Source organism: Mixophyes fleayi, chromosome 6 (genome assembly GCF_038048845.1).
Source record: "Mixophyes fleayi isolate aMixFle1 chromosome 6, aMixFle1.hap1, whole genome shotgun sequence".
NCBI classification, from domain to species: domain Eukaryota; kingdom Metazoa; phylum Chordata; class Amphibia; order Anura; family Limnodynastidae; genus Mixophyes; species Mixophyes fleayi.
Genome location: NC_134407.1, coordinates 26,154,276 through 26,298,454, shown reverse-complemented (window position 1 = coordinate 26,298,454; position 144,179 = coordinate 26,154,276). Strand labels below are relative to the sequence as shown.

Sequence of the window (144,179 nt, the reverse complement as noted above, 5' to 3'; positions counted from 1 at the left end):
GGACATTTTGCCATAGTGAATGTACAGTAAGGGCGTGCCGTATCTCTTGCTCCAGCTACAGGACTAGTCTACGTCCTGATCACTAGTGATGACAGTATCGTATGAATGCTATAACATGTGCTTGGAACCAGTAGCAGCCATAAAAATGTATTTTATGTTCATTAGACTTTAAGAACATCCTAATAAATGTATTTCATGGGGTGGAAATTATCAAAAAAACACATTTTTTTTCTTTTACTGTTTCATCACTAATGTCTATATTATATGTGACATTCATTTCATTTTTATTTTTTCCCTGTGAGTTCTTTTGCAAATTTATAATCCACATAGGTAATGGACATATCCTGCAGCGCCTTTTGTAGTAAGGCACAGCAGACCTACACCCAAATTCATCAGCACATGTATTTTCACATCCGTTCCTTGTTGAATTCAGGAGTACGCAGAGGTAAAAAATTTTCTTTTGACCAAAAAATCTCGCTCTCAGAATGCGTGCGTGTCATTTTTGCTCACACCTCATGCTTGCAAAAATGAGCGATGATTACTGTACTGTAATTGCAGTATTGTTCAGCAGGAATACATCGCACAAGGATTCTACGAGTGGTGGCTAGTTGGAACTGTCCCTTTGTGTTGGATCTTAGCCAACTACGTCTTGTCCAATCAGCACAAACCTGGCAGTGTCAGTTTGTATCAAGCCACTGTCAGATGAGATCAATCACGCAGGTCTATCACTTTAAGCTTTTTTCAGGTTTGGTGGACCCCAGTCCCCAGGGCAGACCGACCAGAGAGGTCACAAACAAACTGCTGGTTTACTTGGACAGATTCTACGGTGAAATAAGTTGTGGGGAGGTTTGGATAAAACATTCTTACAGACTAGAACTCCATGAACATTGTTCAAATCTGAACCTGCTCCCTATACCTGTCATCAGAATGCCGACTTTCTACTGCTTAATATGCAAGTGTCCTTCCAAGTCACAGCTTTCAAAAATGCTAAATCAATAATCAATCAAAAAGGCGACACATCAGCAGAACGTTAGATCCCTTGGCAATGTTTTTAATGACCGTTGCTGTCTTTATTTTATTTTGTTCTAAATATATTCTAGATGAAATACTGTACCCCCTACTGTAGGCTACATGCCGGTTGCTTTTATACAGGTCTTAGAAATGTCTTTTATTTTATAGTTTTTTCCTTTCATTTTACAGTAAACAGGGTTACATTATCATAAGAAGTGATCTTTATATCCAGATGTCTTCTAGCTTCACTGACAGTTCTACATTCCATCACAGAACGCTTTCACAATGAGTCATATGACACATGGAACATCACTGCTCTAGAAATATAAGCGATTACATCATCACTCAGCAAATGCAAGGATATATTTTACAGCAAGGTTGTCCAACCTGCGGCCCGCACTTACCTTGCGGTCACGTCAGCTGGCGCTCCGGCTCCCTCCCTGGTCTCCTCCTCCGTGCGGTGCTCGCAGTGAATGTCGGGGGTAACGTCATCACACCCGACATCCATTGCATAGCGCAGCACAGAGGAGTCACCCACTGTTACCCTCATCGGAGGCTGCTCCATGAGCAATTTTTCCTGCCACCCTATCTTTAAATCTCTGTAAATTTCTATTAGTCCTCCTGATGCTACCTATATCGGTGACCATTTCAAACTGGTCTATGGCAGATGCAGGTAAGTTAAATTGCAGCTGGTAATGGGACTACTGCTTTAATCATGATTCTGCAACAGGTTTCCTAACTCTTACTAACTTCATTTCCAAGTAAGTTTAATATGTTAACTATGTTTTCTATGTTTTTTTGGATGATCAGCTATCGTTAGTGTATTTTATGTGCGGCCCAAACCAATTCGTCGTCTTCCAATGTGGCCCAGGGAAGCTAAAAGGTTGGACACCCCTGTTTTACAGTATATGTGACACATATATTCTTGTCACTTGTGTAGTATATATTTATAAGGTGGGTTTTTCTTTGCAATGGGTGCATTGCTAAAGGAAGAAAATAACTGATGCAATAGCCTTACATAACATGAGTAATGTGTTTGCTGTCATTGACTTGGCTGAACATCTGAGTGAAGTGTGAAATTGCTAATGATGGGTTAACAGCCTTGCACTGGAGGAAAGAGTCACACTTGTGATTGACTTTTCACTACAGGAGCTATACAGACAGCTTCATCTTATCTTACATTCCTCCTCCTCTGAGACCTGCTGCTGCTGTTATCGCTGATTTGATGAGCTCTGTTTGTACATGACTGAGACTTGCCCAGACCCTGCAGCCCTGAAATTCCTCCTGTTAAAAAACATCACTAATTTCCATGTAGCCACTGTGAACCGGGGGGGTCAGAGAGAAGACACAGCCATCCTTGTATCTCTGAGCAAACACTGAAAGCAGCAATACAAGGAGAAACTCCCAACTATTTAAATGCCCAAAAAGTGGCAAATGGTTTGGTATAAAATGCTGAATTTTATCAATGGTCACAAAAGTCACTTACACTCACCCTAGGAAGGTTCTGCATACAAGTTATCATAGCGCACAGCTGGCTATATCCAGGTATAAAAGTCACTAAAAGCCAAACGTGTCATTATTTACGGAGTGGACATGGATGCAGTTTTGATCCCGACAGTCATCATCATCATCATTTATTTATATAGCGCCAACATATTCCGTAGTGTTTTACAATCTGCTTATGTGAGATCAAGAGAAGTCTGGCCTATTGCATATTTATTATTTGGAAACCAGAACAAATTAGACAACATCCCTATTCTTCCAAAGACACACATTTTTTTGCAGGTTATATCCCCTTCTGGGGGTCTTTAGAAGTCAGGGCCATTGGAAGGTGTTTTATTGGAATGTAGGTATAGATGTAATGTGGTTTCAGCAGATCAGTGATAGAGCTAATTTTGTCCTTTATTTTGTTCAATTTGAATCATACTTGTCAACTCTCCCGAAATATCAAGGAGCTTCCCGAATTTTGGGTAGTAGTCTCACTGTCAAAGTCGAATAATTGGACGAAGTCGTTTTAAATTAATAAATATTGAATGTAATTGCTTTCCATGCGATTAGTACGCTACTTCATACCAGAGTTAATTATGCAATCGCACAGGTAAACAAATACCCTTACATTCACACCTCGATTTGTAAATAGTTCACTTTTAATAAAGTTCCAACTCACATTCTTTTATTATTAAGACTTAGAGATTATTTATACAAAGATAAATGTTACATTAAAGATATTTATGGTTCAGATCCTAAGAAATATATGGTGTTTGGTCTCATATTAATCCACATTTCACCAGCAAGAATACGGTATCATCAAAGAAGCGATCGCACATAGTGGTCGCTAGTTATGATTAGTATAAGATTAATTATCATTAATTATCATAGATACTCTGTTAATGGGTTAGTTTACACCAGATTTCCAGTGGTTCGCTGAGGCAAGACCGCTGTTGGAGTGAGTTGCCCCCACCTTTGAAGAGGCATCATTTGAACTGACCTATGTCCTGCATTCTACTGGACCATCATAAAACCTAAACCAATGCAGAACTATCTTAGTGTTATCTTTGTGTACATTAACAACTTAAACTGCATAAAAAGCCAATGGAAAGTATCACTCACTCTCTTTTTGACCATAGACTTCAGGATTGAATGACTGTTACTGAATCCAGTGTGCAAGTGTAAAGTATCTGTTATACTATCTTGGTGTTTGTTATACTTTGATATATTTCGCTATTAAGTGTCTTTGTGTGTTGGAACCACATTAATCGCATTGGACAATCTTTATTGGTGACGATAGAAATGGACATTACATCACGGTCTCTCAGGAAGGCTGGCCTTTCTCATGGATATGACACACTTCCTACTGAAGTGAGCAGGATGTTTCATTTTGGCCCTGCAGCACAATGAAAAGGATACAATCTGCTGAGGGGAAACTTTTAAAGTTGGGGATAGAAGAGTGACTTGATGTATGGCCAGTACTATTCAGGAGTTGGCAATGAGTCACAGTATTTCTATACAGCTGTACAAAAGCAGGCTCATACTTGTATGAAAAGACATACTGCAGCAACTGGGGACATTATGGTGCACAGGTAACTGTATAAAAGGCTTTTTCTAAACCATAGCCATTCATATTATATTGTTCTATTACAGTTTGGAGAGCAAACCTCTGATTGGTTGCATGGTTTATAGCGCCTATTTTGCACATTTGTGTGGACTGGATTATTATATATAATTCCATTTTTTAGTCTTAAAATACTTTTTGTATAATATGCACAGTAGTAAATCATTAGGATTTTAATTTTTAGATGTAATTAGAAAATAAATCTACTTTCATTGTTGGTTCCCTAGAGAACTGATCCTGACTAAGATAGGAACTGAGCAGACTGCCCTCAACGGGTCTTAGAACTCCTATCAGTCTGCTCAGTAAGCTAATAGTAGAAGACTTCAGTGTGGGACAGTAAACTGATCACTATCAGCCCATTCCATTATTGGCTGATGTCAAGGACGTAACAATAGCCATAGCAGCCCATGCAACTGCACAAGGTCCGTGTCCTAAAATAAAAATGTGCCTTAAAGAACAAAGTCAATATGGCTTCATTTACATGTGTCCAGGCAGTTATATGATTTGAAAAATAATGAGGATTATATGACTGTATATAACATTCCGACTACCAGTTTGCAATTAGTAGTCTGTCTTGTTATATAGTTGCATGGAACATACGTTGTATTATACAGAGTTTCCGCTGCACAGCAATATGAATGCCCTACATGTATGCAAAACAAAAAGACAGCTGTTATCAGTACTTGTCTTTATCGCTAGATTTCTGTGTATCTAGCAAAGTAAAAACATGAGGTATTGGTTCATAGTTTGATCAAAACATGTAAGCCTGCACCCCATCAATGGTACCTCATTGTATGCAGGTCCTACAATGACCTATATGCTTCAAACACCTTTACAATGCAGTTAAAATCAAATGCACTGACCTCCCAGGTATAGAGGCTTACATCTAACAATCACTGGCTTGTAAGCCACACCGAGTAAGTCTGTGATAGGCTGGGCGCATGGCGCTGCTCAGTGACCTCACACTCCCAACCTGACAGAGAGGAGCAGAAGCCGCTGCATCAAAAGCAGCCCTGACATCACCCTCCTCTACCTGCTATCTCACCCCCCCTAAAGGGCAAAATGACCTAGGGTGCCTAGTACCATTCCACCAGCCCTGGAAGTACCACTGTGTATATCATGTTAATGGTAATACTGGGCTATGGTAAATTTTGCTTGCAGGCTTGGGAAGGGGCACATTTTGCTAATTTCACCTCAGGTGCAACAACAACTTGGGCATCATGGTAATTTTATTCATGCCTGCTTTTAAGAAACCTTAGTAGTTATAACTGAAAATTTGCAGTCTGTAACACACAAAGTCTTCATGAATGTAAATTATGGTGCACATATTGCTGGCCAGTAGAACAGTAAAATGATAAAGATAGATGCCGTCCCACTAAGCGCCCCTAAGTTTGTGGTCCAACTGAAGTCTTTTTGTTATAGGTATTATTTTCAAATGGATAATTTATTTTAAACACTTTCCTCCAAGGTCAGGTAACAAGTAAATGTTCCATATAGCCCTTTTGAAGAAGTAACCCGCGTTCATGAACACTTTCTCTGCTCCAGTGCTAGTTATCCAACAAATTTGAAGTATATAGAATATAAAGTATGATATTATTATTATTATTTTATTGTTCATTTTTATTTATAGGGCGCCAATAGGTGTCTGTAGCGCCGTACAGGGACAAACGAAATTACAATACGAGGTGAGACAGCACAGTACAGTAAACAATAAGCACAGTAACTCAGTGAGCTCAAAGCACAACTAGAGAGGGCGGGGAGGGGAAGGTCCGCCAAAGACGGAGTGCAAGAGGGAAGGCACAGATGACAGGGAGACCCCCAAGGGGAGAGGAGGGACGGGGGGAAGAGGGTACTCAAGGAGGAGGGCTAAGTAGCTGGAGAGCAGAGTTAACAGTGGTGAAGACAGGAGGAGAGAATACCCTGCTCAAAGGAGCGTACAATCTAAGGAGATATGAAAAGCTGCTGCAGATATTCTTCTATGCGATCACTTGCACAAACTGGAACGGAAATGGGTTTCCTACCTATGGAGGCAAATGTCTGTAGAACCCAACGCGTTTCGTCCATCGATGCGCACTTTAAGGGAAATGTGATGCCGGTTGGGGACATGCACTCATTATTATGGTGTAAATAGGTGAAATATAGTATAATACTATATATAGTGTATATACTTTAGAAAAAATATTAAAGAATCACTGGCATATTTTTTGCTAAAGGATGAGACCCTTAAACGCGTACTTCCTCCTAAACCTAAGACTATTTATAAGGAAGCATAAAACCTTCACAATAGACTCTCAAAAAAGCTACATACCATGCAGGAAAACACATGGTTAAGACAAAGCTCCTGGATTACATTACTGTATGAATTGCATGGGCGGCAACTTAAAGAAATATTCAAATACTTTTAAATCAGTCAAGGACATTAATTCTCATGAAAATAAGAAAACTTATTTTTTTCTATGAATACCTAATATTTAACTTTAAAGTTACGTTTAAGATTATTTTAAGGTATTTTAAACTGATTAATTTTGGTTCAATTCTAAAGTTTTTTCTTCTTGAATTAGGTGTGTATACAGTTTATTTATCTTAACTTAGTATATAATCTGATTTTTGTCTAGAATAAGCTTTGGTATGTATGGTGTATTAATTATCCCTTTTTATCCCCTGTTTTTTTTATCATATTCTTTTTATCATGAATAAGTATTGCACTTTCACAAAAATACCCGTGGAGAACTCCAATCTACCTACAAAAAGCAACAAAATCACGCAAATGTCCCGTTTATTTTTCAACACAAAGTGACACGTCATTGAGACAGAAGAAAATATCTACAGCGTGAACAGCTACAGCTCTAGTATATATGTATATAAGTATTTGTATCACTAAATTTTTATAGCGTCTCAAAGCAAGGTGGTTTGTCTCTTGTTCTACCCATTAAACTGGTCACCTCAACTTGGATACCACACATTCAACCTGTTGAGGGATGAGGATCCATAGCCGAGGAACAAATGGGGATTCTGCAGCTTGACTCATGCTTACAGAAGATGAGAAAACTTTTGATGAGTAGACAGTGATTTTGTTGATAAGTTGCATTGTCATGAATATTGGTTCAGGATCAGCCCCAAAAAATATTGAGTTTTAGGTGGTGGCATATGGTGAGAATAGGTGTGAATGATTGATTAGTTTAATTTAGGCTATTAACATGTACAGTGACCAGGATCTTCTCTGTGCAAAAAGTTGAAGAACATTGTCTATAACTTTATCAAAATCTGGCTTCTATTAATAACACCGAGGAGAACATTGACGGAGATCACTAAGGCACTACAAGACGTGCAGGTCCTATATCCCTGGGGATTTTCTTATGTTTAATACAGCTTTACGACAGTGAAACACCATATCTCGACCAGCAGGAGGTTGGGTCTACTCCACGTGCTAGGGTTCCTAGATGGTGGAATCTGCAATTCCAGAACGCAGCTACATCCCAACTTCTGTGATAACGGTGGGGTGGCCTGCCCTCCCTCCTAAATTCTGTGACAATAAGATCAGAGACCACGCAGCTCCGCTGTGTGACAACAACTCAAAATATCAATAGCTTAGAAAGTTGTATTAAATACATCCTCTTCATTCTATGGTTATCAAACATGGCCGGTGAGATTTCTTATTACCGAATCACACTGGGAGTCACGGCCTGTTGGTTCTGGGCGTGGAGTCCGCATATCTGCCGCCCTTTCTACTGTTAAGCACCTACCTTATATATGGATACATTTCTATGTTACTCAACCAGATTAGAGCAATGGCTCCAGTCGGAGATTCATACTGGTCTTGACCTCTGCCACTCTCTTGGTCAGTCTCTGGTCTGACCATTCCAGCTCCCCCACCTCCCCCCACATACACACTTCTTCTGATCTCTCCTAGGCTCCCCATCCCACTGCCATACCAGAATATGGTATTTGTATGGTAATTTAATACTGAAACTAATTTCCTATTATACAGGGCTGCTTATTGCTATTAACCTGTAGGTTGATCGCCAAACCCTCCTTCAGTTGACACTCCTTGAGAACTTTTTTAAGCCTCACAATTCCTTTCATTTTTGTAATTGCTCTTAAATTAATTTCATATAGGGCTTGATTCAATAAGGAAGTGCATGTAATTCATCTTTGAACGCGAAGGACACTTCTGACAGCCTATGATTCAAGGGCAGATGGGGAATGGAAGGGGCGTATGCATGTAATCAGTAAGAGCGTGCCAAGGGTGAGCGCACGCATAGCCATCTGATTCAAGCTATTGGCATCTCTAAGGTACGTGATTTTTAATTGTTTAACTCGCACCAGCTACAGGGCCGGATATAAGTGGCGATTGATGTGTTGCTGGTCACATATGCTGCTGGGACATTCTTTTGCAATTAAGAGCAACTGTAAAAATGCATTTTATATACAGTAGGCATTAATAGCATCCTGATATATGTATTTCATGTTTAAATAAAATAAATTATTTTTCAATGTATTTTTCTGAATGATTATATTATTAACAGGTGTTAATGTAATTAATATATATATTTTTTTTAATCTGTGAATTCTGACAGGACTTTTTATTGCATGTGTGTTGTGTGTGCCTGCATAGGGCAAGTGCCGTATTGGCAGAGTGTACTTATACCCGTGTTCAACTAGAAACATTTATTGAGATCCGCTTGAATACAGGCGTACTTGTGCGCAATTTCTGTCCACTTTAAAAAGACAGAACGCAAATTGTGTTCACTCTGCGTTCCTTAATGGATCAGTCCTATAATGTTTAGGGGCTCATTTCTCCTACTGAGAGTTATTGGATTTACTGCAGACTTTATAGCACATCACTGCCTCCCTAGGGACTAGATGGAGATTCCTTAATCTGCTAAAACGAGGCTATACCTATTATTCCTCTGTTCATACACCGATCAGCCACAATATTAAATGCAAGTGAATAACATTATCTTGTTATAATGGTACCTGTCAAGGGGGGGGGGATATATTAAACAACAAGTGAAAACAACAAGTGAACAGTCAGTTCTTGACATTTGAAGTGAGAGCCCTTAGTTTATTCTGGAAACAAATGTGTACAACATATCTGGCCTGATTCATTAAGGAAAGTAAAGCAAAAAAAAAAAAAAGTGTAACTTTGCACCTAGGCAAAACCATGTTGCATAGGAGGGGCAGGTAAATTTAAAATGTGGGGACAGATTTATAGCTGGGAAAGACCATGTACTAGATCAACTTTAAATTTCAGTGTAAAAATAAAGCTATCAAGCATTTGTGTGCTAGATGAAAAAAACAGCCATTATTTAACTTGTGTGCAAAATAATAAATTAATTTGCACCCCTTGCATTGTAGCATGGTTTTGTCCAGGAGAAAACTGAGATCACTTTTTTGCCTGACTCTCCTTAATGAATCAGACCCATCATTTTTAGTAATTAAAGTAACAATATAGGGCCTGATTCATTGAGGAAAGTAAAGCAAAAAAAAAAATAGTAAATTTGCTCCTTGGCAAAACCATGTTTCATTGGAAGGGGAGCTTAATTATAATATGGGGACAGATTTATAGTTGGGGTAGGGCATGTCCTAGATCAACTTTAAATTGCAGTGTAAAAAATAAAGCTATCAAGTATTTGTGTGCTACATGAATAAACAGGGAGAATTTATCTTATGTGCAAAATAATAAACTAATTTGCACCCCTTGTATTGTAACATGTTTTTTTCCAGGAAACTTTTTTGCGTTACTTTACTTAATGAATCAGGCCAATAATGTTTATTTATAGTGACAGAAGCCTGGTCCACATAAGAAAGTAATACACTGGTGATATTTAAAACTCTTTCTTTCAATCTGAACTAAAATTTCTCCGGAGGAAACAAAAGAATTTCTGCAAGCAGCTAAATATAGCAATATTTTATAAGCTGCCAATGCTAACATCTTTAGCTTCAAAGGCACCTGCTTTTATGTGGAAGCAGAAATCTCATTCAATTGAAAAATGTATTTTAATTATATATTGCTGCTCATCAGAGCAGTGAGGCCAGTTAAGGAATAGAACAAGTCTGCATGATTATGATTGTTCACCATATTCCTGTTTGATTCTAAAATATAACAGTAGCACAAACTATTGTCTACTCTTCTGCTAGTTGCAGCCGATATGCAAATCTTTATATCTGTAAAAGAATTGGGCCCTATTCAAAAACACGGATAGGTTGAAATGCTGAATAATAACCTGCACTGACTATTTTGGATGATACTTCTTATATTAACAGTGGTATTAGCGGTTGTCAGGTGTGTGCACCTGTTCCTTTATGGCAATGCCATTAGCTGCCTAGTGCAAGCTTGGTCAGGTGTTGTGAAACTACAAGTCCCAGCATGCCCTGCCAACTATCGACTGGCAAAGCGTGCTGGGGCTTGTAGTTTCACCACACCGGGAGAGCCACGTTGGGCAGACCTGACCTAGAGAGCATGGCTTACTAAATGTGACTAATGGTTCTGCTGGTAAGAACAACATATACTTAGATGAGACCAGATATACATTACAGCCCAGTGGTGGAAGTGGGGCTGTATACGGTGGTATGCCATACCACCACTTCTACTACTGCCATACTTGGCTACTTTTAGGCACTGAAGTCCATGAGATCCCGGGCAGGGGGCATGACTAGAGGGCGGGAGGGGCGGGGCATTATCAATTTCATCATGTTGCCCCCCCCCAGCGTCGGTAATGATGTTTTGATGCGGGGGCGGGGCCAAAATGACACAACCGTGAAGCGTATTATTTTGGGCAGGTATTTGCCAGATGCAGGAGACTTGCCTGCTCTCCCGGGAGTCTGGGAGACCACGTCGGATTTCAGGAGTCTCCCGGCAAGTATCACTACTGCTATGATTGTAAAACTATCAAATTCCATTCACTTATATTTCCCATACCGCCACTGTACAGTTACAGCCTATAGACGCATATTATTCAGGCCCTCAGCCCCTCCCCATCCACACCTTTTTTTTTACGCATAAGAACATGTGGCTTCACTAATCCTCTCACAGGAGACTTTAGTGGAACCACTTTGTACAAATCATCCCAACCTCAATGAACTCGTTTTCCTAGTTGAATGTTTAACAAGCCCAGTTATACCCACGTCCGATTCACATTCACTCAGTTAATCTTTTTTTTCTTCCATCAGCACAAATGATTACATGCATTGTACAGGGAAAGAGACGCTATTTAGTATGTCTTGTCCTTAGGTACAGGCTAACTATGAGCGCTATTTTTGAAAATTAAGCTTTAGAAATCACTTTATTCTTTAATGGAACATTTTAATACAACATTTTCACTAGTGTTTACTGAGGTGCAGGGGCGCAAGCAGGGGGGGTTTCTGATTCTCCAGAAACCCCTCCTCTCCGCGAAGAACGGGGGCTAAACAGTGCCCCTACATAGCGGCACTTTACTGTACAGCAGCCGCGGCGCTGTCAAAGAAGCGTCTGCTGCGGTGCTGTATTGTACAATACAGCACAGCCGCGAACGCTCTATATTTTTTTTCGCGCGCCCCTGAGGTGGGTGTCATGCTGCCCCCACCATGTTCATGAATTGCCTGCTGTCTCAGTCCCTAATTCAGGAGACGGCCAGACGTTTGTATGTAACTATGTTAGCAGGTAGCTTAAGAGCTGAGTTTCTGTTACATGAGCACTGATGAGGTTTGTAATAGAGTTTGCAGACTATTTATAGTTGAGTCCCCTAGGCTGCCATCAGTCTAAGGATTTAACAAAGGAAAAGTGGAGGTGTTGCCCATAGCAACAAATCAGATTCTAGCTATCATTTCGCTAGTACATTCTAGAAAATAACTAGAATCTGATTGTTTGCTATGGGGAAAATCTCCAATTTCCCTCTTAGAGGTTTTAGTATATCTACCCCTTTGTGCATGCATGGTAGACAGAGAAAGGTCGAAAATAGTGTTTAACAATTACCTATATAAAGACAATATTTTCTAAAGTATTGTACAATATGGAAACACACCAAACATACACTGATAATAATTAAGGATTATACATAGAGACACAAGGTGATAGCTAGATCTTACAATCTAAAAATAAAGGTGACAGCCTTGGACATGAATTTGTAATATAGATCCAGGAGTCCTTTTGAAAGTCTTGGGAGTATATTTACTAAACTGTGGGTTTGAAAAAGTCCAGATGTTGCCTATAGCAACCAATCAGATTCTAGCTGTCGTTTTGTAGAATGTGCTAAATAAATGATAACTAGAATCTGATTGGTTGCTATAGGCAACAACTCCACTTTTTCAAACCTGCAGTTTAGTAAATATACCCCTTGGACTACGTTGTTGTTGGCCTTTGTTCTCTATAGCGAGACAGAACTACAGGCGTCACTGGCAGAGAACATATAATATCATCTAATAGTTCATCTACTCTTCTCACTAGCAGTAATACAGGTGTAGGCAGATGAAATGGCCTCATTCTGCTTTACAGAACCATTCATGAGCTTTTCCCTATCAGGGACCATCAAAATGGAATGATTTAGTGCTAACTAGACAAACATAAAGACAAATATATCCAAATACAAATGAGGGCTTTTCAGCCTTTCATCCTTCACTTGCTATCAGTACATGCGTCACGCCATGTGTTGGCGGTGCCAGTCTTGGGCAATGTCACAGCTGTTCAGTTTCTGCACAGACCACATACTCACAATGTTGCTCAGTTATTCTCCCTGAGCTCCTTTGGGTTTAGAGGCTTGTGCTGGCACTATTGTACATGGGTACATGTTATCGGGCACAAGCTTCGTGGATAGATCCTATAGTGGCAGAATTGTAGAGGTGGCAGAGTGCCCCTTGTTTATATTACCATCTTTATTTATTACATCTGCCTGAACATTTGTAAGTGCCGGGACTGCTCATAAGGGTAATTTTACATGACATTTCTCCCAGACGGGACCTGGTGAAGGATCGGTCATGGGGATCTGAGGCAGTGGGTGGGTAGAATAACATAGTCTGTGAGTGGGGTAAGAAAAATGAAAACCTGGTCTCCAGGCTGATTGCTATATATACATCCATATGTTTCTGCAGCATGTTGGATTCATGACATATGTTTACTTTCTACATACAGTATGTTTATTTATAATGAGATATGTTAGTTGTCATGCCATATGGGAACCATATGGGATATGAATCTATTATCTGCGTGTGAGTATCTGTATATATTTGGGATAATACAATCCCAATAGTGTTGCTTTACCGCAAAGCTGCCGACTAATAAAAGATCTGAATCTGTCTGTGGGAAACCCCTATGTGCACCTAAACACACAGCACTAGCCAAACGGCTGCCATCTTGTCTGGTTCCCTGAGTTCCCCAGTCAATATAAATATAAGCATATATATATCTCTGTGTGTGTGTATATATATTGCCTTGTAAAGGCAAGTTTACAAGGCACCGCCGCTTTAAATTTTAGCTGTCATCTCGTCGAACTCCCTCGAGTTGAAGAAACCGGAGTATGATACATTTACCCCCAGGACTTCTAATTTCCCACCTCGACCACTGATACAGGATGGATTGTAAGTACAGCACTCATCCTGATTTATGTATTTACTGTAAAAAAATAAATACATTCTTTTAAAAAATATTTTTTTTTACAAATATTCTCATTAATGATATATTAAGAGTTGTTCATTCATTTATAAAATGTTTTTTGCACACGTTCTGATATCTCTTTATAGTGCACATATCATGTGTGTATCCTGCACTCTGTTCTGTCTGTCTGCGTATAAGTAAGGTTTAGCCGGAATGTAGTTACACCCAGATTCAAATGGAAATGTATCTTGAGATCCACTTGTATTTCAATATGGTCGGAAATACACTCAAGTTCCGTGCAGGTTAAATTCGAAGATGAATCAGGCCCTATAACATACTTGCCAACTTGCAAGTAGGCCTCCGGGAGATCCGGGGGGAGGTGGGCATGTGGGGAGCAGGGCTTGGTAAATTGCATCATTTGGCCGCACCCCATAAACTGTCATCACAATTTCTAGCCTAATACAGAAGGAGGTGGGACCACAATGACGCGTGAATCGCCTCCTAAGACCTTCCCCCACAACTTAACTAATGAAGTGGCCAGGAAGCGGGAGGTTGCTCCACTCTCCCAGGAGTCTCCCAGACATTCTGGTAGAGTAGGAACCTATGCCCTATATCTACATTGAACCTTCTACTTCTGATCTAGTGTATGGTAGCTCTTATCCTTATTTTGTATGCTGGATGTAATTCTCAGCACCTGTTCTTACTAACTTCAAGTGGTGTATTTAATTTACCGTAACATTGTGTTTTGATCTTGTCTCGTTCTTCTTGCAATTGCAAGAATCCCACCACTTGATTTACAATAAGTGGAGGTGTAATTGCCTTTCATGCATGTGGAAATAGTTATAGTTTACACATTTTCCATCCCTCCATGCCCCCTAACCCCATCTACAACATGCTGCACTGAATTAGTTATAGCAAGTAAATCCACTGCTTGAAATTAGTATATAGCAAAGGTTGTATGTTACTTACTTAGCTGAATTATATACATGAAATAAGTGAAAATGTCAGGCATGCTCTCCAGTAGCTTCTGTACAGCTGTTTGCCATGTCAGAAAGGTAATGCTTTTTTTTTCCCACTTAGCCATGGAGAGTTTGTGTGACAGTTTATAAATCTTCATTTGCAAAAATCCATAGCATGTGTTGGTTGATTCATACACAGGGGCAAGGATCGTGATATCACAGTAACTGAATTACTTGCAGGGTTTTTTGATCCCATCAGGGCATTGTCCTAAAGAGTATAATGTCCTTTTCTATCGTCATCAATAAAGATTGTCAGATGCAATTTAATGTGGTTCCAAAGCACAAGAGATTTAATAGCAAAATATAGCAAGATTACAAAATACAATACAGTATAAGAAAGTATAACCGATACATTACGTTTGCGACACTGAATTCAGTAACAGCCATTCAATCTTGAAGTCTGTGATCAAAGAGACTGTGGCTGCTTCAGTGTGTCACGAGCCGCGGCGGTACTCACAGCCGCCGCGGCTCGCTTCTCATGCGCCCCAGCGTCCCGGCCGTCACCTTGACGACCGGGACGTCATTTCCTCTTCCTGTCCGGCCGTTACCAGGGCAACGGCCAGACGCTAGTACACTAGCGCCGCGTCCCGGCGGTGCTGGTAGCCGGGCGCATGCGCATAGCAGGCAGCCTGTGGGCTGATTAGGCTTATTAACAGGCATTAGCCTGCAACTGTGTAGGTCAGGGGCAAGCCCTGATTGGCCCTGCTGGATACTAGTAAATTAGCCTGCAGGAGTGTGTTCAACTGCTGATTGGTCTGTGTCTGTACTTAAGGCAATGAGGTCTGCTGCCTCATTGCCGGTTATAGCTTCTGTGCTCCAGTCTGCTGACCTGCTTGTTCCAGTCCCTGTATCCTGTATCTACGTTTGACTTCCCGTGTATGACCCTTGGCTTCGTATTGGACTTCGCTTGTGTTTCCTGTGACCCTGATCCTTGGCTTGTTTACCCGTTCTGCTACTTTGCCTGTGACCTCTGACCTCAGCTTGTTCATCATTACTGTTACCTGCTGCCGGCCTTTGACCTCTGCGTGGACCTGACTCTTCTTGCCTGGGTTCTCCCCAGCCGGTACACACTTCACGACCCTCTGTCAGTCTGCGGCCCAGTCTGTCCCCACCATCAGGGGCTCCAGTGAACACCTGACTGGCAGAGTAGACTCCGGGTTGTGTTGTGCCGGCTGGAGGGGTTCCTAACATTATAACCGGCCCACTCACGGAGACAAGATTAGGATGGATGCAAGTGGATCCACACCGTCTCCGGCACAAACCCTAGCAGGCCATGTTAAGTCTTTGTATCAGATGATGCAGGGATTGGCTGAGCGTATGTCTGTTCAAGAAGAAGCCACAAAAGCTTCACAATCTCCTCCAGTTCCCATCTGTGAGCCCAAAATGAATTTACCGGATCGGTTCTCCGGAAATAGAACCTTGTTTCGGAACTTCAGGGAGAGCTGCAAGCTCTATTTTCGGATGAGACCCCGCTCCTCCGGTTCAGAGCAGCAACGAGTTGGGATTATTATTTCCCTTCTACAGGGTGACCCCCAGTCCTGGGCGTTTTCTTTGCCACAGACCAGTCCGGCCATGCAGTCCGTAGACTCCTTCTTTGAGGCATTGGGTTTACTGTATGATGACCCGGATCGAGTGGCCTCCGCGGAAGCTCACCTACGGTCCTTGAAACAAGGCAGACGGTCGGCAGAAGAATACTGCGCGGAATTCCGTAGATGGTCACCTGACAGTGGATGGAACGACCCTGCCTTACGTAGTCAGTTCCGTGTCGGCCTATCTGAACAGATTAAAGATTCGCTGGTGCAATACCCGTCTCCTAGCTCTCTGGAGGATCTGATGCACCTCTCCATTAAAATTGACAGGAGATATAAAGAGCGGAAAACTGAAAAGGAAACGTCATCACCTCCATCCGCCTTCGTTCCTATCTCCCAGGATGGTGAGGAACCAATGCAATTGGGAGCATACCGTCTTTCCTCTGAGGAGAGAGACAGGAGACGGTCACAAGGCTTATGTTTATATTGTGGCGCAAGAGGCCACTTCTCCCGTTCTTGCCCAAACAAGTCGGGAAACGAGCATGCCTAAGGAACGAGGGGAGAGTTCACTTAGGTCTACAAATTGTCTCCCAGAAAAATGCACTATTGGTCCCTGCACAGCTCACGTTCAGTGCTCGTTCTACGAAACTATCAGCCTTCATTGACAGTGGGGCTGCTGGCAACTTCCTTGACATCGAGTTTGCCCGCTCTGCTGGTATTCCGCGGATTAAACTCCAATCTGCCATTACGGTATGTGGCTTAGATGGTAGTCCGTTGCCAGGCGGCAAGATTACTTGGGAGACCCCACCATTACAGTTGAACATTGGCGCTCTCCATTCGGAATCCATAGTCTTACGTCTTATCGAATGTCCTTCGGTTCCTTTAATTCTGGGCCACCCTTGGCTATTCTGCCATAACCCCGTCATGGATTGGGCAAAAGGAGAAATTGTCCAGTGGAGCCCCCATTGTACACAGTCTTGCTTGACACTACCTCTACGTATTATTCAGTCTATTCCGGAGCAGCTCCCTTCTCAGTATCATGACTATTGGGATGTTTTCTCCAAAAAGGCTGCTGACACACTACCACCGCACCGCAATTTCGACTGTGCCATTGAGCTCATTCCGGGCTCTAAATTACCCAAGGGACGCTTGTATCCTCTCTCTGGTCCAGAGACCAAATCCATGCAGGAGTATATTGACGAAAACTTGGAGAAGGGCTTCATCAGGCCATCCAAGTCCCCAGTAGGAGCGGGGTGTTTCTTTGTACCCAAGAAGGACGGTGGACTCAGACCCTGTATCGATTATCGAGGGCTGAACCTTATTACGGTTAAGAACACCTACCCCCTTCCCCTCATCTCCGTTCTTTTTGATCAATTAAGAGGAGCCACTATCTTCACAAAAATTGATCTTCGTGGGGCCTATAATCTCATACGTATTAGAGCAGGTGATGAGTGGAAGACGGCTTTCAACACGCTCTCGGGCCATTACGAATACCTGGTCATGCCGTTTGGCCTTAGTAATGCTCCTGCCGTATTTCAGGACTTGATTAATGAGGTGTTACGTGAGTTCCTGGGACACTTTGTTGTTGTTTACTTAGATGACATCCTCATATATTCAAAATCGTTGTCTGTGCACCAGGGTCATGTCAGACAAATCCTACAGAAATTACGGGAACATCACCTCTACGCTAAACTCGAGAAATGCGAGTTTGAGGTCCAGAAGGTATCCTTCCTCGGTTATCTAATCTCCTCAGAAGGTTTCTCCATGGACCCAACCAAGGTCCAAGCAATTCTGGATTGGATACAACCGAATAACCTCAAGGCGGTCCAGAGATTCCTGGGATTCGCCAATTACTACAGGAGGTTTATTGGCGGCTTTGCTGATATCGTGGCTCCTATCGTCACCTTGACCTGCAAAGGAGGTGATCCAACTGTTTGGTCACAACAGGCAATAAATGCATTCAAAACCCTGAAGAAAGCTTTTGTGTCTGCTCAGGTTCTCAGACATCCGGATCCTAGGGTACCGTTTGTTCTTGAGGTAGATGCGTCTGACGTCGGTGCTGGGGCCGTCTTGTCACAAAAAGACCCCCAGACCCACCGCTTACATCCATGTGCCTTTTTTTCCCGTCAGTTCTCATCAGCGGAAACCAACTATGACGTGGGAAACCGAGAATTGCTGGCAATTAAATGGGCCTTTGAGGAATGGCGGCACTGGTTGGAAGGCGCTGCACACCAGATCTCCGTTATAACGGATCATAAAAACTTACAGTATATACAGTCAGCCAAACGTCTGAACCCCCGACAGGCTCTGTGGTCGCTGTTCTTCACTCGGTTCAACTTTATTATCACCTATCGTCCTGGTTCCAAAAATATTCAAGCAGACGCCCTGTCTAGAAGTTTCCTGGCACATCATGCTCCGGTCACCTGCCCAGAGCCTATTGTTCCTGTGTCTATGATTCATGCCGGATTAACTCAAGATTTGAGCTGTACCTTACAAAGGTTCCAGAGGTTGGCTCCTGATAACACTCCGGCAGGATGTTTGTTTGTCCCAGTTCATCTAAGGAAGACAGTCCTTGCTGAGGCACACAACAGTCGGACTGCTGGGCATCCTGGAGTCTACAAAACACTGGAAATCCTTTCCCGTACTGTATGGTGGCCGTCTCTGTCTGCTGACGTCAAGAGTCACGTCCGGTCCTGTGAAGTTTGTGCCAGGAACAAAGTTCCCAGGACTCGCCCGGTAGGTCAGTTAGTTCCGTTGGCCGCCCCTGGTAAACCTTGGACACATCTGTCCATGGACTTTATAGTCGATCTGCCACCCTCTGCGGGACACAATACCATTTGGGTCGTGGTAGACCGGTTCAGCAAGATGGCGCATTTCATTCCACTCACTAGGCTTCCTACTGCTCGAGATTTGGCAATCTTGTTCATTCAACACATTTTCCGCCTCCATGGACTCCCTACAGACATCGTCTCCGATCGGGGTTCCCAGTTCATAGCGCAGTTCTGGAGATCATTCTGTACCCTCCTGGGAATCAAGGTCAGTTTATCATCTGCATACCACCCTCAGTCAAATGGGCAGACTGAAAGGGTTAACCAGTCCTTGGAGAAGTTCTTGCGATGCTACATATCGGAGTTCCATGACAACTGGTCCTCCTTGTTGCCCTGGGCAGAATTTGCCTGTAACAACTCCTGTCACTCATCCACGAAAACCTCTCCGTTCTTTTGCAATTATGGTTTCCACCCCAGATCTAACTCTTTGTATTCACTCCAGTCCGTTGGTATTCAGGAGATCCGTTCCACTGCCAGGGATCTCAGAGTTGTCTGGAAGAAAGTACATTCATCTTTAAAACAAGCCTCACTTGTTGCAAAAAAAATTTCGGACCGACACCGTACTCCCTGCTCTCTTAAGGTTGGCCAGAAAGTCTGGCTGTCTGCAAAAAATATCAGGCTGAAGCAACCTTGCAAGAAGTTGGGCCCTAAATTCATCGGGCCGTTTCCCATCATCAAGCAGGTGAACTCTGTTGCATTTAGGTTAAAAATTCCGGGCTCGTTAAGAATTCCAAACACATTTCATTGTTCTCTGTTAAAACCAGTTCTTTATCCAGCTCAAGCCCAGTCTTCAGGCAAGCCACAGAGGTACAGTGTTCAGAAAATCTTGGATTCCAAAAAAGTGCAAGGACAGGTGCACTTTTTGGTACAGTGGAGGAACCGCGGGTTAGAAGAACGCTCTTGGGTTCCGCGGAGACAACTCCATGCTCCCAAACAATTGAAGGAATTCTTCAGGAAATTTCCAAGAAAACCTGGGTGTCGGGGTCCCTTGACCCCTCCTCAAGGGGGGGGTACTGTCACGAGCCGCGGCGGTACTCACAGCCGCCGCGGCTCGCTTCTCATGCGCCCCAGCGTCCCGGCCGTCACCTTGACGGCCAGACGCTAGTACACTAGCGCCGCGTCCCGGCGGTGCTGGTAGCCGGGCGCATGCGCACAGCAGGCAGCCTGTGGGCTGATTAGGCTTATTAACAGGCATTAGCCTGCAACTGTGTAGGTCAGGGGCAAGCCCTGATTGGCCCTGCTGGATACTAGTAAATTAGCCTGCAGGAGTGTGTTCAACTGCTGATTGGTCTGTGTCTGTACTTAAGGCAATGAGGTCTGCTGCCTCATTGCCGGTTATAGCTTCTGTGCTCCAGTCTGCTGACCTGCTTGTTCCAGTCCCTGTATCCTGTATCTACGTTTGACTTCCCGTGTATGACCCTTGGCTTCGTATTGGACTTCGCTTGTGTTTCCTGTGACCCTGATCCTTGGCTTGTTTACCCGTTCTGCTACTTTGCCTGTGACCTCTGACCTCAGCTTGTTCATCATTACTGTTACCTGCTGCCGGCCTTTGACCTCTGCGTGGACCTGACTCTTCTTGCCTGGGTTCTCCCCAGCCGGTACACACTTCACGACCCTCTGTCAGTCTGCGGCCCAGTCTGTCCCCACCATCAGGGGCTCCAGTGAACACCTGACTGGCAGAGTAGACTCCGGGTTGTGTTGTGCCGGCTGGAGGGGTTCCTAACACAGTGGCCTTGTTTTATACGGTTTAGATTAGGAAAAAACAGTGATAATGTCACAACGTACACAAGATAACACTAAGATCTGTCTTCATTGGTACAGGGGTCAAGTCAGACCTGTACAAAGAAGATCATAGGTCAGTTCAAAGGATTCCTCTCCAAAGGTGGGGGCAAGTGATTCCAATAGTTGTGTCTTGCCTGAGTGAACCGACTAAAACTTGATTGAACTAACCCTTTTTACAAAGTATTTTTGAGTATGAATCTTATACTAATCATAACTAGCGATCGCTATGTGCAATCGGTTCTTCCATAGTACCGGATTCCTGCTGGTAAAATGTGGATTAATATAAGACCAACCAGCATTCATTTCTTAGGACTTGAACCATAAATACTTTTAATGTAAATTTATCTTTGTATAAATAACCTTTAAGTCTTACTAATAAAGTGATGTGAGTTGGAACTTTATTAAAAGTGAACTATTTACAAAGGTGCGTCTGAATGTAAGTTTATTTGCTGTGTTTTCCTATGTGATTGCGTATTTAACATTCGTATGCCGAGGGGCGTGCAAATCGCAGTCAAACAGGATTCTATAATAACTGATATTTATTCATTTAAAATGACTTCATCCAATCGACTTCGACAAGGTGTTGGAGGAGCTACAATCCAGGGGAGGGGGGGATCATGTGGCAACTGCATGAGGGAAGCGTGGTAATGCCATTGCGTCCCCTGCTATGAAATGCTGAACTCATGGCATTGCGTAGCGGGGGCAGGGCTTGATGATGTGAATTACTGTCATTAAGCCCCGCCTCCACCACATTCCAGGAGGATGCCCACTTTTCTGATAGTCTGGAAAGACTCCCCCAAATTTGGAAACCTTGCGGACATTTCTGGAGAGTAGGCAAAAAAGACTCAATAGTGTATTTTACCTTCATGGTCCATATCTGAACATTATATGCAGCACGGTGACTTAGTGGGTAGCACTCCTGCCTCAAGGCACTCGGGTTATGAGTTTGATTCCTGACCATGGCCTTATCTGTGTGGAGTTTGTGTGGGTTTCCTCCGGGTGCTCCGGTTTCCTCCCACAGTCCAAATACATACTAGTAGGTTATTTGGCTGCTATCAAATTGACCATAGTTTTTCTACCTCTCTCGATCTGTGTGTATGTGTATGTTAGGGAATTTAGACTGTAAGCTCCAATGGGGCAGGGACTGATGTGAATAAGTTCTCTGTACAGCGCTGCAGAATTAGTGGCGCTATATAAATAGATGATGATGATTTCACTTGTGGCATTTAGTTGTTCTTTACACTGACAGTCCTGTTGCTTCCAAGTATTACACCACCCATGATAGAAAACATAGAATACTTACTCAGTCTATGTGCCAGAAATAACCTATTTTGATATACACATATTCTAAGAAGAACAAATGTGTCACATGGAGGAGTTTATGACATTACACTGGTGAATTTAAGAAAAAAACTCCAGTCATGTGTTAAATGCATGCATGTCTTTACATTACAGAACCATTTAATCAGTGAACTACAGGCCAAAGAATACGTCGGATAATTGGGCCACTGGGAAAAGATGATAGCATTCTGGTAGGGCCACATGGAGGAAATGATTGGTTTCCCCATTAGTGTGTATGATGTGTAGGATGTCCTCACCTCCTGGAGAGAGCGGGGGGGCCCTGGCACGGTTTCTGACGAGAGAGCTCTGCTTCTGTTCTCTCCCTGAGCGGATTCTGGTTGGTTTCAGCTCTGCTCTGAGCGATCATTATTCTCTCTTCACTGGGTAATTGGGAGATTTCAGGAACTTGGAAACAGCATAGTTCTGACAGGTCTGTGGAAGGCACAGACAGTGCAGAAACTGCTGTAATTAGCAATTGTGCACCCCAACCCCTCCCACTACGAATCCTTCAGGATACACGGCGGCACAGCCGGAGTGACACCCCCCCCTCCCCCAGCAGTCACTTAGAATCCCTTCCTATAATTCATGACCGCAGGCTTCACTTTATAAGTGATGTTAATGGAACATTAGACAAACTGATCAGCCGTCATGGAACTACAGATGTTATTTAACAACTACATAAATATACCTGAGGGGCAGACGGATACCTGAACACCTTCTCCCCAAGTAACACATGAGGGGCTTTTATACGTTGTAATATTTATATAGGGATAAGAAACATTTACAACACAGAGGTTCCAGGGAAGTCCAGTACTATAGAAATACATTTATACTGGATAGTCTATAAAAATAATCTACCTTTCCTTTTACCTGTGACTATGTGAAACTGACTTACACTGTTGTCCCTGGATAGAAATTGTCAGGACGTGGGGATGACAACTGGTGAAGCACAGATTGTCCCCCTCTGATATAAATAAGTTATGAGGCTAGATTTACTAAGCTGTGGGTTTGAAAAAGTGGGGATGTTGCCAATAGCAACCAATAAGATTCTAGCTTTCATTTATTTAGTACTTTCTACAAAATGACAGCTAGAATCTGATTGGTCAGCTTAGTAAATCTAGCCCATGGTGTTTGTAGTCTGACCACAGAACTCTGAGTTGACTTTAAATATCCCAATATTTACAGCAGTGACTTAATTAATGCTCACTGTATATAATTATTTATATTCATACTGACCATGATGACTAATCATTGATTATATGTGGGAATACTATAAACCTTCACTTAGGAGTTCCTCCACCAAGTACAAAGCTACAGGTCAAATGCGTTTATAAAAGGAACCTTGACATGACCACTAATATCCTTCTAATTCAGTAAATTGTGTTGTTGTGTTATAGATATGGATGTCTAAGGAATAATAATGGTGACCTATTCATACAGATATTATTTGAATGAGTTTATACATGATTTAATGTCACTTGTGCATTATAAGGCGAGAATTTATAGATATGGAGCAAGCTTATTAGTCGCAGGGCTAGTAGCGCAGCGTGCCAAGTGCACTTTGTAAGCGAGCGGGCAGAGCCATTGCGGCACAACACATTTTCTGCCATCATGCCCCATGTCACACCTTGCTTCAATTTAATATCATGATAGTGCAACTTTAGAAAGTTACCTAAAAATGAATTGTCTAGTTCTCCCAAGTATAAGCGTGTAAATATGTACACTTTATGTAAGGCTGTCACAGCTATAAAGGGGGGAATTTTTTTCCCCTTTATAGTTTTTAATTATTTATTTAGTGTTATTGTCATAAACCAGAAACACTGTCTCAGGTCGCCTCTGTTTCCAGCATGGGTAAATTCAGTCTAGCCTGGATCATCATCATTTAATTACATAGCGTCACTGATTCCCTAACACACACACAGACAGACTAGGGTCAATTTTGATAGCAGCCAATTAACCTACCAGTATGTTTTTGGAATGTGGGAGAAAACTGGAGCACCCGGAGGAAACCCACGCAAGCCTGGGGAGAACCATGGTTGGGAATTGAACTCATGACTCCAGTGCTGTGAGGCAGAAGTTCTAACCACTGAGCCACCGTGCTGCCACCAGATCTAACAGCGTTTTCCACAATCAGCAGTACACGGAGCTCACTTTGAAAGCTGTACATAATGATCGAATACAGGAACCGTAGGCGAAAATCCAGATAGGCCATTCTACCACTGTTGTATTTATGGAACAACATGTACTAATACATTTCTTTTTTTTTTAGATGAAAATATACCATATTGTGAAGTAGTGTTTGTAAAATCCATTAGATGATCAGAAACACCTCCAGAAGTAGACTGATGTTCGTAGAGCACAACAATTATATGTATTTACAGCTACCACAGTATGTTTACACTACAGAGTTTGGCTGTTTGGGCTAAGTGTACCTGTACTGGCTGTTTAGTATTCATACCTGTTATCCAGCCGCACACGGATGTTTGTGTATTACACCCATCTTTACCTGGTCTGTGTTTATTCTGCATTACATTGATTGACTTCCAGCTGCAATAAAATTGTTTTATGCTTTCATCATACTCTTGGCTCCATAACTGTCATTAGAAGGATCTAGTTATTGGGACAGAATTGGAACAGCCATGGGTACAGGGCCTGATCAACCACTAGGCTGACCAGGCTGCAGCCTGGGGCGCTGGGTCCCGGGGGGGGCGCTGCCCTGTGGGTATTTAAAAAAAAAAAAAAATTAATTTTTTTTTTCTTCATTCATTTTTTTTTTCGGGGTGGGGGAGGGGGGGGGTCGCCGCGGGGGGGGGGGGGGGTGGAGGGCTCGACAATCAAAAGCAATGGTGGTCAGTGGTTAGCAACACACAGCCAATCGCCAGGCTGCCTGTTGCTGTGCAGCAGACAGGAAGCAGGACGTCTTCACTTCCTATCTGCTGATCTGAGGAGAGGAGCGACGCTGGCACAACTACAGGTAATTGAAGGGGGGAACTGCCCTGCATATCTATAGGGAGGGGGGGAACTGCCCTGCATATCTATAGGGAGGGGGGGGAACTGCCCTGCATATCTATAGGGAGGGGGCGGGGAACTGCCCTGCATATCTATAGGGAGGGGGGGGGACTGCCCTGCATATCTATAGGGGGGGGGGAACTGCCCTGCATATCTATAGGGAGGGGGGGAACTGCCCTGCATATCTATAGGGAGGGGGGGAACTGCCCTGCATATCTATAGGGAGGGGGGGAACTGCCCTGCATATCTATAGGGAGGGGGGGGAACTGCCCTGCATATCAATAGGGAGGGGGGGGGAACTGCCCTGCATATCTATAGGGAGGGGGGGGAACTGCCTTGCATATCTATAGGGAGGGGGGGGAACTGCCCTGCATATCTATAGGGAGGGGGGGGACTGCCCTGCATATCTATAGGGAGGGGGGGGAACTGCCCTGCATATCTATAGGGAGGGGGGGGGAACTGCCCTGCATATCTATAGGGAGGGGGGGGAACTGCCCTGCATATCTATAAGGAGGGGGGGAACTGCCCTGCATATCTATAGGGAGGGGGGGAACTGCCCTGCATATCTATAAGGAGGGGGGGAACTGCCCTGCATATCTATAGGGAGGGGGGGAACTGCCCTGCATATCTATAGGGAGGGGGGGGAACTACACTGCATATCTATAGGGAGGGGGGGAACTGCCCTGCATATCTATAAGGAGGGGGGGAACTGCCCTGCATATCTATAGGGAGGGGGGGAACTGCCCTGCATATCTATAAGGAGGGGGGGAACTGCCCTGCATATCTATAAGGAGGGGGGGAACTACACTGCATATCTATAGAGAGGGGGGGGGGGAACTACCCTGCATATCTATAGAGAGGGGGGGACTGCCCTGCATATCTATAGGGAGGGAGAGGGGGGACTGTCATGCATATGTATAGGGAGGGAGAGGGGGACTGTCATACAAATCTATAGGGTGGGAGGGGGGGGGCTGCCATGAAAATCTATAGGGAGGGAGAGAGGTTGATATGTATGAAGGAGGGCAGAGGAGGGGGGCTGATATATGTGACTGGGGGAGTTTTGATGTGACGGGGGGGATAGCTAGCTAGCAGAGTGGAGGTAAGGAAAATAGCTGCAAGGGAGATGGATGCAGGATGGGAGGTAAAGTAAATGGCTGCAGCAGGGGTTAAGGAAAATGGCTGTGGGGGGGGGGGTTGTGGTTAAGGAAAGTGCTGCAGGGGATATTTAAAAAATACAGCAGCTTTGGGGGCAGAATCTCATGATTGTGTGGTGGTCACATGGGTGGTCTCAGCAATCACTAGAATACTAAATATTAGTGAGATGGGGCTGGTAGAGGTTTGTATTTGATTGACAACAAATATTCAGATATTGCTTATATATGCCTGTCCAATGGGGTACTTTTAGCTGGCCATAATGGAGTGTTTTGTTTTAACTAAAGGGCCTAATCATTCAGGGTTTGCATTATAATACATTTTTGCATTTTCAAAACAGGACGCCAACTTTCCAGAAGCCAGCGAGAGGATAACAAAGTTGCAAGAGAGAAGAGCAAGAACAGGTAAGAGACAATGGCACAATCTGTCTAAATTTGAATGCTGGAGAATACACCTGAACATTCATATTCAGGAGTGTTCCTATACACCTATATATTCGGAGGAGGGGGGCACTGCGGCCGTATTAGCCTAGGGTGGCCAGAAACCTTAATCAGGCCCTGCATGGGTAGTTTTATATTTGTGAATGTTATAAAATGTCTTTTCCATACCTGAAACCTGACCGTCGTCACAATGTAATATCAATCCTTTTCTGCTTTTCCCAGTTATTTTCCAAACCCAGCTACAGGGTGCATCTGGATAAACCTCGGTGCAATATGAGGGTGCAAATGCAAATTCATTTTTTTTTGCATGCAGGGACAAATACTGCCTACTTCTGCTTGTAACACACAGGAACTGGCCAGCTTTTTAGAGTTGAGCTAGGAGGCGTCCCCTCTCCCAACTCTAAATCTATCAGCGCATTTTAAATTTACCCAAACTGTAGAACAACATGGTTTTGCCAATGTTCAAAATAGCAGATTCCTGCTAGATTTGCTCCCAAATCTAATGAGACCCTTTGTTTTGGTTTCATGATTGAGTTTGGGATTGTTCAGTAAAAGGAGAACAGACCAGCGCTCAGAAAGAGATGGGAGGACTGCTACCTGCAATACTTATTGGGTCTCCAGCTGTCCTCTAAATGCAGAAAATAAATATCTGGCGTATAGCTATACATAAAGTGAACTACTGGGGATGCAGGGGGTGCGGCCGCTACCACAGGGCCCGGAGGTGAGGAGTGCCTCCCCTCTGAGGCTCTTGCACCCCTGGGGCCCCTATATCACCCCCCAGTACTACCACTTTGCTCTGAAAAGAGTGGAACAGAGACCACAGAAAAAGCTCCTTTACTATGGGGTCAATAAATGTCTAGTTGCGCCTCCGAGCGAGAGTGAATCACTTCTATCATGGCTGGTGTTTAGCCAACGTGTGTTTACAGGGTCACAAAGGGAAGTCTCTCCCCCCCCACCCCTGTGGTTTCCTGCAGTCCTACTCCCAAGTAGTGGTGTTTTCTTGGAAGGGATAAATATGAGACCTAGGGCTAGATTTACTAAGCTGCTGGTTTAAAAAATTGGGGATGTTGCCTATAGCAACCAATCAGATTCTAGCTTTCATTTATTTGGTACATTCTACAAAATGACAGCTAGAATCTGATTGGTTGCTATAGGCAACATCCCCACTTTTTCAAACCAGCCGCTTAGTAAATCTAACCCCTAATGTGGACCTAAAAGGTCTATTTTCCAAGCACTAACTGCGTGTTTTGCCGGGTAAACTGACTCATCTGAAATGAATGAATGTTACGTGTTAAGAGAGAGGAAGGAGACTGTAAACAGCTGTACCAGGTTATGGTAACAAAATCAGATTTATTGGCTGTCCTAATATATTCTATCCGTGTACAGTGTGTATTTATTACATGAAAAGAGAGTAATGAACGATATGCGTCCTTTTCCTACAACTCATATAGAAAATGACAGTGATAAGTGACAAAAAATGTCATTCAGTTAAAAATGAAGAATAAACCTATAAATTGTGTGGGTGACATCCTAATGGTCATGCCTGGTGTGTTTGAGGGGAATTACCTTGACGGATCCTCGTTGTTGGTTTTAAGTTGACCTCTTAATAATCAAATGATGAGCTTTCTGTTAGTTTGCACATACTATATTCACTCACCAACCATCACATTTATCAGTGGACTTTACACCCTAAACATAACTATATGATACTATTCAATGAGGAGTCCTATTTCCTTCTTAGAAGGTAGTTGTGTAATGCTAGTAACATATGTGCCTATATAGTTGGCCATCTTGTTTTTCTTGTGCCGAAAAAGGCCCGACAATACCAACCTTCCCTTGTCATCGCATTAGCAAAGCGTTGAATGTAACATATATTGGTGTCCTACTGCGTGGTCTACTACAGTAAAGAGTAGGGTGACTTGGATGGGACAGGAGAAGGGCAGGGGCAGGTGACGGGGCAGGAGGACAGATGAGAACCTGGTCACTGCCAGCCCTAGGATGATACCGCCTGAAATGGCATCCTTGCCTCTCCTCATGGAAGGAACACGCCAGGGTCCAACTGATGAACAACCGGATATGCGTGGTTGTGGAGATGTGTCCTCAAATCGGCCATTGGGGTGTTTTTTTTTCACTGAAAAAGAAATACACAAGAGATTAATTAAAAACTAAAACAATTCTTGACAAATATAATCTTTAGCATGAAAACATTGCATACAAAACGCCAGCAAAGTGCTCCATGTCCTGTGCTTGCTGTCTCGCTAATTTATGGCATTGATAAACCAACTATACACAAGGCCAACCCTGCTGCCCTGGTTAAATGATAAATGGACATGATTAGGGTCCAATTTAGCTACACACATAAGGGACAATCACTAAACACACACAGGCCCATATGGGCCATCTCTGGTCATCTTTCACCTGCATTTATCAGCATGCCCGATAATGATTCTGTCAATGTCAGTGGGATCTTTATTGGACATCACAGTGTTTTTTGGGTTGTACATACTGTGATACTCACGTAATTGGCTAAGCATTAGTTATACCTGTAAAATGACTGCTTCCATGGTGTGTAAGGGACAGGTGCACTTTGTACAGAACTTACATGCAGAGTCAAACCTTGTATTTATCATGGGCATGTGCACATTCATAGATGTAACTAGATAGGCATGTGCACATACATAGATGTAACTAGATAGATGTGTGCACATACATAGATGTAACTAGATAGATGTGTGCACATACATAGATGTAACTAGATAGACGTGTGCACATACATAGATGTAACTAGATAGACATGCGCACATACATAGATGTAACTAGATAGACGTGCGCACATACATAGATGTAACTAGATAGACGTGCGCACATACATAGATGTAACTAGATAGACATGCGCACATACATAGATGTAACTAGATAGGCATGCGCACATACATAGATGTAACTAGATAGGCGTGCGCACATACATAGATGTAACTAGATAGACGTGCGCACATACATAGATGTAACTAGATAGACGTGCGCACATACATAGATGTAACTAGATAGGCGTGCGCACATACAGAGATGTAACTAGATAGGCGTGCGCACATACATAGATGTAACTAGATAGACGTGCGCACATACATAGATGTAACTAGATAGGCGTGCGCACATACATAGATGTAACTAGATAGGCGTGCGCACATACATAGATGTAACTAGATAGACGTGTGCACATACACAGATGTAACTAGATAGACGTGTGCACATACACAGATGTAACTAGATAGACGTGTGCACATACATAGATGTAACTAGATAGACGTGCGCACATACATAGATGTAACTAGATAGACGTGCGCACATACATAGATGTAACTAGATAGACGTGCGCACATACATAGATGTAACTAGATAGGCGTGCGCACATACATAGATGTAACTAGATAGACGTGTGCACATACATAGATGTAACTAGATAGACATGTGCACATACATAGATGTAACTAGATAGACATGCATAAAGATTGCCTCTGCCCTCCTGCCATGTAACTCTGTACACATGATGTAAGAACATGTGACGTCTGCTGTATAAATAACCGCCTATTGAATACTCCTACACCATCTCTGACCCGTGTTACAGTACAATCACTGGTTAGCTTGTTCTACCCAGTCCCCATATAGATATAGGGCCTCATGTAGAGTTGATGGGATTTTCATCTAAAACACAGGTGTAAATTGCATCCGGAATAAAGTCCACATTCTACATAGTATGCTGAGCTGGATGCATGTTGGCACAGGCTAAATAGTATGCTGAGCTGGACGCATCTTGGCACACTCTACATAGTATGCTGAGCTGGATGTGTCTTAGCGCATTCTATGTAGGATGCTGAACTGGATGCATCTTGGCACACTCTACATAGTATGCTGAGCTGGATGTATCTTAGCGCATTCTATGTAGGATGCTGAGCTGCATGCATCTTGGCACACTCTACAGAGTATGCTGAGCTGGATGTATCTTAGCGCATTCTATGTAGGATGCTGAACTGGATGCATCTTGGCACAGTCTAAATAGTATGCCAAGTTGGACGCATCTTAGTGCATTCTATATAGTATGCTGAGCTGGATGCATCTTAGAGCACTCTACGTAGTATACAGAGTTGGACACATCTTAGCACACTCTACGTAGCATACTGAGTTGGACGCATCTTAGCGCACTCTACATAGCATACTGAGCTGGATGCATCTTAGAGCACTCTACGTAGTATACAGAGTTGGACACATCTTAGCACACTCTACGTAGCATACTGAGTTGGACGCATCTTAGCGCACTCTGCGTAGTATGCTGAGCCAGACGCATCTTAGCACACTCTGCGTAGTATGCAGAGTTGGACACATCTTAGCCCACTCTACGTAGCATACTGAGTTGGACGCATCTTAGCACACTCTGCATAGCATACTGAGCTGGATGCATCTTAGAGCACTCTACGTAGTATGCAGAGTTGGACACATCTTAGCGCACTCTGCATAGTATGCTGAGCCGGACGCATCTTTGCACACTCTGCGTAGTATGCAGAGTTGGACATGTCTTAGCGCACTCTATGTAGCATACTGAGTTGGACGCATCTTAGCGCACTCTGCGTAGTATGCAGAGTTGGACACATCTTAGCGCACTCTACGTAGTATGCAGAGTTGGACACATCTTAGCGCACTCTACGTAGCATACTGAACTGGAGGCATATCAGCTGATCGTCATCATTATCAGTTCGTATCCTACACCAGGGGTAGAGCACACCCAAAACATATGTTTCCTGACTGCGCATCTGTGTCTACATTGGTCGCATTAACATGAACACGCCCTCCTTGTACTTTGACTGCACTTGCACACCCCTTGCCTCCCCCAATCTGCACCTTTATTTACAAGGAGCCATATACACGAGATGCCACTGACTCTACATACAGACACTAACGTCTTTTTTTGTGCATAGGAAATAGTGAAATTCGCATTTTACGCTACGCAAATCTATATGAGGTTCTCAGTCACCTGCTTCAGGAAGTAATACCGTTTTCACCGGCTAATCATTGATATTGACTCCTTTATCCCAATGTATAAACTACTTCGGAAATGTCCTATTTCCCAATGTCAGTGCATGTTGTTTGATTTCTCTGCGCTGTCATCAGTTTCAAATATTTTATATTTCCAGCCAGCAATTTTCAAACAAAAAGAGAAAACGAGAAGCTTTCATCTGAGTCTCATAATGACGTGTTGTCAGCCCCGTTTGCTGGGATAGGTTTGTGAACTCTGCTGTCAGGTGTCGCTTCACGATCTCTGTTGAGAAAAACAAACATGAGTGGGTGGCAGTGCCTGTGTGCATTGCCTACGGGTTCCTGGAGCTATTCTGGTTCCACGAAACACAATAAATATATTGTCTTCTCCTGCAGAACCTTCGGGGCTCAGACTATGCGAATACAAACATTATATATGTTAAAGATTTGTTATGCTTCATTCCTTTATACAATTATTGGTATACAGGCATGAGGATTAAATATGTACCATTAATTTATAGAACATGATACATTTTTTCCCCCGCTAAGTGACATTTAAAGTATATTGTTTAAAACAAAAAGCTCATTAACAGATTATTATAGTGAGAGTGGAAACCAGACTCACTATAGAAATTATATAAAGAGCCATAAAGAATATTGTGCAGAATAAAATAATAGCTTCACGTTTCCTTGTCTATTGGTGAAAAAAATCCTGGACATTCACTCCAATCCACAATTCAAATAATCTACACTAGTAATTGACCAGTAAGTCGATCCTCAGTATAGCAGCCATAAACTGCAGCAATCCTCATCAGTGGAACAGCTGCAGCAATCCTCATCCGTGGAACAGCTGCAGCAATCCTCATCACAGTGATGAGGATTGCTGCAGCTGTTTGATTGATTCAAGCCAGGGTGCCAACTGTGGATACATTGGTCAGACTAAATTGGCCATGGTAGGTAAATTAGATTATTAGTCCCCATGGGACTAATAAGGGCTGTTGTGCCTGAATAAAATATTTTGATTGTACACCACTGGGGAATATGTTGTTGCTATATACATAAAGCTATATAACCTATAGCTTATTCCAAAATTGAATAGAAACATTATAAAGGCCTTTAAGAATGTTGTGACCAGAAAACTTCAGTCGAAGGACATAATATGTGACTACAGCCAGTCATGTATACTTCACCCTGTGGAATCAGCCATGTAAAATTTATTTCCTGCCTTACACCATTTGCATCGCACAATTGGCACCATATTTAATAGAATAGCATGAAATTGCATCTACATGTAGTGAGATATTAGCTGTATCCACATATAGCAGTGTTCAATGGTCCTCATACTGTCATCTCGTGTGATAAGGGAGCAGAACATTGCATTGGCAGTTTTAGATGTTGTCATTAGAAATCTTCTGTGTTGAAAGGACTCGTTTTCCAGAATTCAGACTGACTGGGTCTAGTAAATTAGACACATTTATTAAAAAAAATGTTATCACAACTGTATTTGTCATAAGGATCTATTAAACTCTGCATTGTGAAATAACAAGCTATGTGCGCCTTGTGGAGAATTGCAGAGGAAGGCTACACACCAGTGAGCACCGGCCTTAGGACTGACATTTCCAGACAAGTATAACACCTGACACGTTCAGCTTCTGTAGTAAAGATGGTGCAATGTGAAGTTGTTACTTATATTTCATGTATTATAGAAATGCAATCCTTTGCAAAGTGTGCTTGGTTATTGGTTTTGCTTATTGTATTTGGATAAAGAGTCTTTGCATGAATAACAAAACAAAATCTTATTTAGCTACCTTTTTATCACCACCATTCATTTATATAGCGCCACCGATTCCACAGCGCTGTACAGAGAACTCACATGAATCCCTGCCCCATTGGAGCTTACAGTCTAAACTCCCTAACATACACACACACACACACACACACATAGACCTTTTTTGTCCATATTTGGTACAAATAGCCTTTTTTGATGGCAGGTTTGTATTGCAAATGGAAAATATGGGTTTTCTTTATGAGTAACTGTTTCTAGATGGTATTACTGCATAGAGACAAGCAAGCCTAGTGGTGCTTAGATTGGTTATAAAGTAAGACTTTATAAGAATGTTCTGATCAGATGTGATGTCTCTGTTATATCACTTCTGTTAGTAAACAGATTGGGGAGAAGACAAATTCAATTAAATTATTATATAACATACTATAATCATCAGGAAGTAAGCGGTGAAAATTAATGGAGTTCTAAGGCTATCCTTGTTTTTTTCTAGGGTTCAAATTTTTTATCTGTCGAGTAGTTGGATCAGTAGTCTGTGAGTTATTAGTTCAAAGAAGAAAAGGGATATTTTGCAAAACAAGACCATGAGGGTATGGATCCAGCAGTTTGTGACTCTCAGGTGTTTGGAGAACTACAAGTTCCAACATACACAGAATTCTACAAGACACGTAGTAATGTAACAGCTGCAAATTTGTTTCCCAGCACCTGGAGAGCAACAGATTGTCTTCTTACAGGGCATGCTGTCACTTGTAGTGTATACAGCGCCAGGCTGCCTACCTGTGGTGTAGATGATACAAATGTAAAGGCTATTTAATTAAGAATACTTGTACGTGCACCGCTAGATAAGACATTGTAGTAATTGTAAACTAGCTGAATCTTTATTATTCTCGGTATGTTTGGAGATCATGCAGTCTCTCAGTGTGAAGTGACACTAATCTTGGCCCTGGTAAATCTATGAGCGGTAAAGCAAGGATCCGGGGTAGGTGGTCTTGTGTGGTCCATGCACAGTCAGGTGGGCATCTCTTTCTTTTATGTAGGATTGTTGCTCAGAAGAAGAAGCCTATTGCTTTACTTGTCTTTTAAACCCTCCCCTACCAATACCAGCACCGCAAAGCTCTTTTTTTTCACAGTAGGCTTCATGTCTAATGCTGGGAGGGAGTCCGTGGAAATGAATAGTACCTAAATCAGCTCAGCTGCTCTGGTTCTGCTGGACACGCGAGTTTTCTGCGCCCCCACTGATGTATTAATCACAAGAACAACTTGGGATCGCTGCAATAGAGGAAAGACAACAGCCCAGTTCCCCAGGGCAGGAGCTCTTGTGCTGTGGGCCAGGATGTTATCAGGATTTGGTTCCAAGTATGTCTGATGTGGGTGGGCTCCAGCAATGGAGCTGTGGGGAATCTTTGGCTGCTCCCTGATGGTTGTGCTGATTCTCGCTGCGTTGCTGTCCAACGGGATGGTGCTGATCTGCTTCCTGAGCTGCTCCGATATCCGCAGGCAGGTGCCTGGCTTATTCACCCTCAACCTCACCCTCTGCAACTTGCTGCTCACCGTCCTCAACATGCCACTAACCCTAGTGGGGGTCATGCGTGGACACCACCCTGGGGGCGAGGGGCTGTGCAGGGCCGTGGGGTTCTTAGAAACTTTCTTGACCAGCAACTCTATGCTCAGTATGGCAGCCTTAAGCATTGACCGCTGGGTGGCTGTAGTTTACCCACTGAGCTATCACTCTAAAATGAGGTATCAAGATGCTGCCGTGATTCTCCTTTACTCTTGGATCCACTCCCTCTCCTTCCCCATTGTGGCCCTTTGTCTGTCCTGGGTGGGCTTCCACAAGACATATGGTTCCTGCACCCTCTATAACAGGAGCCCCGAGGAGGGAGCTTCCTTCCTGGCTTTCATTATCCTTTTCCACCTGCTCACCTACCTTCTGTCTCTTCTGGTGCTATGTGTCACTTACCTGCAGGTGCTGAAGGTAGCTCGTTCCCACTGCAGGCGGATTGATGTCATCACAATGCAAACTCTAGTATTACTGGTTGACCTACACCCCAGGTATTATCTGCTGGTCGTACAATTATATACCACTTCGTTTATTTCTATACTAGTTATATTGCGATGTTTGCAACTATGGATTACAATTGGTAACAGTGGCATGTGGGTGTCTGTGGTCACTGATTGTGTCACACTACATTATTCACATTGTAGTTTGTCTTATGTGCTTCACCATTCATCCTAGTGAGCAAAACATTTGGTTTCTGACTCTATGGGATCTGTATTGAAGATTTACAATAATAATACATCAGATACAATGAGATCTGTGATAGATTGTTGTCTATTATATCAGCTCAAGTGAGATGCAGAATAGATCAATGCTGCCTGAATAAAATAACATGAAGCACAGATGTGTGGATACTCTGGATTATGTAAGTAGGTAGGATGGTTTTTTTAAATGGCATAATTGATCAACACAGTGGACACATTACTTGAGATATATATATATATATATATATATATATATATATATATACATTCCCCATTTGTCTATACACTGTAAAGCCTGCGGTACGTTTACTGTATTATTACTGAAATAGATATCACAATATTAGTAGTTAGGACTATTTTCATCCTTTTCCCTGAATGAGTTACTAAGTAAGTGGAATTGAGAAGTGATTTGAAACCGGTCCTCTGGACCAAGTAACAGTGAAGCTTAAGAGAAACAATCATAAAATATAAAAACATAATACATTGATCGCAGCCAAATAATGCATTTGCAATTTAGTGAAAATTTCATAACACACTGATGGAATAAATATATAAACCAGACTGCTATAAATTCCTATAGTCAGCAAACAGAGCTGAGCTGATTTTAGAATGATAACTAGGTGGTTGCTGGTGCCTGATTGTATAAAATCAGAAACCAGCAACTGACTAATTACAGGTTTACAGGCAGGTGTGTGTGTGTGTGTGTGTGTGTGTGTGTGTGTGTGTGTGTGTGTAAGAGTTTATTGCAGTGTCCTATGTTTTATATATGTATATATTTATTTACATGCACCCCTTGTGGCTTTAATTATTGGACCAGTGGATGCTGCTTTTTATCATTGTAATTAAATATGCCTTATATTAATAAGTAAATGTGCTCAAAACACAATCGTCACACTTTCTTCAGCACTTATTCCTATATTATTTTTACTGGGAAAATAAGGCAGTTCATGAAGGCCAAGTTGATTTATTTGTGCCCCCCTCAAAAGTGATCTGATCTATGGCAAGACCATGATGTAGGGGGCAGGGATTGCAGATGGAAAAAGTATTGTGGAATGGTAGTTACCATAGAGGCCAACACAAGATCTTCATGATCTTTATACATTCATGGCTTATATATAATACACTCACAGAATGATCTACATCTGGAACAATAAATATCCAGGTGGAATGAAATGACTTTCCAATACACCTGGTGATAAATGGTACTGTATATATATTTTGTTTTGTTTTGGGAGTTGAAGGTAACCGCAATTCCCCCTACACACATCAGCAGAGAGAATTTGATGAATTATAAGTGATTTTTCAATCATTATGTTCAGACATTGATCAGCTAAGCATAGGCAGACTGAGGGGGGGGTTCCTAATGTTTGGAAACCCCCCTCCAAGTCTGGGGCACTGTATAATTGAGGTGGCTGGACCCTGACCCCGCTTCACACGGCTCTGCTTGAAAAGGGAGAGCTGCGTGCACCTAAGAGTTGTGCATGCAGCATTCCCATGTATATTATAGGAATAGGAAGAGTTGGAGAGCAGCCAAGCACTGTCTAGTATTTTAGCCATGCCCCCATACACGGTGTGGAAACCTCCCTCTACAAATCCTGCATTTGGCCCTGCTAAGATATGAAAGTTAGCTTAGCACAAGTTCATTAGTAGACCTTCTGTCAGACTTGTGTATCTCTCTGGTGAAAGCTATATTTCCATAAGGTATGCGTTCCTTTGTATATTGCAAATATCATTCTCCTGCTAGTCCTCTCATTGTGCTGAGGTTTTTCTCTTCATTTCCTTAGTGTGAGACAGAAATGTTTGGAAGAACAGAAGAGGAGGAGACAACGAGCAACCAAAAAAATCATCACATTCATTGGGACCTTTCTGCTTTGTTTCACTCCATATGTAATCACCAGGTACGTGTCAGACCGGACCAGCTTGTCCATCTTACCTGGTCGTCTGTCAGACCGGACCAGCTTGTCCATCTTACCTGGTCTGCAAGCAGCTCCATTTTATTGGTCATGTTTGTAATATGAATTGCAATGTTGAACAGAAGAAAGTGATTATATTGTTTGAATGTTAAAAAATAAGTGTGTTATACAATCAAACCATTAGTAAAAAAAAAATTAAAAAAAGTTTATATAACTTATAAACAATTTACACTTTAAAAAACTAGAACTTGAGAGCAAAACATAACATTCAGTTTTACCCAGATTTATCACTGCAACTTTGTTAAAAAGGAAAATGTGATGTGAGATGGACACATCACACAGCTCTCAGACAGAGGAGTGAATGTAAGACAAAAAGCTCAAATTGCTAAGCTAGCATGTCGGTTATTTATTTTTATTTTTTTAGTGTCCATACCCATGTGGGTGTTTGAATTCATCAACCTGTATAGAGGAAGAAACATAACTAGGAGACTGCATGCATGTCAATCAGCTTCATTTCATGAAAATGAAGTCTAACGATCCACAAGAAATCGGTGGTCTCACAGACGTACATAAAAAATAGTGAAATTATAAGATGGATTGCCAAATCTCTCCTTCTACTTTTGTGTAGACGACAGATGTACTTTAATAGCCAAAAGGAATCTTTGTGCCTCATGTCTCAGTAATATCTCTGGTTCCTAGCCAATTGATAGGTTCCATTGTCATGAATATTATTACAGTACAAAATATGGCAACTTCCTCTGTGTGTAGTTGATGGGTACACCCTAATGCTTGGAAACCAGTGATAATGTCCAGTAAGGTGTAATATGCCACTGACAAATCCCAGTGTTATGCCAATGACATTAAACAGATTATGGAAGTGATTTCCACAGTGAGGGATAGCACAGGCTGTGAGTGGACCCAATGTCTGCTGGCAGTCGGCATTGGCTCACCTGATACATGGGTAATAAATACTCAATCTTCACTAGGATGTGATGGTCTTTGTGCTGGGGCCCCCACAGGTTAAGGCCCCCACGTTCACCCCGCTAGGCAGCATCTGGCACGATAATACCAGAAGTCAAGGATTTGTTTAGTAAAATTATAGCCCCCACCCCAATTGGAATCACACTCCTATGTCTCTAAGTGTAGGAGATTTTCGAGAGGAAGAACCGCAATCTGATCCCTTTTAAACCTAGACTTGTTCAATAAAATTCTCTACAATCCCCAAAGAAAAATATATTTTGTTAATTGGGCAGCAGTTAGTGTTAGAATGGCCCTCGGTAGCACAGTATGTACAGAAGCCAAAACCTAATTTGCAGAAGCGTTCCTCTAAGGATAGATTAGCATTATCCACCTGCATGAGTTCAACTCTGGAGAAGAAAGTAGAAGTTTCTTTCATTTTGGTGCCACATGAGGAGGCTGCAATTTTGTGCTCTTTCTTGAGAATGATTTCTAAAGGGGACATCCGTTTTATTACAAATAGTACTGAGGTTGCTGAGAGATGTTCAAGCATCACAACCTGCCAAATCCTCCTTGATTTTTGGCAGAAAGTCCCTATGGTGACTAGAGCTTCACTATTACACCTGAAGTCAAGGTGTGCAGTCAGATAGGGTATGACCTATAGGGCAATGTGACACAGGTCTAGCAGGATTGCAGAACAGACCTGTTTGGGCTTACTGGAAATGTTCTAAACTGGTGAGAAGAAGGCAGAATATGTATAAAAATAGATTTAGTACTTGAATCTCCGATGCTAGTAGCAATAGATACCTGAAGCGAATCGGCCAGACAGATCTTTAAGAAACTGTATAAAGTGCTTCTCTAACTTGTAAAGGTCCTAAATAGCGTAAAGAGGAAGTAAAATGTCAGTGGGATGCATGGGCTGAGCAAATGATCAAAGACTGTGGGTGAACTCACCACTCTGATGGTAGCAGTTGACATTGGCCCAAGGCATGGATTCCATGGCCCAAGTGTCTAGTACCACCAAAGCCCATCACAAGGAGGTAACGGACTTCTCAGCGTGGCATCTACATGTTGCAGACGAGGTCACTAGGCAGCAGCTGACTAAAAGGGGCCAGACCCCCTCCTAGTCTGCGAAGGTGGCTCCCAAGAGCAGAGAATAGCCGTGCATTGTAATGTGTTCCCGGAGGACCACCCAAGTGCACTAATGCAAAACCTAAAACTGTATAGATATTGTCTGACCGTCCCCATCTGATTGATACCAACAAAGTGACATAAGCAGAATGTCTGCAATAATTCTATAGATGTATAAATGAAATTTGAGCTTTCTGTCCCATTTCAGTAGTCGTTTAGTCATTCTGTGGATACAGTTGTTGTTGTTGGGATTCACGGGAAAAACACATCACAAATTTGTACAATTGAAAAAACCTTATGGTATAATGGCATAAATATATAATACAATCATCTTTATGGGGCTACAGGCTTCAGCTTGTGCAACACCAAGGTGGTACAACTGCTCATGTGAACCCCTGTAGATTTACTAGTTGGAGGGAATTCATTGGCAAAATAAACACTGTAACTAGAGTTCTTTTTAAAATCTATATGACCTTAATGTAGATTGGGGTTATTTTCAGTTACTTGTCTATAAATTTGTCCATAGATTTGTAGCCCCATCTCTTGGGTGGTGTAGGTGTACACTCAGACACTGACCTCTGGAGATCTTTGTACTCACCTATCAGGTCTAGCTCAATCCCATTATTCCAGGAGATGGTAGGTAGTTAACAGGACAAGTGCAGGTTTGGTGGTAAATTAAAGTTGAGCGTGGAGTTGACTTATGCATGGTAACACAGTATTACAGTTACAGTTAACAACATGAGTGGGATGAAATAATGGGGTGAAATGAAGGATAACTATTATTACATCTTGTCCACCTGCACAGTGCTTGATTGTATTGTCACATTGGCTCATTCTCTCTCCACAACTTTCTCTGATCCTACTATACTGCAGGGTAACTCTTCCTCTTTCACCTCTCTGCACCGCACTCAGTGCTCGCAGGTCTAACGATGCTTAGAACATCCAATCACCTGCCCTCTGGGCTTACTGACAGGCCAGGCTGACTACACCTGACTTGGTTGGGCCTTTGGTCTCCCACTGCTGCTCTCAGTAATTTCACCAGCGTCTTTCTCTCTAGAATTTGCCAGATTCTGGAGCCTTCCTCTTAGAACTCTGGTGCTCTCTCTTTCTCTCTGCTACACTGGTAAATCGCCTGACATAGCTAGGTGCTGAAGTCTCCATCTCAAAATATCTACTATCTCATGTAACCAGCTATCTCCACATGGATGTCCCAATGCTACCTAAAGCTCAACATGTCCAAAACAGAGCTTATGATCTTCCCTCCTGCCAAAGTTACCACCTGCCCTCAAATCTCCCTCACTGTCAATAACACCACTATTTCCTCAGTCTCACAAGCCCTCTGCCTTGGTGTCACACTTGACTCCTCCCTTTGCTTTTTTCTTCACATCCAGACTCTCTACCAGTCCTGTTGACTCCACCTTAAAACATTGCCAGAATATGCCTTTTTCTTACTTAACATTCTACCAAAACTCTTATCCATTCTCTCATCATCTCCCGTCTTGACTATTGCAACCTCCTGCTGTCTGGAATTCCCAACACCCGAATATCCACACTTCAATCCATCCTAAATGCTGCTGCAATACTGATCTTCCTCTCTCACCGCTCTACATCTGCTGCACCACTTTGCAAATCCCTACACTGGCTCCCTGTGTCCTCCAGAATCAAATTCAAATTACTCAACCTTACCTACAAAGCCCTCAACAACAACACTACCCCCGCATACATCTCAGATCACATATCAAAATACTCTCCCTCCCGCCCTCTTAAATCTACCTCTGACCTGCGCCTTGTCTCATCTCTGGTATCCACCTCTCACTCCCGCCTACAAGACTTCTCCCGTGCTGCTCCCCACTTATGGAATTACCTACCACGCTCAATCAGACATTCCCACATGCTCTTTGAAATCCCATCTCTTTTTTTAGAGGCGACCTTATCCTCGATAACACTATTCACACTAATGCATCCTCACAACTATCCCAATCTCCACTCTGAGCCACTCCTCGTTTCAGCTGTGTCCTCCTCCACTTAGAATGTAAGCTCTCTGATGAGCAGGGTTCTTTATACCCTTCGTTTTTATATCTGCATTTATTTTGTCTACCTTGTATTTCCCTATTTTATGCATGTAGTGTTTTCCCTACTGTACAGCGCTGCGGAGCACTGTGGCGCCTTAAAAATCTATGATAATAATCTGCTGGCTCACACATGTCATTCTGCAACTGTCACCATCTCTGGCTGTTTTATGAGGGAGCTCTAATAATGAAACAAGCGATAAGCCAGAAGTTGAGGAGTTTGACCTGAAAGTGAGGTAGAAGGTACACTGAGATATTACAACTGAGACCTAGCTTCAGAGAAGGAACAAATCCCTTCTCAAGCACCAAAAGGTTAAATGCCCCTGACCCTCCCCTACTACACACTAGCCCTCTCCAGAGATTTTACCATCTATACCAGTGGTTCCCAAACTTTTGCAGTTCGCGGCACCCTTAGAGTCTCCATAATTTTTTCAAGGCCCCCCTCCAAAATAATTACCGAGCAGTTCCGTTTTATAAGTAGTCAAAAAGACGTAATAAGTATTTAGGTCAGAACAGAAATACTTATTTAGTTGTATACAAAAATAATACACATAAATCCAAGAGAAAATAATTTATTTATGTATATTTTTTTCAATTATAGTTCTGTCAAAGAATAATTTACAGCTAACACACTCTGTAACCCCTGCATCCACACACTCTGTGCCCCCTGCATCCACACACGCTGTGCCCCCTGCATCCACACACTCTGTGCCCCCTGCATCCACACACTCTGTGCCCCCTGCATCCACACACGCTGTGCCCCCTGCATCCACACACTCTGTGCCCCCTGCATCCACACACTCTGTGCCCCCTGCATCCACACACGCTGTGCCCCCTGCATCCACACACTCTGTGCCCCCTGCATCCACACACTCTGTGCCCCCTTCATCCACACACTCTGTGCCCCCTGCATCCACACACTCTGTGCCCCCTGCATCCACACACGCTGTGCCCCCTGCATCCACACACTCTGTGCCCCCTGCATCCACACACGCTGTGCCCCCTGCATCCACACACTCTGTGCCCCCTGCATCCACACACTCTGTGCCCCCTTCATCCACACACTCTGTGCCCCCTGCATCCACACACTCTGTGCCCCCTGCATCCACACACGCTGTGCCCCCTGCATCCACACACTCTGTGCCCCCTGCATCCACACACTCTGTGCCCCCTGCATCCACACACTCATCCACACACTCAGTGCCCCCTGCATCCACACACACTGTGCCCCCACGCTCTGCCCCCTCAGCCTCCGCGCTCTGCCCCCTCAGCCTCTGTCCCCTCAGCCTCTGCCCGCTCTGTCCCCTCAGCCTCTGCCCGCTCTGTCCCCTCAGCCTCTGCCCGCTCTGCCCCTGCCCGCTCTGCCCCCTCAGCCGCACCCCTGGGAGCCGCGGCGCACAGTTTGGGAACCTAGGATCTATACCATTCAGGAATACGTCTCAAGAACATCCATCCAAAAGGGGTGATACAGGTTCTTCTGTATAGAGGTAGCTTCCGTTGTAATTATGCATACGAGTGGCAGCTGCTTGTACAGTTCCTGGGACAGAATTAAAAAAAATCAAATTATTTATTTTTCAATGTAATGTTTCCTAATGAAGGGCCAGTGCCTAATCTTAGTTATTATTTAATGAGTTCCTGTAAAATATTTAATCATTTAAATAGGTATCTCCCATTAAAAGCTGCAGTCTTTTCCTCATATGGTCTTTTTATATTATTATATTATAAACTGTGCCCTCACCCCTACCTACCTACCCTGTTCAGTGCTGGGCGGGACGTGAAATGCAGAGGGGAGCACCTCTTCCTAACAGCATGATGGACCTATACACTCTCCTCTCCGAAATGCTGCCTGGCTATCCCTGCCCCAGTATTATGTGTTATATGTCACAGTACGCTATAATACTGTACTATATAATCAATGTTATAATAATACTATAAAGACAATGGTGGTGGTAGAAAATGAGTTTTTAATAGGAGCTATCCTTTAAATGTCCTTTGCAAAGAACAATTGTATTGATCCCAAAAAATAAATCTACCCACCTAACCCCATGTAACTGTCTCTAGGCCCCACCGGATAATCACTACTTTGTACATTAGCAAATTCAGGAATAGGGCAACTTAAGTGAGTCAAGTTATTATATTAATTTTTTACTTGGATATCCTTGAGTGTGTGGTCATGATTGCTGGAAATGAATTATCTCGTATTATTATTATTATTATTATTATTATTATTATTACTGTTACTACTATTTTATCTTTGAAATGGTTATAACATAGTCATTTAGTGCACAATAGCATTAGAACATATTAATTGCTAGTTACTTATAATTAAATATATATAATATAATATATTTCTAAATATATTATATATGTTAATATAATTATAAATAATTACTTTAATAAGATCATCACCTTGAGACAGTCATTTTATAAACCAAACCAATATTCATGAGAATGTAGCCTTCAGTTTGCTAGCTCATTGCTAGGACAGTTGTTTGTCAGCTCAACCAATATTGACGTAGGAATTAATAACATTATTGAGACATAAGGCACAACATTTCTGTCTCCATGTGTATGTAGGCAGCAGGTAAAACTTATACACATTTTGTTTTTTTGTGTTTTGTAATTAAAGTATAATGGGAAGAAGTACGGATACAATAAATGTTGATGGAGCATATTACTTTAATATGAATGTGACGAGGGCCCTGCGCCTCTAACCCTTCAGCGGTTTTATAGGGCAAGTAGGAGGTTGACGGGCTTCGCATGGAATGATTTGGTGTTCCTACTCTGTTCAAGAGGTGCTAGATTGTGGCATGTGTCAAAAAAGAAATATGACCCCTCTCTAAGTTGGACAGTGTTCTTGGTCTTAATAACCTGCAGTATGTACTTTATTTTTCCCTTCAGGCTGGTCGAGATATCCTCTTCCATCCCTATCAGTTCTCAGTGGGGCACCATCAGCCGATGTTTGACCTACAGCAAAGCCTTGTCGGATCCATTCGTGTATTGCCTGACACGGAACCAGTATAAGAGTTGCTGCCGAGATATAGTCAACAGACTCCTCAAACGCAGTTCTGGAAATGCCTCTGCCCAAAGAGTCAATTCTTATGTTGGAAACTTGGTGCCAACCACTTCTAATTAAAGAACTGCAAAAATCCAAAACCACTAAACAGGGACTGGCATCCACGTGTCTGTGAACATGATATCTGTTCTGAAAGAAAAAACCTCCAACGTTCCTCTTGCTGTAATGTATTGCCTTAACTTATTATGAGGATCTTGTTAAAGCCTCAAGACCGGTCATCATGATACTGGAGCGTTGTCCGAATCGGTACTGTTCAATTCCAGCAAAGAATTATTTCCCACAATGTGAAGATAAACCAGGATATACAGATCACAAAGTCGGTAACCTAAAACTATTCCCACGAGGAACGAACCGTGTATAATACCAGGCAGTGGGGATTTATCTTTGAAGTTGTCGCCTCTCACCAAACCAAGAAGAGAATTGTGATAAAATTCGAGATATGATTCAGTAGATGATAAAGATGATGATACCTGTTGACGACAATCATGTGTAAATAGAAGTCGCCATATACTCAAAACACGATTCTTGTGGAACTTATTATTTAGCACCAAGTTATGATGTTCACTTTTTGGAAAGGATATAGGGTAGATTTTTCAAACCTTCTAAAAGGACAAGTGGAGGTGTTGCACATAGCAACCAATCAGATTCTGGCTGTCATTTTTTAGAATGCACTGGATAGATGATAACTAGAATCTGATTGGTCGCTATGGACAACATCTCCACTTTTTCTTTTTAGAAAGTTTAAAAAATCTACCCTATAGAGGTTTTTTTTTATAAAAAAAAAAAAATAAAAAAAATATGCCTTGTCTTGATTTGGGCATAGAATGAGCAGAATGATAACACAGCATAGATCGGAATTTGTAAACTAAACCATTATTCATGAGAATGCAGCCTATCAGTTGGCTAGAAATGAGTGACATCACTGGAGTATTGAGAATGCAGCCTATTAATTTACTAGGAACTAGTGACATCACCGAGGCACTGAGAATGCAGCCTATTGATTCATTAGGAGTGAGTGACATCATTGAGGCACTGAGAATGCAGCCTATTGATTCAGTAGGAATGAGTAACATCACTGAGGTACTGAGTATGTAGCCTATTGATTCAGTAGGAATGAGTGACATCACCGAGGCACTGAGTATGTAGCCTATTGATTCACTAGGAATGAGTGACATCAACGAGGCACTGAGTATGTAGCCTATTGATTCACTAGGAATGAGTGACATCACCGAGGCACTGAGTATGTAGCCTATTGATTCACTAGGAATGAGTGACATCACCGAGGCACTGAGTATGTAGCCTATTGATTCACTAGGAATGAGTGACATCACCGAGGCACTGAGTATGTAGCCTATTGATTCACTAGGAATGAGTGACATCAACGAGGCACTGAGTATGTAGCCTATTGATTCACTAGGAATGAGTGACATCACCGAGGCACTGAGTATGTAGCCTATTGATTCACTAGGAATGAGTGACATCAACGAGGCACTGAGTATGTAGCCTATTGATTCACTAGGAATCAGTGACATCACCGAGGCACTGAGTATGTAGCCTATTGATTCACTAGGAATGAGTGACATCACCGAGGCACTGAGTATGTAGCCTATTGATTCACTAGGAATGAGTGACATCAACGAGGCACTGAGTATGTAGCCTATTGATTCACTAGGAATGAGTGACATCACCGAGGCACTGAGTATGTAGCCTATTGATTCACTAGGAATGAGTGACATCAACAAGGCACTGAGTATGTAGCCTATTGATTCATTAGGAGTGAGTGACATCACTGAGACACTGAGAGTGCAGTGTAACCATCATTTGTGCCTCAGTGATGTCTCTGATTTCTAATGAATAATAGGCTGAAAAACTGCTGAATATTAACACAGCTCATAAAATGACGGTCTGCACTTTGTAGGCAGGAGGTGTACATTAAATCTAAAATCTTCCAAACTGAACCATTATGGCCAATGTTCACAACTGCTAGCACAATGCCATTGCTAATCTGTACACAATCCAGATAAAATAGAGAATTAAAGCACAGCGGTCCAGAATGGTTGCCTAGATGACTCCTAAACTATTTCAGTCTACTTATTTTGGAGTGTAAAAAGCAGCACGTTGTCATAGGTAGCATGCTTGTTTTTGGAAGTGCTAGAGATCTCTTGGCAACGGAGGAAACACAAGTCCATCCAAAGACTGTACAAACCCACCTACAGCTTTCTACTAAATACAATGCTCTATCTGTCTGCCGTCCTTCTATTTTGCACCAAAGCCTTTTTTATCATCTAAACTGAGTTGTATATATCTGTTGTCAAGGGGTACAACACAAAACTGATCTGAGGCTACAATTGTATTAAATGCACATAGCAGAGCAGACTTGTAACCCACCCAAGGCTAACCAAAATAAACAACCCTTGGCGGCAAAAAATTCTTTGTGAAAAGCACAAAGAAGTCAATGTGAAAAGCCATGTATTTATTAAATATTGCAGGGCACGTAAAAACCAACAAATTAAATCTCTTTAATTATATGATTGACATTTTCAAAAAACAGCTACTTCTGAATGTCTCTTCCTTCTGGTCAGCTACGCCATAAGGATTGTATTTTATTGAATGTAGTGAATGAAGTCCCACCTGGTAACTATTAGAAAATTCTCAAACATCAAACTACTTCAAAACTAATGAATGAGGTTCGCAGCATTGACTGCTGGGAGGCAACAGGAAACACAATGCAATCCTTCTCTCTCTATAACCATTGCTCAGCTAGGGATGGTTTGATTAGCAATGCCTGTTAAAGCCAAGTGAAGTATTAAAGTCCCATATAAACCTTGTCCAAAAAATCCACATTTGACAAGAAAAAAATATATAATTGCAAAAGTGGATAATATTACAGATAAATCTGGGCTGTTTGAATATATTTGTTTTGCTGCTTAAAATCGTTACACTTTCCACTTTTGGGGGGTACGCATACCCTCCCTCTCCTGCTCCACACTAGTGCATTGTTGATGGTCTGTCTCTTGGGACACCCAGTGTTTGTACGATGTAATGTACAAATCAGAAGCTGTCTGTCATTTCTACCCATGTCTCTTGAGCTTGCACATTATTAGTGAAGCGTTCCACCAGAGGTCCCCAGGTATGGACCTTACCAGTGTACTAGAGTTATTGGGGAAGCAGGAATGTAGCTCATCCAATTCTGGAAACATCTTTGATTGGCTTCTGTTTATCAGTTAAGATATGGTGATCTAAGATGGAAACAGCAAAAGGTGTATGAGGGCCATAGGTTGTTGTGTTCCAGATTTCAATAAGAGCACTGACGCATTTCACGAACCTCTTTATAATTCTTGGAACTACAAATGATTCTAGCAGAATAGTCTGTCCTTCCAGCGTTTGTTGAGTTATGACACCCACAATACTCATCAGATCATGAGGATGTTTGATACAATAGTCCATATAGTGCTAATGGACTTTATAATGAAGACCCGTAGTTTTAAAGTACACATAGTGCAATTAAGTAAATCTGGCCATTTCAAACAGGTTGAAGTGGTATGGCTGCTTGAATGGCCCAGCAATGAGTATTCTAACTGAAAAGAATCATTCCGTGGTGACATCAGGTGACCAGAAGGTATGCTTGTTTTCAGAATGAAGATTGTTACCAACCAGTAACTGTGCACATGAGTCACTATCAGTGTAAGGTCTCACAGTGCAGGCAATAGACTCTGAAATATGATCTTCTATGAGAGCTTCACATGTTTTTTATGTCCAATGTTTATATGTACATTTATTTGAACACAAGGTACTTACCCCAGAATGTAATATAAAATATCCAGTAACACATTCACAGCTATACAGTATATGCAACTGTATGTGCAAATGTTTTGGGAGAACGAAATATATTTGCGATACGGTTCTATCATGGCGCAGGCGTTGATTTGTATGTACAAGAGAGTTTCCTTCATTCCCTGAACACAATTACAACCAGATATGGAGACAATTATGAATATATTAGAATGTCACTACATGCCTTTTTATATTGGTTCAATTTATTTTTTATTACTGTAGTGCAAAAAGCCAGTTCTGGGGGCTTGGGACTTTGGATCAGTCCCTAAAATGAAAGGGCCGAATTCCTCAATTAAGGTTCCTTAGGGGTTAAGAGTTCTTTAGGCCCTCCTTCTGCAAAATTAGTGGGGATCCTTGACATCCCAGACCCCTGGTGTCATACAGCCCTTTAGTGAGATAACGGTCTTCAACCTTTGGTCAGCTAGGTGGGACCCTTGACATCCCCGACCCCCGGCGTCATACAGCCCTTTAGGGGGATAACAGTCTTCAATCCTTAGGTCAGCTAGTTATAACCCTTGACATCCCCGATCTCCAGAGTCAGACAGGGGGGTAACGGTCTTCAATCCCTAGGTCAACTAGGTGGGACCCATGACATCCTTGACCCCCGGCGTCATACAGCCCTTTAGGGGGATAACGGTCTTCAATCCCTAGGTCAGCTAGGTGGGACCCTTGACATCCTCGACCCCTAGAGTCTTATGGCCTCTTAGGGTGCAAGGGTTTTCAGGCCTACCTCTGCCACAAGGTTCAGCTGGGCCCCTATCTCCCTGAGGATGGACGAACTTCCCTCATGAAACTGGTTCTTCAGTTTCCCCCGGAATGAGGGAGCTTTCGATGACTTTGGGAGAGGGTCATTCATAAGAATCTATACCCAAACCCCTTCAATAAAAACAAAACATGACACACAAAACAAAGACAACGTAGAGAGTGTAGTGTATGTGTTCAATAACTAAACACATAGTAGTAAACAAGACTCCTGCCTCTTGGCACCTGAACTTAGCCAGAAGGCAGAGAAGCAATATTATGAATCAATTTATATATCAGATTTAGTGGGTCTTTAATTAGTGGGTCATAACAGGGCCATAAGTAGAACTTTGTAGGCCCCATAGCACGAAGGTAGCCTCAGTATGAGGTATGAAGTTGTCTTTCTCCCCTCTGCTGCTACTTGGGACCTGTCATGGAACAGATGCTATGCATACCAGCTGCTCCATTCTCCCGATTTCAACAGGACAGTCCCAAATCACTGACCCCTAAATGGGTGGAGGTTCATCCAAGGAAGACTTTGGGGGGATTGGGGCCATGGTTAAGGTGGATCAGCATGGGGCTTATTTTGTCCTGACTTGGCATCTATAAATGTAGGGATGTATGTTCAACAGGGACTTGCTGTACTTTTGGCTAATGTACAATGTACAACTCATCAGATTAATTTTAATGTGATGCCTACTTCAACTTATATATCAACCTGTGGTCACCTCCTCCCAATCAGTAGACTATTTTCACGTACACTGCTGATCTTTCGTGGCACTTTATATATAAAAGTTAATCATAATAATTTTTTGTTCTACCTTCAATACCTGGAAAAGGTACATGCATGTTCTATATTGTTACCACATCACATCATGTATAGCAGTGTGCTCTCCTGTATGTGTGGTAAGCATACTTTTATACTACAGCGCAAATTTTGTAGCATAGATTTGGTACTCCACTATTATATATACATATATATCATAAATTAGACTTAATTATATAAAAAAAAAGAGTGGTCTCTCCTCCAGCCTGTGCTGTTAATGTGCACTGCCAGGTTCTTATTATTTATTAGATAAGTAAGTTGCAGAAACGGGTGTTTTATATAGCCTTCCATTGCCTTGACCTCAGTACAGTGGATATATGGTTAACGTTGGTGTTTGATACAAGCAAATTTAGTCATCTGTATCAATTATTTATCCGCATAAAGCACACTTTGTTGGCTGCGGTTCCAGCGATTTTACAGATGTATAAGATTATAACTGTGTGGGTAGCGGTGACAGAAGCTAAAATTAATGTCACATGTTGTAACCACCTCAGAGATTAGGTGTAATGTATACCTCCCTCTAAAAATACCTTGGATGCATTCTGTGTTTTTATAACACTAAGCATGAGAAGAATGAAGAATTGGCTTGAAAAATAGAGAGTACTTACCTTAAAGCAAAACTGAAATGTATCTGTTGTCTGCACACATAGAGGCCGCCATTTTGTGGGTTATACCAATATCCATGAATGAAGCCTATCTATTCATTAGAAATTAGTGACATAATTGCACCATGCCAATATATTTACTGTAGTACTCGAACTCAGTGGGAGTAAGACTGGACATTTATGGGCAAGATCCCAAAGTGGTTCTTGTAATAACACACGCTAGTGCATGATTATGATCCGTAAAGTTGTTTTCGACATCCCCTCCCTTAATATAATCTGCCCCTCTCATGTAGCACTCGGATATACCTGTTACATGAAGTTAGGTTGCACCGCAGCTCACAGCACTGAAGGATCGATTTGTCTCTAAGGATCTGTAGTGCTACATCGAGGGTGGATGCAGTTTATGTTGATGCTTGTCTAAAAGTAAACAACTATATAAATGAATGGTAATTTCTTCCTATGGTAGAGTGTTTTGTGATGGACTAGAGTGTGCTGATTTACTTACTTTGCACAAGTAAGTACTTACCCATTTCTTATATACTTATACTTTACTAACAATAATGTAATTACATTTTACACACTAATTAAAAAGAAATGCATTATTCATCTAAGACTGGACCATGGGTCTCACAGAGGACTATGAGACTTTGGCCATATACTTTTTGTTGTTTTTTTAAGAATTCTGACACTTCAGATACGCTCCTGAAACACCCCTTAATTCACTTGAATGGAATTCTAAATGAAAAACACTCCTAAAAGGGGAACCAAGCCCAAAAAGACAAAATCTGGCTCAATATCACCCTGCATGACACTAATAGGAATACACTGGCCTAGGATGATCCGATTGAAATCCAGTCAGGAAGTTAGCACTGTGTGTGTGGTCACCTACTGGCTGCACTAGGAGTCACCAGTACGACCTGGTCGCTCTGCCGGAGTTCCAGATCTGGCCAATTTGGCCACACTTGTGTGACTACATTAGTAATGACTCCTGTGGCTCATTGCATAGGTCGTATGACAAGATCCCCCCGTGTGGGTGTGTGGCCAGCTTAAGATCCTTTATTTTCAACTATTAGGACAAACCATGATAGGCTATTTGTAAACCAGTGTATTCTTTATGATTTACATTAGCTTTCATTTCTGCTTCTGTAAAAGTAGAAAGTGTAGCTTTGCTAAATTCTATTTCACAATATTTTATATCTTAATCTAGCCTGAGAAATGTGTTGTGGAAGACGGTGATTACTTCCATTCTCTCTGCTCCATTTATAGTGTCCTTGTTTCTCTATCCAACCAGGAAGAGGTTAATGTCAGACATTAAATGTCTGTTCTCGTTCCAATATGGGAACCGGATTAGTTCCACACCAGGGCTGAGCCAATGCCAGCACATCTGCTGAGAGTTATTCCACAGGAGGGGGAGCGCATTCCCAGTGAAATCCGAGCAGCTGCTGTCTACACACTGCTCAATCCACCAGCCAGGAGGAACCATTAAATTACTACTGGGTTCTTGGGATTCACTGGTAAAAGTGCATTACACAACGTTAGAAACGGGGTTTGTCACCATCACTGAAATACACAGCAACAATCGCAGACTAGGTTCTGTGATAGCATCTTGATTGTCTTCACCATAAAATAGCTAAATCCATAAAATGCAAATAATATAAATAAATACATATATATATATATATATATATATATATATATATATATATATATATATGTGTCAATTGTATCAATTGTACATATGCAATTTGGTAAAAAAATATTTCATTGTATACCTGCTTTAATCTATCTTCCTCTTTGCATTTACTGTGTAAGGACAGTGACTTTTGAATGCAAATTAGTAGAAGAAAGATTCAGCAGCACTACTGCATAACTGAAAGATGGGGCAGGGACTAATGCGAGTTCTCTGTACAGCGCTGCGTAATTAGTGGCGCTATATAAATAACTGATGATGATGGCTTCTGCATTAGATAGGGGATCAATAACAGTAATTACAACAAAGGCGTATTTGATATTTTGCAATGTATATAATGGTTACCTTCTGCATAAGACACTTAAAATATGCACTCATATCCCTTACTATCCGTGAAACCCACTTAAACATTTGCAGCACCTTTATTTCTAAGATACCAACTTTAAGACGTATTTGGTACAAAGCAAAAGAAAACACCTTAGAATTACACTAAGAAAAATGCTGTAAGATCTCTCCAGCAAGGATGTAGGGTACCATTTTATAGCATGAAAATTAAACAGATTAAATGAAGAATAAGCACAGGCAGGAACAGTTTAAAAAGCTGTTTAAAAAGCTAACAAAAAGAAAAACCTACTAAATTGAAGTCCAGATATAGTAACCTCAAGTTCATCCCTCTGGATTATAAGTGTTTAATGTCAAGAGGTGTCTTGTATTCTTATTTTCCATTTAGTATTCAGTACTTTTCATTGCTATAAGAGAAGTTTCTTTTATTTTCCTGCTCATCCAGATGTTTCTCGATTTGAATCTGGTGGGGACAGAACCATTTGATCCTAATCAGGTCATTGGAATGTTCACAGCAGCACAGATAATTTCAGGACATCCGATCTTGTGGGAGTCAGTGACTTGTGCGCTTGCGCTAGTAAATATAGGACTGCATGTGAGAGGGGCATTGTCGTGACACGAGGACTTGATGTAAGGGTCCTATCTAACTGACACAGGCAGAATTTGGTGTCAAACAAACCTCTATACGAAACAAAGTTCATACGTCCAACTTGTTTTAAAGTTCTAACTACAGGGTCAAATGTGTCTGAAGGTTACTTTCTCCAAATAATAAAAGTGAAAGTTTATAGAATGACCAGCTCCAGATGTGGTGAGGAACATACTGAAGTTGAGCGGTTCCCACAGGTATAAGTTGCTGTATAGTTCCATATTTGTAGTGTTTAAGCTTGCGAATGTCACAAAATGTATGTGCAAACAGCCAGAATGCAAAGGGTTTCAGGAAGCTCCTATCTATAAACAACTTAACTCTGGGTCAAATCTTCAAACTCTTAAGCCCATTCAACCAGTAAATTACAAGTGGCCGATGTATGTTGTTCCCATCTTGATGTTGCTTAGGCATCCAAAGCTAGGACAAAATCTAAGTATGACGACCCGGTCTGACTCGGACTCTCCTGCGTCGGAGGGACATGCTAACCGGCTGCTTTCCAAACCTCTCCATGATCTCCTTGATCCGTGCCAGGTTGGACTTGGCAAGGATAAAGTCGCAGCGTGTGGCTCCCATCTCATACCCCACGGCACAGTTCCTGGTGGAGAGTGTGAATCCTTCAGCTCGAGCAGTTACTGCATATTCTCCTGGGTTCAGCAGCCGCCAGTAATCTCCATCACTCGCTAGAGACAAAAAGAATTGACAAAAACTTTAATTAAGGGCGCAAGTTACCAGCACTCTCAGTCATATATTTAAAGATTCGAGAGCTTATCAGGACTGAAGCTATTTGAGATACATGTGATCATGCGGAGGATTTTATTTCTTATGCACAGCAGACCTCTGTCTCAATCAGAACAGAGCTAGCACTCAGAGCTGCAGAGTGCAAGTAAATATAATGTAAAATATCTCATGTTTTCTCAAAAGTATGGGTACTATTTGCTCTGTCTGCTGGAACTTCAATGACAATGTCGGAAAGGTGGGTTAATAGTTGACAGGCCGCCTTCTTAGGCTTCACTCTAGGAGTTAGGCTGACAGCACTCAGTCAATCATTAGTCTTAATGAGGCATTAGGTTTACACATGGGGGTGGCGATTGTGACAGGTTATAATAGGGTGGTCAAAGTTGTCTACCTAAGGTGATAATCTATGTGGGAACACCTGAGTGAATATGTCTTTGAAGCTCAGGGGAAGAGCTCCTTCAACTCTTCACCACGCAAGCATTTGAGAACTCCTCTGAATTCTCCACTATGCAGGCAGCAACACTCCTTAGAGACTGGTGTACCATCAACTACTGTTTAATTTTACCTCCACCATAGTTTAACCTCACCCTATTACCCTCATCCATAACTCCTCTTTCTCCCCTTCCCACACTTCCCTCCATTATCCCATTTCCTCCCTGCCATCTCCACTCCATTCTCAATTCTCCCCTAACATCCAGCAACCCCTGGACAGACCACCCTGCTCCCTGTCTCAGTCCTTTGCCCACTCTCATACGTTCCCACCCCTAGCCGCTGCCCTGACCCATTGCTTTGTGGACCCGCTCAGCACACATCACACTGGTACTCCTTGCTCCCTACACCCGTGTTCCACTAACAATGTCAAGCTCATCTACATCTCTCCACTTCCCTTCTTCCTGTTCTCATGTGCTCTATGGAATGCCATCCCAACAAACTGGCCTCCATTGTGCCATCGTGACTGCTTCATCTCCAACTCCCTCAACCTCCTTCTTTTTTCTTTTTTTTCTTTAAATGTATTGTTCTCAAACGGTCTTTAAAAAGAAGACTGACAATATTACATCATGGTGTAGTGAAGAGGTACATCACACAAATGTACAAAAACATAAAGTAAGGCTAAAAGAGAGAAAACTGGATATGCCGTAATCAAGCAGAGGCATCAATCATGAGAGACCGGAGGATTTTTGTAGTTATACAGAGATTGAGGGAAAGAAAAGAGTAATTAAGGAGCTAGAAAAAAGAGAAGGAGATGATGATAAAGAGAAGAAAAGGACTGAGAAAGAAAGGAGAAGGGAAGAAGAGAAGAAGGGAGAGGGACAGGGAGAGGGAGAGGGGGAGAGAGAGAGAATGAGAGAATGAATCCGTCTTTGGGAGAGAGAAAGGGAGCGGGATATGGATGGTAGTGAGCAGGATTGATGTGTGCATCAGGAAGGGTGGGAGTGGTATTAGAATTTTGATATCCATGGGTTACAAACTTTATTAAAGGACAGAAGAATTATTGATGCTTCTGGTCATGAATTCCATGCAGTGGATATGTCAGAGTCTGGTGATAACAGTGGTGAGGGTTGGGGGAGCAGTTTGTTTCCAGTCAGCCGAAATTTGACAAGTGGCGGCTCAAATAATGTGGCGGGCCAATTTATTCTGGTTTCTGGTAGCCGAAAGTAAACCCAGAGGGAGGAGAAAGAACTTTAGATGCAACAGGAAAGAAATTTGAATTATAGACTTTAATATGGATTTAATATCATGCCGAAACAGGGTCAGATTTGGTCAGTCCCACCATATATGAAGGAATGGCCAGAGCATGCACCCCAGCATCTATCAGAGGAGTCAGGCAGCATTTTACAAATGCGAGTAGGCACATAGTATCAGCAGAACAGGAGCTTATAAACATTTTCCTTTATACAGACCTTCCTTCTCTCTTCTTACAGTTCCGCCTTATCTCTTTCTACACAGCCTTACTTCAAATGTCTCATTATATCCCAGTACTCCAAACACTATTACCTCTTTTCCACCTTCAACTTTCTCCTCTTCGATGTCTCTTCCTACAGCAACTCAAGCCATGTTTGGTACACCCATATTCCCGGGCACATGGTGGAAACACGTTGGTATGCTCCCAATTTGTGTTCGCCCCCCCACCACACCCTTCACTATATTACTCATTGTTGTTCATTTTGGCATTTTTTTATTGTTTTTTTGTTTTTGTTCTACCTCAATTGTATGACGCTGCAGACCCCTGTGGCACCTTATAATACAATATAATGATAATAATAATAATAATAATCCTGAAAAGGAGGACTCTGAAAATTGCATCAACAAATAGTTCTTCATGACAGTAAATTAAACGTAAACTCTACAAATTATCATAAATATAAAAAAAAGCAAACACACAAAACATTAAAACAGACAGATCCGAAGATCACATTGAAAACCAGGAGAGAACTATTCATCTCTTAGACAAAGTGCAGCAATAAATAAGAGATAGCTTTGTCACTTTTATTTAAGAAAGAAAAAGCAGAAGAGAGCGTGGGTGGTTTAAACTAATCCTGGCAGCGGATATACTCAGCATGTGGTGGCTGGAACTATTCCCAGTATTACTGTAAGTTTCTAATTACTGAACTGTTAATTACATAGAGAAATATACACTTAATCCTGTGCTCACTAAGACTGGTGTTTTAGAATAAAGGGAGAAAGGATAAGATTAATGGGATACATTTTTCTTCCCCATGAGAAAATGTGCGGCTAAATAATGTAATGCCATAAAATGCACTGGAATTATGTTTTTTTTTAGCGGATTCTAAATGACAGGTCTGCACTAGGGAAAAGGTATTTTTCCCTTAAAATATTTAAACACTGTTGATACTAGAAATTGTAAATGAAAGAGGCTATTTAAAAGCCTCCTGCCGGTTTTATAGCAAAATGGATGTGCAGGTTTTTTAAAAGGAAGTCATGGAATGCATGGAATAATATAAGTTAGTGTTTCACGTAATGATACATATCTAACTCCGCTTCTATGGATACAAGAAAATGAATGCTAGCAATTATATAGTCAGTTGGACTAGGATTAACCAATTATTTATTAAGGCATTAATTAAGCACAAAATGTCTTAATCTTCAATATAACTGTGTTATCTTATCTACAAAGCTTTCAAAAACACTACCCCTCCATACATCTCAAATCTCATATCAAAATACTCTCCCTCCCGCCTTCTTAGATCTACCTCTGACCTGCGCCTTGTCTCGTCACTACAAGACTTCTCCCGTGCTGCTCCCCACTTATGGAATTCCCTACCACGCTCAATCAGATTTTCCCACAGCCTTCAAATCTTTAGACGTTATTTGAAATGTTTAGACGCTCTATCTCTTTTTTAGAGGGGACCTTATCCCCGATAACACTATTCACACTAATGTACCCTCACAGCTCTCCCAATCTGCACTCTAAGCCACATTCACTCCTCTTGTTTCAGCTGTGCCCACTTTCACTTAGAATGTAAGCTCTCTAATGAGCAGGGTCCTTCATACCCTTTATTTTATTTTCTGCGTTTATTTTGTCTACCTTGTATATCCCTGTTTTATGTATGTTCTGTTTTCCCTACTGTACGTCGCTGCGAGAGCACTGTGGTGCCTTACAAATCTACCATAATGATAATAATATTAAAAAACAAAACAAAATTAATTACATATTCAAAAGATCACATGGAGTGCACTCAGGGAATGAACCTGCAAGTTCACTAGAAGACAACGCAGCCTCCAACTCAACTCGTTCTCCAGGTGTTGTCTTATGTCATGTATTGAAGATTAAAGTTCTCTCTCACAGAATGAACTAATGCTCATGAGGAAAAATGGTTTAAGGGTAGTGACAGGTGAAGGAGCCAGCTCGCAGCTTAATGGTAAATGAGGCTCATTCTGAAGACCTGGATTCCAATCCTGGCACTGACTCCTTGTGACATTTGGACACGTCATCTAATCACACTGTGTTCCAGCTCTGTGACACTTACTTTATAGGGAATAGTTTACTTGTGTGTCAGAGCTAAACATTTTGCCAGCATATAAAAGGGCCTTGCCTCGAAACAACACCACTTAGGCCAAATTGATTAGGACAGGATGAAAATGCCTTATGTTGTCTATGAAAATTAAAATGATTTCTAACCAACATTCATGAGCCAAAAAGAATGTCAGCCTTGACTGGAGCCAGCTTACGTACTCTGATGGCACCTGGAAACCTGCAAGACTTCCAAATACAAGTGCCAGCCTGTTGTGGTCACGATCATTTAAAGCCCACGTGTCCAAGCTTTGAAAACTGAGAGATATAGGGGTAAATGTATCAAGCTGCAAGTTTCCAGCAGGTTTGAAAAGTGGAGATGTTGCCTAGAGCAACCAATCAGATTCTAGTTATCATTTATTTAGTGCATTCTACAAAATGACAGCTAGAATCTGATTGGTTGCTCTTGGAACATCTTCACTTTTAAAATGCGCCAGAAACTCGCATCTTGCTACATTTACCCTCTAGTCCGGCGGTTCCCAAACTGTGCGCCACGGCTCCCAGGGGTGCCGCGGCGCTGTCACTGGGGTGCCGCGGGCCAAGCATTGAAAAAAAAGAAAAAGCACAGAAACTTACCAATCCGCCGGGCGCCGGGACCCAGAAGACTCCTCTCTCCCGCAGCTGTCACTGAATATCGACGTCAGTAACAAGCTGCTGCGGGAGAGAGGAGTCTGCTGGGTCCCAGCGCCCGGAGGATTGGTAAGTTTCTGTGCTTTTTCTTTTTTTTCTATGGCTGGCACGCGGCAGAGAAGAGAGGGAGCGTGACAGTGGGGGAGAGAGGGTGACAGCGGGGAAGAGAGGGTGACAGCGGGGAAGAGAGGGTGACAGCGGGGAAGAGAGGGTGACAGCTGGGGCAGAGAGCGTGACAGCGGGGAAGAGAGCGTGACAGCGGGGAAGAGAGGTTGACAGCAGAGAAGAGAGGTTGACAGCAGGGAAGAGAGGGTGACAGCGGGGAAGAGAGGGTGACAGCGGGGAAGAGAGGGTGATAGCTGGGGCAGAGAGCGTGACAGCGGGGAAGAGAAGGTGACAGCTGGGGCAGAGAGCGTGACAGCGGGGAAGAGAGGTTGACAGCAGAGAAGAGAGGTTGACAGCAGGGAAGAGAGGGTGACAGCGGGGAAGAGAGGGTGACAGCGGGGAAGAGAGGGTGACAGCGGAGAAGAGAGGGTGATAGCTGGGGCAGAGAGCGTGACAGCGGGGAAGAGAAGGTGACAGCTGGGGCAGAGAGCGTGACAGCGGGGAAGAGATGGTGACAGCTGGGGCAGAGAGCGTGACAGCTGGGAAGAGAGGGTGACAGCTGGGGCAGAGAGCGTGACAGCGGGGAAGAGAGGGTGACAGCGGGGAAGAGAGGGTGACAGCAGGGAAGAGAAGGTGACAGCGGGGAAGAGAGGTTGACAGCAGAGAAGAGAGGTTGACAGCAGGGAAGAGAGGGTGACAGCGGGGAAGAGAGGGTGACAGCGGGGAAGAGAGGGTGATAGCTGGGGCAGAGAGCGTGACAGCGGGGAAGAGAAGGTGACAGCTGGGGCAGAGAGCGTGACAGCTGGGAAGAGAGGGTGACAGCTGGGGCAGAGAGCGTGACAGCGGGGAAGAGAGGGTGACAGCGGGGAAGAGAGGGTGACAGCGGGGAAGAGAGGGTGACAGCGGGGAAGAGAAGGTGACAGCGGGGAAGAGAAGGTGACAGCTGGGGCACAACGGGGCAGAGTAGTGTAACAGGGGCAGAGAGGGTGACAGCTGGGGCACAACGGGGCAGAGGAGAGTAACAGGGGGCAGAGGAGGGTGACAGCTGGGGCACAACGGTGCAGAGGAGTGTAACAGGGGGCAGAGTAGTGTAACAGGGGGCAGAGGAGTGTGACAGCGTGACAGAGGGCAGAGGAGGGGGACAGTGTGAGAGAGGGCAGAGGAGGGGGGACATCGTGAGAGAGGGCAGAGGAGGGGGGACATCGTGAGAGAGGGCAGAGGAGGGGGACAGCGTGACAGAGGGCAGAGGGGGCAGTGTGAGAGAGGGCAGTGTGTCTGGGTGCAGAGGGGGCAGTGTGTCTGGATGCAGAAGGGACAGAGTGCCTGAGGGCAGAGTGTCTGGATGCAGAGGGGGCATTTTTGCATACAGCTAAATAAGTATTTCTGTCCTGACCTAAATATTTATTACAATTTTTTGACCCAACTACTTCTAAAACAGGACTGCTCAATAATTATTTTGGAGGGGTGCCTTGAAAAAATTTGGAGACTCTAAGGGTGCCGCGAACTGCAAAAGTTTGGGAACCACTGCTCTAGTCTGTAAAAGAGGAGGATTGCAAATTTTTCCTAAAAAGTTACATCCAGATGGAGTGCTTTGACATTTCAGATAAACTCCTCAAATACCCCTCTGTTCATTTGAATGAAGTTCTAAAAACCCCAAAAAACTCATAACTGCTATGAGCAGTTTCCAGGATGCAGCATGATAGGGAAAATGCAGATAGTGTTATATCATGTGTTATGCCTCCTCTGCTTCTTTTGCAAAAGAGTAAAAAGTGGACATGGTTCACTTAACAATTCAACAAAACATCAAGGGCTAGATTTACTAAGAATCGAATTTGATGACGGTTTGAAACCACCATACATCACCGGCGATTTGGTGCTCCAAACCGACGCATTTACTACAGGGCGGTTTTAGGCTGCGATTTAAAATGACTGGCGATGTGTGGCGGATTTAAAAAGCTAAACCACCATCAAAACCAGCATCCAAAAGACAGGACAGGACAATACCTGCTTCTAAATGGCTTAAGAACTCAAACATGCTGTTTGAACTATCTTGCCATTCAGAACATAAGAGAAAGCCCAATTGACATTTAAATTATTTGGGCAATCATTATTTATTGATTACGGGGCAAAATTAATTTAATATTCACTTATGGGGGGCAGAAATTTCATTATATTAAGGGGACAAAATTATTTAATTGTTATATTATTCGGGCACTATGTAATGCCAAATTGTGCAACATAAATAATTATATCCACCATTAACAATCAGTTAATATTATTATATATTCACATTTACCCCATAATATAATGCTATAATAGTGTCCCCTTAAACAAAATATAAAAAAAAAATTCCCTCATAAGTTAATATTAAATACATTTTACCCCTTAATCATAATGATTTCTGAAATAATTTAAATGTCAGTGGTGTTTTCTCCTATGTTCTGAAGGGCAAAATAGCTCTAACAGCAGCAGTTTGAGCAATCTCACCACTTACAACCACCGCTTTCATTTTGGCTGTTTGGATGGCTGTTTTGCAGCGCTTTTGAAAACCCCAGTTTAGTAAATCTGGTGGTTTGTATGTTCATCATTGTTAAAATCGGGGTGGCGATTTGTAAAGTGGTGTTTTTGAAAAATATCAATTCTGGCCGTTTTGGTTTGGGCTTTAGTAAATCCAACGGTTTCAAAACTGCCAGAAAAATAGCCAAAAACCGACGGCTTGACCAAACCATCCTTTGAGTAAATCTAACCCCCAAATGTCTTAACCTCTCAAACTATAGTGTGAAAGGTTAAGTTCAAAGTCAGACCATTGCATGTTCATAAATTCTGAAGATTATAGTGAGCTCTCTGTATGGCAGAAGGAACTAAACATCAAGAACCAAAAGGGTTAGTAGTGATGACGGGCAAAGGAGCCAGGTCACAGGTTAAGCACTCAGACGGTAAATAATGTGAGTCTTCCTGAAGACACAGGTTCTAATCCCTTAAAGTAGGATTAGGATGGAGCAGACTTTGCCCATAACGAACCCTATAATTATCTTAGTGATGCCAGTGTTTTAAAGTTTTATTTAATTGAAAAATTTAAGCTGAGATACAGCTGGTGGGACAAATTTTCAACTCAGTGGGCTATGCAAAAGCTAATTGAGCTAATTGAGAGCATGCACAGTATTTACTATTTTAAACATTTTATTATTTTTTTTCACTTACTGGAACTGACAGCCCAGACCTGCGCTTTCCACTCCACTGTCCCTGCCGTGTGCCGGGTCACGCATGCGCATATCCACCGCGACTGACCCGTTAAGTGCGGCGATAATTGACTTTTCTTGCAATAAGCAGTGTTAGAAAATCAGCCTTATTGCTGCAGAATGATAAATAGGCACGAATGGGAACTAATAAGTCGTCTCTGCAGTTTCTTACTTTCCTTATACTCTATCCTCTGAAATACAAACACTGCTGTTTTCATTCTACAGATGGAATGTTAACGAACCTTACCCTAGAAATGTTACAAGACGATTCCACAGCCTCTCATTATGATGAAGCTATGCTCCCACTCACATTCAATGATACATTTAGCAAACTTAGACCAAGTATTTACCTTACATTATGGCTTCTAATCCAGCTTTGTATATGTGCAAAACAGAAGGTTACGCCAAAAGAAAATATCTGGAAAAATACACGATGTGTTTATGGTCTACAAATATTATTTCATGTCTCTTTATATTCCATCATCTTCTAGTCACATGACCAAGACTAGGAGTGCTGCATGGGAGGAGAGCCTAGCCCTATTGATGCTGAAAGGGTTATACAAAAAAGGGTCTTCAGTACTGGAGTGCTGTACAGGAAGCCGGCTGTGCCAGAGGTGGGGTACAGGCTGGGAGAGTGAGAATATAGCTTTCCATAAGGCAAAGTCATTAGAATGTGAGATATTTCCAGAGGACTTTTAACTCCAGTTCTGAAGGTCGGAGAAATAAGAGTTTGTAAGAAAAGTATTCACATAACAGCCCAGGGATCCATTTGTGTATCCTAGCAAATATTAATGGGTGCAGCATGGCAACTGAGGAGCATTAGTGCAAGGGACGCAGACACGGAAACTCTGAAATGGGAGGAAGACTTGGAACAACGTCCAGTCAGCACGTGGCTGATCAAGGTGCACAGCGCAGAGAATATCCGAGGCAGGATTGACATTGCTTATCCTTATGCCAGCGAAGAGTGAGATGGAAGCTTCACGACTACTGTTATTTACTATTTGTGTCTGATAGACTGTAATACGTGAACTGAGATGCATACATTGTGTGGGGTCATGTAAATAAATGTATACCTGCATAAACTGAGAAATAGGAAGTATGAAGCCCTGCTGAAGCAGTGCAATTATGACTGAGGAAAAGGGGGGCTTGGCGTTGCCACCTTTTTACTGGCATCAACAGAGCAGGATGCCAATACTTAGTGCCACAGGTACTGTGCAGATTTGTATTTATGATCCAATTATGCTTCTGTTCAATTACAAATGAAGCTCTAGTTACTCCACACTGATTTACTCACGCTGCCCGGATCTGGGGTCATCTCTGAAACTTTTTGCTAAGCCAGTTTTCTAGGTGTTTATTATATTAAGATGGTTCAGTATAAACTGATCTCATTTGGCATAATCAAAGCTCCATCTGTATTCATTATTCTCTCTGACCCCTTAGTTGTTAATTATTTCCCTTTATTTCACATCTGTAACACTTTAAAGCGTGCAGTTTTCCAGATCCTAAAAATTAAAGTGGAATAATGTAGGATGTGCTGTGCTCCAGGTTACAATATGGCTTCATTTATGTGGAGTATCAGATGGCAGCATTGTACATAATAGGCATGTATATAATATTGCACAGTACAAGCTGTGCCGGTGGAGGGGTACTGGGTGTTTTAGATGCCATATCCCTTAGATGCCCCCATCCCTTGTGGTTCCCTATCGTCCTCGGAATACACTAACTCTGCAGACGCTGCTCCGCCCCACATCCACCCCGCCACTTCTTACCTTGTGGAGCAAGCAAGGGGGCAACACTTATCAGAGGAGCAGGGTGCCAATTTAAGTGCTGCCACCCACTGCTCCTCCGACTTAGTGACAGACTAGGGGTGTGGCATTGGGTGTGCCAGTAGTAATAAAAACTATTAACCAATGGGGTCAGTTCAGCTGATTTGCATATATTTCATTTAGTTTGCAGATGAAGGTAAATTAAAAGTGAAGTAATAGAAACAGGTCACTGCAGATGAATTACTGGCAGGAGAAGCAGAGGTGTGGTCCTGCCACATGACATGCCTGGGAATCTCTCCAGCTGACCTCCAGTACCTGAGCCAAAACCATAGCAGATCCATCTAACTAACCATGGTTACTACTCTCTAGGAATTATATTACCCTATGATCTCATGCACCTGCAAAATAAAACTAAAACTTGAAAATGTTTATGCCTCACTTTTCTTAATTCTCAGTCCACAAAAGTCACCAGAATGGGGGTGAATACTGGATACAGCATTTTAAGGACATCACAGTAACAAGTTTTTAACCAGACAATGCTGTGTACCATTATGGTTATTAGAAAACAGCTGCAAATTAATGAAATCCCATGTGTTTATTGTTAACTATGAGTGAGAGGGAGAAAGAGGGGGAACAGAGAGGGAGGGCAGAGGAATATACACCTCTCCTAAATTACACCCTTTCCACTCAGTCCAACTTTGAACCCCCCCAAAACACACAACTGTGGATGATTTGAGTTAAGTAGAAAATTGGTATCAGCAGTACTTTCAATTTACTCATTCTGCGCCTCTCCCTCCTGGGTAGAAGCCGTCTGCATCCTTGTCCTACACTGAACTCTGATTGTGTGCGAACGCTGATAGCTGCTAAGAGCACGACCTGGAGGCAGCAGATGGAATCCTGCTAGAACAGGGGAAGAGTGGGAGAGGTCAGCACAGCGTGGAAATATATTTGGCATCAGATATAGTGCTGCACATTAGTTCTTGGCACCAGATATGTCTGTGTGCACAGGCTTACCATTATTTGCCATAAGTGTGCCTTAAAACTACACCTCAATCTCCCTTTCAAATAATTTCCAAATAATAATTTTTGATTGATTCAATGTTATGAATCCTCATGTGACCAGTATACAATGCAGAGCACCATCAGTATACAAGGCAGAACCCAATCTAGTAACCAATAAAGAATAAAAATAGCATTCTAGTAACCAGTATATAATATAGAGCCAAATTGTAACCACTAAAAATTGTAGACCCTATTCAGGTGACAGCTCATTGGTGAGTTACAAAGTGTAATAAATGAAGTAGGATACTACGGTATCAGCTATCACTGGTGATTATGCATTTTTGTTGTTTATGATCCTGAGCCATTGTTACCTCTCCCTTATCTACAGACTATACGGAGCCACAACCAGCAAGGGGTCCCGGTGAAAAGTGTTCTGTCACGCAGTCCATACCCCGCCCTTGACAGATAAGTTCCACCAACTGGTGAATGGAGAGGTGGGCTTGTACCCAACACTCCCTTACAGTGGGAATGAGAGGAGGTATAAAAGAAGAAACCCGAGTACCAGGAGGGTGTGAGGATTACTGGAAGTCATGAGTGGCAAGAGGTTATCGCTCTGTTAAGACTCTTAAAGGCTGCAATGAGAGGCCTGTAAGATGCAGAAACCTTCCTTTCATTCAATCTCGTACTCTTTGTGTCTTGTGATGCTGTGTGCCCGCCGAAAGTGGGGTGACATTTGAACTTGACCACTATCTTTCCAGCAGTACGAGACAAGCAGCCCATTTTCTCCGGAGTGTGCCAAGCAAGGAGATCTCCAGGGATTTTCTGAGAGCGTATGTATTTTTTCTGTTGGTGAATGTTTCTTAAATTGGCCAAAACATTCTATATTCAAATATTTTGCCTGGTTGTGAACTGTTTATCCGTGACCACTGCAACGGGGATGGTGAAGGCTGAAGTAGGTCCTGTAAGTTTTGGCTTGCCGTGGTGGACGTTGTCCAGAGACACATTCCCACACACTTACCTTACTGCTGAAAAGGATCCAGTTCTTCTGAACCTTTATCTTCACAGTGCACATGGGCAGCATGTCACTCCTGTCCCTTCAGTAACACCAGTAGGAGATAAAGAGCATCAGAAAACAGAGGGTCACTGATTTAGTGATATCATTCAATGAGAGGTCAGACACATTGACTGATATCCCTAAAAGGAGACAGAAATGTACTCTACAGCCTCCTCTCTTCGCACCACAATCTCCTTTGCACAAGTGCCAAACCTCCTAGTTCAAAACTAATAATCTTCAATAAACAAGCCACTGACCTGTACGTATGTCATGATTGATCCCTTCCACAGATATAATTGCATTTCCAATCCCTCGTCCGTATATATCCCTCACAATACCCTTAATTCCACGATGAACCTAGAAAAAAAGGAAAAATGTACTTTCTCTCCAATGTTCAATGCAGCTAAAGTACAACTAAACTTAAAGTACACATGGCCTTACGTAAAAGAACTACCAGTAATTTTACATACAGCATAGATGCTGTATACACAAACAATTCAGGAGTTAATGACATCTCAATCTCAGAGTATCATATGGAAACTCAGTGCTGGGCAGTGGCTGTGAAGGCAAATAGAATTTTGGGATGCATAATAAATGTGGTTAAATGTACATGATGCACAATAAAAAAAAATGGGGTTAAATGCACATTATTACCATCATATAAATCACAAATTAGACCACATCTTGAGTATGGTGTACAGTTGTAGACACCTCCATGTAAGGAGGACACAAGAGAACTGGACAGGTTTCAGAGGAGGACAATAATTCATTAATAAAGGAAATGGAGGGGTAATATTGTACAGACAGGTTATAAGAACTAGCAGAGTTTACTTTGTAAAAATAAAACTGCCTTAGACAATGTACAATTAACATGCGTAAATATATATGAGGTCAATACAAAAGATTGGTCTAATGAACTTTTTGCTCCTATAGCCATATAGAGGACAAGTGGTCTTCAGTTGCAAATGGAAGAAAGGTTTCACCATAAGCATAAAAAGGGTTCTTTACTGGTAGAGTAATTAATCTGTAGATTTCCTTACTACAAGAGATGCTGCTGGCAATTTCATGGATGGCATGATGTGGCTGGGAGGGCGTGACGAATGTAATGTTTTATTATAATGTATGTATCAATGCCCCATGTTGGCCACGCCCACAACACAATGTGGCCACGCCCTTGTTGGCGGTGCCGTTCTACGGCGGCACACAGTTCCTTTCGTGCTGGAACTGATGTGGGTCTGTGTACTTTAAATGCCAGGGCTGATATTTAGTCCCAGTCCGGCCCTGCTCCAGAATAACTTAAGACAAGGCGCTAACCTGCTCCATGAAGACAATTAAGGATTCTCTATTGTTTTCCCATTGTTCCGCCAGTTCCTTCTCATGCGGGAACTTGTCACAGTCCAGATAGATGGATATCTCAAAGCAATTGGTGTGCAGGTAGCTAAAGTCATTAATGCCTGAAAACAGTAATACAAACTAAGTAAAATAAGAAAAAAGAAATAAAATGCATAGTAATAAAACAAAGCGGGTATCATTAAAGATAAAAGTACAAGCACTACAGTCTTCTTGTAGCACTTAACACGTTCTAGAAGTTGAGTGATAATTCAGGATAAGGCAGATATTCACTAAGAACTAATGACATCCCTCTGACTTTCTCATGAATTTTGATTGGGTGCAAAAGCATGGCTGTCTCCACTATGTGTGGACAATGTGTACACTTTAATATATTACAGGACTAAGCAAAATTATGGGGCCTGTAATTTTCCCTATTATGGCAAAACGCCATGGGCAATGTTGCAAGATAAAAGCAGTTTGCTAGAGATTTTCTAGACGTATGTAGTACAGATGATGCTAAATTAAATCCAGTCCCACTGTTGGCATTTTTACTGTTTCTTTGTTGCAATTGTTTGCATATGTTTTTAATAACAACCATTTATTGTACCAATAATTGTAAATAAGATGGTTTATGGACTGCAATTTCCATTTAGTCTGTTGCTTGCCTGGATTCTAGAACATTAGTAATTTATGCTGGCTCGGGACCTAGACCCATAAACTACAACAGTTCTTAGTCTTACTATATTACTCTTGCTTTTGCCTTATTGTAGTAATTTTGAATTATTTCTTCATGTGTATTGTTGTCCACAAAGCCACCCATTAGCTGGAAGATGTCCCAAAAAATGCAGAAAACTAAGCAGATAATTGAATAATCCCCCAGTAAAAGCAGCTATAGATTTTATGGAACTTCAGGATTCCTAAAGGCAGTATGGTCTCATTACACGGTTTATTAGTTGTAAATTGTAACATAATATGTTGGAGGTTTACAAATACTATGTAATAATAATTATAATGTCAGGGATATTAAGCCTAAAGAACAGTTAGGTTAATTATAAAAAATGATGTGTTTTCACAACAAATGTATATGCAAATGTTCCTAAACCATGAATGACTTTAAGATATTTAAAGGGACTTTATAATTGTTTTTTTGATGCATACTTTCATAGCCCTTAATGGTTCTCCATTGGAACGCAGATATATACAGGGACATTGATACAGTGAGGCAAGGTGAGAACATCCTCCACAAGGATTAAATCCAGGTGCAACAGAGACTAGATTCTCAGCTAAAACCCAGCTCCTCTATGAGCTGACCCCAAAGACTAAATCTAGGTATAGCAGAGACTAAATTCTCAGCTAAAACCCAGCTCCTCTATGAGCCAACCCAGGAGGATTAAATCCAGGTAAAGCGGAGACTAGATTCTCAGCTAAAATCCAGCTCCTCCAAGTGGTGGTGTGGGGGTGGGGGGTTGACATGGGGGTATTGGAACAGCAACATTGGGCCTCATTTAATATTAGGTGCCATGATGCCCCTTAGATATCTTTATATCTGACAATTTTCTGAAATGTTTACAGATTATGTTGGGGAATGCTTCTTATGAGATTAGCAATTTACTGAACAGCATGTTGGAATCTCTAGGAGAACTTACTTCCGGCAACTGTATGCCAAGAGGCCCCATTGACGGTGCCCTCCTCCTTATTAAAGTCCTCAGAGTGACAGGGCCTTCGGCTGGAATCTGTCATATGTCGATGGGTGGAGGCATACGAATATGCCAGCCAGCGATATACATGGTCATCGGGTGTTGCTGTATATTCCTGGGTCTTCCATAGCGATCGCACCATATCATAGGGATAAGACACCACCAGCTCTCCCCCCTGCAGGTTTCCTCCCAGAACAAAGGGAATCTTTTCCATCCACGTAATGAGAGCTCGAGTTTCCATAGCAACCTACAGGAACAAATAATAACAGGATTCCATAAAGAAACAAGTTTTCATCAGTCTTGGTTACATTCCTCCCAACTGTCCCAATTTAGACAGGACAGTCAGGATTCTAATGGACTGTCCCGCTAGTCCAGCCTGGAAAGTTGGGATTTATGTCCACTTCTTATCTGCCACTGATGCGCATGGCAATACAGTGGTGTATTTAAGAGTAGGGATGGAGGCTGGGGATGGCCAAGCACTTCAGATTCACTAGTTGGGCTCCCCCAGGGGGGGGTATAGCATGCCCACAACCTGCCTGATTCCCAAATTTATAATGTTAGGAGGCAAGGTGCCGATTGGGCAGGACTTGGCAAAACACAAATGATGGTTGCTTTTGACAAAATTAGAGCTAACATAATATACCCAAATACCCAAAAAGGTACAGCCCTCAAAGGAATATTAAGGTTGAAAAATACAGATAGAAAAACATATAAAATAGAATTCTTGTTTGGAATGGCCTCAACAGTAGCCCAATGTCTAAATACTAACTAAAGACATAATAAACACTATATACACATACATATATATATACACACACACACACACACACACACATACATACATACATACATACATACATACATACACACACACGCATCATAATATGTATACAAGCTTTTCTGAGCTGCAGAGGGAGGACTATCAGGTTAATGAACTTCCCAAACGCAAGACCTACGATTTACAGTACAAAGTCACTGATGTTTCTTATATGTTGTGGTTTTCTTGTTTGTTGTTGAATTTGGTTGTGAAGAACATTGGCCACTAGATTAACAAACTGAAAAAAGACTGCATCACACATTGAAACAATTACAAAAAAAAACATTAAATAATGGTTAAACAGAAAATAAAAGCATTAAATAAAAAGGCAAAAGCCCTGTTTATTCAACAGTATAATTTAATATAACTCACATAAATGAACAGTTGAGTTTAAAACTATACTTATGGGAAAATGTTTACATTTTTTGCAACTGCCTAACATAGGTCATGGAGTTTTGCCTCTCATGAGAGTACTTAGAACGGACTTTAGCTCACCGTGGCATTCTGGTACTGATACCAGTCAGGGATTGGGATGTGGTTATTAGGGACCCTGCGGATATTTCTAGGACGATCTTCCGACTCCCACAGCAGCGTGTTTAAGTCTGGAAAGTTGTTATTAATGTCAATCCCATCAGCTGTCCAGCGGCCTAGGGACCAGCCGCCTAATTCAGAGCCCTGCATATCAAAATGTACAGAACAATTTTATTTGTTGTTATATTAATTAAAAAGTCATAAAACATCAAGACAAACATTACAGGAATTCTTAGTCGATCTGCAAATATTCTCGGTTGTATGCTCCAGTGGATATGTTTCAACTGTTAGCTAATTATCGCAAAAAGCGGTTTAAGTTTTGCATCAGATAAATGCATGTTATTTATACAGTTTATAGTAATGGTAAGTAGAATCATTCTACGTCAATTACTACGTTAGATTTAACCGACCATTTTCAAAACACAACAAGGGTGATTTACAAACTGTAAATAGTGTGCCTACTTGTCTACCTACGCATTTCAAAGCGCTGCCCACTTCACAGTCCTTGGAACTGCCCCTGGAAAATCAATCTGCACCTAGCTTTGTGGGTTTACAGATCCACCTGAAAGTGCCCATGGTGGAAAGAGTGAAACGTCACTTTAAAGTACATCCTACTAACACTTTAGGATAGCCCCCGTTTTTTTATTAAAATTTTACAGCAGGGCATGATTAAGGGTTCAGGTTGCCCTAGGGCAGTGGATTCCAAACTTTCGCAGTTGCTAGGCACCCTCACGGCCTCCATAATTTTTTCAAGGCACCCCATAGCCAATATACTTGCCAAGTACTCCCCCGTCTTGCTTACCCATCTTACTACTGGCCTTGGCTGTGGCACCCCTGTGAGATTGCCGTGGCATCCCAGGGAGCCGCGGCACACAGTTTGGGAATCACTGCCATAGGGTATTAGTCTCATAAGACTTCCGCGCCAGGCTAATTCGCAGTAGGTAAAAACAAACTCATCCCTAATTTAAAGTCCAGCATCTGTCATAACAACCCCCACCTCCACCACCACCCTTCACTAATGTTTATGTTCCCATTTTTTCAAAACTCAGCTTTATTTGGCTTTTTAAAAAAGTCACAACTATCCTTGTCACTCATTTCGTTTTCATTCAAATCAGAACTGTGTAGCAGAACGGAGGCATGAACGCGTGTTACTGAGGGTTAAGAAATGAAGCGGGTTGGTATGCCAGCGCCTATTGCCATCCTTGTCTCTCCTACTCGTTTCTCAAGTGTCAGCCTATTGATGGCTAATTGTCCTCAGCCTTAACCACGGAAACACGTCAAGATTAAAACCTCACTACATTTTTCTTTCTTGTTTTCTTTTTACTTTGGAGAACAACTATTCTCTTATATTTTAAAATGGATTTCAGTTTATACCTCTCTCTCCCTGTCACAAATTTGCATTCCAAAAATTTTTTGGGGATAACTCTTCGTCTTTAAGTAAATGTTTATCCTCACCAATTCAGCAGCCTTTTCGTACCCATCTGGGTTGACAGATGGCAGGAAATGAAGACGGGTGTTGGTGATCAGATTTCTAATACGTTTATTGCCTGCTTGGTACTCCTGACACAGGAACTGCATCAATAAGAGCAGGAGCTCCCGCCCCAAGGCTTCATTTCCATGAGCTCCAGCCATGTATCTGAATTCCGGTTCTCCTAAACAAGTGTAAACACAGACACCACAGGAGCAATGCACGATTACACACAACACAGCGAAAAAGACTGATTTTAAAAGCTAAAGTGCCAACACACATTGGAGGACACCATTTTGTGGGATGAACCAATATGCATGGCTGCATCCTATCAAATCACTAGGACTCAGTAAGCATTATTAGGAAAACTTTAGACTGCATTTTCATTCTGAATATTGGTTGAGCCCACAAAATGAGGAAACCACTTTAAATAACACACCTAGAACTTGTAGTCTTGTTCACAAATGTGAAACAATTTATAGTAATACTAGTAAAAGTAGTAGTGAACCTTTAGAAACTCATGGTTTTATTGTACACAATATTGAAAATTGCATTTAATACAGTAATCATTATAAAATCGCATTGTGCTATCGGGTTTTGTCACCAGAACAAATATTCTATTCTATATATTCAGGCTATTCTACTTGCTATGAGATTCTTTAATTATACCCAGGTCAAAAATTTTCTCAACCTCCAAACTAACGGCTTCTGTACAAGCTTCAGTGATTCTGTGGGTTTCAGTTTAAACTTTTTCCCTATTTTGTGATGATGTCATATTTAACTATTACTGTCCTCCCTGGAACATGATTTGAACTCACACAATCCTCAAAAAATTGGTGACCTCATGTTTCTGAGGTTAACAATTTTTTGGCAAGGTATTTGATATATTAACCTCTGGGTCAACATTAGAAAGCTAACTCCGAGCTGGGGGTCTAAAGGTGACTAGAACTTCTCTATCTTTCCAATGTATGAACATATTGGATTCATATACAGTTTTGATTTTCTTATATGTGGCTGTCTTAATAATAAAGTAACTACTCCCAATCTTTCAATCACCTTAGGGAGCCCATCACACATGAAAAAAAACTTGTTTTCTATGGTAGGGACAAAAACAAGCACCCTCTTCTCCAGGTTGAAAGTCTTGTTTCTGGCTTTCCTATTGTACCTATTTTTTGGTCTTCCTGGGTTTTCCTCATGTGATCTTACTATGGCCATGATGTCTGCCATTCCAGTTTATCCCATCTTTGTCCCTCTGTGTAGGATGGACATAAGTGTTTTATTAAATCGTAGTTAATCTTAGTGAACTCCACCCAAAGCTATTTTTTTTTTAATATAACATAGAGGTGTCTTACACAATGTGACCACCAATCCAAAACACATAGCAGATAAACATGAAACTTTCCTACACATACAGTAAGAATGTCTATGACACAGACATGAATCTACATACAGACGCAGCAAAGTTGAGAGGCTACAACAGCACAGAGAAGGTAGAAGAAATCACATGAATAACATGAAATCCCGGGGAGGGCTTGCAACATTTGTCAAGCACGAGTATGAGGCAATTGTTACACACACACTTGGTGATAATTAAATATTAATGGAAGAGATGTGGAGGTACTGTAAAAATGCTGTCATTGGCTGCACAGTGGCTTAGTGGTTAGCACTTCTGCCTCACATCACTGGAATCATGAGTTCGATTCCCGACCATGGCCTTATCTGTGAGGAGTTTGTATGTTCTCCCCGTGTTTGCGTGGGTTTCCTCCGGGTGCTCCGGTTTCCTCCCACACTCCAAAAACATACTAGTAGGTTAATTGGCTGCTATCAAAATTGACCCTATTCTCTCTCTCTCTCTCTCTCTCTCGGTCTGTGTGTGTGTGTGTGTGTGTGTGTGTGTGTGTGTTAGGAAATTTAGTCTGTAAGCTCCAATGGGGCAAGGACTGATGTGAGTGAGTTCTCTGTACAGCGCTGCAGAATTAGTGGCACTATAAAAATAGCTGCTGATGATGATGATGATTGGCTGAAACATCTGCCATGACCTGCACAGGTCGTGATTGTATGTGGCAAATTTGGCTGCAGACCCACAGACATTTTACAATTGCCCCTAATGCCAACCCTCCCCTTGTGAAATCAAAACAGAAGACAAAGCCAAACCAACAAATGAGATTTAGAGGAGTTAAAGAAGAGACAGGCGGGAAGTTGCAGGACATACATAGAGTGTGTTTATTCTCCTAACCAACTTCGTGCTCCCCGGGGTTATCGGACATCTCCATCGCATACATCTTAAGCCCCTCATGGCTGCGACCAATGTTATACACGCGAGTGATGTTGGGACACATTTCGTTCACCACCTTCATCAACTAGAACAAAAAGAGAGAAGCAATAAGGCCTTCAACTATAGAACTGTAATAATAACAGGACAGGTACCGCTAGCTGGCCACCTGATCAGGCTTGGGAGGATAGGTTCCTCCCCTACAAGGTTTGAAATAGATGTGACCACACTTATGTGTGGCCAAGAAGAGACCTTCATGCAGCAGGCCAGCAGCCTCTGGGTAGGACCCATGTGGTCTCAGGAAGCTGAGTACAGATAAGCAGGAAGCAGGGAAGCTTGGAGAGATCAGGAGATGGCCAAGTGAGGTCTATTTATGTCTGCAGAGAGAAAGTAAAGACCTGGAGCTGAGAGACAGACTGAGACTAGAGTTCTCAGTAAATCAGCTACACACGAGTTAGGAAGGGTTGAAGAAGTGAGGCAGTGCTCTGAATGGGGCTAGGTGTTTATTCATTTCAATTTGTGGTCAATTAAAGCACTTTTATGTTGAAACCAATGACCAATGCTGCTACCAGAGTTAATTCCCTGACCAATTGGATCACAACAAGTAAAAGTTCAGAAAAGTTGAGAAGTTGGCCTTTGATGCTAAGTTCTGTAGACAGACACTTCTTTACTGAAAATATTAAAATAACATCATAATGAGGGATGCAGACATTAAAACATATCAGGTTGGTTTTACATATCTGTGGCATCCCCTGGCTTACTGTATGTATGAGTCCATGACCTAAGTGATAGGTGGAGTTTACCCGGAAGGGTGTGATAGTGTAAGTGTATTATCATATTGGTTATGCCTACAAATACATAGCGTGTTACATGTTAAATTACTATTTTGACAAAAAGTAAGTGATTGTACGACTACAGGGCTTCCCCAGGGCAAAGGAATAGTACAAAAAGGGTCATAACAATGAAACAGAGGGGACATTGTAACAGTTGGAAATAGAGCATGCAACAATAGAATAGAATGTGAGCAATATACAGTGAAAGTGAGGTAGAGGAACAGACTATCATATAAGAACAGGGGGTACCAGCCGCAGGTATCAGAGATATAATAACAAAAATATAGCATATATTCTTCTCTACCTGTCTCATTTCCTTGTAATTGTGATGTCGAAAGTCCAGGTTGTCTGAAGTTGTCATCTCGTTGCGTCTGTAATAATAATTATTGGGGTCTGGGTAAAGGAGATAACATAATATTATTCATGATATCCAGTGAAACATGTTTCCATTTTCTCACACATCTTCATGCTTTTCTGTACAGTTTTATCTTACTTGTGTGTATATATGACATATAGTATAGTTGTAGTTATATTTTCTACTATACTACGTATGTTTTTCAAATACAAAATGTACTATATTTTAAAAAGATGGGGAACGCCATGAAAAGTTATTTCTTTATTTTTATATTTAGCCCCAAACTGATAATAAGTTGATGTGCACATTATTATTAATAGCTTTTCCGTTGTCATGGAGATAAAGCACACGGATAGATGTTTACTCTTCTGTAAGACAATACAGCTGGCCTGTATCAAATGAGTTTGAAGAGATACTGGTCCGGGCTTTCACTCGCACTGTTCCCCTATTCACTAAAACTGGCAGGTGGCAACCAGAGCTCTGTGCTCTATCAAAAAGAGTTTGATAGATTTTTTTCATACTGAAAGAAGTTTATTAACATAAAACACAAGAAAAAGAGAACAATGGCGTTACTCTTCAAGGCCGCGTGCATATGAGCATCACCAAAGACTAGTAAACACTTTCTGATGCTGGGCAAATGGACCTGTACACATGAGCAGTTATGTTGCATCAATTTGGGCCTTGTCTACAGCGTTCACAATTGAATTCTAAGAGCTGAACGTGTACAGTCTATAGGAGAAAAGGGACCAAAACGATATGATAGAAACATCTAATTAGTCATATTTTTTATTTAATTTTTTTTTAAAAAAGAGGATTTCTAGAACAATGGAGCTGACTTGGTGGAAGGATAAGGAAAATCTTTTTTTATTTACAGAAAGGGTGATAAATCCATGGAAAAGTCTCCCAGCAGTTGTGGTGAGGACTAAAACAGCATAACAATCCACAAATACATGTGACAAACATATTGTTAAGAGTTAGATATAAAATATTAGGGTGGTAAAAAACTAAAAAAAACTAAACAAAGACATAAAAGATAGATTAGATGGAACGGTAGGTTCCATTATGCTGTCAAATTCTGCATTTCTATACAACGTCAGCCAGTTCTATTGGAACACTTATGTAGTGCCTGTGAAAACACTAGAGTACATTATGCTGCAGCATAGCTCTTAGATACTTTTTTTTTTTCCTTACAGTGCAAGTACATGTTAGATACACTGTACTCAAGGTGTATCTAACCCCAAAAAATTAAGACAGATAATTAATCAATAAAGTCTCTATGGGCATTTACATTTATATCTAAAAAGGGGTGCATATCCTTCAAGTAACTTAGCTTAAACCTTTGATAAATATGAATAGATATTTTTTTAAAAGCTTCCTTTTCCACGTAACACAGTTCAGTCGCAATTTTTCTGCCTGGCAATCAGAGTGAGCAGTGTGCCGCTGTGAGTAACAGCCCAACAAAGGGTTGGGAACACTCAAAACTTTAATAGTTGGGAGAGGTGGGGGTTCCATTGCTGGAACATAATTAAATTGGTGTATTATAATAAATAAAAAAGTCGTTACTATTAAATCATACACATCACAAAACGAATGAACAAATTTTATTTGATCTAGAGAATCTGGTGCAAAACACCACTGGATATGAAGAGGTTAACTAAGTAAGCTAGTAAGAGATGGAACTGTTATTATAATTATTATTATTATTATTATTATTATTATTATTATCTACTAACCTGGCAAAGGACATCCGAGTATTTCAGCCCTCATACATATGCTCCCCTCTTCATACCAGGACCGGGGATTGATCCGAAAATAACGTCCAACCAGCGGCTCTAGAAATTCATTCAAGACTGGAATCTCCTTCTCACTGTTCCCATAGAACATCTATAAAATGATAAATGTACCACTGAGATATACAGCACAGAAATGCCGCATTTGTACTTGACGTGGCTGCCAGATATAATGCATTAATTATATGCACAGTCTGTGATCCATAGCAGATCTGTGATCCACACCAGAGAGTCAGTGCTCTATGTCCATTCATGCAGTACAGGAATCTACACCACTGACAATCAGGACAACTAATCAACAGGTTCTAGTATCCAGTACTACTGTAAATTACATGTAATATGTCCATAGGGAAAGAGATGAATCAAAAATATTTTCAACTACATTTGAGCAGGGCGAATATGGGTCTCTAGTGATACCTGTAGATTTTTCAGAAAATCTATTTAAAACATAACAGCCGGACTACGCAAACTCCATGGCAATTAGTTGCCTGATGCATAGAAACATATCAAGCAGGACTCCTGTATCTGAGACAATAGATTGGCAGCATATGCATTTTATAGGTGCATGGTTTTCAATGGCTGACCTGACAACCGTATAAATCTTTCAGGATATAACATTTTCTCCACTGAGCCATTGCTAGTAAATCGAAAGTTTTCATAAAACAAAGATATATGAAACAGTCTTGCTTCCAGATGAAACTTGGCAGGATTGAGACCATTCTGAAGTCTTACTCAAAATTCCATTGAGCGCTTAGGACTAAATAACATTAACCTCTTCTATAAGGGCTTTGTACTGAAGAAATGTAACACTCTGGGTAAACGCAGCATAAAACTAAACAGGGCCAACAGAGGTAAAGAAACAGTAGCCAAATTAGGGGTTAGGGCAGCAGGGGCAAATGCAGGATTTGTAGAGGGGGGTTTCCACACCACACCACGCCACCAGTGGGCGTTACCAGCATGCATGGGGACGTGGCTATAATATTAGACAGTGCTTGGCTGCTCTCCAACTCTTCCTATGCCTATAATATACATGGGCAATCCTGCGTGCACTACTGTTAGGCGCATGCAGCTCGCCCTCGCCCTTTTCAAGAAGAGCTGTGCGAAGCGGGGGCAGGGTCCAGCCACCTCGGTTTGCCTATGGACAGGAGTGTGCTGGGGGGTAAAATATAAAAAGATGGTGCTATACTCAGAATGGATAAGGCACAGCTAATGGACAATAGGCAGCGCTGTCTGCAGTCATTGATAAGGTAGGCCTATTATACATGTAGATAGAGTGAAAAACAGTAAAGTCTCTGCACCCAAATAATCATCTCAACCTACACCATGCCACTTCAACCTACACTGTTTTATTGGGCTTGGCTGCAGAAAAAAGACCATGTTTTATGTTTGCACTTTATGGTTAGACCTGCCAATATCCTGATTATCTCAGAGAGAGTCTTGAAGATAAGAGCAGACAATGACTCTGTGATATAAACTGATGATAAGCACGGTGTGTAGTATACACATCAAAGCGCAGGTTATGTTTATTTTATCATACCTCCCAGCATTTAGAATCCTGAAAGAGGGACAAAATAAGCCGGATCTCAGATCCAAACTCCGCCCACAAATAAACATATTTGTGTAAAACTCCACCCACTTTACTGTTAAATCCCACCTCTTTTGTGAGGTATGTTTTATTGTTAACATAGTTTCCAATGTGTTAGTAAATTTAGGTTTGCATTTACCTTGCAGCAATATTTCTAGTGTTTTGTCCTTGTTATATACTTGCCCCCATGTTTAAGAAATATGGGGTTCACCCCCTCCAGGGGCTTCTGCTGTTACCTGTAGCCTTTTTGCTACACTGAGGTGGACAGAGTTGTCCGTTTTCCAAAATTTGACACTCCTAAGTGTGCAGGTTATAGCAAACACAACCTAACCGAAGTAGAGTATGTGTCTTTGAGAATGAATATTTACTGTAAAGAAGGAACAGAGTGCACAGGAGCAGACCGACGACTTAAAAGGGGGGAAAATCTGCAGCCCATCATGATTTATTGCTCATGTGGTGCTCTCGTGGGCATAGTAGAGGTGTAAGGGAGTAATGAGACCACTTTGAGTGTTTAATAGGTTTGGTGCAATAACTTGGGATTGTGTTACAGTGTGTGGGTGAGAACTGATCTTGCTTATGTGGAGAGCAGCTGGAGTCTGTTAAGCATTGTGTGCACGCCAACTCGGCCCTGTGATGTACATTATACAATGATTTTTCGCTTTTGTTATTGCCATGTTCTTACCTTCCTGCAATTTTAACTAAATGATGAATATAAATATGTTTCATATGTACAGAGTTGTTTGCTCTCTTTGCCCTTGGATATGACATAAAACTGCCCTCCGTGCAGAGCTGACCTTTGTTATAGCCAACGGCTACACGAATGCTTCATAGCCCTTTCTGCAGACAGTCACCATCTTGCCAGAAAAGTTTGTCATAATATCCTAAACAGTTTTTCAGCAGCTGTTACTTGCTCATGTGACAGTTGCAAGAGCTGTTTTCCTGCTGGCCCTAAACACTGTACACAGCTGTTAAACAGATGTTAGAGTGGAAAATCTGCTTGTGTGACACCATCAAAGCCAATTCATGACAATAGGAGAGAACGAGAAACCACATCAAAAAAGCTCTTATGCGACACTGTCCTTAAAAAGCAGAATATAGATCACCAATATAAATATAATAATATAATCTGTACCAAAAAAACAATGAATGAATAATGTGGCTGTTCTTACAAAATCTCCAGTTTCATTCTTTGCAGAGACCCAGCTGTGGCTGTCATTACTGACCATCACTCGGTAAGAGGTCACCCAGTCACTCCTAGGAGGTGAAAATATAACATCAGGACATAAATCTACAAATTCACACAAAGATTTGTGGGATGAAACAATAAGATTTGTGAGCATGATACAGGAACAATAAATCAATGAGGCATAATATTGTGACATTTATTATAACAAATATATAGTTTTATTCTAAACATTTTTACTAATAGGGCGTAGTAATAGATCATTATAGTCTAAAGTTGTCCCTTTTGAAAATAGTATGAATGGAAGCATTAAAAGAAAACAATACAGTACATATTCCAATCTCTAAAATAAAATAAAAAAATACAAAAGTAAATGTGTCAATACAGAAAAATATGACTTAGTGCTACTACTAAATGACTTAGTACTTCTTAATGGGCCTGATTCATTAAGGAAAGTAACTTTGAACCTTGGCAAAACCATGTTGCATTGGAGGGGGAGGTAAATTTAAAATGCGAGGACAGATTTATAGTCGGGGTTGGGCATCTCCTACCTAGATCAACTTTTAATTTCAGTGTAAAAATAAAGCTATCAAGTATTTGCGTCCTACATGAAAAAACAGCCAGTATTTTCCTTATGTGCAAACTAATAAACTAGAGATGAGCGGGCTCGGATTCCGCTAATCCGAGCCCACCCGAACAGTGCGGATCCGAACGGGATCCGAGCACTGTTCGGATATTTCCGGTGGGCAAAAAAATAAAAACGAGGCTCTGTCGTCCAAGTCTTGCGTCGAATCTCGCGAGGGGTGGGAGGGAGGGCCCAGAACAATTCCATCTTGTACCTCTTTTTTTGGCATTATGTGCTCAAGCTACCTCGGTGCAACCTTTTGGCCTAAAAACAATATTGTGAGGTGTTCAGAATAGACTGGAAATTAGTGAAAAATGATTGTTATTGAATGTTATTGAGGTTAATAATAGCGTAGGAGTGAAAAAAACCCCACAAAACTGGTTTTTAGCACTTTATGTTTTTTTCAAAATAAATCCGAATCCAAAACCTTAAATCCGAACCAAAACCTTAAATCCGAACCAAAACCTTTCGTCAGGTGTTTTGCGAAACAAATCCGAACCCAAAACCTCAAGCAAATCCGAATCCAAAACACAAAACACGAGACACCAAAAGTGGCCGGTACACATCTCTATAATAAACCCACTCGTACCCCTTACATCGCAACATGGTTTTGCCAAAGTTCAAAGTTACTCATTTTTTTGCTTTACTTTCCTTAATGAATCAGACCCAATAGCACTGGTATGGGAATATTAAAATTGACCACACATGTTCTTACATTTTATTATTTTAATTTGCCGGATGAATTCCACATTGATGTCACAGATTTTCAACATTTTATAATATTTGGGGCTAGATTTACTAAGCTGCGGGTTTGAAAAGTGGGGATGTTGCCTATAGCAACCAATCAGATTCTATCTTTCATTTATTTAGTACTTTTTACAAAATGACAGCTAGAATCTGATTGGTTGCTATAGGCAACATCTCCACTTTTTCAAACCCGCAGCTTAGTAAATCTAGCCCTTGATCTTAGGGCAGCTATAGTCCCCTCTTGTCCCTCAGCTTTTCACAGACACATTTTTTAAAAAAAATAAAAAAATATTTGTGAGCTTTCAAGCATCTAACTTAAGTAGAAAATAGCAGCCACCATCATTGATGAAAGTGTTGCAGTTCTATGATGTATTTTCCACCAAATGTGTTTAATAAGGACCATTATCATCATCACCATTTATTTATATAGCGCCACTAATTCCACAGCGCTGTACAGAGAACTCACTCACATCAGTCCCTGCCCCATTGGAGCTTACAGTCTAAATTCCCCAACACACACACACACACACACAGAGACTAGGGTCAATTTTGATAGCAGCCAATTAATCTACCAGTATGTTTTTGGAGTGTGGGAGGAAACCGGAGCAACCGGAGGAAACCCATGCAAACACAGGGAGAACATACAAACTCCACACAGATAAGGCCATGATTAGGAATTGAACTCATGACCTCAGTGCTGTGAGGCAGAAGTGCTAACCAATTAGCTACCGTGCTGCCCAATGCCCACTTTCTGATTTGTAGCTGTCGTCCGTGCAAACAATATGTTGGCCCATTTGCGGGTTGCCCATGCCAGAGAGAGTAGATAAAGAACTACAAAATACTGCTACTATCACTACACGTCCACTGGTCAGTACCTGCCCTTGCTTGGTGTTCCCATGTATAACCTTTTTCCAGGACAACCTTTATTTTGGTCACTTGAAGAAGTTAATTTATGTTGCATGAGCATCCCGGTTTTCAGATTCAACATTATTGAAGGGCTGCAGATTGTGCTCTTAATCTGATATAAAATCATTTTTAATAAGCTGAATTGAAAACCTCTAAAGGACAATCTGCAGGTAATCACCATCAACAGAAACAGCAATTGTAAGTGGAATTTTACTGCATAAGTTCTTCTTTGCTTATTACTGAAAGATGAGCAGGAAGCAACTTCACCCATCAAGTTTAGAGCTCCTGTGAATCTAGCTGTTATTATAAGAACAGAACCAGCGTCTGCTGTGTGTATGTCACATCTCCATTCTGTTGTACAGAAACAGCCAGAGCCTTGTAAATAGAACAAGTGAGAGAGACGGATTCCTCCTCCGCGACACCTGCTCTCTCCCATAGACCGCTCTCGTCGTACAGAAAGTGGAGCGTTAGTCCTCGTTATAGTCCCAGCAGGAAGAGGGTTAATACTGGAACAGTAATCAGCCTTTCCCTTGACTGATGGGATTTGCTTAATTACCAAGTTGATTAATAGATTGAATAAGCCATCTTGCAACAACTCATTATGTAATTGCTAGCTGTGGAAAGGATCACAGTAAGATATAAAGCACCTTTTGGGATAATTGGTGCAAAGACAAGAGGTGGCGCGTTCCATAGCAGGGGCAAACGCAGGATTTGTAGAGGGGGGTTTCCATGCCATGCCGCCAGTGGGCGTGGCAAGCATGCATGGGGACGTGGCTATAATATTAGACAGTGCTTGGCTGCTCTCCAACTCTTCCTATCCCCATAATATACATGGGCAATGCTGCATGCACTACTGTTAGGTGCACGCAGCTCTCCCTTTTCAAGCAGAGTCTTGTGAAGCGGGGGCTGGGTCCAGTCACCTCAGTTATACAGTGCCCCAGGCTTTGAGGGGGGTTTCCAGGCACTAGGAACCCCCCTTCCCCTTGGTTTGCCTGTGCATAGTCGCTGGATAAACAGAATCTGGTTACTATGGACAACACCTGCTTTTGCCTTTGCGGCATTTTTAAGAAATGTTTTCCAACGAGACATCATCATCATCATCATCACCATTTATTTATATAGCGCCTCTAATTCTGCAGCGCTGTACAGAGAACTCATTCACATCAGTCCCTGCCCCATTGGAGCTTACAGTCTAAATTCCCTAACACACACACACACACACACACATACATAGAGACTAGGGTCAATTTGATAGCAGCCAATTAACCTATATTATATATTGCAAGTTACTTACAGTGAGCGCTACATATGAAGAACAAGAGGGTGACTGATCCAGCTGTACGATGATGAAATGCTGCTGGAACATGCTAAATGCAGGAGCGAATAATCTAAAATATAGTGTAGTACCCTGAGCCAATAGCTCGCTAAGGGCCAAACAACAAAACACCGAAGAGGACGCCCTGCTTTCATATAACACACCGCCCTGATTGACATCTGGTTCATTCAAAACAATTCTCAGGATTGCAACACACAACTCACATCTATCACCATCTGATATCCAGCAAGCATGTAACCCTGACGTAGCTATTGAGGATGCTAACCCGCTTGCATGTAGAAAAAGTCACACATTCCTGTATCCTCCATTGGTCTCCTTGCATTGAATGAAGTGAATGCAAGAATATGGAGCATGCGGGCCAAAAAACCCGACGGCGCCACTGTCAATCCCAACTGCAGGCACATACGGAAGTAGGCATGGGGTCTTTCCAACTAATAGGTACCATCCTCATCCGGGTGAACACCATTGAGCAAGTACATTTACAAGTTAACTTCCATTGTTAAGTAGGTAACAAGTAACTATATATTTATATACAGGCAAATAGACAGTAAATGCAATAATACAATATAACAAAGGTAATAGACAGGATAAATAAAACACATTTGGGTTACTGTAAAAGACAGTCTGTAGGATATGCAAAGCAATGGGTAGCAAGTCATTAACCAAGTAGAACATACATGGTTTTATATTCCTGTAAGGTAAAGGCATCATGGTACAATGAGGAGGCTAGTTTAAGTAGATACTAAAAATAAAATGACGTAAATAGTCAGTTAAAGAGGAACCCAACCGTATCGTGGGTTTGAGATGCGTCTGGAGAGCTACAACGGTTAGGAAGAAGAGGGTCTGTAACTTCGATAATACTGGGAGGGAAGGAAATGAGATGTTGTAAAAACACCAGGGGGTAAATGTATCAAGCTGAGAGTTTTCCGGCGGGCTTGAGAAGTGGAGATGTTGCCTATAGCAACCAATCCGTCACAGTAATATCTGGAAGCGGCCCCTAGGCTGTATTCTGAATAACGTGTAGTTTGTTAAGAAGTTGGGATTTGTACTTTTTAATGCTATTGCTATGTATCGATATGTACTGCCTCACTTTGTTCCTCCCCCTTTTCCCCTTCCCTCCCCCTGCATCCCCTTTGTATTTAAAGTGTGTATTTTTTCTTTTTTTGTGTGTATACCCTGTAATTAAAAGCTTTAATAAAAACCATTATTGAAAAAAAAACTGTAGTTTATTTCCATGCTCTCTTAAAAGGAAAGACAAATAGAACCAAAATTACCCTCTTATAGAATATCCCACCTTTTTCTACCCACCGCTTATGCACAAATGTCATATACACTATATATGAAAATGACATTTTGGGAACAAACAATTAAGAGATTAATTGCAGCTTTAAAAAAACATATCATACATCTTCTTATAGTGAAACTTCAGTCAGTTCCCAGTTATAACAGTTAATCTGCTAACTGCAAGCTAAATCCAAAAACAAGTATAACGTGTTATCTACCGCAAAAATACCTAGATGTGTGAAAGGAATGACAAGGTGTGAAAGGATGAGCTCAGGGAACAGATGCATTCTGTTTTTAATAACCAATGTATGCTAATCTATGCTCGTTTGTTTCCTTTACTCATGTATGTGCTAAACAACACTTTGCAACAGTATGTTGGATAAATAATACAAAATAGTAATACAAAATACACAAATATTTTCTCCTAAAACTGACCCTTCAATGTGATCTATTACTTCCAGCACAGAACGCTGCTTCTGAACTTCCCACTTATTTTCCGATATTAGTGGCCTGGCCTGAATTAATTAAGTTATGAGAGAAATGTTTTTTCCAACATCTTTATATAAAAGAGAACTAATTAAGCTCAGAATAAATACCTCCCAACAGTCACAATTTTGAGTCCCGATTTCTTGTATTTATAGCATGACCCTGGCAAACGCGGGATTTGTAGAGGGGGGTTTCCACAGCACGCCACCAGTGGGCGTAACAAGCATGCATGAGGGCGTGGTTATAATTTTAGACAGTGCTTTTCTACTCTTCCTATCCCCATAATATACATGGGCAATGCTGCATGCACTACTGATAGGTGCACGCAGCTCTCACTTTTCAAGCAGAGCTGTGTGAAGCGGGGGCAGGGTACAGACACCTCAATTATACAGTGCCCCAGACTTGGAGGGTGGTTTCCAGGCACTAGGAAACCCCCCCCCCCCCTCGGTTTGCCTATGACCCACATAAACACAACAGGTAATAATAGTAATTGTTGGTCTACTAGTCAGTTGTGGGTTAACCCAAATCAAATAAACTATACAGAGAGTTACCAGATCAATGCAAATTTGGAAACATGATGTATGGCTGTAAACCATTTAGTTCACATAAATTGCTATTGCCATCTCTGTTCTTCCTCAGGTGTCTCCACTGCCACCGAACATGGGGAACAACTTTCCTGGTTCTATTTGCAACATGACACTAAATAAAAATGCTTGGATACACACAGTCACTCCAAACTGACAGATAACCATCAGGGTCCCCATGCAGCACAAAAGCAAAAGCCTCCTCCAAAGTAAGGACACTCAGCTATGATAAATGGGGAAGGGCAGGTAGGGTTGCCAAGAGCTGACGCTTAAGATTTCTACAGTGTCTGGATCATATTTCATGTCTCTGGCTTCTGCTCTCTCACCTTGTTACTGTTTTATTTTTGGAAGCCAATGTGCTGCCCCCTAACAGTAGCCACAAACACATTTTCCCACCGCCACCCCAGAGCGATCTTTACCTTCTGTTTCATGACATTGTATGCAATTACTTAAAAACACTATAAAACTTTATAAACAAAAACATAGTAATAATAATAATAATAATAATAATAAAAAAAAATAATAATAAAAAAGTCACAAAACTTCATTTAATGCATCTTCTGACATCTTCAACCCTACTCAGCGCCCATAGTGTGGCAGCTGGTATTTATATCTGGATCCATAAGCTTATCTCTCACTATTCCCACTATTGATGGAACTGTCCCAAATTGGGGACCCCAAAAGGGGTGGAGCTTCAGCAGAAAGTAGTTGTGCATAATTGGGGTGTGTTTGAGACAAATTGGGGGCTTAGTGTGCACAGCTCAGGGGCTGGGCTTCACTTTTTCCTGATTTTTTTCCCACATAAATGTTGAGAAACATGATGGAGTGGCGTTTAAACTCTTGCATGGTACTAGTGGTACACACATTGCCCTGATGAGAACGGTCAGACATTAGAAAGACACCATAAGAACAGACACAACCAAATATTTTGGGCTCCTTCTAAATTAACTTTGTGTAGTAATACCATCAGCAAATTAAAAATAAGCTTTAAAGATTGTCCAATCACACAAATGTGTGTAGACACCAGAGTGTAAATGTATCAACGTGCAAGGTTCCGGCGGCTTTGAAAAGTGGAGATGTTGCCTATAGCAACCAATCAGCTTCTAGTTATCATTTATTTTGTACATTTTACAAAATGATAGCTAGAATCTGATTGGTTGCTATAGGCAACATCTCCACTTTTCAAACCCACCGGAAACTCGCAATTTTCTTTTTTGCTTGGCCTAGAGCAGTAAGAGGGATAAGCAGTCAAGAAAGATACACAAGATTATAACTTGAATCCATGGAATGAAAACAATATGATAACAATATGTGTTTCCTATTATCTACTTCCTTCACAGGCATTTACTACTCAAAGCTGAAGTTCAATAAACCTTCAGAAAAGGAAACTTTTATTGTACCCAAAACATTCGATGTAGAGACTGGTTGTAAATCATAACATAGTGTATTTCATGAGTAGAGCTTAAAATTATGTGCAACAAATCCATATGCCAAATGGAAAAAAAACCAGGACAGTTAAAAATCAATGTAAGGTTTGAAAGGTTGTAAAAAACTACTAATGGAGTCCTATTTCACAGCTGCTGCTGAAGAACCATCAGAGAGACGGCTTCACTCCGAAAAGTCAACTCTACACAATGATTTTCGAATTATTGTTATAAACTTTTATGCTGCCTTCTGGAGGAAAATTAAGCATTTATTAAAGTTGCTTCTACCCTATCCACTTGTAAGCTGGAGATTTCAGCCAAATTGAATCAAGGGCCAGTGCCTCATTGTGTCTGGAGGTTCTATAGAGACCAGGGGGTAAACTTATCAAGCTGCAGGTTTGAAAAAGTGGAGATGTTGCCTATAGCAACCAATCATATTCTAGCTGTCATTTTGTAGAATGTACTAAATAAACGATGACAACAATCTGATTGGTTGCTATAGGCAACACCTCTAGTTTTTCAAACCAGCAGCTTGACAAATTTACCCCCAGGAGCGCCCAACCTGAGCCATAATGTTGGCGGGAAACGTATCTATGGAGACCACTAGCTTCTTGCTGTTCTGTCCCATCACACTCTCTAGGTTATGTGCTTTTGCTGAAGCTGCACAGGGGGGCAACTGCACAGCAATGGCTTTACCACTCCGGGGCAAAGGTAGCTCTCGGAGACTGGTACTGAAAGGCATATGTATATGTCCTCAAGTCAGGAATCTAAATCGGGGTCATCTGAGGATTTTCCCACTCATCCCTATTATGGTGAAGCAGACAGTTTGTGTATACACAAGATAGCTGATTTGTTCTCTGTTTCTACAGCTTTTCTTATATCTGTAATCCTACCCTTGACACTACATCTTCTTCCCTGTTTTTGTTTGGCATCTGGCCTCCAAATTACTTTAAACATTGGTTATAAAAATGATGTATAAATACGCACCTCGGTGTCTGTATAATGTAGCCGGCAATGTGTTATGTGCGATGTAACCCGGGCTGTGCAGCAGTCCCTTCAATGGGGAATGTGACATTGCACTTAGATGCTGGTCCACAATTCACCATGTAGAGGAGGCCCCCACCATGATTTCTGCCCAGGGTCTCACTTCTCACTGTCTGAAATTGGCCCTGGATCCAATGGTTCTACCACTTAGAGCAGGGGTCAGGGAACTTTTTTACCTTTTACCCCCAAATATATTTAGATACGCCGACGTTACCCCTTGATTTGAAAGCAAGGAAATCATATATTATTAAAGATTGGAACTCAAAATTTTATTGAATCTATTCAAAATTTCTTTGAAAACTTCAACTTCAAAACTTCAGGTTTTGGAGAAATGATGTTGCTTCATTTTTGATATGAGAGCATCAATATTGGGGCATTTTGATGTCAGAGCAATTTGGATACAGTCTTCAGTGTCCAATCGATTTCTCTGCTTTGTTTTTATGTTACTTAGAGTGGAAAATCCTTGTTCGCAAAGGTAGATTGTTGCAAAAGGCAGCAACTTTTTGACTGCCTCCTCATGTGCAATTTTGAATGCCTTTGCAGCTGTTGACATCCAAAAATATGACATATCTGGTTTGTTTTCAAATGCAATATATGCTTCATTATTACATCGAAGCTCAAGAAGTGCCTCTGCCAACCCTTGAGGCTCTTCTGGTACAACACCAATTTCACATTTAAAGGGGTCTACAATCCAACTGACAGCATGTGAATTGGCACCATTACCCCCAGGAATTTCATTTTTACCCCATTTGAAGTACCCCTGTTCCCTGACCACTGGTTTAGAATGATCTTCTGCTGTGTTTGCCATGCTCTGACGATGTTTCTTGCCTTGTACCCGCTTTCATACAGCAATAGCTGCCGGTGGCGGATCACACGGGTTTGTGGCGGGACAAACACCTCTATTGTGTGTTTTCCCTCCTGCACCCAAGTGGAGTCACATGAACTGCTTCTGTGTAAGTACTACTCACCAGATAAGTGGGCACTAATATTGCCTGGGCCGCCTCTCATTTTGGAAATTATGTATTTGCACCATTATTAGCATTTTGTGGCGACTATAAGCGTAGAATGGAATTGCGTTTATTGACATTCAAAGTATGAAAAAAATGGTTATCACTAGTTAAAAGAAAATATTTTTAATAAATGATTAAAAATACACGGTTAGTCTCAATCTTATTGATAGACAGCATCTTACACTAGGGGTAGGAAACCCCTGGCACGCGTGCCAAACGTGGCACGCAGACCATTATTGTCTGGCACGCCAGCGCTCACAGCTGAAGATGGCCGAAACGGAGTTGCTGCGCATGGCCAAAGCTCAGTTTCGCCCATCATCAGCTGCTATAGTGCAGCAGCTCCCAGCTGTGGAACGGAAGACTCCAAAGGTAAGTATGTGGCATACTATGTACTGGGCATACCGGGCATACTAAGTGACATACTATGTACTGGGGGCACATGTAAGTGGCATACTATGTATTGGGGCACATGTAAGTGGCATACTATGTATTGGGGCACGTGTAAGTGGCATACTATGTATTGGGGACACGTGTAAGTGGCATACTATGTACTGGGTGCACGTGTAAGTGGCATAGTATGTATTGGGGGCACGTGCAAGTGGCATACTATGTACTGGGCGCACATGTAAGTGGCATACTATGTATTGGGGCACATGTAAGTGGCATACTATGTATTGGGGGCACGTGTATGTGGCATACTATGTATTGGGGGCACATCTAAGTGGCATACTATGTATTGGGGGCACATCTAAGTGGCATACTATGTATTGGGGCACGTGTAAGTGGCATACTATGTACCGGGGGCACGTGTAAGTGGCATACTATGTACTGGGTGCACATGTAAGTGGCATACTATGTATTGGGGCACGTGTAAGTGGCATACTATGTATTGGGGGCACGTGTATGTGGCATACTATGTATTGGGGGCACGTGTATGTGGCATACTATGTATTGGGGGCACATCTAAGTGGCATACTATGTATTGGGGGCACATCTAAGTGGCATACTATGTACTGGGGGCACGTGTAAGTGGCATACTATGTATTGGGGCACGTGTAAGTGGCATACTATGTACTGGGTGCACATGTAAGTGGCATACTATGTATTGGGGGCACGTGTAAGTGGCATACTATGTACTGGGGGCACGTGTAAGTGGCATACTTTGTTTTGGGGGCACGTGTGAGTTACATACTAAGCATTGGGGGCATGTGTAAGTGGCATTCAGTGTATTGGGGGCACATCTATGTGGCATTCATCTACTGGGGCACAGCTATGTGGCATACTATGCATTGGGGCACAACTATGTGACATTTTGTGTGCTGGGGGAACAATTAGGTGGCGTACTATTTATTGGGGCACAACTATGTGGCATTCAATGCATTGGGGGCACAATTATTGGGCATGGTATGAATTGGGGGCACTAATGTGTCATAATTTGAACTGGGGCACTATACTGTGTGGTATAATGTTTATTTGTTGGTCTTATTACTATTAATATTATGATATTAGCATAGAAAAGGGTTGCCAACCACTGTCTTACACCATGTGAATAAGTAACAATTTGTGACTCAGCTTTACTTGTTATATACAGTAAAATGTCTGTTGACAGCTCATTGCAGTAAGTGTTTCTTTTTAGGTTCAGAAAACAAGCATTGACTCGAGAAATCCTGCATTTGACCCATGAATTGTTGTACTCTGTTTTGTATTCCAGCCAGTGTTCTATATCTATTTTTTACACTGTATTTCATTCCACCCCATTACTATGGTGACTTTGCTTGTATGATCATGCTGTATTGTTTTTCTATCTCACAATACTGTTGGGGGTTTTTTTTTTCATTTTACTGTGGTGGTTTTCCTCGCAAGCCATGAAGTTAAATTTAATTACTTTATAAATCTATATGATATACTGCACTCTTCTGCGTACTTATTTTTGCTTACAACTTCAAAGACTATGTTGGTCTACTATTTCACTTTGATGTTTTGTGATAATCCAACCAATCTGGGTAATCTAATAAAACTATTTACCAATATAAACTGGGATTTGAGGTATTTCAGTGACCTATGAATCCTGCATTCTTCATGTGAAATATATGAGATCTTGGCAGCTGCAGTACATCCCATATGTGGAAGCACATGATGTCATGGTGGGGGCCCAATTAAAAAATTATAAAGATACAACTGGCAATAAATTATTTCTCCTCCGATAGATTGCTTTAGGATTGGCCGGTCAGGGTGGGGGATTAACTAGTTTAAATACATCAAAGGGCACACATGGTCTCAGGATGTCAACTAAGCACATGCGTGTCACAGACCAGGCAGAGTTGCGATGTCTGTGGATTTCCATCTGATAATCCAAATTCCCTCCTGCCATAAATCTTGGATAACTATATATAATAAGACAGGGGAACAATTGAATTTAAAGGTGCTAGGCTTGACATTTAGTAAGGTGGTAAGAGGCTAAAGCAGATGTCCTGGCTACCAGACTCACAAGTGATAATTCCTCCTCTCTCAGTGAGATCACACAAGTGTGGGAAGGCAGAAAGTGTTGACATAAACACCTTATAAAACTATTCTGTGTCTGTCATTTTGGGATCAATCTAATTGAGAGCTGTCCACTGCCACCGTTCCCCCAGCATATAGAACAACTACGTAAGTGTTCTGTTTTCTGTCATTTTATTCTGTTTTAAACTGTCCTAACTGATATTGCATTTATGTCGCATGTCATTTGTTATGTATAAGTTATGTGTTATATATATGCTATGTATAAGTTTGTCCTTGTTACTCTAACCAATTGGATTAGTATATACCAAAAGTGATCCAAGGAAGGACAACCGGTGAACCAGCGACAGGGTCATGGGTGCCAAAGGCTCATTAATGCGCGTGTGGAAAGAAGGCTAATCTGCCTGGTCCAATCCCACAGAAGAGCTACTGTAGCACAGATTGCTGAAAAAAGTTAATGTTGGCTATTATAGAAAGGTGTCAGAACACACAGTGCATCGCAGCTTGCTGCATAAGGGGCTGCGTAGCCACAGACTGATCAGAGTGCCCACGCTGACCACGTTTCACTGCCAAAAGCACCTACAATGGGTACATGAACGCCAGAACTGGACCATGAAGCAATGGAAGAAGGTGGCCTGGTCTGATGAATCACGTTTTCTTTTACATCATGCGGAAGGACGGGTGCGTGTGCATCATTTACCTGGGGAAGAGATGGTAACATGGTGCACTATTGAAAGAAGACAGGATTATACGTCCTGCCACACTGCAAACATTGGTCAGAAATGGTTTGAGAAACATGACAAAAAGTTCAAGAGGTCTCCAAATTTCACAGATCTCAATATGTGGGATGTGCTGGAAAAACAAGCCCGAGCTATAGAGGCACCACCTCGCAACTTTTTAAAGGATCTGCTGCTAACGTCTTGGTGCCAGATACCACAGGACACCTTCAGAGGTCTTGTTGAGTCCATGCCTTGATTTTTCCGACATGTTTTAGAGGCACAAGGGGGACATCCACAATATTAGGCAGATTGTTTTATAGGGACTGGTGAAACCCCAAAGAGACTGCAGAAAGGGTTACATCCCCACGCAGACACTCAGGTGCATCGCATTGGTATAATTAGTTTGTGATTTTCTTTAAATGTTGGTGTTATGTGCGGAACAAACCTTACCATCCTGACAATAACATTGCAAAATTGATCCAGCTGTCCTTGTAAAAAAAATTGTTGAACTTGGTGTTTGTCATGACCTATGTTGTGGTTACGGGGACGGGGCTTAAAGGTTGTGGAAAGAGGTGGGATGAAATGAATAAATTTGAGGTGATGCCCCAGTGCATGGTAGACCAGGAGGAGTTCAGGACCCACACAGTAGGTTATTATACCCTGTTCATGGTTATCACTAGGAATGAGTGGCAGGTGGCTAGGTGGGTGGGCCCGGTATACGTGACCCTTGAAATATGGTTGTTGGGCACAATGTGCCAGGTAGCCAGTTGGAAGAACCCAACAGGCATGACCTGAATATGGCAATTGGCCATGGAATGTGTGGCCCTTTGGGGGTTGCCTGGCTCACCTCTCCCCTTAAGCTTAATGATGAAAAATGAAATAAAAGGCTGTGGATCTATTCTCTCAAGAGTTCAAGAGTTTAGTTGTCATGTAGTTATTTGAGGTTTCATAATTATGAGATTTCTCAGAGTGGCAGATAGCTTCCCCGTCTAAGGCCAGGGATAAAAGTGGTTAATAGTTTTTCTTACAAACAGAATAATTACAGATAAACAATATTTATCACTCTCATATGCACTATTGATATAGGAGTGATATAGGATGATGTGATGTACTTTACACTGATCCGCTATGCACTGTTGTAAAGTATACGAAGGTACAATATAACAATACTATATACTCACAGCCAGAGTGAGTTCCTGCCTTGTGTAATGACTCCTGTGAACTTGGTCAGTCTTCGAGCATCTATCTCCAACCATTGCTGCAGATCACTTCTCCCGGCACACCAAGCTCCATCGTAAAGGTCATTCTCACTTACGCCCGCCTGTCAGGCAACAAAAACACCTCAAGACAACTTCTTTTCACAACTGTTCCACTACCATGTAAAAGAGCGATTTGGTAATACATGCAAGGATGTGTTTGCTGGGTCTCGTAGCTCCGCAAGAGTGAGAGCCACATTTTGTCTTTGTCTGTTATAAACAATGCTTACACGTTCCACTGCTCCTTTACGGCTCGTTCACACCGTAAAGCTGCTCTTTTGGCACTTTTTTCACGTGTGAATAAATGCAAGAAAATAGCACAAATTGAGTCAATGGTGCTGTTCCCTCCATTGCGTTCTAAAATGTTTACACGGTTTTTAAAATATTAGAGTGCAGGATGCCCTTCTTCTAGGGCATTATGTCCCACTACAAGTACAATAGATTGCAACATATTTGAAGCGCATGGAAAAGGCATTTAAACGCTTCACTATCAAATGTCAGCTTCCGATTAAAGCAGATATCTGATTGGTTCCCATTGTTGCTCTTTGTACCAAGCTATAAATAAGCCCTGCTGTCTTTTATTTATTGTTGGTGGAGGGTAGGCAGGGAGTTATTGGGGATACAAGTTCCTATAATTTCCTATTACCTTACCGACCAGATACATTTGGATGACGTTACTGACAAAGAGACAGGGGTGAGATCAAACAGGTCAGGTGTACCCTAATGGTTCAGTGGTCATCAGCTCTGATTTCTACACTACCCCCTTTATTCAGGAGCATCACAGGTAATATAAAATGAAAGGAGTTTACACCAGCACAATAAACATGATTTCACTTCAGGAAGCAACACACTGAAATGAACAGGAAGGACTGCTGAAAAAAAACATTTCAATCTTAAATATTTAAAAACAGTATTTCAATTATGAAAATATTTACCCTAAAAATCATCTGATTCAGAACTCATACTCTTACCAGATTTATAACTAAATATAAATGATTCATTAGTTGTAGCTTTTACTAAGTAAATGTGTTTAATTAACTTATCTTCAGGACTGATCTCGGTTGACGTTATCTAACCCTGCCGGACAATGACCATCATGTTCATCTAGCAGAGCGATCCCCAACATATGTGTTAGGACATGAGTGAGTCCCACTGCTGGCTTGGAGGTGTGGTAAGTATTGAGGTGTGACAGGGGAATATTATGAAAAGAAAACAATAAGCTGTGCAATGGGGATGATATTTGCAATATATTTTAATTGCAAGTAAAATAAATGGGTGCTTTAGTTTCCCATGCTTTATCCTGTTTTTATGTATCACATGTAGTACACAAAGATGAATGGTAAGATTGGTGTGTCATAACGTGGCACATGTGGCAGTCATTGGTCTTAGACAATGGCTAGCGTCAGATGGGAGGGGGTCGTGCAGCCTTACAGCAGCCACCATAGTAATTTATATTCTTTATTGCACTTCTTAGCAGTTCCAAAGTATCAAAGTGAGTGCAGCTCGATCACAGTCCATCAAATGGTTAGTCAGTGGGAAAGTGATGTCTTCTCCCCAGTTATAATAGCCAACAGTGATATCGGTCATCCAATACACTCAGGGGGTGTGATCACCCCATTGTGGTCAGGGGAGGGCTGGCAAATATTAGCCCGGGGAGCAAGACTTGACTCAGCAGCCTATTTTAAAGGAAAAAATGCAGGTGGCCCAGTGACCCAGACCAAGGTTGCCCACTATGGGATCGGCCTGGGGGCCAGATACCCCCCTGACCACCCCCAGCCCAGCCTGCCCCTGATTATGATGTTGATGGCATGTGATGCTTCTCTGCAAAAGTTCTGGTATATTGCCAAAGGCAATTCTAAGGACTCTGACAGACATCATGTTGCCCACTACTACAATACATAGCCAGACATAATCTTACTGAATGACATCCAGCATTTCTACACAAGGACATGACCTTTCAGAACACAGTGTTCTCAGTTTGGACATAACTAGAAGCCACATCAGTCTGTCCGGCCACGTAGAACCCCCATGCACACATTCCCGTGTGATAGAATGTTCTGCATGTAGTGTACCTCCAATGTGCGGGATAGTTACCACAAATGGCTATTCACCTGGATATTGAGACGGCCTCGGTGGGCTCCTAGACCATAACGTTTCACTGTAGACGCGTGGAGCTGGAAGTCTGTTACTTTTAAGGTTTCCAGTCCAAGGGGAGGACAGCCTGTAGGACGAAGACAAGAGGAGTTACCATTACTCAGTGGAGATATGTCAACAAGCAGCAAAAAGCCTCCTACATCAGTCCCGGATCTCTACATGGAACTCTGCCCTGATTCACAGCACTAAATCGAAATCAGGCAAAACTACCACTATATCTCATGTGCCCAGTGCCAATTTACTAATACCGTATAACCACCAAAAATTTCAAGTGTAGCAGGAATTTAACTCATTGCAGTATAAATAATATCTCTATATACATGCTTAGTGATGCCGTTGCATTATGAAAATGTGTATACTGTAAGGAATAACATAACACATAGGGGTGCATGATATATGCAACAATGTATCTAATGAAGTTTAATTTGTGATATTAGGAATAACATTCTGAGAAAAAGACAGAAGCAACCATTCTGATGACTCACTCAGTGTCAATTTTAAGTAATTACATCAGTATTCAACATTTATATAGTATATATTTACATGAGTTTATACCCACTGAGGTGTACTGTGACCATTTGAGAAAACCTCCCAATTCATTTTTGAGCACCACATGGTAGCACCACGGTAGGGATGGCAAATGTTAGCCTGGGGGGCCAAGACTCGACTCTGCAGCCTATTAGGAACATTTTAAAGGAAAACAAATGCAGGTGGCACAGTGACCCAGCCCAAGGTAGCCCACTATGGGTCTGGCCCCGGGCACAGATGCCCCCCTGCCCCCCTGCCCCCCAGCCGACCCTGACCCTGCAGAAATCAATGTATTTTTCTAAAAGTTGCAGGAGGTCACACACGAGCCAGTACATGAAAGTCATCTATGAATCTATGTAAAATAGATCCCTTATGTACTGTATGTCATCTTCTGATTCTGTATTCATGTCTTTAATCTCAATTATTTGTATAAATGTTCAGTCCTTATTACTGAAAATTAAAAATTATATCTAATAGGCATCTGAGCTAGAGAACCCCTTTACAGTTGTTTTTAACGAATCTGTTTGCTGGAGAATCCGGACGACCTGCATGAAGTGAGTTAGAAGAGATATTAAAAATTATACAATCCCTTCTCTGTTACTGAAATAAAACTTGGCAACCAGCAATGTTTACTTTTTTTTACTTTGTTGAAACAATTTTGTTACTCACCCTCAGTGCTCAGGGCCATCTTAACAACATTATGGGCCCCCGGGCAAAGCAGTGCCCCGTGGTCCCTACATATATAGATATGCATGTATAGAGATACAGATATAGATATAGATCTATAGAGATAGAGATAGATAGATGTACTTGCTCAGTGACCCTTGAAGGTTTTTTTTGCAGGTTTTTTCTTTTGCAGGATTATTTATTCTAATTAAGAGCCGTGCCTATGGGGCCCCCTTGGCCGTGGGGCCCCCGGGCACCTGCCCATCGTGCCCAATGGAAAAGATGGCCCTGTCAGTGCTGCCTGCAGAGGAGCTGACATAGTTTATTGCATGTCTATGTATCAATTATGTCATGAATATATATTATTAATGGATTGAATATATCATTTAATATTACCATTCTAGCTATCATTTATCTAGTACATTCTGGAATATGACAGCTAGAATCTGTTTTCCTTTTTAGCAGGTTGTATAAATCGACCCCTGAAAATTAAAATGAAAGAAATTCAAATGTGTACTTTTAGCAGTAATTTTTTTTAAAATATGGCCTTAATATATATTTTCAGACAGCAGGTATAAAGTATCCATACTATTCTTCTAGCTTTGTTCATTACCAGACATTATTATAAACTTACATATGGGGGTAAATGTATCAAGCTGAAAGTTTTCCGGCGGGTTTGAAAAGCCTATCAGATTCTAGCTGTCATTTATTTAGTACATTCTACAAAATGATAGCTAGAATCTGATTGGTTGCTATAGGCAACATCTCCACTTTTCAAACCCGCCGGAAAGCTCTCAGCTTGATACATTTACCCCCATATGGTGAGGTTAAAGTCAGTATTATAATGTAAAATCCTCTAGGGATTGCTCGTGCAGAACTCCTTTGTCATGCATATTCATGTTGTAAGAGGCAACAGGCATATTTTAGGAGACAGTCACATTTTCCATTTGCACATGAGCTGATCTTAGCTTCCACGTAATGTAAACTGTGGAACAGATTCTGCAGCCAGAACCCGAAGATATATTTATAAAACAGTCTGTGGGCTTGATAAGCAAAGAAAGTGTGTGGGAGATTAACGATATAAAAAGGGTCATTAATCGCTGCCTCCTTCAAGGTATCCCTGTGCCTGAGAGTGGAAGACTAGTGTGGAACACTGAAACTTCAGATATATAATGCACAGTAGTTAATGCCCTAATCTGCCTCCCAGCAGCCTCTGCGGAGGCAAGTTTAATGCATAGAAGAAGGATTAGGGGTAGGTCAATCCTCACTAAATATACCCATAGGCAAACTGAGCGGGGTTTCTAGTGCCTGGAAACCCCCCTCCAAGCCTGGGGCACTGGACCCTGCTTCCGCTTCACACAGCTCTGCTTGAAAAGGGAGAGCTGTGTGCACCTAACAGTAGTGCACGCAGCATTGCCCATGTATATTATGGGGATAGGAAGAGTTGGAGAGCAGCCAAGCACTGCCTAAAACTATAGCCACGCCCACATGCATGCTGGTCACACCCACTGGTGACATGATGTGGAAACCGCCCTCTACAAATCCTCCGTTTGCCCCTGATACCGGGGCTTGCTTTAAAACATTGGTGGACCCTGAGCAAAACTGTAGATAGTAGAACCCCATACCTCCTACCTAATGGAGTAAAACTGATAAATACTATATTTGTAAGTGCATTGCATTGTCGCTGTTGTCACCTTTAGGCTACGTTCTCACACATGGGCTTGGAAAAACTAAAAATGCATGAAAACAAACACATGCTTTATCTTCTTTTTCACGTTATGTGCATTAAAAATCATAAGCACAATGGACTAAATCGTTGACAGCTATTTTCTATGTTTCATATGCCTTCATGTGTTTATTAAAGCATGCCTAGCACATTAAAAGTGGTTAGCCGTGAATGACCCGTAACTGCTGACGAGTAAGGAACCCAAATTCACTGTGATTTAGATGCACAGATGGGCTGTTCTAGACCTAAATGGACAGAAATCACTGAGGGCCTAAGCACAAATAGACTGCCGATCCCGATGTCTACATCAGAATGGGAGCCATCCAATGCCGAAAGTGACGGACGGTAGCTGACTATGTGCACTAGTTCTGGATAACCCCTTGCTCTCCAGGTATTGTGAAACTAGTCCCAGCTATTGGCTGGCAAAGCATGCTGGGACTTGTAGTTTCACAACACCTGGAGAGCCACAAGTTGTCCAGGCCAGATGTATACAGTCATCGTTCAATCGAGATAGTGGGGCCCTGTCTGATCCAGATGGTCGTTGACCGAATGTTCAGAACTTTCTATGTACGTGTATGGCACAATCCAACAAAGATCCAATCGGGGGCGAGCGGCTGAATTGGCCAGTGTGTGACAATATTAAATGGGCATTAATCCTCACATTCTATATAAGTCTATTGCCCGATCCGAGCTACAGAAATGTATTAAGTAGAACCTGCTTGAATGTACATGGGGATATATATAAGCAGAGAGCGTTTGTACAGTAATAAGTTATCAAATATGGCAAGAAAAGGGGTTAACACTAAGTACATAGCAATATACAGTACTTTGCGTCAATAAAGTCTGTTTTTTTATTCATTTCATCTTCATCTATTTATTTCCATAGTGCGCGGCTTAGAAGGAAACTTGTGTCCAGTTAGGTAATTAAAACAGAAAAATGTTCTCACGAACTTTCTCTGACACCTTCTGGCCTCTTCTCCTCGCTTACTTCAAAAACAAACTTCTCCGAGATTTTCTTGTTTTTCTCCGTCTTCTTGCTACTGTTTTTGGCTGAGGAAACAAAGACAGTTGTGTTATTACAATGTTGGCCATTATCTCATTAAACAAGGCTGAGAATAGCCTCAGACACACCACATCTGCACAAGGCAGAAAGGAATCTCTGGGATATGCCTGTGTATTGCAGGGCAAATGCCAATGGTATTGCGCCTGTAAATGCCTATTTCACCACTAGTGCCTATATTAATATACTTTGACTTTTAAGTGTTAAAATTCACGATAAAGGCAAAAATGGCTATTTTTGTATGTTTGTGTTATAAATGTTAGAGAGATACTTGTACAGGTAAAAATATATAATCTATCAGAGCACAGAGGACTTTACACCGCCTTTTAGAAATACACACACAGCAGTAATGGAGGCTGCCTCAGATTCAGCAGTCACATAGATAAGTAAAGGCTTACTTCCTAACTGTCCTGATTGGTCAGGACACACAGATTAGCGGGCCTTAAAGGGGGCGGGACTTAACTGAAAAGTAGGTGGAGTTTTTGCCCATTTCTGGGCTGAGTTTGGGCAGAACGGAGTCTGGGCTTATTTTGTCCCACTTTCGGAATTTTAAAAGTCGGGAGGTACGGCAAAGGCAAAACATAACAACATAGTTGCCAAGCTTGGCCTCCGGGAGTCTCGGGGAAAAGGTGGGCGTGAGGAGGCAGGGCTCTGCGAATCGCGTTATTTTGGGCCAATATAATGCAATTCTCCAGGAATCACAGCATGGTGGCTCAAAATCTGCCTACTTCACTAGGAAGTGGGCAGAAGCAGGAGAATTTCTAGCTCTCCCGGGAGTCCGGGAGAGCTACCTGGAATTTGTGAGTCTCCCAGACATTTCAGGAGAGTTGGCTAGAATGCACAACAGAGCTGCAGATACTCAACAGACTAAACTTGCAGAAGGCACAAAACACTAGAAATAATCATTATTAAACCTAATAAGACAGCATAATACATCAGAAGGGCTATGGTGCTATTGAATGATGTTACCGGTTTTGGTTTTTCTCCTGCTCTGAAAGGAAGTTTACTGCACATTATACAAAAAGAAAAGCAATACAAACAGTGGATAAATGTAGATGAGACTTTTACTATAGATGGCATGGCAAAGTAATCTTTTGGCAAGCATGCAGCAAAAACGAAAGTAGCTATATTCTAAATTAGTTCAATATCATAATTATTCATTTCTATTACAGTAAAAATATAAATTTTGCTAAATTTAATACAATTAATAATTTAAATTATATCAGGCGAGACCGGGTCAACATGATTTTTTTTAAGAGTTAGTAGTATGGCCTTTTTTTTTACATCTATGGTGCTTGCCAATCCTCAGTATGGTCATAACACCACAGGCTCTCAGTGTTTGCTGAGGTGGGTGGGGCTTGATGAGGTACAACCCACCTCCTCTTTTTCCATTGGTATCTCCCAGGAATGAGGTAGGGAATGTAGGTAATTATGCTGCCCATGTTACAGGGCGAGAGCAGATCTGCAGAGCAAGCGGGTGAAGAAGGAAATGGTTCTGCTGATGTGTGTTTGGAGAAGGGGGTTAAAATCTGAGAGCAGAGGTGGAGGAAGTTAAAAACAATGCTGTGGGAAGATTAAAAGATACTATTATCTATATGTCTTTTTTAGGATGGGGCACAAAATATTTCTTTCCGTACCAATACTCTTATTCTTCATGCTGGTTGCAGCTTGTAGTATTCATTTTTTAAAAGTTCTAATAGTTACCACCTTTGTTCCTATCTTATGTTTTTGTCTCATTAGTAAAATTGGAAATGATTCATATTCTTACCAGACTATGGGGTAAATTTATCAAGCTGCGGGTTTGAAAAAGTGGAGATGTTGCCTATAGCAACCAATCAGATTCTAGCTGTTATTTTGTAGAATGTACAAAATAAATGATAACTAGAATCTGATTGGTTGCTATAGGCAACATCTCCACTTGTTCAATCCAGTAACTTGATTAATGTACCCCTATATGTCAACCTTCTAGTTTGTGTGATGGATGTAATTGTCAGCATATGTTCTTATTCTGTAACAGGTAAGCGTATCAACATGCTGTTGCTACTCCAGTCATTATCATCACCTTGGTTTTAATTGTAGTTTTAGTTTTTCTAAAAAAATATATATTTTAAAAATGGTGAAACCTAAGCTGGTAGTGGCAAAATCAGGGGGACAAACAGTGTGGGTTCCCCTTGAAAAAAATGCTACCATTACAGGCTGGTCTGATGACACTACAACAGGTAAACCTGCAGCATTTTTGTGCTGGTGCACTACATGTCTCAGCAAGCCCTGACATGACTAAACTGTTTGAGTATGCTGGTACCTGTAGAACTACAGCTACCAGCATAACCATGGCTGCCACAGTATGCTGGCACTTGTAGAACTACAAGTGCCACCATGCCCTGGAATCCAAGCCCTGGAACACGTAGTACACTAGTTAAAAATACTGTAAAATAAACACGCACTCACCATGGAAAAATTACTGTGTTAAAAATAAAAACTCCCTCACACACCCTCCTTCTTGCGTCCTGCTTGCAATCCATTGGGAGAAAAATTAAAAACCCTGTAGAGCACCGATAACATGCTGCTAGTGGAGCCTTGACACAACTAACAGCCGGGCAGTCTGTCAACTTCTAATCAATACAGAGTGGCTTGGCTTTGATTGGTCAGAGCATGGGGAAGCCGCTCTGTATTGGTTAGTAGTTAGCAATAAACTACATTCTAACACTGAAGTTCATTGATAAAATGTATCAATTTGCAGTGCATATTTATGTAAATCCCACCCAAATTAGCATCAGCCATATTACATTATTGGCAAGCAGCAGCAATTAATTTCTGATTTTCATTCTGATTTTCATAACTTCCTGGATAACAGGTTTCCACTTCTCTGGTTCTGTAAGCTGGGTGAAACTCTCAGTGTATTTCCTGATTGTGTATCAATAAACACATGTGCATTGCCTATTTTCAGTTGCAATTCCCAGTATCTGTTCATATGGGGAACATTAATGATAAGAGATTGCAAATGAAATAATTCAGCTCTACAAAAAAAGGGTGCTCAAGAATCATTCATTCCCTGTGCCACGGAGGCAAGAGGGGGGAGCTTTTAACAAAGAAACTGCCACTAATAAAACCACGTTCACACTGACCTAAAAACCCGGGTCGTGGCTCAGTGTGAATGAGGATCCTGCATCTACCCGGGTATGATGACCCAGAAATTAGACCTGGAACTTTTGCAGGGTTATTCCCGTGTAGCCGCCAGTGTGAACGGTGCTGCTGGGTTTTTCAACCTGGGTCTCACCAAAAGGAGCTGACTGGGGGGATCAGCCAATCAAAGCTCCTCTTGTGATGACACACTTATTGCCAGGGCAGACCCAGGTTCAGTATGAACAGGGTTGACACCGGGAATTTCCCGGGTCCAAGGTGCAGTGTGAACAGGGTCTGATGAGCTGCTTTGTGACACGCCAATATCCTGGGTTCAAAATACCGGCATATTGCCAGACGGCAGTGTGAACGTGGTATAACTCACTTTTCCTACATCGGGTCACTCCTGGAGTAAGACAGGAATAAGGTGCTATATATACAAAAAATTACAGTCAGTGCAGTTTTAAGAAATGTTATGCATTTTTGTCCATTCATTTGTTTGAATTTTTTTACATGCGCACAGTACCACTTCTCATGTATTCTGGTCCGGTATGCTGGCACAGTACCACTACTCAAGTTATCTAGTTCTACATGCTGGGTCCACTTGCACAGTACCTCTTCTCATGTAACTTGGTCCTGCATTCTGGATGCACCTGCTCAGCAGCAGCTGTCACAGGCAATCACACTGAAAGGTTGGCAGCTATTAAGCTGTCAGTAAACCGGAAATTCTATATTGCAGAATACCTTGAAGACATTATTTTACATTTTCTATAATATTGTGCTGACACACTGATACCAGCTCTGTCAATCAAACCCCTACTGTGTGTGTTACATATTATACACGCCTGAAGATCTTTATTCGTTTTAATTGCATGCCTTGTCACCCATAATTACGTCTGTCTAAAAGCTCTGAGTAATGTATAATTGTAAAATTACTATGCTCACCACCATAGCTATTTAGATAGACAGACATCCAGTCTCTGGTGACTAGTGTATAGCCGATACCCCATCTCTGGTGACTAGTGTATAGCAGACACCCAATCTCTGGTGACTAGTGTATAGAATATCCCCAATCTCTGGTGACTAGTGTATAGTAGTTCCCCAATCTCTGGTGACTAGTATATAGCAGATCCCCAATCTCTAGTGACTAGTGTATAGCAGACCTCCAATCTCTGGTGACTAGTGTATAACAGACCTCCAATCTCTGGTGGCTAGTATATAGCAGACACCCAATCTCTGGTGACTAGTGTATAGCAGTTCCCCAATCTCTGGTGACTAGTATATAGCAGATCCCCAATCTCTAGTGACTAGTGTATAGCAGACCTCCAATCTCTGGTAACTAGTGTATAGCAGACCTCCAATCTCTGGTGGCTAGTATATAGCAGACACCCAATCTCTGGTGACTAGTGTATAGCAGACCTCCAATCTCTGGTGACTAGTGTATAGCAGACCTCCAATCTCTGGTGGCTAGTATATAGCAGACACCCAATCTCTGGTGACTAGTGTATAGCAGACCTCCAATCTCTGGTGGCTAGTGTATCGCAGACACCCAATCTCTGGTGGCTAGTGTATCGCAGACACCCAATCTCTGGTGACTAGTGTATAGAATATCCCCAATCTCTGGTGACTAGTGTATAGCAGATCCCCAATCTCTGGTGACTAGTGTATAGCAGACCTCCAATCTCTGGTGACTAGTGTATAGCAGACCTCCAATCTCTGGTGGCTAGTATATAGCAGACACCCAATCTCTGGTGGCTAGTATATAGCAGACACCCAATCTCTGGTGACTAGTGTATAGCAGACCTCCAATCTCTGGTGACTAGCATATAGCAGACACCCAATCTCTGGTGGCTAGTATATAGCAGACCTCCAATCTCTGGTGACTAGTGTATCGCAGACACCCAATCTCTGGTGACTAGTATATAGAATATCCCCAATCTCTGGTGACTAGTGTATAACAGACCTCCAATCTCTGGTGACTAGTGTATAGCAGACACCCAATCTCTGGTGACTAGTGTATAGCAGACCTCCAATCTCTGGTGACTAGTGTATCGCAGACACCCAATCTCTGGTGACTAGTGTATAGAATATCCCCAATCTCTGGTGACTAGTGTATAGCAGACCTCCAATCTCTGGTGACTAGTGTATAGCAGACCTCCAATCTCTGGTGACTAGTGTATAGCAGACCTCCAATCTCTGGTTGCTAGTGTATAGCAGATCCCCAATCTCTGGTGTGGGACACAGATACACTTGAAGAGCTAGTTGATCATGGAGCTTGGAGCTTGAACACAAAGAAAGCTCTATGTTTTATTGGGGGTTTTTTTGCAGGCAGAATCTCATCATCTCGACACGTCATATTATGCCAGTGCATCATTCTGTCTCATGTCACATTAAGGGCCTGAGTTTCATCTGCCCCTGACCACCAGCAAATAAAACCACTTTTTCAGTCGTATCTCCGACTACAACCCAATCTTAATCTGTATTCAATTGCTCAAACACCCCCATCATGTGTCTTCAGGCGTAAGTAGTCGTAAGTGCTAAAAAGTCGCAGCTGCGTATGTTCAAAAAATGCAAAGATACACCATGTAAAAGGGGAATACACCTCACTCTGAATCAGACCTAAGTGTGTTAAGTGTGAGTGTTGTGTATGCATCTCACACAATAAAATGTGAACACCCTCCTTTATTAAACTGAATATCCTGCAAAAAAAGAAAATATCGGGGCACCTCACTTCCCATCCCCCACAACAGAACTAGTCTGCATAAAGTGAACCAAAAAGAATCCTGGTTTTGGCTGAGATCAGTAAATTCCACTGATTCTAGCCATTAGCTCCTTACACACCGATTCCACTTCCTACCTAGACTGTATTATTCTCGTACAGTAGTGGCTGAAAGAGTTATTATACCACTGTACTAGCCGACACAAGTGATATATTATTATTCAGTCAGCGTCCTGCTGATGTAGATGGGATTATGTAAGGAAGGTCTGACTTGCTCATCTGTATTTCATTAAATAGGAGTCAGGTGGTTTCTGTTAGAGTGAAGTGTATCGGATGAAAATGTGTGATTTGGTTGGCTGCAGCGCAGTTCTTGGATAGGATGGCAGGCTGGGGGTGGATGGAGCGTTAAATGTCAGGAACAACAAGAAACTGCAACACATTTTAAAATTCCCAATACCAACCCATTACTCTACTGTAGGATGCCCAGTCTCTGCAGGTAGACATTTTACGGCACCCGATTTGTGCCAGCTTCCTAGTATACGGGAAGCATTGGGCACAGAGCCAACAGATTGCTGGAGGGTGGCAATATTTAGGGTGGGGAACCCCATTATTTCTAATGATTTTTGAAATTACATTTTCTATGCTCTACAAAAATCACAGCAACTATTTTCATTTTATATTTCTAAAATACTGCTGAATCTGACTCATCCCTCTAATTGGCATACTTAAGCCACTGACTTTGTGCAGGAAATGCCAGCTTTAAATGGAGGCGAAAGATTGAAAATGGGTAACTAACGTAAAAAGTAACCATTTTTGCAACAAATAGCAAGTAAGGTATACAGGAAACAGTCATAAATCAATTACACCAGAAAATTATAGTTTGTGGCAACGGGATGTCTTTGAATACATATAGGCCTTGGAGGATTTTTTGATGGTCGCACAGGGGAAGAAGCAAGCCGGGGAGTGACAGAGGAGGAGGTAGGCATGTCACAGCCTGAGAGCCAACCACCATCTTAACCTCACTACCTTTAGCCTGTTACACAATTTCACACAAGACAACTACCCCCGGAATAACATTGTTGTGTGACAGGATCATTTAGCTTATGAGTCACCCTACCTTTGCAGTCTGGCTGGGCCAAGATGCAAAATGTATACTTAACCTCATGTGTCAATCTCCCATTGTCCCATAGATTGTAAGCTTGCGAGCAGGGCCTTCTCACCTCTTTGTCTGTTTTACCCAGTTTGTTTATTAGTTTATTACGTTTGTCCCCAATTGTAAAGCGCTACGGAATATGTTGGCGCTATATAAATAAATGATGATGATGATGATGATGAGGAGGAGGTAGGCATGTCACAGCCTGAGAGCCGCAGAGTTGCAGAAACCAGTGCCAGAACAGTTCCTGAGTCTGCTAAAAAGGAAGAAACACTCAGTGAGAGTGATTACTGTTTGCATAAGTGCCCTAAACACATGCAGAGTAGCAGAGAGAGCACACAGCAGTTAAAGTCTGTAGGAGATGAGAAGATCTGCACATCCCCTAGACATAGTTACAAGTTTTACAGAGCAAGCTGCACTTTTAACAGGGAGAGCTGCCAATCTTACAGACAAGGCTGCCACTTTAGTCACAAAAGCTACCAATGTAACAGGAAGAGCTGCAAGATTGCTAGCTGTCAGACTTCCAAAGGGAAATTACAGTCCAAGAGGGCAATCTGTCACTACAAGAAAGGAAGCTGCCAGGGGTCCTCTACAAGCTGCAAGAGGAACAGAATACATCCAGGTCCAGCCCTGAGGAACATAGGGAATCTAGAGCTAACCCAGAGATCCAGGTCCTTACCAGGTCGAGAGCTGTTCCAGGTGTCTGCTGCTTGACCTGTCTCTTTGCCATTGTTCCAGGTTCCTACTGCTGTACTTGTTGCCTTTTGGATAGAAGAGTCACTGCAGGCCATTCCAAGTTTTTGGTTCGTGCCCTCCAGGTTTCCAGAACTGGTCAGTGTCTACTACATTTGTGAGTAACCTGCCTAATTCTGCACTACACCAGGAATGGAGCCATTAACGTGTGTTACAGACTGTTTGCGGCAGAGATACATCCTTGCATTGCTGTACACTGCTGGGACTTCTCCTCCCTCTATCCATGGCACTTAATAGTGCTTATTGCCGAAGGGACTACTCAGCGTCTTTTCCATTGCCCTTATCTACATCTGTTCAAGAGCCAGTATTGTTTGGTGTGTGATGAATCTCCAGTTACCCTCTAGAACTGGTTGTAACACCCGCCACAGTACGTTCTTCATAATAATAATGTTGAGACTACACCTCGCATTATCATTGTCTTCTTCTCTACTGCAGGTTATATTCAATTGTCGTTCTTCAGAGTTGCTACTTTTCATATTATTATCATTTAGGTTGTAATACAGTTTATTGCTACCTTGTTTTCTTCACATTTATGTCCATTTGTGGTGCAGAGTGTACATTAGAGTTATCTTCATAATTTCATCCATGCCTCCTGTATTACATTTCTTGTATCAGGGTGTACAACTGTAGGTGAATTAAGAGTAAAACCGCACTTTATCAGCACACTAGCCCGTGATTTAGGCAAAGAGTACTTAAGTGATGTGATATTGATATACTCATTCTTCTTAAGCTGGGTACACACTGAAGAATTTTTCCGACCGAGGTGTTATCTCAAGCGATTATACCTACGACTGAAGGTCCGATCAGTCTGACGATTCATGCATACACACTGACACGATTTACCTTCAGATCTGTGCTCTTCATCTGGTCCTTTACCTGGTCCTCCAGTCCGGAGAATGACAGCACAATATTCATCCATTCACTACTGTTACATTGTCACACTGATTAAAACCGCCTTGTTATAGCTATCCACATGTCCTAACGAATTTCGTTAGCATCTGTGACTCTCAAATTAAATAGTCTGTCTCAGAACGAACAAATTAATTATTCCTTCTACAGCACTCTCTACATTTATTCACTCATCATTCAGTGCTAACATCGGCTAAAAAGAGCCAGACTCTGTAAACTCTATGGAGATGGTCAGCATGAGTGCATACACACTACATGATCGTTAGGTGATTGATCGGAAAATATTGAACGGTACGACCAACCAAATGAAGCGATGATCGGCACTTTGGGACGACTTTAGATCATCGTGTCACTATAAACACTCACATGATATCTGACCAAACGGTCGGATGTCGGCTGATTTGTCCAATTATTGGACAAAATCCTGTAGTGTGTACCCAGCTTTACTCAGAGCTGAGTATATTACCCTGAGTCATGTAAAGGATCTTAACAACATTGCTATTGTTAAGACGCTATTGAAATTGGTAATGTCAATTGCATTCTAACAAAGCAGAACATAAGTCAGAATAGGAGCGCGGAGCTGGGGGACGAGGGTGTAGGATCGCTGGCCGCCCATTGCCCACCACTGAAATAAGCCCTATTTATAAAAATTATGCAATTCAAATTTCTATCAGCTTTTGGTAGCATCTTCCTCATACAGTACATTATACCCATACAATACTGTTTCTAGAAGACACCAGATTGTGTAGGTCTGTACATTTTACACTGTACAGTACATGGATAACTAAATAAACTTTAATGGTCTACAGCAGGGTTGTCCAAACTGCGTCAGGAGTTTTGGTTGTGGCAAGGGGGCAGCGCTGTTAATGAAAAAAAAAATCCTGCCAAAAAAAAAAAAAGAAAATACTTACTTTGCGGTCACGTCAGCTGGCGCTCCGGCTCCCTCCCTGGTCTCTTCCTCCGTGTGGCGCTCGCAGTGAATGTCGGGGGTGACATCATCACACCCAACATCCATTGCGTAGCGCAGCACAGAGGAGTCACCCGCGCGAACTATCAGCAGCAGTGAAAGATTATCCAGTATCTTATTGTTGTTACTCTGAATTTGGACTTTCTGCACCATGCAATTATGAACTAGCTGTGTTCTCTGTATGTATCTAATATAAATATTAAGAGATAATTGTATTTATAATATTTTAAACCATTTTAAATGTGCAGTGCTGAGTAGGGTGAAACTATCACCCACTGTTACCCTCATCGGAGGCTGCTCCATGAGCCATTTTTCCCACCACCCTATCTTTAATTCTCTGTAGATTTCTATTAGTCCTCCTGATGCTCCTATATCGGTGACCATTTCAAACTGGTCAATAAAAAAAATGATTCATGGGTGCAGAAAGAGAGGGAAAAAAAGTTTTTGCCATTTAATTCCCCGAACCCCACTAAGGGGCAGATGCAGGTAAGTTAAATTATAGCTGGTAATGGGACTACTGCTTTAATCATGATTCTGCAACAGGTTTCCTAACCCTTACTAACTTCATTTCCAAGTAAGTTTAATATGTTAACTATGTTTTTTATGGTTTTTTGGATGATCAGCTATCGTTAGTGTTAGTGTATTTTATGTGCGGCCCAAACCAACTCGTTGTCTTCCAATGTGGCCCAGGGAAGCTAAAAGGTTGGACACCCCTGATCTACAGTATACAGCCACGATCTTAGCAGACAGCCATTCACCTTTACATTGACATGAACATTTTATCCATAATTACAAAACATATGTTAAAAACAAGTTCACCATCATATATTAATTATTTGATGAACCCAATAAAAATGCATCTTGGTTATTGTTAAACCAACAGAAAAATGGAGTTATAGTCTGTGCATTTGCTTTTCCTAGAATATTTTTCTGGTAGGATAAATATACGTACTACACCTGCAGGATTATAATACTGAGGAAGTGCGGAGCATGACCGCAAGATTCCTTTGTTTGTATTTATACAAATGAAATTATATACGTAGCATATTGGGATGTATGTGGCGTTCAGTGCCCAGGGGAGGGCTGGCAAAGGGGGATGGGGAGGGGGAGAATTGGCATTGCCCTCTGAACCAATTTTGATTTTATACAAGTTCTGGCAATGTGAGTTAATGAGTTAAATGTGCTTCCTTCAGCGCTGCACAGTCATATCAGCATTGCACAAACACTGTACACAGCAATAATGTGGCTATAAATACTGTCATGCTATTCAAAACAATAAGGTAATTTGCATTTATTTAAGTGTAGAATTATCTCGATAAACACAATCAATAGCAACAGATATTGTATAAATATTGCAGTAATCCCTGTTCACACAAGCTTACATATACTTCTAGCACTCCACAGCAGACATCCTCTATAGACCAACCAGACCCAAGCTTACATATACCTTCAGCACTCCACAGCAGACATCCGCTATAGACCAACCAGAGCCAAGCTTACATATACTTCCAGCACTCCACAGCAGACATCCGCTATAGACCAACCAGAACCAAGCTTACATATACTTCCAGCACTCCACAGCAGACATCCGCTATAGACCAACCAGAGCCAAGCTTACATATACTTCCAGCACTCCACAGCAGACATCCGCTATAGACCAACCAGAGCCAAGCTTACATATACTTCCAGCACTCCACAGCAGACATCCTCTATAGACCAACCAGAGCCAAGCTTACATAAACTTCCAGCACTCCACAGCAGACATCCGCTATAGACCAACCAGATGCCTATGTTTTAAAAAAAATCTTGTTAGCACTCGCCATAGCAGCCTCATAAATCATTTAATGGCTGGGGGTCATATGACTAGACAACACATTGCTATCTATATCTATTATATCTCTTTTCGGACCACTGTGTATAGATTTGCATACTATGTCCTTAGTCAGACCCAACAAGGAATACATTTGTTCTGATGGGTTTGTGCTGATGGGTTTGTGTTGATGGGTGTGTGCCAATCATGTGCAAGTTGAAAAAGTTAGGAGAAAACAATGCCTATAGCTAGTTAGACCCTCCTTAATTAATGAGGGTAAGGGGTCATTGTTGATGTATTTATTGCATGTGTCATAGTTGTGTAGGTTGTAGTTCAAATATCAAATACATTTTATCACTTTACTGTGACTTAGGCATATCTTGTGCCCTCAGGTTAGGCAAACAGCACTACGCTATAAAAAGCTCATGCCACCTCCAAGGTTGGCACAAACCTCTGCATCAGTAAATAAGGGAACAGTCTCTGGTTCTCGCCATCTCCATCCAGTTAGGATTTTAGAAAGAACCATATCTTCTTTAGTGATCTTACACAGTTCCAGGGGCTGGGGTCATTATTCATAGGAAATACCCTGATCTAGCCGGTATTATAAAAAGTTTCAGTCATCTATGAACAAAGTGTCACCTTGCTTAGAAAAATCCATGTACAGTTACACAAGGATAGGCAAGACAGCATGAAGCAGGTGTGGGAAGCCACAAAAAAAGGCAAAAACAACTTTACTGCTCCGTGGTGCCGTGCAGTCCATTTTTATATGTCCCACACTGGCTAAAGACAGAAGAGCAAAACAGTATGTGATAAATTGCATTGTTGTTCATGTGGCCACTAAATTTTGCAAATTTCACTGGAGGAAATTGTCTGTAAGTGTCCTATTCACCCACACAGCAGAATGACACTTTCATCGTCCCTGTTCTAATAGTTCCGTGAAATTTTATTTTCAAATACAGTGCAGAATAGTGAAACATAAACAGAACTCGAACATTCTATGTCCGGAACTTCGCACCCCTCACTAACCAGACATCAATTGTAACAGTACTACCTAAAAATAGGTTGTTTAAAAAGACACATTTTGTCTCTTGAAAACATATTTTGTACAATAACTTTTGAAGATCATTTTGCCTAATTTAAATGATAAACTACAGACTTAAACTTTTCACCCACTAATATATAATAAATTAAAGTCACCCAGTCATTATATTGTGAGCTTGTTTAAACAAGTAACCATTCCCTTTATTTTCAACCTCCTTGTCTGTCATTTATTTTGTAATAAGATGCCCTGAATACACATCACTGCAGAGCAGTATGTTGGGATTTTATTAATAAAAGATAAAAATAATAATCAATCAATATAATGTGTAGGTTCAGCAATAAATTCTTGGAATTCTTTAAATTTAAGGATAAAGTACTTCTGCTTGACCTCCGAGTTAGAACCCAAGCAGTAGATGAATAGCTTCAGGATATAGGAGTTTGGTAACTTACTGTATAGACTGTTATTCTTAAAGGCAATTACCTTGTTTCTGCAAATGTGACTTCTCTTCCTTCTTGCTGATTTTCTTAGATTTGCTGATATCCTTCCTGGGCACGGGATAGATCTCTTCCCTAGTATCCTGGCTCTCATGTATTTCTTCCATTATGGGTTCTGGGGGTACCTCCACCTCTCCCAGGGGTGTCTGTAGGTCCTCATGGTCCAAATAGGAGTAGAAACGGTCCCTTGACACAATATCTTGGTGATAATAGTCATGCTCATCAGAAGGTCTCGCCAGGGTCCTTTGCACAAGCAGGATCCCCCAAATCCAGAAAAACAAATCAAGTTTCTGTGTCATTTCTTGATCTCCTTAATTGTCTACAATACAGATAAAATGGGAGAATCTGTAGCTGCTTAAGACGAGAGGGAGTTAAAAGTGTCATGTAGAGTTCAAGAAAGGAAAAGCGAAATAATTAAGGTGAAATGAAAACACTGATGCATAATAATACTCTAGTATACTGATTCACAGAGGAGTTTAAGATGACAGAGATGTAATAAGAGAACTTCATGCAAGTTAGTACATTTCTCTGCAGAGTGACAGACTTGTAAGAGAGATGTTTCATCAATAACAATAAGTCAAGACCTACAGAACTAACAGTGAGTTTGAGACTCCAGTGACAGTGTCCTTACCCACAGGGGCTGCTGTGTCCTGAGAGATCACTCACGCAGACGAGGTCTCAGAATAGGTAAGTTGAGGCTCTATTTCAGGAGGCTGAACTCTGGATAAGCACAGAGTTTGTCTCTTTTGAGAGACTTCTGCATCTTCAAGTAGACCCAGTTTAACTCTTTCTGTCTCTCTCTCTCTCTCTTACGCAACAGACTCTCTGAAGCCCCAAGACAGTATTTAAACTGTGCAGAGACTTGAATGTAATAAGGCTGTGTGTGGTGAATAATTGCAGCCAGTTTCTTTCCACAGTGTAGTGAGGAAGAAGGGGCAGGTATGGAGTATGCACAGGGGCTGTCCTGCTACTGAATTGTGCTGTTTGCAGGCAGCTTGGCCAGGCTGAGACAGGGGAAGGTTCATGTGTCAGTGCCTGGGAAATGCTAAAATGATTGACTGCATTCTGTATATACAGATAAGGAAATGAGGAAAAGTTGAAAGAGTGAGTGAAGAAGTTGTGTAACAGTGCGTGAGAGGGAATAATAGGAGATAATAAGTAGACATAGGCAAGTGCAGGAGTGGATTATAATCCCACTCTAGACTACTTAATAAAATATAAGACAGACCATTGCATGGCCACATTTCACTCATCCACCCTTGTTTTAACCCCTTTTTACAACGCTGTGTTATTTGTTGGCTTTCCCAGGGTAGGATGTATATACATACCTACCGTCATAATTTAGACTGGGCAGTCCCTATTTGGGGGTACTGTTCCGCCTTCCCGACAGCCAAGACTTTGGTCCCCACTGTCGAGAATGTTGGAAGGTTCAGTGCAGTGAGTGAGTGCCGTGTGCACCTGCCACTGGATCTGACTGCATGTCAGTTTTTAGGGGAGGGGTGTTAAAGGCAAGCAAGTTATTTTCAGGACAGGCGTGGCCACCAACATTTAATTTAATAACATTGAAATATCTTCCGGGGACACTTTACTTCTGACCAGGTGCACCCACATGTTTTACACCTTGGAGCAGTGCAATCCCCATCATTTCATGTTTACTCATATTTCCCAACTGTAATTCAGTTCCACGGACATTCCCAGGTTTTAAAGGTTTGGCCATGGAAATGTCCCTATTTTTCAGCATTGCCCAGCTGCACAATAAAATGAATATTTTTATGCATGTTAGATGCCATTCTTATCATATATTCATGTTATTACTTGTGAAAAATATTAAGTCATAAAACATCTACTAGTAAAAATGCAATCACGTTAAAGGACCCATATTAAGAGGCATCTATTGGTGTACTATGAAAGAGATATCTAATACATTTGTATATTTATATATATATATATATATATATATATATATATATTCAAAGTGGCTATATTAAATAAGCAAATGGTCCTTTTTATACATGGATGGGCAACGTTGGAGCAGTGATAGAAGAGAGATGACTATGCTGGTAGAACTTAAGTGCCTGCTGTAGAGTTGCAAGTATGCTCATTTGCGTAGCATACAGTACGTGTTTTTTGCTCTGCGCATTACCATACAAAAACCTCCACCTATGGAGAGATGCAGGCATCCACACTTGCGCCTTCTTGTGCCTGAAGAGGTGTGACGGGGAGGGAATGGATATTTTAATATAAGGGCATGTTCACAGAATAGATAGCCGACGCAGACACAGATTCATCTTTTACAGTCGATATTATTTGCACCAGCCTAGGGAGATGATGATGATGATGATGAGCTCTAGTTAATGGCTTCTGATTGGCTGATTGCAGTTTCACACCTGAAACAGCTGTGTGCTTTCTTCATTGTCAGTGCATATATTATAGGATTTTGTATGTGTATTCCTAAAAATAAATTCTTTCATTCATTCGCGAAAGGAAGGTTTTATATGCTGTATTATGTGAAGCCTATTAACAAGTGTGTTGTTCCTATTGCTGGTTCTGTGTAAGTACACCTGCTGTAAATCTGGCCCCCATGCTTGCAGTTTTGGATGATACGTCGGACTCGGCTTATGGGTTGAAATACGTTATTTTTGTGTGCCCATCTTTGGGTCGGAATTTGCACCCAAGTTACATTCAACTCTGTATCAGGAGCTGAATCCACAGTTAGTCTACACAAGAGTTCCCAGGTCACATTATGTTTTATCCAGAAAATCCTAACTGATTCCTTATGATGTCAAATGCAGAAAATCAGTCATAGCAATCGGCAGCATGGTGGGTATCTGACACAAGTGAAGAAGGGGTTAATATGTTTAAGGCGTGTGTGATAGCTCCACCGCTTTCCCACATAAGGTAGTCATATGCCTTTTCTAAAGCCTAAAAGGCTCAGTGTCAAGTTGTCAGTCCTGAAGGAAGGATTGTGCTCTACAAGCCCATTCTCTGTTAATCCTTTGTCAGGCAGTGTTGTTAATTAAACCTGATGATCCTGACTCACTTCTGTGATGCCGATTTGCTGTGATGTTGTTCCTGTACTGAGGACCTAACAAAAGTCTCTGGCTCCAAATTTGTTCCTTAGCTTCTGCCTTTCACAAGTTGGTGTAAGAAGTGGGATTGAGTAGCATCTCAATCTGAGGGATGCAAGAGATCACTCCAACATGGAGACCACTCAAGGAGCTCCAGCAGTCATAAATGGAGTAAATTACCAACCAGACTCAGGATCATCCTTTATCATTCCAACAGGAGAGGACATTTCATTAGGAGGAGATACGGGATATTAGAGCTGAAACAGTACCACTAACTCTGTCCTCCCAGAGGACAGTGTCTACTCTGATTCTTAAGATAAAGAAGGGAGATGATCCTTATGCCTATCTAGCAAAATTTGAGAGTGTTGCCATGAACCAGGCCTGGCCCTTAGAATTCTGGTCAACCTGTCTGGTACCACTTTTTAATAGAAGAAACACAAGGGGATATACTATGGGAATTTGGTGTTTGAAGACAAGTCAAGACTGCTATTCTTCTCTGCATACCACTCACCAGTGTTTACTGCGACTTGATAAGCCTTGGGCCTTTGCACAACAAATGTGTAACTATGCAGATAAGTGGCAAACTCAGATTGCCAGCTAGACATTTGACGCCGTGGTCCTGGAACAATTCATTAAGTGACTTTCACAGTGTCTGGCTTGGTCCAATTATATTTTGCTGCCTTCATTCTCTTTGTGAAAATGTCATGGCTGCGGATTTGGTGCTAATTCAACCAAGGCCAGCGTCCGGTTCTAACATTCTCTGGAGGGGCTCATCATGGCACAGTCAAGAGTTCATTTTATTGGTTCTAGATTTTGCCACCACATGACCAGAAAGTTTCCTGCCATGTTCTGCCACAGCCAGACAAGTCGCCAGCGGGTTAATAGAACTTTTCCCCTCCTAGTAGCTAGGCCACATGATGTCCTCACAGGCCAAGGCACAAATTTAATGTCTGCACTGGGTCCTGAAACTGTTTACGGTCATGACAACAGTTTACCATCCACAGCTTGATGACCTAGTCAGGTGAAATAATTGCACATTGAAGGTAATGCAATCAGCGAAAAACTGGGATGAATGTCTCCCTTTTCCCACTTAGCGGTCCCCAACGTCCCCAATTTTCAACAGTTTTTTTCCAGGATGAGCTGTTATATGCAGGGCCGGATTAAAGGAATGGAGGCCCCTGGGCTAAGGGGGCCACCATTCCCTAGTGAGGGCCCCCCCCCCCCCCCGTGATCCGAGCTGCTCCCTCCCCCCCTGCGGCAATTACCTCCTTCTCCGGCGTGCTGTACGCTCTTTACTGAGAAGATCTCGTTAGAGTGAGACTCACGAGATCTCCTCAGTAAGGAGACTACAGCGCGCCGGAGAAGGACCGCAGTGAAAGTGCTCAGCAGCACTGATCGCGTCGGGGACGCCCCCGCCCCCAACCGATCAATACTGCTGCTGAGCACTTTCAAGGGCCCCCTGGATGCCATAGGCCCCTGGGCTGTAGCCCAGTTAGCCCTATGGTTAATCCGGCCCTGGTTATATGACAGGAAGCCTCAAGGTATCATCAACTTTTTGAGAGAAACATGTAAGAAGCAACGCATTAGACAAGAGAATGTCCTACAGTCTGTATTGAATATGTAAAACCAACTAATCTTAAAATTGGATAAATGAACACTGAACACAGAGATCAGTTATACAATCGTAACACCAGCTCTTATGTCTTTGCCCCAGTGTCAAAATCTGCATTTCAAAAATCGTTAGAGATTGAAGTCCTGACTGTTTGCCACTCTAGCTATCCAAGTCTCAAATGTATGAAGCTGCAATTAAGCAAAGTTTCCAGAGTTTGCTTTAAAACCACCAGATACAACACGGTGCTTCCTAGCTACGAGATTATTAAACACATCACTGTTACACTGCGGGTTATCACCCGCGATTTGCCGCAATTTTTAAACTCTGAAAAAATCGGAGCTTGATACATTGACCCCCTGGAGTGAGAAGGAAGCTTTTTTTGCCCATCACTTTATAAATGATAATTATCTTGGACCTTTTCTGCAACCTTTTCAAGTCCTCAAAAAGAAGCACAGCTAATGTCTTTATCAATCTGGCGCATGGCAGTTGCAGGGAGTCTTTAGGCTGAGGAGAGATAAGGACCACCTTTAAAAAATCTGCCTGGCTTATTTCTGCTTTGCCCCAGTTTAAATAAATGTCCCCCAATATTTTGTACGACAGTCCTTGCAGACTCAAACAAAGGCTCTCCCTATGTCTGAGAGGTACTTATAATCCCAAGAAAGTGTGTTACCATTTTCAGGATAATTTGTATACGCACAGTTCTCTTGTAGGCTATATATAGACAAATCAATTTGGCTTTTGACACACATGCCATAAATGATCTTATACAGAAAAGGGACTTACAATTATTTTTATATGGCACTTCCAGGCACAGGTTTACTGCCCAGCAAAAAGCGTAAGATTTTTTGGCGCCTGACCTAAGACAAAGGGGGTTGACACTGCAATTTCAGCGAGGGTCTCTGGCTAACCTATCAAGGTCATTGTTATATAATCAGCGCTCTTAACCACCGCACTACGGATTCTCTCTGTAGAGTACATAAATGGGACATAATTACTTTTTTATACTTACAGAAATGGCAGTGAAATTATTACACGTGACTACCCCAAGATTAGTGTGGCTCCACACACTCTCTAGGTGTTAAAATAACCTAATGGTGATATTTTCATTGCGATTAGTGCACTGCCACACAGCCTAACTCTGAAGATGAGTATGATCCAAAGAACATAAACATCTGCAGCTCAGATACCACATGGAGACAACGGCAACGATCGCACAGCTGCATGCAGACTTTTTCCAGCTGCTGTGCATCAGACAGAGTGGTCCGCTCCAAGCCCCCAGAACCTATCCAAAGCCAAAAGAAACATTTACTGGCCCACAGCCTCCGGCTCCGATAAGCCAGCTGCTCCAAAAGTCATTAGAAATGCAATCACAACAAAATTCCCCAGATTCTCGAAATAAAACAATAACTCCCCCAAACGAGTTTCCTGCTACTAGACAAGAATGAAAATATCTCGGTGTAGAAGCAGAAAGCTTAGCGCTGGCTGGTCAACCACTGAAACTAGGGACACACGAGATACATATGCTGCATGCCTGTATAGGAATTAGCTTTGATGTATGGTGTCATAGTAACATCTAAGGAAATTCAGCATCTTATGTTAGATGTTGGCTTTAAATGGCCAACGCTAATTTTAACTTTTACTAATAATTTCCACACAAGTAGTTCAACAACTGATAACTTCTATTCTCAACAATTTTATCTATTTATTGGGAAAATATGTAGGGTGGATTTTCTAAACTTTCTAATAAGGAAAAGTGTAGATGTTGCCCATAGCAGCCAATAAGATTCTAGCTATCATTTGTCTAGCAAACGATAGCTTTAACCTGATTGGCTGCTGTGGGCAACATCTCCTCTTTTCCTTTTTAGAAGTTTTATTAACTCTCGCCCGTAGAGTGTGTCTATTTTGTGACATAGCCCTGAACCACCAATTCTTTTGTCGTTTGTTTTGATATGAGTATTATATAAAGGTAGTTAGACAAGGAAAAGTGAAATACTTGGGTCACTGAGGGACACCAAGCAAACTGAAACAAGGGCTTACACACTTGCGTGGCTCATCATACAAATAACATCATACATAAAAATGCTGGGCTGTTGTGGTTGCCTATACCTTTGGCTAGCCTGACTGCAAGAGGAGGCCTCAGTGACTTTGGTTTGATTGTTGGAGCACATTTGGCAGTGACTAATACAGCCCAACTTGAGGATTATGATATCAGTGCATTAATTAGAAGTACAAGGCAATACAGGTGACTAGCAGATCAATGGTCTGTGTGTGGTGTGAGTAGAACAGACAGCTTCCTCCTACAGCTCTCCTACCTGGCGAACTCTGAGGAACCTTTAGCCAGGGAGCGAATACGGCACCAACATGGAAGTCAGAATATAGTTGCATTTAGTGCATGCTAATATATTATATTCACTCCCGGGCAGAGGGAGCATAGAGGGACATAGTACACAAAGAACTATGTAAAAAACAAACCTGATAGGTCCTCTTTAAGGGCTCTGTTTAAAGGGCTGCACAGAACTGCATGTTCTCTTCCCATTTTTACCATTTGTTTACCATCCAATTTCCTCTGTGTTAGGCTTCTGGGATTGCAGTGCAGAATCTACTGCGTAATAACTGAATTCAGAGATCGTCCTGTTCTTCTGTTTCCTTCCGCGTCAGACTGCTGCTATCACAAACAGAACACCCTGCAAATGATCCCTACTGTTTTCCTGGTTGCTATGCCGGCGGTCCTGCACAGTGATCTCAGCGTGTCTCTGGCATGACAGGCAGAACATGGAGAAGACAGGAATATAGACGAGTTCTTGTGTTTTTCATTCTAAATAAAGATGCCCCCAACACGCTAAATAAAAATGTAGTTATTGGCGATGAAACACTTTCAGATCAAATAACATTTTACATATATCACCCTAAAATGATTAATTACAACTAAAAGTCCAATCTAATAACAGTTGTAAGTGATATCTAAAGATGTCTGTATGATAGATTGGGTCACAGTCATTTACATAACAGTGATGTCTGTGTGTCCCCACTTTTGAACTTCCCATGTGTACACATTGCTTTTTATGTACTGAGCACAGGGGTGTTTGCCCCCATCCAAAGAGGTGGTATTGTCGTCCTCTCTTGATGCTCCAGTCACCTGTGATCTGACTCTGCAGGAAGGAGTGCGGGGGACACCAATGACCTGAGCTCCTTACTTATTGCAATCAATGTATTAGGCCCTCAATGCTTGACAGCTTGAATTGGGGCAGGAGAGGCAGGATGATGTCACCTCTCCTGGTGATCATGACGCAACTCAATGCAAATCGTGTTATCATGCCCCTGCTAAGTGATGATGTGAATGCATTATTACGCAGCGGGTGGGGGGGTTGGTTTATGATGATGCAAATCATGTTGTCACACCCTCTGTACTAGCTCCTTGGACCTCCCTATTGGCATCTCCCAATAGATAGGTAAGTATTATTATTATTACCATTTATTTACATATCGCCACTAATTCCACAGTACTGTACTCACCCACATCAGTCCCTGCCCCATTACAGTCTAAATTCCCTAACACACACAGACACAGACTAGGGTCAGTTTGTTAGCAGCCAATTAACCTACCAGTATTTTTTGGGGAGTGTGGGAGGAAACCCACGCAAACACGGGGAGAACATACAAGCTCCTCACACATAAGGCCATGGTTGGGAATTGAACTCATGACCCCAGTGTTGTAAGGCAGAAGTGCTAACCACTTAGCCACCGTGCTGCCCAAGTATGGCCCGAGGATACTTCCTCTCCTTTCCCTCCTACACAACACTCATGCTGTCACCATGCTGCTAGACAGTAATTGGAGGAAGGAGCACATGTGACCAGAGCAGTCGGACGGGGAGTAGAAGAGCCATGAGGAACGGCCCTTTTGGAGCAAGACTGCGTTATATGAAATTAATGGAACGCTGTGCGCAACAAAAACAGACAAATCTGATACGCTTTTGTGTTTTGGATGTGTGAGCCGGACTCATTTAATTTAGGAACATTCATGATGCACATAAGAAAAGTGCTGGAACACATGGCAATAAATCAAACATTTGCTTTCTCTATCTAAACTGCCCTAGAAGACTATGTTCAAATCTGCTGAGTTATAGCACCTGTTTTACTGTGCACCAGTTATAATAAATGTCCCTCACCGAGTTGAAGATAGCTGATATTCCCACCTCCATTCCCACTCACCCAGTTCTCTACCCACCTTCCACATAGTCATGGACTTGCAGTTCATGCATCCACGTTGGTCTGGAAGAAAACTGGAAACATATTTTGCCGTCCTCTCCATGTACAGTGTGACTGTGCTGTAAAGTTTAATAAGGTTCACACTTATAAAATGGAAAACTGAGACATGGAAATAAGTGCGGAGGAGTTACTGCACTGCCATACTATTCCCTGCGTGAGAAAGGCTTGTGTTATATGAATAATTGGAAACAAAGTCATCCTCTTTTATTAATACTTACTCTAGAAAGCCCTTTACTGGCAAAGCGCTGTTTAAATTCCACATCTTGTTTATATCAGGGCCGTGAGCTCAGTCGTCTAGGATTATTTGGTAAAGCTGGGATTAGGCTCATTCAGAGCTGAGAGGTGATCTTCTGTACTGCAGACAGTAGCACTAAGAGACGACACACCTAACCTGCTCAGAAAATGATTTTTCACAAACTGCTCACAATGTAATTATAGTCTTTACTATATATACATATATATATATATAAATATATATATATATATATATATATATATATATATATATATATATATATATATATATATATATATATATCACACTGATCAGCTACAACAGTATTAAAACCACATTGATTTTCTTGTTGCAATAGCACCTGCCTATGGGTGGGATATATTAGTCAGCAAGAGAACAGTCAGTTCTTGAAGTTGATGTAGTTGAAGCAGGAGAAATGGGCAAGAGTAAGGATCTGAGCGACTATGACAAGGGCCAAATTTTGATGGCTACATGACTGGGTCAGAGCATCTCCAAAACGGCAGGTCTTGTGGGGTGTTCCCGTTATGCAGAGGTTAGTACCTACCAAAAGTGGTCCAAGGAATGACAACCAGTGAATCGGCAAGAAGGTCATCGGTGCCCAATGTTCATTGATGTGCGTGGGGAGTGAAGGTTGGCCCGTCTGGTCCAATTCCACAGAAGAGCTACTGTAGCACAAATTGCTGAAAAAGTTAATACTGGCTATGATAGATAGGTGTCAGCACACACAGTGCATCGCAGCTTGCTGTGTATGGGGCTACGTAGTTGCAGACTGGTCAGTGTGCCCATGCTGACCCCTGTCTATGCTGAAAGTGCCTACAATTGGCCCTTGAGCATCAGAACTGGACCATGTAGCAATGGAAGATGATGGCCTGGTCTAAAGAATCAAATTTTCTTTTACATCATGTGGATGTGAATATGCATCATTTACCTGAGGAAGAATTCACATCTCACATCCTGCACCAGGATGCACTATGGGAAGAAGGATGGATGGCGAAGGCAGTGTGATGCTCTGGGCAATGCTCTGCTGGAAAACCTTGGTCCTGGCATTCATGTGGGTGTTAGTCTGACACAGGGGCGAATCTAGACTTTATGTTTAGGGGGGGCGATTTTGCATAATCATGCCCCTCCTTTGCTCTGATTGGCTGGCCTGCGTTAACCCCGCCTTCCGCCCGCGATTGGCCCCGCCTCCTCCCGCTGTGGTCGCAGGCTGGGACCACTCTGATTGGCTGGCCCACATTTAACCCCCCCCCCCCCCCCCGCTTGCACTTAGCCCCGCCCCTCCCATTTTAATTGGCAGCTGGGACCTAGCTTTTTGCTGCTAGGGGGGGGGCGAATGCCCCGAGCGCCCCCCCCCCTGGATCCGCCACTGGTCTGACATGTACCATCTACCCAAACATTGTTGTAGACCAAGTGTACCCCTTCATAGCAATGGTATTCCCTGATGACAGTGGGCTCTTTCAGCAGGATAATGCACCCTACCACACTTAAAAAATTGTTCAGGAATGGTTTGAGGAACATGACAAAAAGTTCAAGATGTTGACTTGGCCTCCAAATTCCCCAGATCTCATTCTGATCAAGCATCTGTGGGATGTGCTGGAAAAACAAGTCCGAGCCATGGAGGCCCCATCTCACAACTTACAGGACTTAAAGGATCTGCTGCTAAAGTCTTAGTGCCAGATACCACCAGACTCCTTCGGAGGTCTTGTGAAGTCCATACCTTGATGGGTCAGAGCTGTTTTGGTGGCACGAGGGGGACCTACACAATATTAGACAGATGGTTTAAATGTTGTAGTTGATCAGTGTATACAGTGGTCGGTGTGGTCATTAAGAAGTGGCGGTATGAAAAATATAATTTGATCCTAGTGCCGGGGCTACACCTACTTCAATATAGGGACAAAAATCCTTTCAGATATTACAAGTCGCAATGGATTCCTCTCTGAATCGCCATCTATTAAAACACTTTTAAAAATCTTGTAGCCCATCTTTTAACAAATCTATTGATTTCCCTTTTGCATCATGAAACTGAACCCAGTTACAACACGATCCAAAATTGTGATGAGTCACAAATAAGGAAAAGACCCCACATTATGCCAAAAGTATCATCCCATATCTTTACTTCATGAGGATTTAAAATTATTTGCAAAACTATTTGCAAATCAATTATTCAGTAGTACTACCTGTCTGTTTCATCCGGACCAGGTTGTTTTGGCGAGCGCTTTTTATCTCTTGGTTAGGTAGAGTATAGTTTTATTTATTCCAGATCTCCCCTCTCAGAGTTGTTTATACCTAATTTTCTAGTTTAGATAAACTTACTACCAAATTCATTTTGGACAAGGGAATGTGACCGAGTGAAAATTAAAACTTTACGTTGGCATATTGTGGATGGTGCCCTGTGCCGCCCCGTCTTTAAGAAATACTATGCAGCATTGCATACCTCACAGTGCATTCAAACACATGCTCCCTTGAACACTACATCATGGGCTAATTTTAAAGTAGAATTATTACGAATAGTATCAAATGCTTCCTGTCCATGGTTTCCGAAATCCCTTAGACCACTACTAATTAAGTCCAGCCCTACTATGGCTTTGTATGCATTGGGATCAAGCAACATCTTAATTTAAAATATTCATAAGAGCTCCTTCTTTGCCCTCTTTGGAAAAATCCAACGTTTTTCACTGGCATGTACCCTAGTTCTATCCCTGTTTGGTTTGGTTACATAATGGAATCAGGTTTCTCCATGATGTGACCTTACAAACGCCTTGATTTTCCTGAATTTTCAGATTTTCAAATGAGACTAAAGAACGTTTTCATCAATAGCTACAAATACTGTATCTTTATGATTACAATTATCTCAATCATTGGAAGACATTTCGTTCATCTCTGGAATCTCTTTGCATGTTTTACTCAGCATCTAAAGGTCTGACTTCATATTTTTTAAAATTACCCACAGCGAAAAAAACATTATTTTGAGATATCATATATTATATATTATATATATATATATAAATATATATATATATATATATATATATATATATATACATATATATATACATACATATATATACATACATATATATACATACACACACACACAAGAAGGGTAACGGAAATCAATATTTCAAAAGGTAATTCCCGCGCAATTACAAGGATGGCAAAGGGAGGGATAGGGAGCAAGTGGGGGAAAGAGGGAAGAAACAAGAGGAAGGAGGGCCCTGCACCTGAGAGCTTACATTCTAAAGGGGAGGTGTTGGAGTGTAAGAACAGGTGGTCCTTTGTGGCAGATGTTTGTTAGGTGTCTCTTACTGGACAAATGGGAAATGCCTTCAATACTGGTCAATTAAATGCTGTCTACTGGTCCAGTACATGCTGATGGTGTAGCAGCAGAGGGAACCACACTGAACCTCTAACTGGAAGCAGGCTATTTTTGGGGGGGAGGAATTTTGGGTCGTTCTTCTTGAAATGTTTTTAGGATCCAAATTCTGTGATTCAGTTACTTGACCTTCTTGAGTTCATGGGACAGAAGATGCAGAATGGAACTTTGATACATCGATCATTTTTATGCCGTCCATATTCTGTCCTACAGAACACCCATCGGTTTGTCCCTTCCGCTCCTCATAATGATATTTTAAGACCCATCTGAGATGCATCTGAGCTATATTTCAGCAAGTGATCAATAACACCTAGTTCAAATCAATTTACCATATTGCAAATGGTGCAAGTGTAAAGGGTATACCCCCCAAAATATTACACCCTCAAAACACACGCAATGAGTAAATCTTAGATGCAGTCAGTAAATACATTCATACTGCTAAGCAGTCCATGGAATTAGTATAGGAGGATTGCTGGATCGTGAGACAGCGTGTGCATTCCTCTTACACAATATTTACATACAATCTCTGGCAGTGCGGGTACCATCCTCTCTGGAAGTGTTTGCACACAACCTATGAGGGAGAGATATTTAACAAGACACAGCTGATAGTGGTCTCACTGCATTGCTAGGAATCCTTCAAGTGAATATTTTTCAAGAGTGGTGAGTAATTATCCTGTTTGTCAGCTATGTGAACCCTATATAATACAAGCCATGCACTTTATGCCCCTGTAACATTTTTCTTGCTGTCTTAGTTTAACCCATTTTCTTCAAAAGGCGCTTGTTCGGCACTGCATAAAATTCACAATGAGCTCTGCGTTAGAACAGAAAGGATTCGCTAAATGATTTACGAAATGAGACCAACAGTTCTGTTTTCAGTGGATCGCATGTTTGCTAGTTATTGGTTCAAACAAAAAAGTGGTTTAGCTTATTTCAAAAAAGTAGTTTAGCTTAATTCAGCTTATTGCATATGGGAGTCAGTGTCTTAAAGTTGGGGTGGAATGGAGACATTTATCATTTATCAATAGGGGAATACGCCTACTGCTGGATAAAGCAGGTGTTTTGCCAGTGCTAGAGCTTCCTTTTCCAGTTCACCCTGTACATTAAAGGGGAGGAGTCTATTTAACAGGTATCGCAGCGGTATCTGTTCTCTTATTATCAAAATCATTTCATTCATCTCCTCAACAGAGACGAGGGAATCTCTCACAGTCTGGTTTCTAAACGTATTTTCGGCAAACTGATTTGAGAGTCTTGTATCTGTGGTTCAAACAGGACAAAAAAAAAAAAGCAAAAGGTTGCAATGTAAATTGGTTCAATTTATTATTTTGATGCTTAGAAAATGTATTCAAAATGATATCTTAGGCCACTATTTAAGCAATATGAAATATACACCATCAAAATGTCCTGCAAATTTTTGTCTGACCAGTGAAAGGGTTAATATTTGCTTTCTATTGCATCACGTTTTAATCCACACAATCCTTGGTAGTCTGGATTCCTCGCCAGCTACAACGTCGCACTGGTTCTTTATCAGCTGGGAACCTGAACTCCGGAAGTGCAGACTGAACCATGAGCCAGGAGAAATAGGAAACAGGGCCTTAGTCTAAGTCTATGTATGGACTAATCAACCTGACAATCTTTTCATTGTCTTCAGATTTATTTAACCTTTTTACTAATGGGACATTATACTGAGATATACTGTATATGACATAAATATGTAGTTAAGCATGGGTATTTACTGAGAGATCGCCTGAGAGATCGCCTGAGAGATTGCTAGCTCTTTGGACAAAAGTTATTGCTTGGTAATATCAACCAAGTGGATTATTATTCTCTTATTACCTTGGTTATAGAGGACACTGTTCCAGTCTATGGAAAATATTTTATATTATCTTTTGTAAAGCCAGCGATGTGGCTGTTATCACTAGTATTAATAAATGAAAATATGCAGGAAAATCACATTATCTCTGGAGAATAACCTGTGTCCCTGTTTTACTGAATATTTGTAAAACATTAAATTAAACTGTAAATAAAGAATTCTTCTCTTAGTGTTTTAAAATGAATAGTCAATGGTTTTAGAGTGAATAGCAACCTCAGCCGAGTTAGACTAGGGGCCTGATTCATTAAGGATCTTAAATTAAGAAGTTTCTTATTTAATTCTCCTGGACAAAACCATGTTACAATGCAAGGGGTGAAAACTGGTTTTCTGTTTTACACATAAGTTAAATACTGACTGTTTTTTCATGTAGCACACAAATATCAACTTTAAATTTCAGTGTACAAATAAACTATCAATTATTTGTGTGCTACATGAAAAAACAGTCAGTATTTAACTTATGTGCAAAACAGAAAACTAATTTGCACCCCTTGCATTGTAACATGGTTTTGTCCAGGAGACTTAAATAAGAAAATTCTTAATTTAAGATCCTTAATGAATCAGGCCCCAAGTGAACACTGATCAGGCTAGCTGATATTATTAAGCAGCACTGTACAGTATTGGATCTGTGTTTGTAGACTGGGGTATTAAAATCAAAGCGCTCAAAGCCTATTTACCGTATATACTCGAGTATAAGTCGACCCGAATATAAGCTGAGGCACCTAATTTTACTACTGGGAAAACTTATTGACTCGAGTATAAGCCTAGGGCCGAAAAGAGCGCTAATTTAAAAACCTAAATAAAAATGATAGGTTCAATCTATGAAATCATTTTTAGCGAAACCATAAATAACAGTAGATGACAAGGAACATTCATAAATGATTATAAAATAATTGGCATTGGGTACAACCTAACCTAAATAAAGGGGTATATAAGGGGTAGGGATATAAATGTATGAACATGGTGGCTGTATTGTTTGTTTATTATGTAATTGGAGAGAGAGAGAGAGAGAGAGAGAGAGAATTTTTTTTCACTTACCCGGCAGTGGAACGCATATGCGTTCCAACAACAGGAAGTTCGGCATTTGGAACGCAAGTTTGCGTTCCAAATGCCGAACTTCCTGTTGTTGGAACGCATATGCAGAAGTTGAAGCCGAGGGACCGGACACCAGGTAAGTTCACCCGTGTATAAGCCGAGTGCCCTTTTTCAGCATACAAAAGTATGCTGAAAAACTCGGCTTATACACGAGTATATACGGTAACACTAGGCAAGAAATATAGAGTTCTATATGTGTGCTTATTAAGTACATAAAATAATATACTGCATAATGTTTAACTAGTGTTGTCCTATTAGCGCCTGTGTGTACGAGCCCTATGGGAGAACTCTATAGATAACTTCTTTCTCCCTCTCCTCTCACCCAAATACTAGAATTGTGGTGGTCCAATAACCACACACTTGCAGTTCGACCGACCTGGTACCTCAACTGGAAGCTGATTGGGCAAATATTATGAGTGATATATCACAAATCACAGGAAGGTCCCAGAGATAAGACCCTCAGATTCTGCTACTTGGGAGGACAGGCTCGGAAGGAAGAAGCATTTAACAAAACAACTCGCTGCTATCACAGCTACCCTCTCCTCCACACCCCGTTACATAATACCAGGAGGAGAGCTCACTGTGAGATTGTAGCACAGAATGGGGAAGTCAATCAGGTCCAGTCCCGCTGAGCAAGAACAGGGTATACTCTATTTTCTTGCTCTACAAGCTCCCCATGCAATCAGGTCCCTGGAGCAACAGGTTTCAGGGAACGGGATGAGTTCATTGTCTAAAAGAGGAATTCACCTCCAATGTAGAATCAAGATGGCAAAAGGCAAATATTCTTCTACACTTTACCACTAGGAACCAACCCAGCTGCAACTTAACATGATACAATTTGAAAAGAGAACAGACTATCATCATCAGCTATTTATATAGCGCCACTAATTCTGCAGCGCTGTACAGAGAACTCACATTAGTCCCTGTCCCATTGGAGCTTCCAGTCTAAATTCCCTAACATACACATACAGAGAGAGACTAAGGTCAATTTAATAACAGTCAGTTTTTTATGTTTTTGGAGTGTGGGAGGACACCGGAGCACCCAGAGGAAACCCACGCAAACACGGGAGAACATATACACACTCCACACAGATAAGGCCCCAGTGCTGTGAGGCAGAAGTGCTAACCACTGAGTCACCGTGCTGCCCACATAAATTACATATAATTTAATTTGCTTGTGAAGCTGAACATAGATACCCCCATTGGTGGGATGTCCTTGTTACCAGTATAATCTTAATTTAATTTCCAGGGACATGTTACTACTAGGCATATAGGCACTATGCAGGTTATACCACAAATCTCATCAAGACTTGTACTGGCCATTGTTATAATGAAATGTTTTGTATTGCAAATACTGATATTCAATAAATATTCAGTCAAAGCGTATAAAAAAGAACAGATAATTTAATGTAGTAGAATGATATTGATACATAGGGATGTTCCCATTACTTAAACACACACTGGCGTTAATGTTATGTGCTTGTCTTTAGGAAATGTTACCTTATAATACCCAGAGAATAAGAAGAGATTGTTATTGTCTTGTGTGGAGAATAAGAGAAATGATCATGTACAGTTGGTCAGTATTGAAACAACAAGGACAAAGCTTTAAAACATAGGAGTGTACTTGGACATTAGGAACTGTTGGTAACTATGACACATATGGGTCCTGATTTATAAGGAAGACATTGTAAGCAAAACCCACATTTAATATTATACGCACGTATTTAGACTGCGTACTGCTTAATTCATCAAGGCACAGATCTCAAGATACATGTGGTTCTGTAAGCGGGGGCAGGTCTTCTGTGCTCTACTCCCCAAGGCGCTGCAGGATACGACCAATAAATTCACTAAAGCACACAAAAAAATTGAATTGTTATTCATATAGGCATTAATGAAAAAGAGTTAGAAAAAGAGTTAAACAGAAAAAAATTAAATCCCCTTCCCCCATGAAATACATATATTATGATGTTGTTAATGTCTACTTAGCATAAAATAAAATTTTACAGGTGCTCCTGATTGCAAACACATGTTATAGCATGCATACGAGACTGTCGTCACTACTGATCAGGACTTAGACTAGACCTGTAGCTGGAGCAAGAAATTCGGCAGAAAAACAAGCAACTTTGAGATTCCCAGAGCTTGATTCAGGCGTGGCTGCGTGCGCTTAAGATTGGCGCGCCCTTAATGTACACTGACTACGGCAAAATGCCCCTTTTGTCCCTCGTTCACTCCCCGTAATCGTACGCTGTAGTAAGTGCCCTTTGCGTTCACGGCTGCAGCGGACAGGGCTTCGTTCACGGACATATCTCCTGGTTCTGGGCATGCGCAAACGGATTTTGTGTACAACGCGCTCAAATTCGGCAGATACGTGCCTTGATGAATCAGACCCATCGTCTCTAAGTTATGCATAATGTACTATACTACACAAAAGTTAACATAACCTAATAAATTACTTGAAAACATAAGGTTGTGGTGTAAACAATCAAGATGACATTTTCAGTGTGACAATGTGCAACAGTCATTGTTGTATGTAAATGGTTATAGCGCTTGTTACAAAACTACAATGATGTCTTAGCGCCATCTACTGGCTGATCATCTCACAGCGTATAAATGTAGGTCACCTTTGCAGATACAACAAACAAATTGTGACTAAATCTTTGTGTCTTATTTGAGGCTGAAGCCTTTTTTACTCTACGTGCTACTAATTTCATATTTCGTTACATTTCTGAATTGTGTAAATGTGTTAGTAATAAATGCTGAGTATCAGTAAGTTCTAAACTGTCAGTAAAGAATATTTTCAATGGTTTGCAAATTTGCTTGGCATACAGTGACTGACAACTACAACTCCCATTCTTCCCTTGCTGTAAGATATAGTCCTGGTCAAGTGGATGTCAAAATGCATCCAAACCAATAGATAGATATAATAAAAACTATCTATCTATCCATCTGATCAGCCACAAAATTAAAACCACTGACAAGTGAGGTGTATAACATTGGTTATCTTGTTATAATGGTTACAATTTACCCTTTCAGCTTATGGACTAGTGTTGTTACTCTTTGGTGTTTGCAATACACAGACCTTTCACAAATTACTCTCAATGTGATTGCCGTCTTTAAATATATATATATATATATATATATATATATATATATATACATATATATATATATCATATATATATATATATATATATACACACATCTATATCTACCTATCTATCTATCTATATATATATATATATATATATACATACATACACACATGTATATATATATATATATGTTTTTTTTTTTTATATAGTCTTTCCGGGTAGGTTTTGTGCTGGTGGCCATGCACCATTTATTTCTTCTCTTCTTTGTACAGAATTGAACTTCTGTTATAGCCATCTATGCACACTAACCAGTCGCTTTACACTGACTTCTTAAAAACTTTTCCAAAGAACAATGAAATGAAGAAGCTTGGCTGACTATTTGGCATACTCTTTGAAAGATGAAAAGGACAGCAAAGGGCCAAGGGGGACATCCTTTTTCTACAAAACACAGATGGGAGCTATAAAAATTCCCTTAAACACTGTCAGGCGCCGTCCCCACTGTTCCTTCACGAAGCGGGGAGGGTCACCTGACGTATCCGGCCAGGGGCGTCCTGTTGCTAGGCAACAGGCATGCAGTCGGGTGCATGCGCACCTCGTCCCATTGCTAGGCATTGGGACGCTATGTACGATCCTTCCCCCCAGGTTTCCGTCCTATCAGCTGATCACAGCCTCTATTTAAACTTCACTCTGACACCATTAGGGTACCAGAGTATCAGGTCTCCATTTGGTCTCCCTGTTTTTCCAGCATTCCTTGTTTCTGCCTCTTATTGGTTTTGACCCGGCTTCCCTGACTACTCTTCTGGTTCCTGCATTCTGATTATTGAACCCGGCTTGCTGACCATTCTCTGGATTCTCGTGACCTTTGACCTCGGCCTGTTTGACTTTGCTTTGGATCTCTCCGTTGTACTGCCTGTCTCCGCTGGTTTGACCCGGACTGTCTTGACCCTTCTTTACCATGGTGGTAACTGTCTAAGTGGACCGCGAGCTGCATACCCCTTGCAGCTAAGCCCATACCTCCTTGCGGGGGTCCCTGATAAAAACCAGGGGTACGTTAGACTCTTCACTTCCTAGCTCAGTGGGGCAAATACCAATTGGTGTTCTCTGTGTATTCAACGGTTTTCTCAGCCTGACAAACACATCCCGAAATAAGATCATCCACAAATGCAGTAAGAGTGAGCGGAGGTCATATGGTCACAGACTCCTGAATTCCTTGCAAGAACATTGTTGATATGCAGATTATGACATAACACAAGTGTGCGGGATCCATAAGGAAGCTGTGCATTCTGGGAAGACGACTTCTTTTCTCCTAAATCTGACCCCTTTGTTATGGTTGATACATATAGTCAAAAGAAATACAGCTAATTCTACTTTCTCGGCCATGCTATAATTAGGAGCAGAGCCAGGAAGCAGCAGTAATCCAAGATCTTGACAATTCTGTGGTGATTATGTATTGCACCTAATCACTGTTACTTTTCCCCTGAATATTCATGTATGATAGTGTGTTTATTGTATGTAATCTTGTAATGTAATGTCAAAGTGTGCTTGTGACCTGTGCAATTGACAAGAGTCTTTTGAAAGTAACCAGGCCCAGGGACAGATAGCATCTCTGGGGATTTATAGAGGATGTATACACAACCCAGCCAATCAGTCAGAACCAGCAGAGGTAAGAAGTCCTGTCCTTTGAAATTCCAGACCTATTTCAGGACAACGATAACTCATTTCCGGAAGCGGTGTGTCATCCTAAGAATCAATCTGCCCTCACATTGAGAGAGTTCATTTCCAAAGGTGGGGATGGGAGCAGTGTGGGAAGTTAAAATCAGCTGCCTGACCCAAAATGTTGTTCATTTCTATGGGTAGACCGGTCAAGGTTGAAATGTGGCATTGCTCCCACAGTGTACTCCTCTCACACCAAGTCTTAAACTAGTAAGTTAGTGACTCTGCTTTTATTTCCTATTTTATTTCTGAAACTTATTTCAACAAATTTTGTATGTCTTGTTATTAACTGTTTTGTACTTAAGTCTTGGAAACATTTTTCGGATTAAATACATTTAATCTAGCATATTCTTCGTGATTCTTTGTGAATTTACGAAGCCAAGTGAGGCTCCTACTACAGGTGTATGTGATTTAAGTGCGTAATATTAATAAGCGGTTTTGGTGAACGTAAGAACTCCATAGTAAATCCTTTGTGGTGGCAGAAAACCTGTATTCATTGGTAAGTTTTAGGTTTCCACAAGTCTGGTTTAAGTCCCTCCAGATGGTGCTCCCTCACAAATTGTCCAACATCCAGGTAAAACCAAGGTGTAGTCCAGTTGTAAGGGAAGGAGCTGTCCCACTTGTCCCAACCAAGTTTCCTCCAAAGAGGAAGAAGGAAAAAGCGGGACATGGACTTCCCAGCAGAGCAAACGTTCTTTTCAAGGAGTGTCCTGCGGATACAGTTGCAAACAAAGAAGGCCCGCAGCATGGTGGGGATGTCTGGAATCCCTTTCCCACCTTTGTGGGGCTCCTTGTACATAACTGACCGCTTCACTCTGTCCATTTTGGAGCCCCAGATGAAGTGAAAGACTGTCCTCGTGATGGTCTTACAGACGGCAGCAAGAGGTGGCCAAGCTTGGGCCGTGTACTGCAAAACGGGAAGAATCTCGTTGCGCTGCACCAGTGCTTTCCCTTCGATGGTAAGGAGTCTGAGGATCCACAATCCAATCTTTTGTCTGACTGTTGCCAGTCTCTCTTCCCAGCACTTCAGGGCCGCCTTCTCTCCACCAAACCAAACTCCAAGGATTTTGATGAAGTCCGGCTTGATTGTGAAGGGGAATGCAGCGGGGGATGACCAATGCCACTGCCCGAATAGCATGGCCTCTGACTTCCCGCAGTTGACCTTTGCCCCTGAAGCTTGGCCGAAGTTGTTGCAGGTCTGGACGAGTGCTGCCACCAAACGCTGGTCAGCGCAGAAGACAGTGACGTCACACTTGAGCGAACACTTGGCCTCTAGTCGGTCTGGACCCGATGCGGTGATCCCTCTGATCTCTGGGTTTCGCCTGATGGACATCGCAAAGAGCTCTATACAACAGACAAAAAGGAGAGGTGAAAGAGGGCAGCCTTGTCTGACCCCAGACAGAACTGAGAAGGGGTCAGTCTTCCAGCCGTTCACCAACACCGAGCTGTAAATATCAAGGTACATCAGGTTAACATAAGAACAAAACATATCACCCAATCCAAACCTGCACAGAACCTTACGCATAAAACCATGAGAGACACGATCAAAGGCCTTCTCCTGATCAAGACTGACCAGGGCCACATGTGCTAGCGGTCTTTGATATAATGAACCGTGTCCCTCAGCAGCGCAAGGCTGTCTGCAATCCTTCTACCAGGAATGCCACAAGTCTGATCAGGATGAACAATTCGTCCAATGACAACCTTTAGCCTGTTGGCTAGTACCTTGCCCAAAATCTTGTAGTCCACATTCAGGAGGGAGATGGGCCTCCAATTTTTGAGGTCACATCTCTCTCCCTTGCGCTTATACAAAATCGTGATCAAGCCCTCTCTCAGAGTTGGAGGCATCCTGCCCTCCACCACCATCTCCTCATACAGCTCTAGCAGGTCCGGGCCAATGAGGTCCCACAGCGCTACATAGAGCTCGGCTGGGAGGCCATCACGGCAGAGTGCAGCTCCCCCAAGGTGAGGGGGGCATCCATAGCTGCCCTACCTGTAGGATCAATAGGGTTAGTGATACCTGACAGGAAAGATTCAGCCGCGTCGTCGTCTGTAGTCTTAGGGGAGTAGAGTTTGCCGTAGTAGTCTGTGACGACTCCCATGACGCCCTCCTTCCCCCTCCTGGGGGTGCCAGACTCGTCCCGCAGTTCAGTCAGGGGCGTGTGGCCGGAGTGGAGTTTTCTGAAAAAGAAAGAATTACATTTCTCACCCTTCTCCCGATTCTCCACCTTGGAACGGAAGACGATGCGACTGGCCTCCTCCTCGAAGTGCCCTTTCAGGCCCCCCTTGGCCTCAGCCAGATCATCCTTCACATCCCAGCCGCAAAGTTGGAGATCCAGCAGGGACTGCAGCTGACGCTGAAGCCTCCTGAAGTTTCTCTTCCTCTCACACGCCTGTTGGCGGCCTTTAGCCTGAAAGAAACTGCGAAACTTGCCCTTGACATACTCCCACCAGTTAGACATACAGTCAAAATACATTTTGTAATTTTTCCACATTACATAGGCATCCCTCAGCTCACCCATCACCTCTTCCTTTCCCAGCAGGGCGCAGTTCAACTTCCAAGAGCCAGGGCCGGGAGGAAACCCGTGACCCAGAACACCTTCTAAGAGAATGGCCCTATGATCAGAGAAAAAGCAGGGAACCATGACATGCCTGTTTTGTCTTACCGCTCTCGATGTAAACACAAAGTCAATCCGGGAATGCACTGAGCCATCGGGGCGACTCCAAGTATAATTCACAGAGCCGGCCCCCATGGATCCCACTGCATCCCGCAAGGATGCTTCGGCTACCATCTCCTGCAACAACCTGGAAGAAACATCAAGTTTAGCATTAGTACAGGAACTCCTACCATCTTCCTCTATAGGACAGTTAAAGTCCCCAGCCATCACTACCGCCCTGGTGGTTGCGAGCTGGGCCCGCAGGGTCTGGAAAAGCTCCAAACGCTCATTCTTACCCGGGGATGCATACACACAGATAAGCCTGATAGACTCACCCGCCCAGGAGCCATCTACGATAAGCAATCTGCCGCAGACAAACTCCTGAACGGAATCTAGTGTGAAGAGGCTTCCCCTGATAAGAATGGCGACCCCTGCAGACTTACAGTCACTCCCCCCAGACCAATAGGAGGGCCCGTGAGACCACTGCCTCCCCAGATGCCTGTAGGAACTAGAGAAAGGGAGAGAACATTCCTGCAACATGTAAACATCACATTTCTGACTGTCAAGAAAGGTAAACACAGACTGACGTCTAATCTTATCCTTCACACTCCTCACATTAATGGTAAAAAGAGAAAAGTTAGCCATTAGTTGTGAGAAAAAAGAGAGTTAGCACAGTCAATACATCAGTTACCCTCCTCGTCCGGTGGGACTTGGTCCGGTCTGCCCGTGTCCCCTTCGGGTGGGAGCAGACCTTTCTCCTCTAGCTGGTCGAATAGGCAGATGTGGGGTAGTTGCAGGAATTCTTCCTCCTCCTGCTCGGAATCTAGCAACTCATCCACCATTTCTACCAGGACCCCCTCCGACGGGAGGGGGTCCTGGTATAACATATTTAGCTATAACATATTTAGCTATAAAGTGTCTTGTAATATTTTATAAATCTCAGCCGACATAATGAATCCCATTTACTGCCCCTATAAGTCAATGTCCAGTGTTTTTCCCTTTGTTGAATATGTTAGTCCATATTTCCCACACTGGTACGTGGTGTTATCTTTATAAATAAATGAAATACAATTAAAGAAACCTTCAGTGGATTTTTTTTTGCGTAATTTGTAGATTCCCATTCAAGTGATTAGAGAAGCATTCTAGAGTGTTTCTGACGTGTCAAACTGCTTCAAATACACCTGAAGGTGGTTTATTTCTGCCTCTATAGAGAACATCATGAACATGTCTTGGAGGGTTCAAACACAAGTCTGACGTCATAGTATACACACTAACAGAACATATGTCACTAACCCCTACACATTTTGGGAACAATTCATGTTTAGACACAACTTGCGTTTTAAAAAGGAACACGGAACTTCAGCGTAGTTTTGACCGTATTCAAATCCAAACGTATCTCAAGATACATTTCAGTTTGACTCTGGGTGTAAGTACACTCTGCGTAAATGTAACTTGCTGTATGTAGACACCCACAACAGACTGCTGTATACGCACGAGCATCTGTGCAATATAAGGTCATATCAGAACACATTATAAAAAAAATTATATTATAAAATAATTGAACAACTCTTATCGGTATAATCAGTATCAAATATTTGGATTTCAAAATTTGGATTTTTTTAAAAAAAATTTACACTGAAAATATAAAAATGTTTTGAATAGGGAACTATACATACAGTGGATTTCTATAGTCTCTCTTACCTGCATGCACGTGTTCTGTGCTGTCTAGTGGCACACACATGTGTAGGTTTTTAAATCAAAGACTATACCATGTCAATCATCACTATCAGTGGGCACTTACACCTGCCCTGTAGTTGGTGCTCCGGGTGAAACCAAGAATACTTACAACAAACCCAGGACTTGAATTTGCCGCAACTGTACATGGCCTGCGCTAGTCTGCCCCTCCCCACATCTCAGGTCGTAGGAAGTCATTTGTCGTCAGACGCAAGTGCATGCTCTTGTGTTCATTGGCGTAAAGTCCATTTCTGAGCATGCGCAGAGCAATCTCGCTCATGATACAGCACGCAAACAAACTTACATCCGAAAATGAACCAGGCCCTTTCTCCATAAGCAAATGTCCCTAACTGCCTTTATACACCCTTAGAACCAGACTCTGCCTTTTCAGACTGCATATTAAATCAACAAACAATATATGTTACATATGTAGCACTTATTATAAAAATATATTTAAATAAAACACAACTGCTTTCTGCAAGCGTTTTGTACAGCAACACGCTTCTCTCACACCTTTAACTTGGTACCTGTGATGTAGGATATTCCCAGAGTCCTTAGAGGAGTTCAGGTACAATCATCAGTATGAGGTCATCTTACAGGTTATGCCGGTCACCGACACCTCTGCTGCAATCAGCTGACCAGCTCTAATATAGATATTATATACCTGGCAGCCAATCTTAACACAAACACAACACTCAATTTAAATATTAATTTAATCTTCTGTGAATAATGAAAACAAAAATAGTTTTCTGTGGGTTGAGAATCATCTTTTTTTCCACCACAAATTTAGCTCTTAACGATAAATCCTTTTTTTTTTTTTAACACTTGATTAGTGCATTTATGTTTCCATTTACAGTGATTTTAAAAGTGCTGCAGGTGAACAGATATCCATTATCACGTCTGACTGCAGTTCCGTAATTTGATCACTAGAGGTCAGGTAAACTGCGCTTCACTCTGATGGATGCAATTCCCACATGAGACACTAGATGTCAGAGCTTATATGCAATAGATCATGCAGTGGTAAAAATAGATTTATTTCGTTAATCCTTTTGCTACGTGTCCCACAAATAGGCACTGTTTGCAAGCACCTCAGACAACTTCTGGTTGTAGGGTCTGTAAAAATCCAAGAGGAGCTGCCTGGTATGAGGTAGCATAGGACCCAGGCTGCTGTCTTTTGGGCGACGGCTGTTTGAAGCTTGTTTGTGCGCTATGGACGCGGTCTGTTCATCACTCAACGGTCCTGCAAGCATTAGGACAACACGTATTAAGGCAACCTGTAGCATTACAGCTGATTTGGTCCAGTGTGATGAGTACTTATACAGTAGAAGAATGAATGGAACAAACAAACTGCTAAGACTTAGAGAAACAAAACATTTCTAAAAGAAATAAACACACAATGCAGCCTATGTGGACCTGCAGGTTCTTTTCTGCCATCAAATTCTATGTTTCTATTTCCCTGCATGCCCCACCAAACAAGCCTACCTCTCAGATAAGCACAACACAACATTCAATGCAGAATTCACTTTAAAAATTATTTTAGAATGTACAAGTGTTTTACTTAAAGGTTATTTGCTAGATATAAAATGGTAATCACAGTGCAAAACCTACTGGCGCGCAGAACATTTTTATTTCCACAAATGTGTATAATTGTCCCCTTGGTGCATTCATAGGGGCACATCGACAAACCAGTTATTGGAACTGCCCCTAGGCACATTAATCTGCGCCTACTATTATGGAAGAGAGGGTCCAAGCACACAGTGAAAGAAGATAAAACATCACTTGGACGTCCTATCGACCCACCCACATCATTGGATTGAAACTTCTCAATTTTTGTCTTAAACACTGTTTTGTTTAACCTCACTTACACTACATTAATCATGAACGCTAAGGACATGGGGACTGTATTTAGTACATGTGTCAGCATTAAATGAATTTACTACATTGACTGAAATGTGCTTTTAAAGTGCACTTGACAACATAGGAAAAAAAAACATAGGAAAATTCCCAATTACCAGCACTCCTGGAGAACCATAAAAGTTCATCTACAAGGATCTGTTGTACCCCTGCAAAACAGGCAGCACCCCCATAAATGCACCTTATTCCCTTCCCTGATTGGTTAAAATGACTATTTTTTTAGTCTGGTAGGGATAAGACCAGACATATGTAGTCACTTGCAGACCAGGATTGAGGACGTTTCTGATCACATCCGAAGACAATCTAAGAACTTGTGCCCCAGAGCAATGGGCAGTACGCTGGTCAGGTGGGCATATTGCCTAAGGGACATCGCTTTCTGCAATCACTGACAGATGAAAAGTCTATAGACATGTCAATGGGATTCTACTTCCAACTGCTAGAAAGTTGGAATTGTCCGGCTGTGTTGCGTAGAACTGAAGAGTATTATCCTCTATTTATACAGCCTGTACAGGGATCTCTTATCCAAAAAAAGCCATTTCCAAGAGTTTTGAAAACCATAAAGGAAAAATAGTAAATTGTGCTGCTTTCCAGTAATAATGTCAAACACACAGATATCACCGAGTCATTCACATCCTTCATTTAAAAAATAATTTCAAATCACATCCTACAGCAATCCCATGAAAAAAACATAAATCACTGCGTCAGACTGTAAAACGAATGCTGGTATTTACCATTTCCCATTTTTTTTATTTTTCTCAGGCTGCTATTAGTGATTTAGGAATCTAGACTTCCATGGCAACCACAGTCACATGGCACAGAGAGGCTTTGCAACGCCCCTCTGAGCTCTGACGGCACTGTGATATCCTCCTTCTCCCCCACTGTGCCATCACATGAGCTGCTGAGACTGACTGTGCCTGGCAGCCATTTTTGTTTTCCAGCCAGAGAGCTTTTGAAGAGGAGATAATTATTTGTAGGATAATAGGGGGAAAAATACAGATGCTATTTAAAGAACAAAATCATAATAAATCTTCTATGTGGGAGTGCGGCTTTAAAAATAACTTTTAAATGTAGTTTACTATATTTTTGGATTACGACCTTCTATTGAAGATACTGACCTCAACAACATTATTTTCTTAATTGTGCCTAGCACAGAAGAATGTAAATGCTTGACATAGTTTTATGTTATTGCTCTATACAGTCTATGATCAAACACGGCTGGTTGTGCTGGCCACCTCTTTATTTGCCTTGTGTTATTCTATTGGTCATTCTGGATCTGGCCAAACCCCAATGACATCATATTCTGCCACTGCAGACTTATGAGCATCAGTGGCGGATCCGAAATGGGGGGTGATCAGGGCAATCGCCCCCCCCCCTCCCCCTCCAGCACAAAGCTAACCTTAAATTGCTCCAAGATGCCGCCGATCAAACCGGGGGAGGGGCCAATTGTGATGGGGGCAGGGCCAAATGGGGACAGCCAATCTGAAAGCACCCTAAAAATTAAGTCTAGGTCCGCCCCTGATGAGCATCACTATATAAACTAGGTAAAGATCCTATAACAAGAATTTTTTTTAAGCTTCATCTCTTAATATTTACATTAGACAAATACATAAATGCAGACAAATATTGACGGTATCTCGCTGTAAATAAGATGTGTATATACCTAGACTGAGGAATGTGTACACCAGATTCATACTTTGTGAGATATTAGCTGCATAATCTTCCAGACAGAGTATGAGAAACTGATCCAGGTCAAACACCGTCAGCCAGTCCCACAAATATACCACATAAAGGCCAACTTGTAGCCGCACCTGAGGACGAAAAACACAGAGTGTGATGTGCGCTGTACAGACATATAAAATATAATTTATATAATATATACACACAGACAACCAACAAGGAGGAACACGTACTCTGTAAATATGAACATTGCTTTATTTCAATAGAAAAAAAAAACAATAAACTACAATAGATGGACAGTCCACAGCAGCACTTACAATGAAACGTACCAAAGCAGTATAAACCTACATGGGGGGGGTTAAGAACAACAACACTGCAGAACTGAACAACTTCTTGGGGGATTTTCCTCCTAAACTACGTATCAGCAGAGGATGAGATATCCTCTGGTGAAAAATGAAATGACATCCGGGTGATTTGCAGATGTCATTCGTTGAGGTTTGAGCGTTGCATTCACAGAAGGTAGCCACAGACCTTTAAAATTTCCTGGTATATCTGTGCAATAACATCTCTTATCCATCATTCCAAAGTAGGTTTGGATGGAGAACATCCTTTGCGGGAACCTCCAGAAAGAGCGAAAAGTTGATCTATCTTCCTGAAACAGGAAACGATAAGTAGATATTGTTCTAAGAAGATCCAGAGTATGATATTGTTCTTCGTTTTTATTAGTTAGTTGTGAATAGAAAAATGGTAGTATTATCTCTTGGTTATTATGCAAAAAGGTAAATCAGCACAATTAGTTTGTAATACTTTCTCCTCCGCATAGAAATGTAGTTTTCCCACTCGATGAGCAGATGTAATGGATACTAGAAACAATTGGGGAATGTCTTGCAAAGGTTCAAATAGATCTACAATTAAGGCATCTAACACAATATTGAGGTGCCAGATGTTTGTTTCTAGGCCATAATCTTTTCACAGCTTGAAAAATTTAAAATAAGGTCTTCAGATGCCAGCTTGGTGTCAAGAAAGTCAGATACCAGAACGTTCAGGGTAGAGAGAACCAGATCTTCATTAAAACAGTCTTTAAGAAACTCCAAAATAATTTGTATACAGGCAGACATGGGATTCTCTATTTTCTCTTTGGACCACAAAATTAATCTTTCCCAGATTCTAGAATAATAGATATACTGATTCAAGCAAGAAAAAAATATTTTTCTAAGACTAAGTCAGAGAAACCTTTGTGTCTCATTAGTGACCGCTCCATCTCCATGCCATCAAGGAGAGGGAGTTTGGATTTGGGTGAAGAACTGGTCCCTGGTGTAGAAGATCTGACTGGCATAGTAGAGGCCAAGGTTGCTCCTGACCCATGGGCGACGAGACCAAAATGGAAGCATTGCTATTACCTCTACTGCCTCTTGATGACAGAAAAAGGAGGGAACATATACCCTAGCTGGACATTCCATGGGATTGACAAAGTATCTACTCTAGGTGCACTGTTGTCCCTGTGACAGGAGTAAAACTGGACTCCCTGGGCATTCTGGGTTCTTGCCCTTAGATCCGTGTTGGGAAGATGAAATATCTGAAATAGCAGATGAAAAGTCACATTTGACTCCGGCTGAGGTATTCGTATTGTATTTTTCTGCTACAAGAGCAGAAAGGGGTATCTGTTTTCAGCCCATGACATCACTGATGTCACTTCTGACATCATTGTGTTGCTCTCGGCGGCTCCTTACTTTTTTACTCTTCTGTTGTCGGAAAAGATATTGAGAGGTTTGTGCTGTAGCAATACCTGAAACTTCTGAACTGCACACCAAACCGCTCTCATTTCTAGAACATTTGCATGTAGACGCTCTTTGACCATGTTCCTTGTATTACTTCTGTAAGCAGATGAGCTCCGCAATATATGGAGCTTGAACCTGTTGTGAGACAATCCATTCTGGTTCTGAAAGACTCACACCTTGATTTCCTACTACATGCTGTCACCAGGTGAGTGACTGTTTTGTAATCTTTGAAAGACCGACAGTAAGATCTAAAGAATCTGAGTTGCGATCCCAATGGGCGAGTCAATTTGGTGTGCCGAAGACTGAATTTTGAGAAGCCTTTCCTGTGACAGACATACTTTGCCTTTTACAGTATCTGAACTCCCAGAAACTGGTGTTGTTGCAAGGGAACAAGATGGCTCTTTTATGTGGGCAATCCAGACATACTGTTGTAAGAACAGGGTCACCTATGGTCATGCTCTTGACAATGTGTTCTGACAAGAGTGTCATCTAACTACAGCTACAGGGCTATGCCGTGTTTTCTGAGAGCGGCCATAACATACTGTTGTAAGAACAGGGTCACCTATGGTCATGCTCTTGACAATGTGTTCTGACAAGAGTGTCTTCTAACTACAGCTACAGGGCTATGCCGTGTTTTCTGAGAGCGGCCATAACATACTGTTGTAAGAACAGGGTCACCTATGGTCATGCTCCTGACAATGTGTTCTGACAAGAGTGTCTTCTAACTACAGCTACAGGGCTATGCCGCGTTTTCTGAGAGCGGCCATAACATACTGTTGTAAGAACAGGGTCACCTATGGTCATGCTCCTGACAATGTGTTCTGACAAGAGTGTCTTCTAACTACAGCTACAGGGCTATGCCGCGTTTTCTGAGAGCGGCCATAACATACTGTTGTAAGAACAGGGTCACCTATGGTCATGCTCTTGACAATGTGTTC

At 41.8% G+C, this 144,179-nt stretch overlaps 3 protein-coding genes across 5 annotated transcripts in view; 1 reads left to right on the top strand and 2 right to left on the bottom strand.

Moving 5' to 3' along the window:
• Window positions 1-34,546: 34,546 nt before the first annotated feature.
• On the top strand, window positions 34,547-45,765 carry GPR26 (G protein-coupled receptor 26). The gene is made up of 3 exons (XM_075215156.1): window positions 34,547-35,654; window positions 37,649-37,762; window positions 44,836-45,765. Exons 1-3 carry the CDS (start codon window positions 34,987-34,989, stop codon window positions 45,068-45,070), a joined length of 1,017 nt encoding a protein of 338 aa, XP_075071257.1. The 5' UTR covers window positions 34,547-34,986; the 3' UTR covers window positions 45,071-45,765.
• Window positions 45,766-53,225: 7,460 nt separating this feature from the next.
• Window positions 53,226-122,125, bottom strand: CPXM2 (carboxypeptidase X, M14 family member 2). 2 transcript variants are annotated; one of them, XM_075216077.1, is made up of 15 exons: window positions 122,048-122,125; window positions 113,129-113,461; window positions 100,067-100,165; window positions 96,153-96,262; window positions 93,967-94,106; window positions 80,108-80,192; window positions 77,297-77,447; window positions 75,513-75,601; window positions 74,340-74,463; window positions 72,091-72,287; window positions 70,600-70,779; window positions 69,237-69,534; window positions 67,573-67,712; window positions 66,516-66,615; window positions 53,226-54,374 (listed from the first exon to the last, which is right to left on the bottom strand). In XM_075216077.1, the coding sequence occupies exons 2-15, from the start codon at window positions 113,439-113,441 to the stop codon at window positions 54,124-54,126; spliced, it is 2,277 nt and encodes a 758-aa protein (XP_075072178.1). In that variant the 5' UTR covers window positions 113,442-113,461; window positions 122,048-122,125; the 3' UTR covers window positions 53,226-54,123. The 2 variants fall into 2 exon arrangements, with proteins under 2 accessions (XP_075072178.1, XP_075072177.1); XM_075216076.1 differs by lacking the exon at window positions 122,048-122,125 and adding an exon at window positions 113,774-114,181.
• A 16,442-nt stretch (window positions 122,126-138,567) lies between these two features.
• CHST15 (carbohydrate sulfotransferase 15) overlaps window positions 138,568-144,179 on the bottom strand; it is a 57,565-nt gene continuing 51,953 nt past the window's right edge. For both annotated transcript variants that reach the window (XM_075216074.1, XM_075216075.1), the window contains exons 7-8: window positions 141,447-141,594; window positions 138,568-139,112 (exon numbers count right to left, since the gene is read on the bottom strand). In XM_075216074.1, coding sequence (XP_075072175.1) covers window positions 138,925-139,112; window positions 141,447-141,594 — 336 coding nt within the window. In that variant the 3' untranslated portion in view covers window positions 138,568-138,924. The remainder of the gene's footprint in view (window positions 139,113-141,446; window positions 141,595-144,179) is intronic.

Excerpts from the sequence above, each read along its gene's own strand:
- GPR26 (XM_075215156.1), top strand. The coding sequence starts at position 34,987 with ATGGAGCTGTGGGGAATCTTTGGCTGCTCCCTGATGGTTGTGCTGATT. Across the intron at positions 35,655-37,648 it reads CTGGTTGACCTACACCCCAG|TGTGAGACAGAAATGTTTGG; the intron begins GTATTATCTGCT and ends TCATTTCCTTAG. Across the intron at positions 37,763-44,835 it reads ACTCCATATGTAATCACCAG|GCTGGTCGAGATATCCTCTT; the intron begins GTACGTGTCAGA and ends TTTTCCCTTCAG.
- CPXM2 (XM_075216077.1), bottom strand. The coding sequence starts at position 113,441 with ATGACACAGAAACTTGATTTGTTTTTCTGGATTTGGGGGATCCTGCTT. Across the intron at positions 80,193-93,966 it reads GGCAGGAACTCACTCTGGCT|GAGTGACTGGGTGACCTCTT; the intron begins GTGAGTATATAG and ends TTCACCTCCTAG. Across the intron at positions 75,602-77,296 it reads ACTCGGATGTCCTTTGCCAG|ACCCCAATAATTATTATTAC; the intron begins GTTAGTAGATAA and ends TCCTTTACCCAG.